The sequence below is a fragment of the Oncorhynchus masou genome, chromosome 15, assembly GCF_036934945.1.
Source record: "Oncorhynchus masou masou isolate Uvic2021 chromosome 15, UVic_Omas_1.1, whole genome shotgun sequence".
Classification (NCBI taxonomy): Eukaryota; Metazoa; Chordata; class Actinopteri; order Salmoniformes; family Salmonidae; genus Oncorhynchus; species Oncorhynchus masou.
The window spans coordinates 18,464,253-18,608,431 of NC_088226.1; the positions used below are offsets into that span (position 1 = coordinate 18,464,253).

General features: G+C 42.4%; 5 protein-coding genes and 1 pseudogene across 10 annotated transcripts; 5 read left to right on the forward strand and 1 right to left on the reverse strand.

Moving 5' to 3' along the window:
• The first annotated feature begins 5,645 nt into the window (after nucleotides 1–5,645).
• LOC135555816 (proline-rich protein 15-like protein A) lies at nucleotides 5,646–13,467 on the forward strand. The gene is made up of 2 exons (XM_064988569.1): nucleotides 5,646–5,869; nucleotides 11,722–13,467. The coding sequence occupies exon 2, from the start codon at nucleotides 11,771–11,773 to the stop codon at nucleotides 12,092–12,094; it is 324 nt and encodes a 107-aa protein (XP_064844641.1). The 5' UTR covers nucleotides 5,646–5,869; nucleotides 11,722–11,770; the 3' UTR covers nucleotides 12,095–13,467.
• A 6,494-nt stretch (nucleotides 13,468–19,961) lies between these two features.
• Nucleotides 19,962–44,308, forward strand: LOC135555817 (oxysterol-binding protein-related protein 7-like). Of its 6 annotated transcripts, none has more exons than XM_064988576.1 (23): nucleotides 20,024–20,090; nucleotides 20,291–20,371; nucleotides 31,237–31,452; nucleotides 31,927–32,067; nucleotides 32,311–32,364; nucleotides 32,535–32,648; nucleotides 33,031–33,213; nucleotides 33,414–33,546; nucleotides 33,689–33,810; nucleotides 33,981–34,082; nucleotides 35,650–35,812; nucleotides 36,047–36,180; nucleotides 36,955–37,056; nucleotides 37,309–37,501; nucleotides 38,097–38,147; nucleotides 39,878–40,167; nucleotides 40,791–40,928; nucleotides 41,057–41,199; nucleotides 41,524–41,668; nucleotides 41,883–42,033; nucleotides 42,293–42,419; nucleotides 42,773–42,895; nucleotides 43,168–44,308. In XM_064988576.1, the coding sequence occupies exons 3-23, from the start codon at nucleotides 31,312–31,314 to the stop codon at nucleotides 43,277–43,279; spliced, it is 2,862 nt and encodes a 953-aa protein (XP_064844648.1). In that variant the 5' UTR covers nucleotides 20,024–20,090; nucleotides 20,291–20,371; nucleotides 31,237–31,311; the 3' UTR covers nucleotides 43,280–44,308. The 6 variants fall into 6 exon arrangements, with proteins under 6 accessions (XP_064844646.1, XP_064844648.1, XP_064844647.1 ...); XM_064988575.1 differs by having other exon boundaries at nucleotides 20,291–20,367; XM_064988574.1 differs by lacking the exon at nucleotides 20,291–20,371 and having other exon boundaries at nucleotides 19,962–20,090.
• A 245-nt stretch (nucleotides 44,309–44,553) lies between these two features.
• LOC135555818 (TANK-binding kinase 1-binding protein 1-like) lies at nucleotides 44,554–54,081 on the reverse strand (annotated as a pseudogene).
• Nucleotides 54,082–67,690: 13,609 nt separating this feature from the next.
• LOC135555819 (pyruvate dehydrogenase (acetyl-transferring) kinase isozyme 2, mitochondrial-like) lies at nucleotides 67,691–75,518 on the forward strand. Its single transcript, XM_064988577.1, has 11 exons — nucleotides 67,691–67,972; nucleotides 68,604–68,745; nucleotides 70,029–70,100; nucleotides 70,383–70,567; nucleotides 71,366–71,455; nucleotides 71,685–71,762; nucleotides 71,935–72,011; nucleotides 72,166–72,264; nucleotides 73,160–73,270; nucleotides 73,480–73,593; nucleotides 73,721–75,518. Exons 1-11 carry the CDS (start codon nucleotides 67,855–67,857, stop codon nucleotides 73,862–73,864), a joined length of 1,230 nt encoding a protein of 409 aa, XP_064844649.1. The 5' UTR covers nucleotides 67,691–67,854; the 3' UTR covers nucleotides 73,865–75,518.
• Nucleotides 75,519–110,374: 34,856 nt separating this feature from the next.
• On the forward strand, nucleotides 110,375–120,586 carry LOC135556814 (beta-1,4 N-acetylgalactosaminyltransferase 1-like). The gene is made up of 10 exons (XM_064990262.1): nucleotides 110,375–110,383; nucleotides 110,477–110,574; nucleotides 110,914–111,020; nucleotides 111,358–111,395; nucleotides 113,588–113,759; nucleotides 113,856–113,942; nucleotides 115,661–115,842; nucleotides 118,040–118,183; nucleotides 119,037–119,268; nucleotides 120,134–120,586. The coding sequence occupies exons 1-10, from the start codon at nucleotides 110,375–110,377 to the stop codon at nucleotides 120,316–120,318; spliced, it is 1,254 nt and encodes a 417-aa protein (XP_064846334.1). The 3' UTR covers nucleotides 120,319–120,586.
• Nucleotides 120,587–133,671: 13,085 nt separating this feature from the next.
• Nucleotides 133,672–134,353, forward strand: LOC135555016 (guanine nucleotide-binding protein G(I)/G(S)/G(O) subunit gamma-T2-like). Its single transcript, XM_064987391.1, has 2 exons — nucleotides 133,672–133,755; nucleotides 133,881–134,353. The coding sequence occupies exons 1-2, from the start codon at nucleotides 133,672–133,674 to the stop codon at nucleotides 134,007–134,009; spliced, it is 213 nt and encodes a 70-aa protein (XP_064843463.1). The 3' UTR covers nucleotides 134,010–134,353.
• Nucleotides 134,354–144,179: the final 9,826 nt, after the last annotated feature.

A 144,179-nucleotide genomic window follows, 5' to 3' on the forward strand; every position in this document is an offset into this window, starting at 1 on the left:
ACCAAATGGAACTTTTCCATTCCATGTCAGTTGATCTTGGAAACAATCCCAGTTGTCAAGATGTGATGGGGATGTTGACACTAGCTGCGAGTGGTGACAGTGCTTTGTATATTAAACAGCAGCTCGAGCAGCCTCAGATTGGATTCTGAAACCCGATGTTTGGCCTATCTGTCCATCAACGGAGAGGAAGTTACCTATTACATGTAGAAAGGGAGAAAACACTCCTGGGACTCTATGTGGTTTGTACTTTTATGCTTTCAACTAGAGTTATCCACTATCTTGCCAATACCAATGTCATCACGGTTGCCATTACCGTCACTGTGACCATTACCGACATTCGACAGTCGTTAGTGTCACCAGTTATCATCACAGCTTTGACCATAAACGATGTTACTGTCGGAACATCATGGTCGTCATCATCATCATGAGTTATTGCGGCGCTGATACAGCTCGATTACCCGCAATTTGAAATGGGAAGTGGCTATTTAGGTAAACGGAAAAGAAGGACCATTCTACAGTATGACTGAATGGGTGATCCACTGGGCAGGGCCTGGAGGTGTTGAAGGTAAATAGAATAGTAACAAAACAGAAAATGCGTCACTGCCAATCAATAAAGGATGCTACGAATTGGTTGTGTCAAACGTGTTACAGACATGACCATCGCTGCAAGAGGAGAATAGAAACCGGGGTGTCGTCTGATGCTTTATCCCCACCCCGGCACACTCTATCCCCCACTCCCATTGTAACCGTTAACACTGGTGCATATTGGACCGGACTGGAGAGGAAGTGGCCGTTAAAGCGCGGCTTACACCTACTCTGTTACGCCCACGCATTTCGAAGAGATGGCTGGGGGTGAGGGAAGAAGGTGAGAGTGTCTGTGTGTTTGAGGTGGTTGTTGTGAGTGTGTGTATGCATACATTTGTGTTAGGGGGTGGGTGTGCATTTGTGAGTCAGGTGTGTGTGTATGAGTGTGCGTGTGTGTGTAGGACAGAGGGTGGTGGTGGGGTTCTAATGGATGGCTCCCATCATTCACTGTGCCTCCTCCGCCGCCCTCGGTAACGAGCGACTGGAGTGATGGGGTGGGCATGAAGAGAGGGATAGAGGGATGGAGGGAAGCAGGAGGATGTAACAGTGCTTTGAGTGTCCTGCTTGACAGAGAGAGAGAGAGAGAGAGAGAGGGAGAGGGGGTGGGTGGCACTGGGGTACCCACTGCCATGAATTAAGCCCTCTCTGCTGTGAAATTAAAATGGAGTCGCACGCGAGAGGAGAGAGGGGAAGGAAAGCGAGAGAGGAGAGAGGAGAAGGAAAGCGAGAGAGGAGAGAGGGGAAGGAGAGCGAGAGAGGAGAGAGGGGAAGGAAAGCGAGAGAGGAGAGAGGGGAAGGAGAGCGAGAGAGGAGAGAGGAGATAGGGGAAGGAGAGCGAGAGAGGAGAGAGGGGAAGGAAAGCGAGAGAGGAGAGATGGGAAGGAAAGCGAGAGAGGAGAGAGGGGAAGGAAAGCGAGAGAGGAGAGAGGGGAAGGAGAGCGAGAGAGGAGAGTGAAGGGGGCTACCTTGTGCTTAAGGGGACAGCCCTCCTTCAGAATCACATTTACAGAGTACCTCTCTCTCTCTCTCACTCTCTCAATTCAAAGGGATTTACTGGAATGGGAAACATATGTTGACATTGCCAAAGCAAGTGAAATAGATTATTAACAAAACTGAAATAAATAATACAAATGAATAGTAAACATTACACTCACAAAAGTTCAAAAGGAATAGAGGCATTTCAAATGTCATATTGTGGCTATATACAGTGCTGTAACTATGTGCAAATAATTACAGTACAAAAGGGAAAATAAATAAACATCACTCTCCCCTCTTCATTGTTCTACCAATGATCCACCCAATGTTCTTCACTGCTGTTTCCTCTGATTGAGTTGAATACTGTATTTCTAAACTGTGTGTCTGAATCCTAAAACATACAGAACATTCTCAACTGTTATTATGAAATCACGAGGTTTTGAGTGTAAATACGCTCAACTGCCACCTGGTGGTGGCATCACCATACTACCGCAAACAAAGACAGTACAAAAACCTTTCAAACCATTGTCCCCATCTGATCAGCTTCCCTGCAATGATAGGGTAAGACCACAGGGTGGCAGTGTTACTTTAAGACTCCCTTTACAACTTCAACCATCTCGTTTGCGCAGACAACAGCCACTGGTACGAGAGACGGAAAAAAAACACCCAACATACTCAACCTGGTTCTTCTCCTGACATCAGTCATTTCGGTGGCGTCGTGGTGCAACAAGCCCCACTAGCAACCAGTGGACTGTAGTCTGTAAGTCTGTAAGACACTCCCCAGGACTTGGAGAAAGACCCAGAGTTCCTAGCTGTGCTAGACTGACCCGGTGGACCCACAGCCAATGTGCCACATGGGAGAGCAGCACGGAGGTGCCATGGAGGTTTCCTAGCGCCAGAGAGCAGCGCGGCCTAATCGCTTTAGAGGTCTACCACCAGCAGGACAGCACGAGTGAAGTTACTGCCATGGCAGAGTGCCAGCCATGTGTGATAGATGGCAGAGAGCCCAGCAGTGCCCAGTGATATCATGTACAATGCTGGTTGGATGCTCTCTGCTGGGTAATGTGAGTACTACATCAGGTGACATGCTATTTGATAGTATAGTCTCTATTGCTAGTTGGGCTTGTTGCACTAAGCAAATATTTGACCCAAATGCCTAGTCTGGCATCTGTGGTAGATTACAAAGAGAGACTATTACAATTTATTTTAGAGAGGTCACATTGCCTTTTTTGGGGGGGCAATGTGATAGAATCCTTGCAATGTCTCTTCTGCCATTGTGTGTATGTGCAGTTCTAATCTCTGTCCACAAGGAGGTACTGTTGCAAAAACCACTTCAACTCAATAAACTATTTATACCCACTAGTTGATTATTGGCAGACAACGCCTAACAACACATGCCTAACCAACAACATATCAAAATCAAAACACTACAGACACTCACACAGGCAAAATGACAAGAATAACATACATCTAGTGTAAAACACAGTGCATATTGTATTGACATGCCTTTACAGTGCGATGTGATAGTGCCAGTTTCTCTAGTAGATTGACAGGTAGATTAAACTGCACCTAGAATCAGTTTGACAGGACAAAATCATCTGTTTGGCTCGTTGGCACGGCTTTCCTTTATCTGCGAGACAGTTGTGATTGATGCCGGGACGTATTTGCTTATCTACGTCGCTACAGTTCTGTACGGGTTGCCTGCTTTGAATGAACATTTCATTGCGTGGGCACTTGACTATATTTTCACATAGAGTTGATAATCCAGTCTCAGCAAACAGTCCTGTCAAATTGGCATCAACGAACGGTAACGTTACTGTTGATTACAAGTGATATTTAATCAGATCTTCTCTCACAAGTGAATGACATTGTCTCTACGGTTTATTTTCTCCCCCAGCTCTCTTGTTATCCACCAAGTAAACCAAACCAGTATCATCAACTAGGACCCAGTCGTAGAGGTAAAGTTCACTCCCATTTTCCCCACCAAGGTACAGACCAGAGCAGAATTGTTCTGTGCTTTCAGTGATCAACCGTCAGAAACAAGGCTCCGTTTGTAGGGCCACGTGCTGCTGTCTGTCTAAGGCCCCTGTCACCTTGAAGTTCAAATCAAATCAAATTGTATTTGTCACATGCACCGAATACAACAGGTGTAGACCTTACCATGAAATACCCTTAACCAACAATGCAGTTCAAGAAAGAGATTTCAGAAAATATTTACTAAATAAACTAAAGTCAAAAATAAAATAAAAAGTAACTATATACAGGGGGTGCTGGTACTGAGTCAACGTGTGGGGGTACAAGTTAGTTGAGGTAATTTGTACATGTAAGTAGGGGTAAAGTGACTATGCATAGATAATCATTCTCCTCCTCTCTGCCCCTCTCTGTCACATTCTAACACACACGTGACCCCTTTGGCCCTTTCTCCTTCTCCAAACATCTATTGGTTTGAAGAACTGAAACACTCATTTGGGGTCAGAGGTCAGAAGGAACAGTATGTATAGAGCCATGTGAACCCTTGTACAGTGCTGGTAAAAGACAGCGTTGTTGGGTGTTGGATAGTGTGTCCCTTTCAATTGTGTTTTGTTTTCCAGGCATCTGCCAATAAAAAACACTGCCGAGGCACACGCCCAGCCTATCCTAGAAAGGGGGAGAGAGAGAGAGACAGAGAGATGAGATCAGACAAAGAGAGGGAGGGAGGGAGCATGACCACTTCTGCCCAGAACATGCAAACTGATATGAAGCTGAGATATGCTTGAGATCTAAGGATGGCATTGTTGGGAGTTTTACATGATGTGCCCCGTGGCAGAGATAGGGACAAGGGTGATTCTCAGGCCTATCTCCTCCCTCTTCAATCTGATCTGTCAATAATGCTCATAGCGCGGTGTCAAATAAATGTATTATTGTAGAGTTCAGATAGTCAAAACAGGATATTATGATATAGGATAATGGGTTCACATCTGTGTTGATTCAAGTTGTAGCCAACATGATGTAGATAGTCAGAGAAACGGCCCACTGTCACCCTTATGCTTCAGGGAAAGTCACTGGCGAAACATGTATATGAAACGACAAACACGTTCACCCAAAAGACACGCCTCGATTGTGTTGTTTGTCCACATCGCCCTTCGAGAGACACGTAATCACACGATCACAGGTTTATGGGCCTTAGCAAACAGATGGTTGACTACATGGAGCTGGACACAAGGAGCCATGCTCTCTAGGCTTGCGGGGAGAGACGAGCTGGCTTATATAGGCCTCTTTGGTTTTATGGCAGCCATTTTGGGTGATAAGGATGTTTTCAACTGACATGTGATCTGCCAGTTTCAATCCTTCTCACAAGCTGTCTTGGAGATGGTTTTATTGTGTAGCTGACGTTTGTGTTTGCGTAGGTTTCACTTTTTGGGGATATTGGAGAGGGTTGTACGGGATTTCTGCTGTCTTACCCTTTCGAATATAAAATGCGAAGTATATATTTTTTTGCCCCGTCATTGTATGTGTCTGAAAGTGTGTGTTGTATATTCAGGTGAGCGATATTGATGCACGTGTGGTTTATGTATCCAAGAGCTTCTGAACAACACGTTGACATCCAACAATGATTGCCAATACAAACTGAAGCCCCGAAGATGCACCTCCATAAAGCATCTGAGGGCTAAGCCCTTTGGTTACATATGAACCAATGTCCTACTTCTGAGGGAGTATTGAAAACTCTATCGCCAGACATGATGAAAATCGACAAGGACACAACATGATATCTAATGGCGTGCAGATCTCTGGTATAACCATAAACAACGGTCGTCTTCTCTCAGCTCTCAAGGCTTTGCATAGTTGGTATTACCAAGCCTTCTGTCTGACTGAACCAGCAGACACGGTGAACGTGTTGGCAGAGTGATTTGGCAGAACATGTAATGGGTCGAGCGGATCGACTATCTACGCTCTTCTCGTCTCACTGCCACCCTGGTTGTGTTTGCCCAAGTCCCAGTGGGCGGAGTCTATAGTGTTCAACTCAGCTGAGTGTGTATTTGTGTGACAGGAGGAGGGACAAAGGTTGTACCTGTAGCTCTACACCTGACTATCAGAGAAAGAGAGAGAGAGAGAGAGAGAGAGAGGGAATAGACTGAACAAGGGAGGACGAAGAAGGCGAAGGGAAGGATAGCAGTAAAAGGATAAGAGTGGAAGAGGATTCCGGAGTGGATATTGGAGTGGGAATGATCTGATATTTGAATCAATGAATTTGGCTTTGCTAGCAGGGTTTCTCCCATAAACTATTAAGCTTTGGGAGGAAGGTCGCCTCCAGATCTCTACATATACACAGGTGAGGTTAATGCGCGCACACACACACACACACACACACACACACACACACACACACACACACACACACACACACACACACACAGTATTGTACAATCACCTTGTGGGGACACACAATTCAGTCCCATTCAAAATCTTATTTTCCCTAGCCCCTAACCCTAAACTTAACCCTAACCCTAACCTTTACCTGAAAACCTAACCTTAACCCTTAACCTAGCCCCTAACCTTAAAACTAACCCAGGCTCCTAACCCTAACCCTAAAACTAACCCAGGCTCCTAACCCTAACCGTAACCATAACCCTAACACTAATTCTAACTTTAACCCTAAACCCCCAACCAATAGCATTTAAGTTTGTGGGGACCAACAACATCTTTTGTTTGTTTACTATTCTTGTGAACATACACACACACACACACACACACACACACACACACACACACACACACACACACACACACACACACACACACACACACACACACCACACACACACACACACACACACACACACACACACACACCCTAAGCTGTACCTTAACAGTACACAATTAACAACATTTTGCCAGATGTACAGCAAGATTGCAATAACAAAATATGGATGATCAAGTTTGAAGAGCTTGTTGTATCTTTCTCCACAACGTCAAATGTTGTGCTTGCTGCACTCTTCACGCAACATACCTAATTCAGACGGACACCTCTTAAACGGACTGAAAGTGGACTTCAGACACAATAGGCTTCCTTGGGCCCCTCCAGTTAGCAATAAGGACCTTTGAACGCTGAGCCTGTTGACCATACACACACTGAGTAAACACTAAGCTGTTAGCACACACTGCACCTAACTGATTGCACTGTGCCTTGGTGACCGTATGCCAATGTGTCGACATCTGTATGGATTCAATACAACGCTCCCGCAAACTACGTCAACTGTAAAATACCAACATGACACCATCGTTTGCGTAACTCGCCTTGACATCTTACTCTTTGCTAATAAGTAATAAGTATAATCTTAGTCATGACATCAATTTAACACATACCAAAAACACGTATAGTATATCCTTAGAGGGCTTGATTGACCACTGCCCTAATGGCCAGCATATTGGCCACTGTTGTGTCAAAGCCTGTTTGACAGATGCATGAGAAGTGAGGTTGTAATTTTAAGGGACTTTCCCCTCATGCTTGACCATGCTCCACATTTCGTAAATATTTGAATTCCCAGATAAGAGTCTAACGTTTGCATGGGAAGGGAGCTATAGGCTTTATTGCAGACAGAGTTATCACCAAAGGTGACTTTCCTATCAGTGGCGTTAACCCCAGTCTGCACACACAGGTGGATGTTTACCATAGCGTAAACTTTCCACATGACTGGAAAGATTGCTACAGAGTGTATGGTGATACGGTCTCACTAGAAATCTGGGCTCTAAGCGCAGGTTTACTACCTGTAATGGAGTGAAATTGTGATTATGATTGTTTGATCGATTTTCTGGACAAGGAATATGGGCATGATTATTGTTACCTTGAAGGGATTGTCTCTGGCCTAGCCTTTGGCCATTCCAAATAGTCACGCAACACAGCCACAGCCATAAAATGAATGATTCTCTGTGACGCACTTCGGCGTAGTGGGTGCGGAGTCAGAAGGTACAGAACAATGCTTTAATTTCCGGCACAGAGAAAATAGCACACGGCCAATACAGGGCGCACATATACGACCGGCCCAAAACCAGCACCTAACCAGTCCGGAGAAAAAAAAAAACTGAAATGCACTACCACACACAAGCACAGAGGAAAAATAAGCCCACACAAAGAGCAGGCGGGCCATACCGGCTTAAATAGCCCAACTAAAAACCTAAACAAGAAACAGGTGTAACCAATAAGACAAAACCAATAGATAAGGGAAAAGGGATCGGTGGCGGCTTGTAGACCGGTGACGACGACCGCCGAGCGCCGCCCGAACAGGAAGAGGAGCCACCGTCGGTGGGAGTCGTGACATTCTCTAAAATGGAGATTTCATGTTTCCTTATGGAAGTCCTCATGACATCATTTAATCCAACTCAGTACTTGGAGCTTTACTGGAAGGAACCTTGTCTGCTGAGCTGGACTGGCTGTACCAAAGACTAGTCCAGGACATGGTCCCGCTACTTGACGGAGGTTCTGCTCTGAGGAGGGGGTGATATGGGAAATCTAGGTTACTGATGGCTAAAGGACAAGAGGTGGATGGAATGACGGAAAGACAGACAGGGTGGATGACCTGAGAATCAGCTATGTTGAATGTTGCTGACTGACTGACATTCCAATGGGCAATATAATGGGCAATAGAACTAATAAGGAAAAGCGCTTGAGAAGGGTCATAAAATGGGTTGCACTTTGACTGTAACAACCACCCACACATAGGGCAGTACTACGAAGTTCGGTGACTGACAAATGTGTTAGTAAACCCAGATAAACAATTTATCCTTACAAATATGTCAGCTTGAATAACAATTGACCAGTAAAACTATCAACTGTAAACAAGAAATGATCTCACCTAAAGCCAGATATTTAAGACTAGACACATCTTAGACAGACTATCGTGCTGAGGCAGATAAAAAGACGCCCAGACAAGCTTTGCCTCTGAACCCTGGCAGGAAACCAGTCAAAGGAAGTCAAACATTAACATGTTGGCCAAGTGTATCCGCTGTTTTGTCATGAGAGAAGAAAATCTGTCTTGGCTTCCGCTTGTTCATCTGCACACGCAAACCCAACCCTCAGCTATCAGGCCAAAAGTCACTAGATTCAGTGGTGTAAAGTGCTTAAGTATATAAATATATATATATATTTTAGGGGGGTATCTTTACTTTTCTTTACTATTTGTATTTTTTGACAACGTTTACTTTTACTCCACTACATTCCTAAAGAAAATAATGTACTTTTTACTCCATACATTTCCCATGACAGCCAAAAGTACTCATTACATTTTGAATGCTTAGCCGGACAGGAAAATGGTCAAATTCATGCACTTGTCAAGAGAACATCCCTGGTCATCCCTACTGCCTCTGATCTGGTGGACTCACTAAACACAAATGCTTCGTTTGTAAATTATGTCTGAGTGTTGGACAGTGACCCTGGTTATCCGTAAAATTAAAAAAACAAGAAAACTGTGTCGTCTGGTTTGCTGAATATAAGACATTTTAAATGATTTATACTTTTACTTTTAATACTCAAGTACATTTAAAACCAAATACCTTTAGACTTTTACTCAAGTCGAATTTTACTGAGTGACTTTCCCTTTTCTTGAGTATTTTCTTTTAAAAAGGAATCTTTACGTTTACTCAAGTATGAAAATTGGGTACTTTTTCCACCACTGATCAGCACCCAAACAGATCACCAAAATCACATTAGCATATTCTATGGAAATTTCCACGGCGTTGCTAGGCGACCGGCGGGTAACAGCCTACTCCCTTCTGGGCGGGAGAGTGGCACCAAGCAGAGGCTTTATCTGTGTGCAGCGAGGGCAGAGCAGTATGTGTTCGTGTATGTTTGTGTTAGCATGTGTGTGTGTGTGTGCGCGCGCACGTGTCTATTTTTACGTTTACTACATGTTTGCTATATGTGTGTCCCTCCATTTGCATGTGTGTGTTCGGCCTTCGCCTTTGTCTGCTCTTCACATAGTTAGTCTGGTCTTCATGTTCTAGATGTCCATTTGTGTTGATACTGTATGTGTGTTGGTAAATCAGTACATGTTTGCTAAAGTGGGAAGGTTTACTTGTGTAAAAACCCACAAGACAGACAATACAACCTGCTCTGCCTGTATTACACAATGAGCCGCCAAACTCTCCCACGACTTCTACAGTCCGAGCAAGAGCACTTAACCTGCACTGACACACTACAGAACACATGATTTCTGGAAGTCCCTTTGGTGTTTGTTTGCAGAACGGTTTACCTGGAGTTTAAAAAGCTTTTCACTCTCTAACACCAGGGTACTTTTCTGTCTACTGCTAACAGGGACACTGGTTGGATTTGAACCAAGGCCAGGGGAATTTCAGCTGGAAACAGAAGTATATTAATGATCAGAAATGACTGCATCAGAATGGAACTAACCCCAATCTCAGGTTTGCATTAGCAGTAGTCGTTGTAGTAGCAGTAGCAGTCATATCTATTGTGATAGTGGTGGCAACAATGGTAGAGGGATTGATAATTGCAGTAGTAGTAGCAGAAGTAGTGACAATGGTAGAGGGATTGATAATGGCAGTAGTAGTGTCAGAAGTAGTGACTATGGTAGAGGGATTGATAATGGCAGTAGTAGTGGCAGAAGTAGTGACAATTGTAGAGGGACTGATAATGGCAGTAGTAGTAGCAGAAGTATTGACAATGGTAGAGGGACTGATAATGGCAGTAGTAGTAGCAGAAGTAGTGACAATGGTAGAGGGACTGATAATGGCAGTAGTAGTAGCAGATGTAGTGACAATGGTAGAGGGACTGATAATGGCAGTAGTAGTAGCAGAAGTAGTGACAATGGTAGAGGGATTGATAATGGCAGTAGTAGTGTCAGAAGTAGTGACAATGGTAGAGGGACTGATAATGGCAGTAGTAGTGGCAGAAGTAGTGACAATTGTAGAGGGACTGATAATGGCAGTAGTAGTAGCAGAAGTATTGACAATGGTAGAGGGACTGATAATGGCAGTAGTAGTAGCAGAAGTAGTGACAATGGTAGAGGGACTGATAATGGCAGTAGTAGTAGCAGAAGTAGTGACAATGGTAGAGGGATAATGATAATAGCAGAAGTAGTGACAATGGTAGATAATGGCAGAAGTAGTGACAATGGTAGAGGGACTGATAATGGCAGTAGTAGTAGCAGAAGTAGTGACAATGGTAGAGGGATTGATAATGGCAGTAGTAGTAGCAGAAGTAGTGACAATGGTAGAGGGATTGATAACAGTAGTAGTAGCAGAAGTAGTGACAATGGCAGATTGATAATGGCAGTAGTAGTAGCAGAAGTAGTGACAATGGCAGAGGGACTGATAATGGCAGTAGTAGTAGCAGAAGTAGTGACAATGGCAGAGGGACTGATAATGGCAGTAGTAGTAGCAGAAGTAGTGACAATGGTAGAGGGATTGATAATGGCAGTAGTAGTAGCAGAAGTAGTGACAATGGCAGAGGGACTGATAATGGCAGTAGTAGTAGCAGAAGTAGTGACAATGGTAGAGGGATTGATAATGGCAGTAGTAGTAGCAGAAGTAGTGACAATGGTAGAGGGATTGATAATGGCAGTAGTAGTAGCAGAAGTAGTGACAAAGGCAGAGGGACTGATAATGGCAGTAGTAGTAGCAGAAGTAGTGACAATGTTAGCACGGCGCTTGCTATTCAAAGAGGAGCACCTCAGTACCAGAGATTGGGCAACCCGTGAGTGTTACCCCATCGTATAAAGGGTTTAGCTGAAATATGAGGCGCTGTATTAGCAGCCAGCACGTTTAGCTTGGCCAACACACAATAGGAGTAACCCAATCACCAGCGGTGCCCTGTCATCCCTCCACCATATGGTGCCTATTGAGTTCCCCTGAAATATTCAGGAGAGCTCAGTCTGTTCCCCCTGACACAGATCTATCTGACACAGATCGATCTGAGCTGGGCAGTGTTGGGAGTCAGGTTACTGTGGTTAGGGCTTATGGTAAGAGGTGTGGCAGGAGTTTGAATGGGGAATGGGAAGGGAGTAGTGAGGGGATTTTACGTAACTCTCCCTCCCTCCCTCATTCTTCTCTCTGAGAGGTCATGACTCATGTCTGATCCGTCTTCATTGTAAACGTTGGAGCTATAAAGCTACAGTTAACTAACTTATTACTAAACTTCTCTCGCTCTTTCTCTCCCTACACCAACCCAAGGCCCCTCCATTCTTACATCCCGCTCTCCCTCCTCTCTCTGTGTGTGGTCATGGCTGACCCATCGCCTGGCTGGTGGAAGCTCACCTTCCTACGTAAGAAGAAGTCGGAGCCCAAGGTACTGTACGAGATCCCAGCGGAGTACGGCAGCAATACCACACCCCACGGCGGAGCCCCCGGGCCAGTAGAGGGCGCCACAGAGGACAGCCAGTTGAACGCCCGTCTGGAGAGGATAGTGGATAAGACCACTACCAAGGGACGCCATGTCAAAGTGTCCCACTCAGGACGTTTTAAAGAGAAGAAGAAGGTCAGGGCCACGTTAGCAGAAACCCCCGATCTGTTCCCTGGTCACGAGCCTAGCAACGAGAACCTCTGAGCTGGGAAACAAAGTTCACACACACACATGCATACACACCAAAAATTCATGGCTTTCTCTATTAAACTAATTCATGCACACTCAAACACAGAAGACGTTCTCTGCCTCTCCCTCATTGGTCACACCATTTCATACGGTGCCCTCTATCACACGCAGTAACACTCATAGAGATGGAGGGCAGTGGATCCCATTGGGACATGTCGTCTGTGTCAATCCAGCCAGAGATCTTTGTTCTTTATTCCCTATAAATGTGGGACTGATTGGGAGTCTTTGTATGCATCTTGGTATCACACTCTCTGTCTCTTCCATTTATAATCAGTGGAAGAATGGGACACCTGATTCTCTCCTGTCTGTCTGCTTCATACCTAGGCCATGTTTACATGAACAGACAACCTTTAATGAGGTGCTATTAGTCATCTTCGGTTTTAAATATTCAACAGATCACAGGAACAGAGGAGTTTCAGGGCATGCATATTACATTGTACAGTCATTGTACGGTACAGAATGTGTACTTTACCAGTGTTGTTAAGTTTGTCATCTGTACAAAGCAAATAGGTAAGGTATGAAACAGACGTTTGCATAACAGCTTTATGACCTAGAGGACATGGTTACTGACTGTTGGAGGTTGACTGGTTTCCATAGCGGAAGACTGTGTCACGTGTCATTCACACACGTCACCTCAAAAATCAATTGTTCTAAAATCAATTGTTCTAAAACTAACCTGAGTTTTAAAACCTGAGTATATATATGTATATGTATATATGTATGTATGTATATATATATATATATATACTTGTTTTTTACACACTTTTCTTTGAAATACCAATAGACTTCTCTATCCCTTTAAAATGTAATCTCAAACTAGACAAACATTTCAGTTTTTCTTTGAATTGCACTTTCTAATGTAAAAGTCAAGGACTGCTTCATCGATAGACTGCAAGGTTTCAACACAAGTTCTATGCATTTCTCCAGTGTTGCTTTAGTATTTGCAAGATATTGGTAGACACTGAAGCATCCCAATTGCTGTTTTTTTCTGGTTCAATGAAAGTCAATGAAGTACTGTAAGTAGATCAGACCTAGCTGCTATTGCATTGGTGGCTATGGGAGACACACCCAGTTAAGTAGACCGGAACTGACTATTTATTTTCGATGGTAGAAGGCCTGAGTGAACTCTCTTCATTTATCCACCATCTTTGCTAAAACTACACATGAGATCCCTCCTCTACAAAGACTGAACAAGTATCTTTCATTTCATTTCACCTTCTACACTTAATGACAAAAATCCCTTTCATTGAAAGGGTGATGTACATTTTGAATAATTTTGTAAAATAAATGCAGACTTGTTTTATAAATAAAATATACATATGATTTTATTGAAACGCTTAAGGTTCTCTCTTGTGTTACTGTGAACTCATTCCATTACCTCTTATAGGATGATAATGATAATGCAAAACAGTGCGACAAAATCAACAACACAGAGTTACACATAAACAAATGTACAGTCAGTAACACAAAAGATAAGAAAAATCTATGTACAGTGTGTGCAAATGTAGAAGAGTAGGGAGGTAGGCAATAAATAGGCCATAGAGGCAAAAATAATTACAATTTAGCATTAACACTGGAGTGATAGATGTGCAGATGATGATGTGCAAGTAGAGATACCGAGGTGCAAAAGAGCAAGAGTGTAAGTAATAATATGGGGATGAGGTAGTCCGGTGTGCTATTTACAGATTGGCTGTGTACAGGTACAGTGATCAGTAAGCTGCTCAGACAGCTGAAGCTTAAAGTTAGAGAGGGAGATATAAGACTCCAGCTTCAGAGATTTTTGCAATTCGTTCCAGTCATTGGCAGCAGAAAACTGGAAGGAAAGGTAGCCAAAGTAAGTGTTGGCTTTGGGGATGACCAGTGCAATGTACCTGCTGGAGTGCGTGCTATGGGTGGGTGTTGCTATGGTGACCAGTGAGCTGAGATACGGCTGGGCTTTACCTAGCAAAGACTTACAGATGACCTGGAGCCAATGGGTTTGGCGACGGATATGTAGTGAGGTCCAGCCAACGAGAGCATACAGGTCGCAGTGGTGGGTAGTATATGGAGCTTTGGTGATAAAACAGTTAATGATGCCCTCTAGTGGGAACAAGGCCAATGTTTATCTCAAAGTTGGCACATTCGATCTAGACAGAAGGGTTGGGGTCAATTCCATTTTAATTCAGAAAGTAAACCAAAATCAAATTCTACATTTCCCTTATTGAAAAGAATTGAAGAGATTTAGAATTGGAATTTCAGGGTACTTGCTGAATTGACTGGAATTGAAATGGAATTGACCCCAACACTGCTAGGCAGGGTCTATTATGGCAGAGGATCCCAAACTGTTAATTCCCATGAACCCTTCAGGAACATGAAACAATACACAATTAACAACTTATACTATGTATCAGTTATACAAAATTAATACATGCCATTTTGATGCTAATACTGTCCTTTGGACCTGCAGATCCAGGCTCATTGGGTGTGTAGGTAGTCCTACTATGATCAAAATTGTATTTGTAAATTATATTAGGGATTATAAAGGATGGAATATCCTGTACAATAAAATATCCTATGGCTATGATCCAACATTTTACAAAGTCTGACATGGCAATCGACTACCACCAGAGGGCAGTGATAAGGCAGGGAACTCAGAGCCATACCCAAAACTCCTTTGACAGAGAAAGATAGAGAGAGAAATAAAGAGAGAGAGAAAGAAACAAAGAAAAATAGAAACAGACAGAGATAAGGGGAGAAGTTCATTCGAGGAGCAACAAGGGATGATAAAATCGAATGAATGACACTGAAGAGGCACATTGACAAAAAGGAAAATGAATGTGTGTCTGTGTGTCTGTGTGAAAGAAGCTAGGATAGAGTAGCAGAGGTAAATAAAGTCTGATGACATGGAGTCTGAGCTTAGAGGTTAGAGCGTTGGACTAGTAACCGAAAGGTTGCAAGTTCAAATCCCCGAGCTGACAAGGTACAAATCTGTCGTTCTGCCCCTGAACAGGCAGTTAAACCCACTGTTCCTAGGCCGTCATTGAAAATAAGAATTTGTTCTTAACTGACTTGCCTAGTAAAATAAAGGTAAAATAAGAACGAATTGGCACATCGAATCAACAGTCAAGAAATAGAAGGGTAAGTTATATTGAACAGAGTACAGTATACTGAACAAAAATATAAACACAATATGCAACAATTTCAAAGATTTAAACTGAGTTACAGTTCATATAAGGAATTCAGTCATTTGAAATAAATACGTTAGGCCCTAATCTATGGATTTCACATGACTGGGAACACAGATATGTATCTATTGGACACAAATACCTTTAAAAAAAAGTAGGGGAGTGGAAACCAGTCAGTATCTGATGTGCGACACATCTCCTTCGAATAGAGTTGACCAGGCTGTTGATTGTGGCTTGTGGAATGCTGTCCCACTCCTCTTTAATGGCTGTGTGAAGTAGATGGATATTGGCGGGAACTGGAACACGCTGTCGTACACCTTGATCTAGAGCATCCCAAACCTGCTCAAAGGGTGACAAGTCTGGTGAGTATGCAGGTCATAGAAAAACGGTGACATTTTCAGGTTCCAGGAATGGTGTACATATCCTTGTAACATGGGACCGTGCATTATAATGCTGAAACATGAGGTTATGGCGGTGGATGAATGGCACGATAATGGGCCTCAGGATTTCGTCACGGTATCTCCGTGCATACAAATTTCCATAGAAAAAAATGCAATTGAGTTCATTGTTCGTAGCTTATGCCTGCCCATACCATAACCCCAGGGCCACCATGGGGAAAACGGTTCACAACGTTGACATCAGCAAACCGCTAGCCCACACAACGCGATGCACGTGTTCTGCGGTTGTGAGGCCCGGTTGGATGTTCTGCCAAAATCTTTAAAACAACATTGGCACACCAATGGGTTTCTTATGGTAGAGAAAGACATTTACATCCAGTTCTCTGGCAACATCTCTGGTGGACATTCCTGCAGTCAGCATGGCAATTGCCAAACTCCCTCCAAATTGAGACATCTGTGGCATTGTGTTGTGTGACAAAACTGCACATTTTAGAGTGGCCTTTTACTGTCCCCAGCACAAGGTGCACATGTGTAATGATCATGCTGTTTAATCAGCTTCATGATATGCCACACCTGTCAGGTGGATGGATTATCTTGGCAAATGAGAAATGCTCACTAACAGGGATGTAAACAAATTTGTGAACAACATGTTAAAGAAATAAGCTTTTTGCACGTTTCGGGGATCTTTTAATTCAGCTCATGAAACAGCGGACCTACACTTTGCATGTTGTGTTTATATTTTTGTTCAGTATATATCTGAATGTAGGCATAGGAACACTCTCTTATCAAAATGCGAACTACCTGTCATTTTATCTTCAGTTGAGGCGTAGAAAAATGCTGTCAGTTGACAGATATGTAAGACACACGTTAAACAACTGAACTCTACAGACATGTGTTTTCGGCTTTGTGTTTCTTTAGTAACTATGCAGTAACTATTCATCAGTGATCGGGCCTTTAGGTGATACCAACACTTGTGAAGCATCTCACCTTTTCCTTCCACCCACTAGTTGTGGTATGGAAGATACCAAATGGATGTGTTGTCACGTTTATGTATAAAGTACTTGACGTGCAGTGTGTGTGTATAAGTTGGACGTTCACGGGTTTTAAGGTCACGATGTAGAAAATACATGCTGTAGGTCAAGTAAGTTATATGTAAGGCCACTTAACCAAGGTCAGGTCACAGGTGAGTGGATGGGTTGACCCCTGTTTATCCGCATGTCGGACACCTTAATCGTAAGCTCCAAGAAAACAAAATGCAACTGCTATGGAAAATGTAAGCCTGTCATAAATGTAGCATTTTTACAGGAACAACTACTGGTCATACATCACAGCTTACTCACGCTAGTTTACTTACGCTAGCTTACTCACGCTAGTTTACTCACGCTAGCTTACTCACGCTAGATTACTCACGCTAGCCAACTCAGTCAATATATTCCAGTACACTGGCTCAGGCAAAGAGACACACCATTGTAGGCCTACATAAGGTCCATACACCCTCCTCAGCTCTGTACAACTGTCCCACTGGGCACAGATGTCAATTCAACATCTATTCCACGTCGTGCCTTTCTTGTGAAGCTGGAAATGTATGTAGTTATTTGCCAGAGGACCTCACGTCTTTAAACCAGGTGTCATTGTCTGGTTACAGGAATTCCACGTTGGTGGAAACTACGTTTATTCAACCAGTGTGTGCCCAGTGGGGTCTTAAAGACAGACTTCAACCGTTAGCAATATCAGATTTCTCTCACAACAAAATATTACTGTCAATACGTTTATCCCGTGGTGGAAAAAGTACCAAACTGTCGAACTTGAGTAAATGTAAAGATACCTGAATAGAAAATTACTCAAGTAAAGGTAGTCACCCAGTAAAATTCTACTTGAGAAAAAGTCTAAAAGTATTTGGTTTAAAATATACTTAAATATCAAAAGTATAAATAATTTTTTATTTCTTATATTAAGCAAACCAGATGGCACCATTTTCTTGTTTTTTTATTTATTTACGGAAAGCCACGGGCACACTCCAACATTCAGACATAATTTACAAACGAAGCATGCCTGTTTAGTGAGCCTCCAGATCAGAGGCATTATGGATGACCAGGGAGGTTCTCTTAAGAAGTATTTGTGAATTAGACTATTTTTCTGTCCTGCTGAGCATTCAAAATGTAATGAGTACCTTTGGGTGTCAAAGAAAATGTATGGAGTAAATAGTACAATATTTTCTTTAGGAATGTAGTGAAGTAAAAGTAAAAGTAGTCAAAAGATTAATAGTAAAGTAAAGCACAGATACACAAAAAACTACTAAAGTAGTATTTTTACGAAAGTACTTTAGACCACTGTCGTTTATCATATAATACATATACACAACATCTAAGATCACCTTTTCTGAAATGTTCTCAGATGGGACTTTTATCTCACCTGTATTATTAGATTGGCAACTGTACTCATGCGTGTGTATTTCAGTGAATGTGTTATAAGTGTTTCCGAATAATGGATATACGGCTTTGAGTTGTACTCACTGTGTCAGTGGTGTAAAGTACTTAAGTAAAAGTACTTTAAAGTACTACTCATGTCGTTTTTTGGGATATCTGTACTTTACTATTTATATTTTTGACAACTTTTACTTTTACTTAATGATAATAATAACTTCCTCATGAAAACAATATACCTTTTACGCCTTATATTTTGCCTGACACCCAAAAGTACTCGTTACATTTTGAATGCTTAGCAGGACAGGAAAATGGTCCAATTCGCACACTTACCAAGAGTAGATCCCTGGTCATCCCTACAGCCTCTGATCTGGTGGATTCACTAAACACAAATGCTTTGTTTGTAAATGATGTCCGAGTGTTGGAGTGTGCCCCTGGCACATTTTTCTGTAAAAAAATAAATAAAATAAAAATCAATAAATTGTGCCGTCTGGTTTGCTTAATATAAGGAATGTGAAATGATAATAGGTTTACTTTTGTTAAGTATATTTAAATCAATATATTTCTACACTTTTACTCAAGTAGTATTTTGCTGGGTGACTTTCCCTTTTCCCTTTTACTTGAGTCATTTTCTATTAAGGTACTTTTACTTAAGCATGACAATTAGGTACTTTTTCCACCACTGATCTGTGTGTATTTAGATGTATATACATACATTTCTTCCATGAGTGTGTAAAGCCTGTGTGTAGTCCCGTGTGGCTCAGTTAATAGAGAATGGCACTTACAACGCCAGGGTTGTGGGTTCGATTACCACAGGGGACACGTTCAAATGAAAATACTTGCACTCACTATTGTAAGTTGCTCTGGATAAGAGTGTCTGCTAAATTACTAAAATGTAGCCAACACATGTGCCCACATACTCAGCAGCTCTGCATACATGAATGTACCTAAGTTGAGATGCACACCCTCTGATACTCCTGTCAACAGCTGAGGGAGAGAATACCGTACATTCCTTCACATTGCTAGGGCAACTCTCATTGGCCCATTCTAGGCCCTGTGCTTGGTGGCAGTGGCATGGGCTTATGCTTGAGGTGTTGGTCATACTGGTTTAGCAAGGCCCGGGCATCCTATTAACAGTGCATCTTGTGTGTAACTATCACTAGATTTCTCCTGCCCACCACATAAGCTGGTTCACAACCCTGCAGCACTTGGGGAGGTGGCAGTTTACTATGTGAAGAGTCACTGCCTATCTTGCATGTATAAATGGATGTGATTGATGATGTGATGAAATAATATTAATAACAACACATTGGAGTGTCTTTTTGTTTATGAGGAAAAGTTAGGTGTTTTATTTCCCCCCAAAACAACACCAAACAAATGCTATCTTTTTACAAAATAAAACAAAATACTATTCTGTGTGTGACTTCATTTTGTAAACATGTGGTTTATTAGGTCTACGCTGGTAAACAATATTGTCATTTAAAATATATTACTAGTGAATATAACATACAATTATTACAATGAATAAACGAATAGCCGAATAGTTGGCTAATTCGTGCAAAGTCAATCAAATCATGTGTCACAACATTGATGTAAAAATGACCTGTTACATTCATGTTATCTTTCTCTGATGCGTCAGGAATTTGGAGAGGTAAGGGTTTATAACTAGTGCGTGTTTTGGCAACTGGGAAGTCAGAAAAAACGAATTCCGTCTTGGAATTCCGAGTTGGATTTTTCCCAGTCGGAGTTCATTTTTCCCGAGTCCCAGTTGTCTTGAATACCCTGAAGTTGGACATTTCTGAGTTCACGGTTGTTTTGAACGAAGCATATGGATTGGGCACACCTTTCTCACCTGGGACACTCAGATTTCGACGACGGAGTGACGTAGTGCTACGATATGACAAATGCGGAGGAAGCAAAAAAAAAGTCAGTCTTCTTTCACGCTGGCCACGTCCCTGTGTTACAGGTTAGTTTTTCGTTCTTATTTAATTGACAATAAGGAATAAATGAACATAATGCAAGTGTATTTAATTGGTTGAAGCGAATGTTTGATTTAGAGAATTATTAGTAATTGTTTGTTTTGCTTCCATTGAGTTTGATATTGTGGTAGGCTATGTTTGATCAATTACGGATCGAATTTCGAGAGTTTTTGTTTCCTTTGCTTAGGCCTGTTTTAAGTAAAACAACTCATCATTTGTTGGAGATTGGACACCTTGAACTTCAACTGTGCCACAATAGGAGATGTAAGTGAGTGCTGCAATTTAGCTCTCACAGTCCCACAATTTAGCTCTCACAGTCCCACATCATAATTAGACGTTAATCCATGTTTCTTAAACATCTAATTTGGAAGTTGTAGCAAACGTCACATTTCGAAGTGTTTACGGTTACGTTTAGGCATAAACTCCTAATGTTTAAGATTGGGGATGGGTTTAAAACAAAAATCACAAACATCTTTCTGTTGCTGAGTTCGTTGCAACTTTAAGAATCGGAGACAGATGCCCATCCACAATGCTCACCGTTGCCCCTCGTGGCTGGTTTCCACGTCACTTCCCGATGTCCTCATGGATGGCCATCGACCATTGATTTGTATCACGGGTGACCTGGCTGGCCTTTTCAAGCGTTCTCAACATTTTAGCAACACTTTTCTGAAGCCACAACAGTACTGTAATTAGGCCTACCCTTTCTGAGCAGCAATTGGTCCCGTTGTCGTAACATTATTAGCTATCTATGGCTTTGACGCGCTTGTGTGTTCACACGAATGTGCTCAAATCCAACGCGTGGGATACAGGGAGGATCCAGTGATCCGTTTCTTGTTCATGCTATACATTGTTGCTTATTCTCAGACTTCTGAGATGCAGTGAAAATGAGGCTATCAAATTCCGTTTATTTTCAACTCTCCATCTCTGCTTTTCACTCGTGTGTCTTCTGCTTACCATCTTTGTAGAAATATATGCATCCAGTTACTCTCTGGCCTCAACTGATTTAGGACTTGAACTTCCATTGCCCATGTCCTAGTCTTGGTAACATTCTAAGGTAAAATGGTAACATTTGTATTGCGCTCATATTTGCTTTTAGAAATATGAACAAGTTGTCTATAAACACATTTGTCTCTTTAGTGTATATTTAGCTATTTTGATGAGGAAGGTTGTCAGTCACACTGTTAATGGCCTAGTTGGTGATTAAGGTGACAGTCTATACTTCCATCAGAACATGTATGGGTAATGCTGAATGTCTATGGTTTATGTAATGCTTTACAGATGGCCAGCCAGGGTGAGCATTTAGGAATGTTGTATCCCGACCTTACTGAAGGTTGCACCGTGTGTCTACCCCTGATTCTGGCTTTGATAAACCCAAGTTGTAGACAAGGGAGTGGCTATGGTATGCATGTGGGCCCATCAAATGTGATTTGACCAATGCTACGGTACGAGTATGTCCCACAGCCATAGATCCAGTCGTGCAGAATGTCAGCCATGTTGGAATTCTCTTAAAACAGGCTTGGAACTTGCAGTGCCGCCGACGCTTACGTTGGCAATCCCTCCAAAGAAACATCCTCCTTACCCCACGACACTTTCATTGTATGCCTCATGTTGTTTTTCTAAACCTTGAACATAGTCTAGAAGGTGGGACATCACAGGTGTCCCAGTAGCAGCAGCAGTGTCATTGAGGCTGTAAGGGGCCCTGTGTGTTGGTGCAGCATGCAGCTCAGGCACATTCCTGGAGCACAGGAACCTGTCCGATCACCCTATGCCTCCGGCACCTGATGCTCGCTCTCTCTCTCTCTCTCTCTCTCTCGTGACTTTCTTTATCTCTTCTGGCACTTTTCTCCTTGGTGTTCTCGTGATCTGCTTCAGAGATCATTCTGAGTATTAGGCGTTCCTCTTCCAACCAAGACTCCGATGTTGTAATTGCTACTCTGGACTGCATCAGGAGTAAGCTACAGTGGCGGGGTTGTTTGTAGATGTTTTACTCTTGGTTGTTAGGAGTAACTTGGCAGTTGCTATGGTTGTGTTTCTGTACACAGCTGTTCAGAACATTTGATCCAGATCCAAATGAATCAAGCATCCAGAACAGGCTCATGTTTTGTTGGTGTCAGGTATGTGTCAATAGTTATAAGTTCTCTAATTCAAACCGTAAGATATGCGGCTATCAAGAGTCCTTTATCAATGCTGACAGGAAGCTCTGTTTTTTTTTTTCTCCAAACGTCACCACACTTTCAGTCCGCGTGTTTTTTAAAAGGCCCTGAGAAACATAGTTGCCCTCTTACTCAAAAGAAGTCCATTTGTATCCTTGTTATCAGGTTGAACGACATATTCCACATCGTTATTGTGTGTGTCAGTCCCTGTAACATTCTTCTTCTCCGTGCCGACTTAGCATAAAGCTGAACATGTATCATGACGGCATAAACCTCGAGTCATTTGGTCTGCGAGATTCAGGAATGCCATTGTTTCATGGCTGTATTTTTAGTGTATTTTAAAATGATTTCAAAGCCACCTAAGAGGGCGTGAGTTTTTAGTTTCAGTTGACTACAGTATGTACTACATTTTTCATGACATATTGGAAAGCAACAGCAACTCGTATTACTCCCTGTAGAATGAGAGAATACAGTCAATTACCTAGAAAGTTGTTTGTGTTTGCCACCAGTTGATGGAGAAACTGTAATCAAAATGGCCTCCTCAGCTAAATGTAATCTGAGGGATATTGGAGTTTTTCTGTTTTTTTTGTACTCTGATGATGCCCCCTCAGTCAATTTTGTCAGCAATAACTACCATGAAATATACTCATCAACAACCTATTTTTCTTGACAAAATAATGATGATAACAAGACGAGAAGCCCTGGAAAAAAATACTTCATTTTAGTTGACAAATGTAACGAAATGAGAATTCCACGTGAAACTAATGTTTCACAATTTGACATGAAGCTCCTTTTCATCTGTTTTGTCCAATCATAAGCATGAATATTTAGCAGAATATTTCATGCAATCATCGGATTACCTCTTCGTCTATGTCTTTCTGTTGCGTGGGCTGTTTGAGCAAAGCTTGCTCTCCCACACACAGTTCCTGGAAGGTCACTCCACTCTTTTGAACTGTTGTGCAGACAGGACACTAATTGTAACATACCTCAGTTAGAAACAACAATACTGTCATTGATTCTTTGCTCTCCTGTAGGCAGTTTTTGCTCTGATCACATCAGAAGCTCAATTTTTGCCATGTTATTGGCTGTTCATCAGAATTTAAGCAGGAATATGATCTTTTACTTTTGAGCGCCAACAACTACAGGTTAAACTAAAAGCATACTATTTAATGGTAAATAAACCTGGTAAACACCTCGTAGCGCTCACAAAAAGAATACACGCCAGACCAGTTATAATTTGAAAAGATAAGGATACAAATGCTAAAAACAGAGACAATGCTATAAATAACCATTTTTAAAAGCTACTATGAAATTCTTTATAAATCCGAATGAAATAAGTTGGACTGAACCTATAGCCTTCATGGACTCTGACCCTGAAGCAACTATCAGCGGATAAAAAAATAATCATTAAAAATGGAAAGTAGCCCCCTATTTTATTCAAATGACAACATCAATCACTCAATTCAGTGCTTCCGAGTTCCATGTATCAATCAGTTATTTCCATTATATATAAAAACAAGGAAAATCTCGAGTCCCCTGCAGATTTTAATAAATTGCGACAATACAATTATAACCAAACTCCAATGCAACAGAATGGCAGAAGTCTTACCAGACTTGATACATTTGTATTTATCATGGATCCCCATTTATTTTATTTTTTGAACAAATTCTTATTTACAATGACCCTGTCCCGGAAGATGCTGGGCCAATTGTGTACCGCCTTATGGGACTCCCAATCACGGCCAGTTGTGATACAGACTGGAATCAAACCAGGGTCTGTAGTGATGCCTCTGGCACTAAGATGCAGTGCCTTAGACCGCTGCGCCACTTGCAAGCCCAGGCAGCAGCTACTCTTCCTGGGGTCCAGCAAAATTAAGGCAGTTATACACAATTAAAAACATTACATTTCACAACACATTGCAAGAGGTTCATGTTTTTTTTGCCTTAGCACTACACAGCTGATTTTTAAAATAATCAACTTATCAAGCTTCGATCATTTGAATCAGCTGTGTAGTACTAGTGCAAAAACCAAAACATGCACCCTTGGGGTCCCGAGGATGGAGTTTGGGAAATGCTGGTATAGTATGCATGTTATTGTGTGTGTGTGTGTGTGTGCCTCTTCAGTCCCGGCTCTTTAATTTGTTGTATTTTGATCAGTTTTTACTTGATGTGGAACTCTGTTCCACGTAGTCATGTGCCACCTCCCATAGTCTGTTATGGACTTGGGGACTGTGAAGAGACCTCTGGTGGCATGTCTTGTGTGGTATGCATGGGTGTCTGAACTGCGTGCTAGTAGTTTAAACAGACAACATGGGGCATTTGACATGTCAATAATTCTCACACGTGACTTTGAGCCAGAACAGATTGACACTAATTAATTTTAGCTCTCGTGTACATTTAAGGGCCAGTTGTGCTGCCCAAATACAATGCTTTCAGTTTTTTAAATATTTAGGACTTACTTATTTCTTGACACCCATTCTGAAACTGACTAAAGCTCTTTAAGTGTTGCAGTGATTTTACTTGCTGTGGTAGCTGATTTGTGTAGTATTGAGTCATCAGCATACATGGACACACAGGCTTTACTCAAAGACAGTCGCGGGTCATTTAGTAAAGATTGAAAAAATACAGCCTGGACAGCTGCCCTGGGGAGTGCCTGACTCTACCTGGATTATGTTGGAGGCTTCCATTGTGTTCTTTAATGATCATGTCAAAAACTGAACCAACAAAATGGCTCCCACAAACTTTTTATAAATCTCTCTAAGACAATCGTCCGTAATCTGTGTAAGTGCTGTACATCTTGAATGCCCTTCCCTATAAGCGCCATGAAAATCTGTGAATTTGTTTACTGTAAAACCCAGCAAAAAAAGAAACGTCCCTTTTTCAGGACCCTGTCTTTCAAAGATAGTTTGTAAAAATCCAAATAACTTCACAGATCTTCATTGTAAAGGGTTTAAACACTGTTTCTCATGCTTGTTCAAAGAACCATAAACAATGAATGAACATGCACCTGTGGAACGGTTGTTAACTTCTCTGGGATATGTGGGCCGGTAGCGTCCCACTTCACCAACAGCCAGTGAAATTGCAGGGTGCCAAATTCAAAACAGAAATCTCCTAATTAAAATTCCTCAAACATACAAGTATTATACACCATTTTAAAGATGAACTTCTCGTTAATCCAGCCACAGTGCCTGATTTCAAAAAGGCTTTACGGCGAAAGCACACCTTGTGATTATGTTAGGTCAGCCACAGAAAAACATACAGACATTTTCCAAAGGAGAGGTCACAAAATATAGAAATAGCGTTAAAATGAATCACTAACCTTTGATCTTCACCGGGTGGCACTCCCAGGACTCCATGTTAGACAATAAATGTGTTTTGTTCGATAAAGTTCATCTTATGTCCAAAAACCTAATTTGAAATTGTTGCGTTATGTTCAGAAATGCATTGTCTCAAACAAACATCCGGTGAAAGTGCAGAGAGTCACATCAAATTACAGAAATACTCATCATAAACATATATACAAGATACAAGTGTAAACACACAATTAACGATAAACTTCTCCAGAGGAGCCTCTTAAAGAAGTTACAGGTCTGTGAGAGCCAGAAATCTTGCTTGTTTGAAGGTGACCAAATACTTACTTTCCACCATAATTTGCAAATCAATTCATTAAAAATCCTACAATGTGATTTTCTGGATTTGTTTTCTCATTTCGTCTGTCATAGTTGAAGTGTACCTATGATGGAAATTCCAGGCCTCATCTTTTTAAGTGGGAGAACATGCACAATTGGTGGCTGACTAAATACTTTTTTGTATATAATCAATCTTTAGGATGTTTTTATCATAAATCTTCAATAATATTCCAACCGGACAATTCCTTTGTCTTTTAGAAATGAAAAGGAACGGAGCTTGGTCTCATGGCCGCGTATATGACTTAGCTCATGAAATTCTGCCAGACCCCTGGTTCAAACAGCTCTTATTCGCTCCCCCTTCTTAGTAGAAGCCTGAAACAAGGTTCAAAGACTGGGCACCTTATTCATCCAAGCTACTCAATACTGCCCCCCCCCCAGTCCCAAAGAAGTTAACCTCTAGCGTCGAGCAATCCCATATCCGGGAGCGTAATCATAGCCTCAAGCTCATTACCATAACACAACGTTTCCTATTCATGAAAATCGCAAATGAAATGAAATAAATATTGAAACACAAGCTTAGCCTTTTGTTAACAACACTGTCATCTCAGATTTTCAAAATATGCTTTAACCAAAGCTACACAAGCATTTGTGTAAGAGTATTGATAGCCTAGCATAGCATTAAGCCTAGCATTCAGGAGGCAACATTTTCACAAAAACCAGAAAAGCATTCAAATAAAATAATTTACCTTTGAAGAACATTGGATGTTTTCAATGACGAGACTCTCAGTTAGATAGCAAATGTTCATTTTTTCCAAAAAGATTATTTGTGTAAGATAAATAGCTCCGTTTTGTTCATCACGTTTGGCTAAGAAAAAACAACAAATGCAGTCACTTACAACGCCAAACTTTTTTTCCAAATTAGCTCCATAATATCGACAAACATGGCAAACGTTGTTTAGAATCAATTCTCAAGGTGTTTTTCCACATATCTATTTGATAATCTCAGTGGTGGCAGCTGGCTTCTCATCAGAAGTAAACGGAACAATACTGCAGCTGGAGATTACGCAATAATTGCGACGGAGGACACCAAGTGACTACCTGGTAAATGTGGTCTCTTATGGTCAATCTTCCAATGATATGCCTACAAATACATCACCATGCTGCAGACACCTTGGGGAAAACGTGGAAAAGGTAAGCTAGCTCCTCCACGGCCATATAAGGAGTCATTGCCATGAGGCGGTTTCAAAAAATGCGGCACTTCCTGATTGTATTTTTATCTGGGTTTTTTCTGTAACATCAGTTCTGTGGCACTCACAGACAATATCTTTGCAGTTTTGGAAACGTCAGTGTTTTCTTTCCAAAGCTGTCAATTATATGCATAGAGCATCTTTTCGTGACAAACGTTCCCATTTTAAACAAGATATTTTTTCATCCAAAAATTAAGAGCGCCCCCTATATGGAAGAAGTTAAGACACTAACACCTTACAGATGGTAGGCAATTAAGGTTACAGTTATGAAAACTTAGGACACTAAAGAGGCTTTTCTACTGACTCTGAAAAACACCAAAAGAAAGACGCACAGGGTCCCTGCTCATCTGCATGGACGTGCCTTAGGCGTGCTGCAAGGAGGCATGAGGACTGCAGATGTGGCCAGGGCAATAAATTGCAATACCCGTACTGTGAGACGCCTAAGACAGCGCTACAGGGAGACAGGACGGACAACTAATCATCCTCGCAGTGGCAGACCACGTGTAACAACACCTGCACAGGATCGGTACATCCGATCATCACAGCTGCGGGACAGGTACAGGATGGCAACAACAGCTGCCCGAGTTACACCAGGAACGCATAATCCCACCATCACAGCTCAGACTGTCCGCAATAGGCTGAGAGAAGCTGGAATGAGGGCTTAGAGGCCTGTTGTAAGGCAGATTCTCAACAGACATCTCCGGCAACAATGTCATCTATGGGCACAAACCCACCGTCGCTGGACCAGACAGGACTGGCAAAAAGTGCTCTTCACTGACGATTCGTGGTTTTGTCTCACCAGGGTTGATGCTCGGATTCGCGTTTATCGTCGAAGGAATGGGTGTTACACCGAGGCCTGTACTCTGGAGTGGGATTGAGTTGGAGGGTCCGTCATGGTCTGGGGCGGTGTGTCACAGCATCATCGGACTGAGATTGTTGTCCTTGCAGGTAATCGTAACACTATGTGTTACAGGGAAGACATCCTCCTCCCTCATGTGGTACCCTTCCTGCAGGCTCATCCTGACATGACCCTCCAGCTTCACAATGCCAACAGCCATACTTCTCGTCCTGTGCGTGAAGGAATGTCAGTGTTGGAATGTCAGGAATGTCAGTGTTCTGCCATGGCCAGCGACGAGCCCGGATCTCAATCCCATTGAGCACGTTGGGACCTGTTGGATCGGATGGTGAAGGAAAGGGCCATTCCCCCCAGAAATGTCTGGGAACTTGTAGGTTCAAAAGGGGGGTACAAAAATTATCAGATTAATATTGCCATTGAGAAAATTGAAAACAAAATGAGACATTACCTTTTTTAAGGTCAGTCTTGCAAAAACACGCATTCTTGCGTTCTAACTACCCGCTATTCAAAGCGCTCTGAACAAATTAAGGGAATCTTTCATAAACATTGTCACATTCTAAAATCCGATGATAGTCTCGGTAATATGTTTTTGGACCTTCCCTCGGTCATATTCTTGTGGGGCAGAAATCTCAGACCAATTGATCCACCCTGATTTACCACCCCAAGATATTCCTGAACAACGTCTATTTACACCCGTACTGGATGGAAATTACAAGTGTCATGGCTGTGCTCAATGCAATGGCACTTATAAATGTAGATCCTTCAAACACCCACAAACAGGGAAATCGATCCCAGTCAAAGGTGTTACGGGCTCCACTAAGGCAGTTATTTATCTTATTTGTCCTTGTGGTAAAACAAAGCACAAATTAAAAGTACGTATCTCAGAGCATCTTTTTTTTAAATGTAATTTTTTGCATCTGAGCTCCTAGAGTGTGTGGCTCTCCTTTATTTTCATGGGAACTTGTAGGTGCCTTGGTGGAGAGTGGGGTAACATCGCACAGCAAGAACTGGCAAATCTGACGCAGTCCATGAGGAAGAGATGCACTGTGGTACTTAATGCAGCTGGTGGCCACACCAGATACTGACTGTTACTTTTGATGTTGACCACCACCTTTGTTCAGAGACACATTATTCAATTTCTGTTAGTCACATGTCTGTGGAACTTGTTCAGTTTATGTCTCAGTTGTTTAATCTTGTTGTGTAAATATTTGTATGAACATATGTTTGCTGAAAATAAACGCATTTGACAGTGAGAGGAAGTTTTATCTAGTCAAACAAGTTTTTTACAAAAGTTTACTAAAGGTTGTTAACATGCCGATTGGTTAGCTGTTTGATTGAATGACTTGCTTCACTCCAGGCCTGAGGGGGCACACTTTCCTGTATGTTTAGATTGAAGAGATGGAAATAGGAGTGGCAATATCATCTGCTATCATCCTCAGTAATTTTCCATCCAAGTTGTCAGACTCAGGTGGATTGTCATTGTTGATAAAAAAATATTTTAAAAATCACCTCTTCTACACACTAAGTAATATAAAATTATTAATGCATGGATGTATAGGTTCAGAATTTGTTGTTGGCATGGACTTTGTTGAAGCTCCTTTGGCAGCGATTACAGCCTCGAGTCGTCTTGGGTATGACGCTACAAGCTTGGTACTCCTGTATTTGGGGAGTTTCTCCCATTCTTTTCTGCAGATCTTCTCAAGCGCTGTCAGGTTGGAGGGGGAGTGTCGCTGCACAGCTATTTTCAGGTCTCTCGTGGGATGTTCGATTGGGTTCAAGTCTGGACTCTGGCTGGGCCATTCAAGGACATTCAGAGACTTGTCCCGAAGCCACTCCTGTGTTGTCTTGGCTGTGTGCTTAAGGTCGTTGTACTGTTGGAAGATGAACCTTTGCACCAGTTTGAGGTCTTGAGCACTCTGGAGCAAGTTTTCATCAAGGATCTCTCTGTACTTTGCTCTGTTCATCTTTCCATCGATCCTGACTAGTCTCCCTGTCCCTGTCGCATAATGCTGCCGCCACCATGCTTCACCGACGGGATAGTGCCAGGTTTCCTCCAGACGTGACGCTTGGCATTCAGGCCAAAGAGTTCAGTCTTGGTTTCATAAGACCAGAGAATCTTGTTTCTCATGGTCTGAGAGTCTAGGTGCTTTTTGTAAAACTCCAAGCGGTCTGTCATGTGCCGTTTACTGAGGAGTGGCTTCCGTCTGGCCACTGTACCTTCCCCCGGATCTGTGCCTCGATACAATCCTGTCTCGGACTTCATAGCTTGGTTTTTGCTCTGACATGCACTGTCAACTGTGGGACCTTTTTATATAGACAGGTTTGTGCCTTTCCAAATCATGGCCAATCAATTGTATTTACCACAGATGGACTCCAATTAAGTTGTGGAAACATGATGCACCGGAGCTCAATTTTGTGTCTCATAGCAAAGGGGCTGAATAGTGATGTAAATAAGGTATTTCTGTTTTTAATACATTTTGTAAAAATGTCAACCTGTTTTCGCTTTGTCATTATGGGTTATTGTGTGTAGATTGCTGATTTAAACGGTTTTATTTAATCTATTTTAGAATAAGTCTTAACAATGTGGAAAAAATCTCAAGGGGTGTGAATACTTCCCGAAGGCACTGTATGTGTTTACATCTCAACATTGGTGCGTCACTGTTGTGTTGGATGCTATCAAGGGACTAAAGACATTCTACCATGGAATAGGATAACTCTGGAGTACCAGTAGATCGATCCAATTTTTTTTTACTGTGGAATTATATATGTTTGATACTTTTGATAATCTCTCATGCTGTAGATTAGGTCTAATTTAAACTTTTTCAGGAAAATATTGTTTTGACTGAAATTTAAAAAAGAGCTGACCAATTTAAAAATTGTTAGTAGAATCTGATTTAATTTTGAATAATGCATTGTCATATTCTTTGGTCAGTACTCCTGGACCTTGTCCAGTACTGCTTTGTCCACCACGGTCTTCATAAGGCCAAGCCAACCATAAGGTTGAGGGGGGTGGATTATGTGTAGGTTGTCTTCCTCATTTTCCTGAACTTATGATCCAAGGGCCCACTGCAGCAGGGCAGCACACGTGAAGTGTGTTCTTGACACTTGAATTTCAAGAAAAGACGTCCTCAAGTCTATTTATCTGATTTCTCATCATCAAAAGCGTATGAAGCTGCTAAATGTGAAACCAGTTCAAAATGGCACTTTTTTTTGTCTCCTCACATTTACTGTTCCTTTTGTGTCAACAGATTTGTGTTTCCTCTGAGAGAGAACCTTGTCGAAAAGCAGAGCTTACTTTTAGCGACATTGCTCATCCAATCATAATGATGGACCCTCGGGTGTGCCCACCCTCACTCAACAGCAGCCAATCAGTGATGAGCAATCTGGACAAGTCTCCTTCTGGAGGATTCAAGGCCGGACACTCACGGAACGACAGCGCTGGGTCATCACGCAACTCCCGCCAGGTAGTTTCTGAGCTGTTCCTTTTTATTAAAAATGCGAGTGGGGTGTGCCTGGCGTTTTGTATATGACGGGTCACCTCTTTACACTATAATGCAACCAATGATGTGTATATAACCATCATGAATATCTCGATGGATGGCTGAATGGATGAAACCCACTTTGTGAGTATTAAGTTATTTTATGGACAATGCAACATTTTTATTTTATTTAACCTTTTATTTAATTAGGCAAGTCAATTAAGAACAAATTCTTATTTTACAATGACGGCCTACCCCGGCCAAACCCTCCCCTAACCCGGACGACGCTGGGCCAATTGTGCGCTGCCCTATGGGACTCACGATCACGGCCGGTTGTGATACAGCCCGGGATCGAACCAGCGTCTAGTGACGCCTCTAGCACTGAAATGCTGTGCTTTAGACCGCTGTGCCACTTGGGAGCCAAACTAATGAAAACTGTATTCCCCCCCCCCCTCATAGAACTCCAGGCACTGGGAGGTGTTGGAAGACCACATGGACATGGGTTCTGGGATCGGGTCAGGGCTGGACATGAGCATCCCTGGTATCTGTGAGGGCTTCCTGATGAAGAGGAGGAAGTACCCTTTGAATGGCTGGCACAAGGTAATGCAAAGCCGTTACTTGGCAAGCCAATTTGAAGAACAGTTGAAAGCCAATTTGAAGCACAGTTTTGCTATTTAGTTCTGTTTCACCATCACTCCTGACTTCCTGGGGTGTATTCACTAGTAGCCAAATTGAAGTAAATGGCTAATCTAAACCTCTCATAAATAAACGTGTTCTCATTGCTACTGGTGTGCACTTATGAATAGACCCCTGTCTAATGTGGTTCTGTCGCTCTCCTTTCAGAGGTACTTCCTGTTGGAAAAAGGGATCCTCAAGTACTCCAAGACACAGCAGGATGTATGTATTCACAATACATTTCCAAAAACACACATTCAACTCACGATTGCAATCATTCTGAAATCGGTCAGTGCCGTATTGTAAATGTTACAGGCTATGTAATGCTTGTTTATACACGTTGGACAATACAGTGGGGGGGGGTTCATCCATTCTAATGTTCCACTGGTCAGATCCAAAGAGGAAAACTCCACGGCTCCCTGGACGTTAGCCTCGCTGTCATGTCCATCAACAAGAAGTCCAATCGCATCGATCTGGATGGTGGAGACTATTTATACCACGTCAAGGTACACGGAGTATCCCAAAATACTAAGAACATGCTCTTTCCATGACCTAGACTGACCAGGTGAAAGCTCTAATCTTTTATTGATGTCAATTGTTAAATCCACTTCAATCAGTATAGATGAAGGGGAAGAGATGGGTAGAACTATTTTTTTAAGCCTTGAGACGTGGATTGTGTGGCATTGATGGTGAATGGGCAAGACGAAAGATTTAAGTGCCTTTTGAACGGGTGCCAGGCACACCGGATTGTGTCAAGAACTGCAGCACTGATGTATTTTTTTTCACGCTCCATGTTTTCCTTTTCACATCTGTTTCTTATCCAGAAGAATTAGCATGTGTTGTCCCCAATGAACGTAATTATTAATGTAAAATTCACTCTCCTGTTAGGCCAAGAACAATGACTTGTTCTACATATGGCTGACCAAGCTGTGTGCCCATCGTGTCTTCAAGAAGAATGAGGCCTTGGGCGTCCACCACGGAGTCCTCCATGCCCTCACCATGGGCAACAGCACGTTGTTGCCAGCCATGGCCAGTCTAGCCCAGAGGAACCAAGCTGCCATGCCAGGCATGGTGAGTGAACAGAGAAACGGGTGTGACGCAATGTGGTCTGCTACTTGCAGTGCTACAACCACATATGTTCTGGTCACACCGAAATAGGTGAAGGTATATTGTGAATAGAACAAGAGGACTTTATACAAATTGGCTTTGACTGACACTTGACTACTCTTCTTTCTCTTTCCCTCCTCTGTCCCCAAATCATGTGGTTCCAGTACCCTCACTACGCCAGCACTGCCTCGGTCTACCAGGCTGAGATGGAGGTTCCGCCCACAGCAGCCCCAGGGGTCAACGGCAAGGTGGCAGCATGGCTCCAGCAGACCCACCAGTCAGATACCTGCTCCCAAGGTGAGGTACTTCCATGGTGAAGCTAGGGAATCAAGGCTATCATATTACAATTCAGCATGAAATGAATATCCAGTTATTTTCAGAGCTAAGCTTTCACTCCAGAGCTTTATCAATAATCTTCTCTGACCCTTGACCCCCACAGAGCTAGCTCGTTCTCAGTTGGACTTGACTGAGTTGGCCCAGCTCATCCAGAGGCTCAATTGGCTGGAGAGTGACCAGCAACCAATCTCCAACAGTGACCTAGAGCGACGAATCAACATGCAGGTAAGGTCACCGCCCTAACCACTCTACAACCGCACATGCTGTATATGAGATGTTCTCTATGGGGGGGTGTGGCACACCTGTAATTCTGAGGTGTGTGTGACATTGGAGTATTCATTTAGTGGTTGGCTGTTCCTTAGTCTGAGCATGTATCTATTCTACCTGTCTTTCAGAATCTGACCCTTAATACCCCCAAGGCCAAGAAGGAGAGGAAGACTACAAACAAGATATTTGGTCACTCCCGCACCCTGTCTGGAGTCGAAACCCGCGGCATGGTAAGTTCTCATGTCCTATACAGTGGGTATCATAAGTATGTTTTTCCACATTTTGTTGTTACAAAGTGGGATTGAAATAGATATATATATATATTTTTTTAAAGTAATTTATGTACAGAAAATACTCTGTCAGTGAAAAATACAATTAGACCATTTCCAAATTGACAAATGTAATGACTAAAAATAGTTGCATAAATATTCACCTGCTTTGTTTAGGCAAAGCCAAAATGAGTTCAGGAGTAAATGTAGCTTAACAAATCACATAAGTTACATGGACTCACTCTGTGTGAATAATAGGGGTGATTTTTATTTTATTTTTATGACTAACCCTTCCTCTATTCCCCCATACAGACAATTTATTATAAGTTTCCTCAGTCAATTATTGAATTTCAAGCACAGATTCAACCACAAAGACCAGGGAGCTTTTTCAAAAGCCTCATAAAGAATGGCAGTGATTGGTAGATGGGTAACGATATCAAATCAGAAACGCAGGCAATAACTTGGAGGAAAACCTGCTTCAGTCTGCTTTATGCCAGACACTGGGAGAGGAATCACCTTCCTTGGCCAAATCTACACTGGAGTTTCTCACCAAGAAGTTAGTAAATGCTCCTGAGTGGCCAAGTTAGTTGACTTAAATCTGCTTGAAAATCTATGGCAAGACTTAAATTGCTGTCCAGCCATGATCCCCAACACCTTGACAGAGCTTGAATTTTGAAAAGAATAATGGGCAAATATGACATAATACAGGTGTGCAACGCTCTGATAAGACTTACCCAAGAAGACTCACAGCTGTACTTTCTGCCCGAAAAAGTGTTTCTAACATGTAATGACTCAAGGGGGTGAATACTTATCTAATCAAGGTATATTAGTGTTTAATGTTTGTGTTGATTGTTGACAAAAAGAGTACAATTGTATACATTTTAATCCCACTTTGTAACGGGACAATGTGACCTCTAAGGAGTTGAATACTTATGATGCACTGTACAAGACATTCGTCATTGGATATGAACGTTTTCTGGACATTTCTGTGTCATGGCTGTCCCAGAATCCTCCTCTTCTACTTTCACCCACTGTTCCCACATGTCCCCTCTCCATTTTAATTTATGGTTTAGGGACCGGTACAAACACATTGACACATTGCATTAACAATCATCTGATGGTTGCACCCTAGTATATTTAAAGCTGACGGTTTTTCTAAAGACGAGAAGTTAAAAACTCAGCAATAGAAATTGTGGAGATTCTACAAAAGAAGGCTACTAACATACAATATATAAACTAAGTTCCTGGCCGTGTCATGAAACGTTAAAAGATGGAGCTAGATAAAGCCAGGAGAATAATGTATTTGTTGAGCATAATTCTAGCCATCAGTTTTGTTTTCATGGTCATCACTCAATGTTGCATTTGTCAAGGTCCCGACATCAATGTAAAGCTTTTCTGATACAGCTACAGGCCATTTTGACACTAGCATGCGTGTGCGTCACTCGAAAGTGACACACACAAAATGGCTCTCTACACACATCACCCCCCCCTCCAACTTTTCTCCCTCCTTCCCCCTCTCCTCCCTCAGTTTACCTCCAGCCACCTGAGCACATCGTCCAACCACCTGAGTGTGGGAGCTGCCTCTGTGTCGTCCATCCCGGACTACGTGTACTCCCAGCTCTCCAACCCCCTCATCACCTCCCCCGAAGCCAAGAAGATCCAGCAGGACATCTGTGCTTTGTCCCAAAGGGGTAAGAGAGGGGTGTTACAAGGTTTTGGTGCTCATTCGATGGGGTGTTAATAAAGTTCCTCATAGGAAAGTCATGAGTAGAGCTCGTTATAGTGAGGCTGGTTCTGCAACATAAAAAAAGAGGACCTATGTGGACCACTGCAATCTGGTAGTAATTGACTTACTTTAGTTACTCAGGGTTTTATGTTGGCGTGGATGAACACGAAATGACATTTGTCTGCCGTAATCTTCTTAGTTCATGCATCTCTCAAGTCCATCCACGAAGTGCTCGCCCTGGAACGTGAGCGGGTCCGACAGGCTTGGACCGGTCCAGACCTACGCTCCTCCACCTCCAATCAATTGGCCACCCTGTGTAGCACACTGTCTGAGGTAAAAGCCCTGCCCTGGACACACACTCACATATACAGTACACACGCTGAGACGGAACCTCCTGCTATACACTAAGAACATAAACCATTGTTAATGTCTCCAAAGGAGAGACCTTTATTTAGTTTCTTTATTTAGTTTTTTTTCAGAAGTAACAAGAAGAACAGGAAGAGACCTAGCGACCAATAGAAAGGCTTTATTCACATTTAGTCAATAACACTGTGGTGTCTGTTTTAAAACACACACAGCAGACGTTTCGATCGGCCACACCTATTCTCTCGCTTTCTTTTGCTCTCTCCTTACAAAATATAGTCCTGTCTCAGTGTGCTGCTGTTCACGTTTGTGAGAAGCCAGCCAGAACTGGTTTGGGCTGTTTGGGGCTGGGACATCTGGGTACTGCCCACCAGGGGCAGAACCATTCCTCCCTGCTCTCCTGTTTTGAGCCTGCCTGGATGAAACGAAAGCCTTTTCAAATGTAAAGACACTTGTTCAAACAGATTAGATTTGTCTTGGTGAAACAACTTAAACCTCCCCCGACCGTATCTATTTGATCCGAGTTACTAGATGTTTCTGAACTTCACTAATTACTGAATGGATCTGACAAAGCTGAAAGAGTTCCCCGGTGAAATCCTCCACCAAATGTGCATACTGTACATTTTGTCCAACTTACCTGCGTGTGGGCCAAGTTTGATAATGGGGAAATGAGCTTAATATTGTGCTTGCTTTTCATACAATTCTCTACAGTATACTAATAAGTCACTGTTTGTGTGTATCCAGCTGGAGGTGCAGTCTTGCCAAACCAAAGTTCATTCCCTGTCCCTTTCCTCTGGATCCACGGGGGGTTCCAAGGAGTCCTACAGCACTGTGCGTCAGGACCAGGTGTGTATTCAGCCGCCAACCCCCACTCAGCAAGAGGCAGGCTGCCACTTGTTTCTGAATGCGTGTCTGGCTGTGTACTGTAAGTCTTTATGCCTGTGTCTGTTTGTGCCTGTATGCATGGGATTTTCTTAACTTTTCTTTTGTAAGACATTATTGACAACACTTTTATCCATCTGAAAGCGTTGATTTTTGTATGCTTCCTGTTAACTATAGTCTTATTCTTCCTCCTTCGGTCACCCCCCCCCACTCCAGAATGTTGAGAAGACGCCCTCTAAGGGTTGCTCTGTGCAGCGCACCCCCTCGCTGGCCGACTCCATGGCCGAGTACTATGATGCCAGAGATGTCGTCTGTGAGAACTCCTCTGAAAACGGAGAGGAGGAGTCTGATGAGTCCGGGCTGAGTGACATCACCACCACCAGTAACTCTGAGCCAGACGAGGTCCATGGTGAGTCGCCACTCTTTGGATATCACTGTTCAGCTGTGGTCCTAGAAGTAGAATGACTAGAACGGCCACTCTAAGGATGTGTTCTATAATATTGTGTTTGAGCAGTCCCATTATACCTTGAATACAGTTCGGTCTACGTGGTCCGTTTGAGTTTTTGTCTTTGAGAAATAAGTAACAATATGCAGTATCTAGTACAGCTGGGACGATAAACCGAAAATTATCACGGCCGACCCGACCATTTATCGAGGACGTTTTACTGATAGCGATTTTTAACAAGTAGCCTTTACTAGAGGAATGTGTAGTTTGAAATTAGATGTCTGTTAAATGTGGGCTGTTAACAAGACAATTACTGACCACATCCTTCAAATGAGTAGTTTTAAGGGTAATATAAAAATTAACTGGTGCACATTATTGTAAACTTGTCTTTTTCAATTTACCGTGATCATTTAGTCATTTTATTGTGACATGGATTTGTGTCTATATCGCCCAGCTCTATCTAGGTAGTTATACTCATGAACTCGGCTGACACCAACATTGGGTGTGTATATATGTAATCTGTGTACAAATGTATTTTTATTACGTTTTCCGAACATAGCTTCCACTTTGCCTGCAGAGGCAGTATCACCGGACCAACTGCAAACAAAAGGTATTTTGGGACTGGTCAAACTGAAGTATCGGTGGAGTGGTGGTGAATTGAGGCCATATTGGAAATCCCGTATGGATCGTTTAATTCATTGATGCACATAATTTATTTGTAGACGGTACATTTACAATGTTGTACATGCAAGCATACTGATTGGACCCTGAAAACGCCCGAGTAGTCTACTCATTTTATTACCATGATTTCATCATCTCTCTCTTTCTTCTCCCTCTTTGTCCTCCTGAGGTGTCTCTTTGGTAGTGTGGGACTGGTGACAATTTAACAAACGTCTTATTGTCTAATCTGTATAGATATTTCATTCTTTAAACATCATAACCTCCACCTCAATCCAACATCAAATTCTAATTTGGGAGATGGAGAAATCGAGAGACTGTCATTACTTAATTGTTCTTCCTGTTTCACCATCCTCCTTTCCTTGACAGCTTTGGGACTTGAGACATTTTAAAGGGTTGGTTCAGTGTTTTGGCAAAGAAGCCTTGATTTTGACCATTTTAAAATGCATAAAGAAACAAGGCAACAAATAAATGTACCAAAAATTGCTGAGGATTATATGCACAAGTCTAAAGATTTGTTTCCATTGTGGTCCTCTAATGGTTGCTGTGTCTGCAAGTTAAAACAAGAGACATTGGCACTCTGGCAGACATTCAATCATACAGAATGTCTATTGTTTACCGTTTGTCTACTTAAGATCTTGTGGATACCATTTTTATGTGTCTGCGTCCAGTATGAAATGAACTGCCAAAATAAAGGATACGCCGACATGGCTCAAAATAAGGCGCTGGTGCCTCCGCAAAGCCAGCAGAACTACTTCAATGAGCCTTGGAACTCTCTTGGAGGGTTGCGACACCTTTCTTCCACGAGAAATCCCATAATTAAATTTGGTGTTTTGTTGATTGTGGTAGAAAATGCTGTTAAGTGGCGCTCCAGAATCGACCATAAGTGTTCAATTCAACCTGGTCTCAGAGCATTTTGTATTATTCTGTCATGTAAATCCAAGACACTCCATATGTTTCGTATGGTATGTATTCATTTGTGGAATCCATCGGCCATTTCTTATGTTACAAATTTGCCAAACAGATGTTACGAATTCTAGCTAGGAGGGGCTAACGTTAGCTAGGCTGTTCAATTGGGTTGAGATCTGGTGACTGAGACGGATAGTTTTTTTTAATGCTCATCGAACCATTCAGTGACCACTCGTGCCTTGTGGATGGGGGCATTATTGCCATTCTGGAAGAGGCCACTTCCCTCCGGATATAAATGCTTCATGAAGGTGATCACTAAGGATGGCTGTGTATTAACTGGCTGTTACCTTGCCCTCTAAGGGGTTGAGTGGCCCCAAACCATGCCAGGGAAATGCACCCCACACCACAAGGGCTGCCAGTTACCTGTAGTTTTGCCAGCCAATGCTAACTATGGTTAGTGTAATGACGATGTCAACATGAACAGCTAGCATGTTAGCTATTCCCATAGACTTCCAGGCATTGTGCTAACGCTATTTGGCAACTTCCTTCAAACTGAACGCAGACACAAAAGGGTATCCACAAGTTCATCTGACCCTGGAGAAAATCTTGAACTCTCCCTTTAAGGGCTGAATCGTGTCTTTTTTTTAATGTTCAAGCATTAAGTGCTGGGTGTAATTGTAAAAAAAACATGTGAGATTCAATAGGAAATGTATAGAATTCCATCTAACCTTTGTATGCCCTCTCCCCTGGCAGCCTCTTCCACCCTGAACTACCGCACCAGCGTGTCCAGAGCCCCGGACATGGTCAGCACCGTGCCCACCAACACAGGCCGCCGCACTGTCCTGCCCGCCAACTGTGTCGACAACAGCCACATTGGCATCATGACCATCCTGTACAACAACATTGGCAAGGACCTGTCACGTGTGTCCATGCCCTGTGGCCTCAACGAACCTCTGAACCTGCTGCAGAGGGTGAGCGAAGAGCTGGAGTACTCGGAGCTTCTGGACATCGCCAACCGCACAGAGGACCCCTTCGAAAGGATGGTAAGGCGGCCTGACGTGTGCCTGACATTAAAACGAAGCAGCTCAAGTATAGGTTTGTGCTGCCATACCAGCGTTGGTGCTGATTCAAGAGAATTGACGCGCCTGTAGATTTGCTTAGTTGAAATCTGAAAAAAAGGTCTCTGCTTTCTCAAATCAAATGCTATTGGTCACGTGCCGAATACAACCGGTTTAGACTTTACCGAGCCCATTCCCAACAATGCAGAGTAATTTAAAAAAAATGATAACACAATAACAAGGTTATATACAAGGAGTACCAGTACCAAGTCAATGTGCAGGGGTGCCAGGTAGTTGAGGTAATACAGTATGTACATGTAGGTAGGGGTAAAAGTGAGTAGGCAATCCGGATCAATAATAAACATAATAGCAGCAGCGTGTTTGTGTTGTTGGAGTTTCAGTGTAGTATGTGTGTGGGTAGAGTCTGTGCATTAGAGCCATTGCAAGAGAAACGGTGAAATCCACAAACAATGAATGTGGTCAACTTGAATTGCAGATTTAGCATGTAAAATACTATAGTATTTTGTGGTAGCAGTTTTCTTCAGGTGCCATTTGTTGATGGGTGCGATCTCACTCATCCGTTTTCCCATACCTTATTTGTCATGAAGCTGTACATTGGTGTTTTCTCCATCTCTGGCTACGCCTGGGCTACCTGGCGGAACCGCTACAAGCCCTTCAACCCCGTCCTGGGAGAGACTTACGAGAGCCACCGGAAGGAGCGCGGCTTCCGCTACGTCGCTGAGCAGGTAGGACTTGAATAATCCTGACCCAGAATCATCCGAGATTCCATCTGCACGGCAAGTAACCCGTAGCTGATCCAGGGTGTCTTCCACTGAAGATTCAGTTATTTCAGGTTTTTCCTTTCTGTTCCCAGGTCAGCCATCACCCGCCCTGCTCCGCCGTGCACGCAGAGTCTGAGAACTTCACCTTCTGGCAAGACCAGCAATGGAAGAACAAGTTCTGGGGAAAGTCTTTGGAGATCATCTCCTCCGGTCCAGTGAATGTCAAGTTGCCAAAGTGAGTGTTTATGCAAATTCCCATCATGATTATTTGACCCCCCAAAAAAAGAGGTAACGTAACCTTACTTTCACATCGTCGTTTTGAATGTCTTGATCCGTTGTTCAAAGTAGAAGCTCGGGGACAGTGTTTTGATTGAGCTGATTGGAGATTTGAAAAGGCATTATCTTTACCAAATGAGCTGTAACAAGCCTGGAAGTATACTTTACTGTGTTATTCAAATGAAATGTTCATAGTATTGAAACCGGCTCAGGTATCCATGAATTTGAAGAGTGCACATCTTCCTCCAGTTGCATTAAACCCATGTCTCCCTCTGCCCTCTAGATATGGGGATCACTACGAGTGGAACAAGGTGGTGACCTGCGTCCACAACGTCCTGAGTCCTCAGAGGTGGCTGGAGCACTACGGCGAGGTGACCATCAGAAACACCAAGAGTGACCTCTGCACTTGCAAGATCTCCTTCGTCAAGGTGAGACCCCTGCCAGGTGCCCACAGAATCTAACGCTCAATTGAAGGATAACCCCACAATGGGACCCATAATGAACAAAAATAAAAGATTAACGGCCTGAATGGGGTCTAGACATTTATGAAATCTCCAAAGCTTTACATATGGAGGTACCTAACAAGTCTCCATTGACACGGCCCCCTCTCTCTCTCCCTGCGTCTTTCCCTCTCTCCCTCAGTCCCGCTACTGGACCTCGGAGACCAGTAAGAACGAGGTGCAGGGCCAGGTTCTGAACCAAGCGGGAGAGGTGGTCCACCGGTTCGGTGGGCTGTGGCATGAGGGCATCTTCTGCGACACCCTGCCTAACCCAAAGTGCATCTGGAAGCCCAGTGAGTACTGCTATTATCTGAACGATCTATTATTTGCTATGTACGATAATCCTCATCTCTAATCCGATCTTGATATTATAGTTTATCCTATAAAATGGTGTAATCCACACCATTGTGCCTATTATATTTTCCCTAATCCACACTATTTCAGTGAATTCTATTTTATGGATGTTTTCCTCAATCCGTGAGTCCGTCATCCCCTCTATAGTACCAGCACTATGTATCGCCTCACACAGTACCTTGTTTCGCCCATCCCCAGACCCTCAGCCTGATGACCACTTCCAGTACTACGGCTTCAGTCGCTACGCTAGGGAGCTCAATGAGCTGACCCCTGAACTCAAGAAGGTCCTACCTCCCTCAGACACCCGCTATAGGCCAGACCAGAGGTGAGACCACCGCCCAGCCTGCTCAGTAATGCGTACGTAGAGGATGTTCAGCTGTGTGCACTTCATTTAGATTTGTCAAGTGCATTGGAAGTAGGGCTAGGAATACTTCTTGAACAGGATCTAACCAGGAAAAACTCTGGGTCCTGTACAGTAGGTCATGTAGGTGATATCGTTCAGTGACATTTACTTCCTCAAATGTCAGGGAGCTGTGTTGTGCATTGATGTGATGCCACATCCGATGTGGCTGCGTGCGATGGTACTGTACACACAATTGACCCTGTTAACGCCTTTTTTGATCCAGTCATGCAGAGTGCAGCTGAATATCGTATCTCTCCACTGTTCTTTCCCCATAGGATCCTGGAGGAGGGAGATGTAGCTGGGGCTGACAGTAAGAAGGAGGAAGTAGAGCAGAAACAGCGGGACCGACGAAAGGAGCTGGCCAAGAAGGGAGAGGAGCACGTGCCTCGTTTCTTCAGGTGAGTCTCATCAACCGTCCCTTACGCAATCAAAGAGCATTTATTGTAGAAATAGCAAGGCAGTGGTCATCATCCCTGCTATTCAGGGTCTTTCTGATTAGCTGAATCGGTTGTTAGGGCAGGGTTAGAATAAAAGCCTGCACCTGTAGCTTTTTCAGGACTTGTGTTGGTGACCACTGACATTATATTGTGTTCATGCACAGTATCTGATGCCCCTTTTTTTTAAAAGGTTACCTCACACTAGAAAGTAAATATACTCTTCCCTCCTTCAGGAAAGAACTGGATGCGGCCGGGAATGATATCTGGCTGAGCAACGGAACGTACTGGAAGATCCGCAATCAGCCAGGCTTTGCCAACACCAAGAACTTGGATCTGTGGTGTTGAGTAGACCTGGCAGAGCCTCCTGTCATTTTGGCTTCATCGTAGACTATTACTTCCCAATGAGACTACTGAACGCAGATACTAAAGTTCCACTGACGGGAGAGGTGAATGGAGTTTTGACTGCATGGATGAATCTTTCCAGGGTGACTGTCTGCCATTGGAGAGAGGAAATGTCAACATGGAGTAGATGAGGACTACTATGGATCTTTTCCTTCAAGTCTGATGTTCCCACATTGATGCCGATCTTCCACACCCCAGTGACCGCTCTGGTGTCCGCAAATATAAACTGCCTTGAAAATAACCGGATTGAAATTGGTTCATGCATTTAACTGTCAAGTTTACCCATTGGTGGTCGGAGATCCAACATAGCGTTTTGAATAATGTTACCTTGCATGTTATAGAGATGCATGATGCTTTTGGTCAATGTAATATGTCTATATTTAAACACTTTTACTTATTGACTTTTTAGGTCTATATGCAGATTTATTTAAATCAATTTGTGATATCAAACTCACTCTGAAGAAGAACTAACCGGGTAGGGGATTGTTTTTAAGACTGCTGTGGATTAATGGGGTTTTATGGGGTAAGAAGGGCTACCTCTTGCACTCTCGATGGGTCTTACTGTGTTTTTTGTATATTTAGTTGTCATATCGAGTTGTACAGTACTTTACATTGTTTGGACTTGTTTTAAATGACACACATTGGGTTTGAGTCACTGAATGCCTCACATCGGTCTCCTTCCTCACCCGTTTTAAAGAGCAGTGATCTATAGAACGCTTTCCTTAGTTTTTCTGTATTTCTTTATTCTCTCGAGTGAGTTTATAGACGTTTAATGCTTTTTAGGGTGGTCTTTTCAACCTTGATTTAGGTTGATACTATGAAGTATTTTTAATGTATGTTTCAACAGTGGGTTTTACGGAAAAGAGAACCATTGTTACATTTCAGTGTAAAAACAATTGGGAGGGCGATAGCGGGGGATCATCCAAAATGAATTGTTTTCTAGTCGATTTTCAAATAAATACGGAACTTAAACCGATTTTTGTTTTTCTTTGACACTGCAAAGCATTGCGGCTATTGTAAGCAGTTGTTTAACTGGAAGGATCTCTTTTAACTATTGCACAATGCAGGGAATGTAAAATGCCTATAGGTATATACAACATGTTCCCTTATCAGTTGACGTCTCATGAATTGAATCGAAGCGTGGAACCCAGTCCAACCAGTTGCTGTTTACCAGACTAGTCATTGAAGACTGAGATGAGCTGAAGTTCAACCAGTTATATCATTGAGGTTTTTAGTTTTTATTATTTGCGTTACAGAAAACCGAAAGATGACTATAAAGGGTCAACTAAGCCTCGTGATTCTACTGAAGGAAGAAAAGATTCAGAGAAGGAATACTGTAGTGTGTTGGAATGCAATGTGAGCACATGGGTTCAAGTCCATTTTCAAATGTCATTTCCTTTTGATCGCCGATTCCTGTAGCGCCGCACTCTTCTCTCATTGGCAGAGTGTCTTGGTGTTCCTCCAAGAAGGGATCCCGCATTTTTGTGGTTGATTTGCACTGTTACCTTCTATGGTATCTATACTAATGCCGTTTTGTCTTCCGACTGGAGGCGTCAACCCTGCGCGACGCTCTTCCCTCGATCGACTGATCAGTGCCGACTGATCTGACGTAAGACGATGTACTGATGGTAGATCCCCATCCAGTGTATTCGGATCATATTGATTGCTGTGCAAATTTCAGAATAGGCTGAGTTGAGAAATCAGCTGGTGTTCTGGATCTGTCAAATTCCCCCCCCGTTGGGTTTGAAATGGGTTGCTGTGAATTGTATTGACAACCTGTAGGCAAGTACCGGAGATGACTGCATATAAAGCTTCAGTATTCTGAGATTCACAAATCATCCATGGAGAACAACAGCCTGGGTTCACTGTACAGCTCCTGCAAACCAGAACATCTTCGGCCTGTTATTACCCTGGTTTTAATCACTGTTGTACAATGTCATGAATCCCTGAATGCTAATATACAAAGGAGTTTCTTATGAGGTACCTATAGTGGTCCATCCCTGTTTCAGGGTCCTTGACATCCCGCCATAGCTCAACCATTTATAGCGATTATCGCCAACCCCTCCAGTCATCCTTGACTTGTTTCATTGAATTATATGAAGACATGTGAGATACTGTAATTCATTCATTTAAAGATCGGTACTCATCAAGATTCAAGAAAATTCTTCTTTCCATTTGAACTAAATTCCAAAAAAGTGCTGTGTACCTCCAGCTATGAATGTGCCCTTTAAAGTCTGGGCAAAGACTTCCTTCTGGTTTGATGGAGAGTAAACTTTATGAAGCATGTAGTTAGGGGTGTGACCCATTTACTGATGGTTTTAAAAACAGTGCGAGGTAACCATGTCAAAGACCATACCTGATAACATGGGCGAGTAGAGGGAGCATTCAGAAACAGCACTGGCCCTTGTTATAGCCCTAAACTAACATGGTCAAAAACAGAGGTAAGGAAACTTTCCAGTTTAGAAAACGACTAGGGGCTCGACAGTATCACCTCTCTACAGTTAAGTGGAGTCTGTTCCTCTCGAGTGCCATATTGCAAAGGGGAACCGCAATTGTGGTGCTGTCACTTTTATTAAGGGTGAGCCCATCGTAAATCCTGTATTTTACAGCAGGTAGAGTCATGACGCGAAGCAGACGAGTAGGACGAATTCGCCTCTGGACACTAAGGTCAGTTTTGTGTTTTCCTGGTGATGGTTTAGGTTTGAATTTGGCAGGGTAAGTTGTTCCTAGATCTGTGTCTGGGGGCAACGTTTAGATCTTGCTGTTCTCCAGGTGCGTGTCGATGTGTTTGATGAGGGCGTCGTCGGGGTAACCGGTGGGGAAGGTCAGCTGACACAGCGGGCAGCTCCGGGCGTCGTTCTCCTCCGTCTCCATCCACAACTGCAGGCAGCCAATCACAAAACGGCACCCGTTAGGATGTGTAAACACTCAACTCAAAAGGTAAACACTGTAAATGTACTCATTGTAATGACTGAATAACCGGTTTTCTATTTGCATGTCATGTAAGGATGCTCTGATTATTACTGCTATTGAGATACACTACTGAGCTCTGAAGTCTAGCAGCAACAACTCACATTGATGGAGGGCCAGGACTGGGCGTGGTCTGCATCCACGTACCCTGGCAGGTGGCAGGTGAGAGTAGCTGGGCCATTTGGGGCCAAGAAGGAGGGGCAGGGAGGGGGTTCCCGTGAGCTTACCCCCATGACCCCCAGTGTCCTGGGAGGACTGGCCACTGGGGATGGGCATCTCCACTCTTCCTCATCATCCGACGACTGGGGCGGGGTGACCAGTGGAGTGGGGTCCGGGGAATCCTCCAGATGACAGAAGTGGCACCCCTTGGTGGATAAATGTTTATTTTAATGTTTTAAAATGTTACTCCCTAATAAAACTCATCCAAATGAGTGGTGAGTTTAAAAAAATTACAAAATAAGGTTATATAAGTTATATTTAAACAAATATATACACATGTGGTGTGTACCTCTGCAGCTAGAGGGAAGCCCTGCTCCAGGTCATGGTGATGGGGACTACTGCTCAGGCTGCTTCCCCCTCCTCCACCACCACTACCACCACCACCTCCTACAGCTCCACGGGCCGAGGCCGGCCGACGGGAGTAGGCCCCAGACTCCCCCATGTTCCTGGGCTTGGGCAGGGTGGAGACTGGGTCACGGAGCAGCCTGGGTGGGGGCCTCTGGTGGGCAGACGAGTCGGCCACCTCCGAGTAGCTGCGGCGCCCCTGGAAGCGGGCACGCAACCGCTGGCTGGTTGGACGGCAGGAGTAGGAAGCTGGGCCAGTGGGTGAGTAAGAGAGGCCAGTGGGGGAGTAGGAAGCGGGGCAAGAAGGGGATGAGGAAGGTGAGAGGGGAGGAGGGAGAGGGGTGAGGGTGGAGGCGGTCTGAGGAGGGGCGTTGGGAGGCTGGGGAGCGACGCTGGGGGGCTGGGGAGTGTCTTAGGACTGGAGGAGAGAGAATGGGATGGTTATTATAGTCCATTGGTGCCTCTTTCACCCAGCTGGTAGAGTATGGTGCTTGCAATGCCAGGATAGTGGGTTCAATTCCCGGGACCACCAGTACGTAAAATGTATGCACACATGACTAAGTCGCTTTGGATGAAAGTGTCTGCTGAATCGCATTTATTATTCCATTAGTGTCCCTGTTGGCACCCTCATTGGGCGTACTGCAATTCCACTCCATTCAACATCCGTATGGAGCACAATCTTTAATATTCACATGTTTTCTACTGACCCATTTGCTCGTGGGATGCCTTCCTGAGGATCTCAGTCTGTTTGACAGCCAGACCTCTCACACGACCCAGCTCCTCGGTCAGCTCAGTGTAGGCCAACGCCAGGTTCACCCTGCACAGGAGGGACAATATTAGGATTACGTCCAAAATGGCACCCTATTCCATATATAGGGCACCACACACTATGGGTCCTGGTCAAAAGTAGCGCACTAAATAGTGAATAGTGTTCCATTTGAGACTTGGTTATTCTACTGACATAGCTACATGCCAGGAGTATTAGATGGGCAGCTGTCACTCACTGTTCATCTCCTGCCTTCTTTATCCACTCCACGTCACAGTGCTCACAGAGTGTGGTCACCTCCTGCTGGACAGAGACAGACGTGTGTGTCAGTGGAGGCTGTTGAGGGGAGGATGACTCATAATAATGGCTGAAACGTAGCAAATGTAATGTTACCATTCCACTGAATTTGATTGTGCCTGGCTACAATGTTTTCAGGAGAGACAGGATTGAAGGAAGAGGAGGGGGTGTGATGATTTACATTAAAGAACATATCCGATGTAAACAAATTGAGTGGTCATGTGATAATGAACTAGAATGTATCGGCCTGAAAGTTACACTGTCTCCCCAAATGTCTTTTACCCTCATTGGAATGTATAGGCCACCTTCCACCAAAAGTGTGTTTTTTGATCAGTTTAATACCATGCTTAGGGAATGTGATTTTGGGAAAGAGGTCATCTTAATGGGAGATTTTAACATTAATTATGAAGACAAGTGTTGTAGGAAAACCCTCAAACGGATCACTAATACCTTTGACCTTACACAGCTAGTTAAAGGGCCAACCAGGGTGACTTGTTGCTCTAAAACACAGATTGATTTGGTGTTCAGTAATAAACCAGAGAGAGTGACTAAATCATTCAATATGGTTACTGGGCTGTCTGATCATAATCTGACACTTATAGCCAGAAAGCTGTCTAAGAGCAGGTTTAACCTCTCTACTGTTAGAAAGCCGGATCAACTCAGAATACCTAAGAGTGAATTAAACTATTTTGAAAAAGCAATTAAGGGAATAAACTGGAATGATCTCTTGTCCTATACAGACGTGGAAGCTGATAGTCAGGTTTTTCTATCCACAATCCAGACTACAATAAATGGCTTCCTAAAGAAAATCAAATCCAAACCTGGCCAAAAGAGCACTCTTCCTTGGCTAAATGGAGAAATCTGGAAATTGATGAAAGAACGAGATTATGCTCTAAAAATAGCCCTAAAATCTAAATTAGAGCATGACAGACGTAGGTTTACCATGTTGAGAAATAAGGTGATGAAAGAAATCAGACAGGCCAAGGCAAACTTTTTTATTAACATAATTGGTGAAGCAAAGGGAAATTCTAAATTGATATGGGAGAATCTAAAAAAGTTAACAGGGAAAGACCATAGTAACACTGCAAAAAGACTAGAAATCATGGTGAATAACAATCTAACACAGGATGCAGTCGAAATAGCAATAGCCTTCAATTCCTACTTTATTGACTCTGTCAGGGCACTGACACAGAACCCCTCCACCGGTTTCTTGGGCTCAGTGCTAGTGAATGACACTCAACCTGTCTTCATCATAAGGGAGGTTTCTGAGTCAAAGGTGAACAAGGTGATTAGCTCACTAAAGAACTCTAAAGCCAAAGATGTGATTGGGATGGACTCTACCTTTCTTAAAAACTACAAAGAGTCACTCATTGGCCCCATTACTAAGGTCACCAACACATCTATTGGTCTCGGTGTGTTTCCAAGGGTATGGAAGTCGGCCATAATAACGGCCATCTTTAAATCAGGCGACCCTGCTGACGTGAGTAACTACAGGCCCATTAGTATACTACCTGTGGTGTCAAAGGTTGTTGAAAAGTGTGTAGCAGAACAACTGATTGCCCACCTCAACAACAGCCCCTTTACATTACACTCCATGCAGTTTGGCTTCAGAGCGAAACACTCCACAGAAACGGCCAACTGCTTTCTTCTGGAAAATGTGAAGTCCAATATGGACAAAGGGGGTGCTGTTGGGGCTGTGTTTCTGGACCTAAGGAAGGCTTTTTATACTGTTAACCATGAGATTCTCATCACAAAATTGTCAAAGTTCAACTTTTCCCCTGATGCTTTGAGATGGATGAAATCATACCTTGAAGGCAGAACTCAGTGTGTCAGAGTGAGCAATGAGCTGTTGCCCTATCGTAGCTATGATGTGGGCGTGCCCCAAGGGTCAATACTGGGGCCCCTCCTGTTCAGCCTGTACATTAATGATCTGCCTTCTGTCTGTACTGGGTCTGAAGTTCAAATGTATGCAGATGATACAGTGATATATGTGCATGCAAAGAGCAAACAAAAAGCTGCAAGAGAACTCACTACTGTAATGGTCCAGGTTACAAAGTGGCTCAGTGACTCGTGTTTGCATCTCAATGTGAAAAAAACTGTTTGCATGTTCTTCACAAAGAGGGCAACAGATGCTACTGAGCCAGATGTCTATGTGTCAGGGGAAAAGCTCCAGGTGGTATCCGATTTTAAGTACCTTGGCATCATACTTGATTCCAACCTCTCTTTTAAAAAGCATGTGAAAAAGGTAATTCAAATAACTAAATTCAACCTAGTTAATTTCCGATTTATACGAAATTGTTTGACTACAGAGGTAGCAAAACTGTACTTCAACTCTATGATACTCCTCCACTTAACATACTGCTTGACTAGTTGGGCCCAAGCTTGCTGTACAACATTAAAACCTATTCAGTCTGTCTACAAATAGGCTCTCAAAGTGCTTGATAGGAAGCCCAATAGCCATCATCATTGTCACATCCTTAGAAAGCATGAGCTCTTGAGTTGGGAAAATCTTGTGCAATACACCGACGCATGTCTTGTATTCAAGATCCTTAATGGCCTGGCTCCCCCTCCACTCAATATTTTTGTTAAACAGAAAACCCAGACATATGGCAGCAAATCCACAAGGTCTGCCATGAGAGGTGACTGTATAGTTCCCTTAAGGAAAAGCACCTTTAGTAAATCTGCATGCTCCGTGAGAGCTTCCCATGTCTGGAATACACTGCCATCAGACACACATAACTGCACCACATATCACACTTTCACAAAATGCTTGAAGACATGGCTAAAGGTCAATGGTCATGGTCCCTAGCTGTGTGTTGCCGCTTTCCATGTTGTCTGTTGTCTGTAGCTTGTGAGGTGTGGAAACACTTTGTTGCTTTTATGAATTTTGTCTTGCTGCTTTTTGCTCTGTCTGTATGCTATGTCCTGCTTGTTCTATGTTGCTATTGTCTATATTGTAATTGTTTTTAATAACCTGCCCAGGGACTGCGGTTGAAAATTAGCCGGCTGGCTAAAACCGGCACTTTTACTGAAACGTTGATTAATGTGCACTGTCCCTGTAAAAATAAATAAACAAAATAAACAATAAACACTGATCCCGCTCCAGCTATTACCATGATCCAGTCCTCCCCAATTAAGGTCCCACCAACCTCCTGTGTGTGTGTCACTATCTGACCTGTGTCTGTACATCCTGCTGCAGCTGTCTGATCTCTGTCTGCAGCCTCTGTAGCTCCTCCTTCATCTCCGTCTCTCTCTGACACGCCCCCTGGGCCTGCTGCCGTGCCCCTTCTAGCTCCGCCTCCAACCGCTGCAGCTTCAGGTCGGACACGGCGTCCAGACTGCGAGAGCTCTGCAGGGTGGGACCCCGCCCATTCCGCTCTGTAGTACACATCCAGGTACAGTGAGAAACGCACACACACACACACACACTCAAACATACAAACACACTCACCACGAGGCACGTCCAGACTGGTGTGTAGCTGTAGGTAATGAATGTTCTTGCTGTGCAGCTGAACACTGAGTTTCTGCAGGGACCCCTCCCTCTGCCTCAGAGCTGACTCCAGACCACAGATACGCTCCATGTGCTGCTCTGCTAGTGTTGTCTGATGGAGAGCACACACACATACACACACACACACATAGATGTAGGGTACATACACGTACAATCGGTCTCACACACGCTGATTGCTACATTGCTGATGGAAAACTGATGGTCAATATAGTGTTTGCTTAAATTAGTATGTAAAAGATTCTATTTCATTAAAATGCTTTAGCCTATAATACTGTCCCCTCCCGCCATCGCTCTACCAGTACTACTCATGATGTCCAGGAGGGGGCACTGTTTCCTACTGCATCTCACCATCTTGTCCAGGTCTCTCTGAACATTACTCTTCTCCATGTGGATCTTCTCATAGGCCTGAATCACATCCTCGAGTCTCTCCTCTCGATCTTTACTCTTCTGGAGCTGAGGGAAAGGGGGAGATATATAAAGGGAAATGTTAAAGCTAAATAGCCAATTTGTATACAATAACCAGAGCATTATAAGTTGAATTATTAGTGTGAAGCCATTATTGGAGATGACTATACCCCCCTTGCGGGGGCTATGGGAGGAGGAAAGGTTATTGGAGGGAGGATGTCGGGCCTACGAGGAGGAGTCTTGGTTAGATGGGGGAGCGGTAGAGTTTTTTGACCGCACTTACTCATATGATATCTTGAATTTACTGCGCAAAATAGCCTTCATTTATTGCCACTTATAAGATATTAGAATTAGAGGAATTATAAGGAATATTTTTGTTTCCCCATCTTTTATATTAGAAAGTCTATGTTTTATATTCTTGAACGAAGCAGCATCCTTTTGTTTGTAAAATTTCAATCCAAAGTGCCCCACGGCCATCATCTCTACGGACCTGCAGTAAAGCCTGAGGCAAGTGTGTGTCTGAGACAGCCCCTCTCTCACCAGGGCAGTGGTCATATTTATGGGATGGAATAGAGAAAATGTGCCATTACAGGAAAAGTATAGGAGAAAGGAAAATGTGTTCGATATGCAGTTCCAACCACTCCTCTCCCTCTTTTCTCCTCTCCTACCTCTCTCTCCCCTCACAACCCTCCCTCCCTCCATCTTGCGTCCCTCACCCCTCTCTTCTTCTCTCCTCACTCTCCCCTCTTCTTCTCTCCTCACTCCCCTCTCTTCCTCTACCCTCTCCTCTCTTCCTCCATGTCTTACCTCCTGTGTGAGTGAGTTGACTCTCTGTTGCAGGTTGGTGGTCTCTGACTGCAGTAGGCAGGTCTCTTTGGGTTCACAGGAGCAGCACTGTAGGGTCCTCTCCTCCTCAAACTCACTGATCATAGGGAACTGAGAGAGAGGAGGAGGAGGGGGGAGGTACAAGAGAAGGACAGAGGAGGAAAATTAGATGAGTATGTGAGAAAGTAGATCAAAGGAAGACAGTGAGAATAGGACACGGAGTGTCACAGCACAAAAGATAGGAGATGGAAAAAGCAAAAGGAGAAAAAAAAGAGTACACGAGTGCAAGTCGAGGTCAGATTATTATTAGAGGTGAGAGAAATAACCTTCCTCTACCACAAGCTTTTCCACTGAGTTTCAACTGAATAATGGCCTCATTCAGGTATACCTGAATGTTTCAATACTTTCAAAATCAACCCTCCTTTCCTCCTCTCCTGGGAGTAATCACTGACAGAACTCAATTACATAGGTGAAAGCACAGGTTCCATAGAATAGCTTTTACCAATTCAGTCATGTAAAATCAGTGATAGCTTTAAAGGGATAGTTTGGGATTTTGGCAATGAAGCTGTATCTACTTCCCCACAGTCAGATGAACTTGTGGATACCATTTTTATGTATCTGCATGCAGTTTTGAGAAAGTTGATATCTAGCATTTGCACAATTGCTAACTAGCATTTGCACGTTTGCTAACTAGCATTAACGAAATGACTGGAAGTATATGGGAATAACTAGGCTAGTTAGCATTTTCTTGTTAAACTACCTCCAACTTCTTTCATACTGGACTCAGACACATAAAAATAGTATCCAGAGTTAATCTAACTCTGGGGAAGAAGATAAAGGGTTAAAATCCCTAACTATCCCTTTAAGGGGGATGCCTTTTGAAAATATTCAAAAAGGGACATTGGATGGCTGATGTAGACCTACAACATCAGTGTTGCATACTATCTGACCAATCAATGTCTGTGTAACCAAATGACACACTATTCCCTATATTGTGCACTACTTTTGACCAGGCCCCATAAGGCCATAGGACTGCATAGTGCAGTATAAAGGGAATAGGGTGCCATTTGGGACGTAGCCTCTGTCATGAATAGATCAGTCATCCTACCTTGACCTCATAGTTCTTCAGCTTCCTCTTGATGCTGCTGTTCTCTCGCTCCAGGCTGGCCAATCGCGTCTTGATGTCATGGTAGGCGGCGGCCAGGGCGAAGTGGGATGGGTACATGTCGTCTTGGATGGGTGAGGACGACCAGTTGACCCCCGACCCCAAGCCGCAGCCGTCATCCCTCAGCCCCTCGCCCCCGCCCAGGAGGCCCAGCTCGCCCCCAAAGAGGGACTCCATCCCTCAGGCAGGTCAATGGCTAACTGAGGGGATACACAGGAAGGAGGGTAAGTCATTAGAGTCAGTCATTCTGTAATACTAATGTTATGAACTGCAATACCCAATTTTTGTCTGTGTCCCAAACGGGTGTCACTTGGAAACTATTTTTGATTTTTATTCAGAAAATGCTCTCTTCTTTCCCATTCATGTGGATTGAGACATATAGCTGGATCTACACAAACACAACAGATTGCGTTGACACAGTTCAAACAATCTTATAAAACTGGTATTTTGGAGTGAAGAAAATCACTTCAACAACAACACCAAACACTGTAACTCATGTTGGTTGACTTGTAAACAGACCACAGCGCCCTCTAGCATAGAAGGCTAGGATAACAGGAAGGAGATCACCTCATCGCAGCATAGAGGCAACAGGGCAGCTGCCCATAGGCCTCTTCCAGTTCAGTGAACACACACTACTGAGGGAACAGAAGGCGGTGGTCGTTCCGGCGCTACCCTCTCTCCGCCAGCACTCTCCTCGCAGAAGGGGGAGCTAACGAGGCTCAAATGGCAGAGCAATGGGCCCTGGCACAGCTCTGGTGTGAGTGAGAGCCATGGTCGACGGGGCATATAGAGTGGGCGTGTGCTAAACCTGCCCAGCAGAGTCTGTCCACAGTCTAGGCTAGGCTACACATTGCCAACTCCATCTGCCACCGGCTAAATCCGATTGGCTGTTGCCATGATTGCTATGCCATCCCACATCCCGAAACATAAAAACCACCTTGTTTCTTCTATTGCTCCCTCTCCCCACTCGGTCGGGAAATCTGGAATACTCAACCAAAGAAATATATAGAAGCGCCACGGCGTGCTGTAGCCTAGATGTAGGCCAAACCAACTGTCACATACAGACAGCCATTGCCTGTGTATGTGGAAGGTTTCCCAGTCCAAAACACATTAAGGTGGCCAATGCTGTAACGATAATATATTCAATATTAAAGTATCCATACAACTCCACGTAGAAAATGTATCTATATTCCCCTGAATTGTTTTCCCCTCCCCCTCTCCAAAAACAAAAACATACACTAACAAATCTACATCATGCATACATATACATATAATCATGCTGAAGTCCCCTGGCCTGCAAAGGCTGAAGGACTGAATCATAGTCTGTTGTTACGCTCAGCTTGGCTCATGTATTTACAATTACAGGAGACCCGAGAGAGTGGTGTTCTTTTGATGCTGTTGGGTCTGCCAGCTGCATCTCTCATTTCGGATTCAACAACATTCAACATCTCCATAGCAAAGGCATGAATAGATATGGAAACAGCCCAATGAAAGAGAGACTTTTCCAGCTTAAGTACCATGGTGAACCATGTCCCTTTCTGAGTACCCCCATGGTCAACATCCCTCCTCTAACATCAGTATACCCCAAAAAAGAAAGTGACCACTAGAAACCAATCTGGGACCTTGTTTTACAGTCTTTCTCATCCCAGGTGTCCCTTCTGGGGTGAATAATAATAAAGTCTGAATTGGATTACATTGAAACCATGTTAACAGACATCAACCAGTTGTTTCCCCACATAACCACCCTTGTCCCTGGAGCTCGGAACTGCAGCTGCCACATTGCTCCAGGTGGGTGGTGCTGTGGCATCCTGTAAACGCCCACGAGGTTCGCCCGTTGGAGACGAGCCGCTTTTTGAGTTAAAAGGAGCAATCTGCAGTTGCAACGTGAAATGTTGAGCATTGATATCAATGATATACACTCAGTGTAGGGTCGCAAAATCCTGGGAACTTTCAATAAATTCCCTGGTTTCCCTGAAATCCCGGTTGGAGGATTCCCAGAACTAGAAGGGAATCCAGAAATCTCCAACCAGGATTGCTGGGAAACCAGGTAACTTATTGAAAGTTCCCAGAATTTTGCAACCTTAAATCAGTGTACAAAACATTAGGAACACTGGCTCTTTCCATGACATATACTGACCAGGTGAATCCAGATGTGATCCCTTATTGATGTCACCTGTTAAAATCGCCTTTGATTGGTGTAGATGAAGGGGGGGAGACAGGTTAAAGAAGGATTTTTAAAACATTTGACAATTGAGACATGGATTGTGTATTCAGAGGGTGAATGGGCAAGACAAAATATTGAAGTGCCTTTGACCTGGTTATGGTAGTAGGTGTCAGGCGCACCGGTTTGAGTGTATAAAGAACTGCAACGCTGCTTGGTTTTTCACACTCAACCGTTTCCCGTGTGTATCAAGAATTGTCCACCATCCAAAGGACATCCAGCCAACTTGACACTACTGTGGGAAGCATTGAAGTCAACATGGGCCAGCATCCCTGCGGAACCCTTTAGACACCTTGTTGAGGCCATGCGCCGATGAATTGAAGCTGTTCTGAGGGCAAAAGGGTGTGCAACTCAATATTAGGAAGGTGTTCCTAATGTTTTGTGCACTCAGTGTCGACCCATCGATTGTTGAAGAATAGAACTTAGAAATGCCTCATGAGCTTAGTTCAACTGTCGTACCCCCATCAGAACCCCAAATATAAGCTTGTTTTACTCCAATGTTTTTAAACAATGTAAACGTAAACAATGTCTGTCCCCAAAATATGGTTAAAACTATACATTTGATATCACGCATGGTCAGTTTTCACCAGCCCCATCTTTCAGCTTTTCACCAAAACAGAGGCAGGGTGCCCGGTTTGTTATTGTTTCAATGGCGGATTAGCCCCGACAACCCAACGTGTATGTAACCCAGCGGCAGACGTTCCCTGCCAACCCTCCGCTGTTTGAGTCTCTATCACATATTCATCGCCGGAGGGAGGAGACAGCTGGGTGGGTGCAAGACTGATGACAACTGGATTAATGAGTTGGTTAAGGCTACTGTACACCAGAGCATGACAATAAAGTATGTTAAGAATGTTTTTTTTTTTTTGTCGGTTGTTCAGGTTTCTGGAACTGAGGCAGGAGCAAAGAGTTGTTTATAATACAGAATATCAAAACACTTGGCAGTGTGCAAGTTGGAAAGTTTTAAGTCAGGGGATGCCTGACATTTTCTGTGGACCCACCCATGGTATGTGCTTACATATGGTTTGTGCCTCTGTGCATGTGAATCCCTTTAAATAGGCACCTCTGCCAATTTTCCTCTTTTCTGTTTCTCCTTTTGGTTGCATGTGCTTTGCGTTTCCACCTCGACTGAAGCCTAGCCTGGAGACAGTTATACTTCTGCCGAGAAGGGTCAAGCATCTTTCCTTTACTAACACCTACACACACCCACACACACACACATGCATCAACTCACTGACACGCACACACACAGTGCACGCACGCACACACATTCATTTACTAACACCTACACACGCACCCACACATGCTTCAACTCACTGACACACACACACACACACACACACACACACACACACACACGTCCTCTCTCTGTTGAGAAAGCAGAGGACAGAGTAGCGACAGTCAAACAGGAGCTGCTAGCGAGCCCATTCACCCCAGGGCCAATCAGAACAAGCCCATATGTCAATGTCACATGGCTAATTCATATTTTAATGTTCCGGATATCAGCCAAAATGGATGCCCCGAGCAAACACTAGCCTAACCAAATGTACTGTAGATTCAATATGCTTCTACACTTTGGTTCAGTGTTTGTTTAGCACTATGCTTCTGTAAGCTAGCTACTGCAATGGTTTAGCATCATAGTACGCTTCAGTGCTGTATTTGTTGGTTATACTTAAGCAAGTAGCCTCGCACGAGCGAGCCAGAACGGCTCATAGGAGCAGGAGCCTATCTCCTGTTTCTGTAGTGTGAGGCAGCTTGATGTACAAGTACAACCCCTGGACATGACACTAGTCTACCGCAGGGCCTTAGCCCCAATCTATCTCATGAATCCTGAGTGCCAAGCAGAGATCGGGTCCCATTTTTATCTTCTTTCAATCTCAGGGTGGACACTCTGACCACAAGGCCAGTGAGTTGGTCTTCAGGTAGGACAACACGTCATCTCCAGATGAACGTTGAACTCTGCTCTAGTAAATTGGTTATATCCTTGCTGCTTATATTCGTGTACTTAGATGCAGCCATCCATCTATAAAGTATTTGACCTATCATATTGTCCAGTGTATGCAGAATGATGCCAAAGGTTGACACTTAAAAGGTACAGGACTGACACTGGACACTTTAAAGCTTGAATCCTTAATAGAAACGATGACGAAGCAGGCACCCCGCCTCTGATTTGGTCAAAAAAAGCTGATGGATGAGCCTGTAGAAATGGAACCACTCTCAAATTCATTCACAGAGCTATGGATGTAAGTTTTGAGGATATAGAATGTTTGTTTAGATTTACATTTTCTTTTTTAATAAACATTGGAGTAAAACAAGCTTATATTTTGGGTTCTGGTGGGGTATGACAGTTGAATTAAGCTCATGAGAGGCATGTATAAATTATACTGTTCAAGAATCAAATGTGTATATCATTAATTTACAAGTAAAAAAAAATGCATGTTTCAACTAGCTTTAAAGGTAATTTCCAATTGAGCCAACATCTGCAGCATTTACCATGAATGCAGTCTCGGCAAACGCATACACATTGCCTTTAAATGTATATTGCGCTGCATCGCGTCTCCAGCGCTACGGATTGAATCGAGCCCTTAGAATGTACATGGTCCTTGCAAAGACAAACAAATGGCAGGAAAACAATGTATTTAGATAGGAATGCATTTCATTATTTCCATATAATTTGAGGGAGGGATGAGAGGACAAACCCAGGGAAAGAGATGAAGCAAAACAAGGAAAGGGGGAGAGAGAGGAAGAGGATGGAAGGATAGAGGGTGTCCTTGAGGACTGGCACCGTCCTACATGTGAGGGGAGAACTGAGGCCAGTACTGGGGGAGGGGTCACACACACACACACACACACACGGCCAACAGCTTAAATAGATGTTGCATATGCGCTTGTGATGGGGAGATGGGTAACCTAGTTCTGGCAGACCAGAAAAACAGGGACACAGACAGGGACAGACACACCGAGACAGGTGTGTGTGCGACGAGCCAGCGACCTAATCCACAGTAGCCCTGTGCAGAAAATCCTCTATACGACAGACACACACACAGGTGACGCACTGAAAGCCAACCGTTCTCCATCAACCTTCACATTACAACAAGCCCCAATTGAATGCCGTGCTCCAAACAAAATAAACCCAACACAATCATACAGCCAAAAGGCACAACACAACAATTGGTGATGGGCAAGGTGTCTCACCTCCACATAACATAGGTTGTATTCCAAATGGCAATCTTTTCACTATATAGTGCCCATTTTTTGACCAGAGCCCTAGTCAAAAGTAGTGCACTATAAAGGGAATATGGTGCCACTTGGAACGCACACCCTTAACTTCTCTTACAGTCGAGCTGGTGGAACATGTTACATAATAGCCTACATTATAATCATTATCACTGTCAATGGCCCAACGAGCATGCTTCATCATGCATCAAGTGCTGTACAGGCCTATCTGTACTGTCTTCTCCAGTAATGGATTTGACTTACACACTGAAAAGCAACTGGTGACAATGCATCCAGAAAGCTGTGGGTTTGAAAGACCATTGAGGAATGTTCAATATTGCTAGGTGCACATGTCTACATCATCATTGTGGCATGTGGAAGGTCATGATGGTCTGAGAACAAAAGGTGGCCAAATAGCCTACTTGATGTCAGGAGGGACATTAAGTGATGTTAGACCTTAAGAAAGACACCACACACTTAACTTTGAACGTTTCCAAAAAACAGCTGTATCAAAGGAAATAATTGAAATCCATCGAATAGATGGGGCTACAAAAAATCAAGCCATGACTTTTAGGCAAACCTGATTTCTTACTAAAATATACTTCAGCCGATAGGCATTGCCTTTACTAGTAACATAAGTTAACTGAATAATACTCTCATACCAACAGGTCACTCTCCAAAGTACCCCCAGATACAGTAGTTACCGGCTATGCACCGAAGCCGAATGTCAAGCATCGAGAGATGCTATTCACTGCGGGTTCCGTTAGCTGATCATTTCGCTAACAGCCTCTGACTGGTTCGTTGGGTGGTTAATGGACAGTCAATTACTCACAGTGACCGGTGAGCCGCGCTTTAACACCATGCACAGAAGGATCGATTCCTCTGATTTAACGGATTCTGCCTGTTTGTTTCCACAAATGCACGTCCAGCTGTCTTTGTTAATGGCACACATTTGTCCGATGGTCATGGTCTGCCATAGTAGGGACATTTCAACGTATAAACAGGACAACTTAGATAATTTAAAGACCTACGCATGGCGTTTACATAACTGAACAAAAATGTCAAGCACCATGTTTGATCAAGGACATTTTAATTTGAATAAACTTCCGTTGACCTACCCGTTTAAAATGCATTTGGTGCCTGTTATCATATAGGGGTGGTACATAGACATCGTTACCAAGGAAACTTCGTTTATAGTATGTAGGCTACGTTTGTATTTCTACATACATGTATAAGTGAGACAACCATTTTGGTCTGAAGCATTGTCAACATGAGCATTCAGCACCACTAGCAAGTGAACAGCGCAAGTTTGTTTACGCTGCTAAACCAGTCGGGAACTGGCCCAGTGTACGGTAGTGGTGATCTCTCAAAGCTAGAAGCACCAACATTGGGACAATAATATAGTTATGTCATGACAATTACCAAAAACACAACAATCAATCACGTGCATGAATATCTCCGTAACCAACAACCACGTCGTATGCTATTCGTGGTTGTGTAGACTACATTTGTATTGTGATAACTCACAATAGAGCATCTATATCGTTTCTCTCCTTACGGCAAGACACCAGTGCTCGTTGCCATTCTCACTTTGTAGCGCAATCAGTAGCTAGCCTAGTCTACAACATGGCTGTATACAGCGACGCTGCTCTCTCCATCTCTCCCAACTAAAACAATGAGCTCGCGCTTTTCCCTTTCCTCCTCATATCGAGCTATTTTTATAAAATTTAAAAAACATTGCCGTGAGCGTTACTTAACACCTGTTTAATTAAAAAAGACTCTACAAAAGCACAACAATAAACACTGTCATACAAGTACCACGATACACTTACGCTTCCTCGTGAGATGCTGTGAAAAACCCATAGCGATGAAGGGGGTCAAAACGCCACCGTTCATTTGCGGTTTGCATCGACAATGGTTGGATGTGGATGCGTGTGACGCCCCCCCCCACCAAACCCCTCTTTACACTCCCATTCTGTGATGAACCGAGCAGTTTTTACCAATAGATGACGGTGAAATGGGTTGGAGCGGCGTTCAGATATGGCAAAGGAGTAGCACATCAGAAGATCACCGACATTTGAGAGTTTATGGCCAAGAATATAACAAATTCATAGCAACAAAAACAATAAGCATGACATCCCCAAATCATATAGGTAGTGTTCAATTGTCACATTCTTCGCCTCATGGATCCTTTTGTGTCCCTGGTTGCATAACTGCCTGAATCAGAATAAAAAATATATTCTGACACAAAGTGCTGACGTCGAAGCTTTATTAGATTGTTGTATAAATAGATTGATGATTCATTTTATCTCAATTATGGACATTATTTATTCATGCTGTCCCCACTGAGTGATGGAGCTTGATTATTTTTATGATAATAAATTCTCTCTGATCCAGATATGCAAAGTTACGAGGAAATGAAAGGGGTTCTAGATGTTCTTTGGTCAACTGTGGGTGAAATAGATATGGACTCTTGTAGAAAATGTATTACATGCTACAGTGTCCCTATTGTATCTGCTCACAGGACATACACCAACTGGAACTTCTAAAATAATGCAATCATTGCAGATGGTGGCTTTTGTTGACTGCACAGTGTCGCCATTATCTGTTGACAGGGATCCCTTCCACCTCTCAGACTTCATTCATGCCATAGATCACCTTGATTAATCTCTTTCTTTCTTTCTCTCTTTCTCTCGCTCTCGCGCTCTTTCTCTCGCGCCCTCTCTCTTTCTTTCTTTCTCTGTGGTAAATGTCCTGCATGCAAAATATAATATAGCCAGCAGATGGCGACCATGTTGAGACCTTCTTGCTTTCGTAATCAAGGTCTCATCCACCAATTCGAAACTATAGCCTAACTCACAGTCATACAATCTATTTACAGTTATATGGGTATTTAGACTATCAGTGTCTAAATGAAGTGTCAACTTCCTCCATCCAGGACATACCGCTGTGCTAATCAAACGCACTTCTCAAAGCCCTTCTCCCAATCATACCATGTCTGCTCAACTTCATTTAAACTGTTGAGTTGAATGGAAATAAATGGAATATTACTAGTCTGAGCTTTTGAGTCTCTAGTTATTAGCTAGGCCTAGTGGAGTCACAGTGGAGGCAGGATATATGCGACAAGACCAATAGAATGTGGACACCTGTTCGTCGAACATCTCATGCCAAGATCATGGGCATTAATACGGAGCTGGTCCCCTTTTTGCCGCTAAAACAGCCTCCACTCTTCTGAGAAGGCTTTCCACTAGATGTTGGAACATTGCTGCAGAGACTTGCTTCCATTCAGCCACACGGTCATTAGTGAGGTCGGGCACTGTTGTTGGGCGATTAGGCCTGGCTCGCAGTCCGCATTCCAATTCATCCCAAAGGTGTTCGATGGGGTTGAGGTCAGGACTCTGTGCAGGCCCGTCAAGTTCTTCCACACCGATCTCTACATAGCATTTCTGTCTGGACCACGCTTTGTGCACGGGGACATTTAAAAAAATTACCTAATCATTGAACCTTTATTTAACTAAGCAAGTCCGTTAAAAACAAATTCTTATTTACAATGATGGGCAAACCCCGGCCAAATCCGGATGACGCTGGGACAATTGTGCGCCGCCCTATGGATACCCAATCATGGCCGGTTGTGATTCAGCCTGGAATCGAACCAGGGTCTGTAGTGACACCTCTAGCACTGACATGCAGTGCCTTAGACCGCTGCGCCACTCGGGAGCCCATTTGTATTGCATTGTCATGTTGAAACAGGAAAGGGCCTTCCCAGACTGTTGCTACAAAGTTGAAAGCACATAATTGTCTAGAATGTCATTGTATGCTGTAGCGTTAAGATTTCCCTTCACTGGAACTAAGGGGCCTAGCCCAAACCATTAAAATCAGCCCTAGACCTTTATTCCTCCTACACCAATCTTTACAGTTGCCACTATACAGTCAGACAGGTAGTGTTCTCCTAGCATCCGCCAAACCCAGATTCGTTCGTCGGACTGCCAGATTGTAAAGCGTGATTCATCACCCCGGAGACCGCGTTTTCACTGCTCCAGAGTCCAATGTTGGCGAGCTTTACACCACTCCAGCTGACGCTTTGCATGACGCATGGTGATCTGAGGCGTGTGGGCGGCCATGGAAATCCATTTCATGAAGCTCAGGACAAACAGTTCTTGTGCTGACGTTGCTTCCAGAGGCAGTTTAGAAATTGGTAGTGAATGTTGCAACTGAGGACGGTTTTTATGTGCTACGCACTTCAGCACTCAGCGGTCCCGTTCTGTGAGCTTGTGTGGCCTACCACTTCAGCACTCGGCGGTCCCGTTCTGTGAGCTTGTGTGGCCTACCACTTCAGCACTCGGCGGTCCCGTTCTGTGAGCTTGTGTGGCCTACCACTTCAGCACTCGGCGGTCCCGTTCTGTGAGTTTGTGTGGCCTACCACTTCGCGGCTGAGTTGTTGTTCCTTTCCACTTTACAATCACAGCACTTACATTTGACCGGGGCAGCTCTAGCAAGGCAGAAATTAGATGAACTGACTTCTTGGAAAGGTGGCATCCTATGACTATGCCAGTTGAAAGTCACTGAGCACTTCAGTAAGGTCATTCTACTGACAATGTTTGTTTATGGAGATTGCATGGCTGTGCGCTCAATGTTATACACATGTCAGCAACGTGTGTGGCTGAAATAGCCGAATCCACTAATTTGAAGGGATGTCCACATACTGTATGTACAGTTGAAGTTGGAAGTTTACATACACCTTAGCCAAATACATTTCAACTCTGTTTTTCACAATTCGTGACATTTATTCAAAGTAAAAATTCCCTGGCTTAGGTCAGTTAGGATCACCACTTTATTTTAGGAATGTAAAATGTCAGAATAATAGTAGAGAATGATTTATTTCAGCTTGTATTTCTTTCATCACATTCCCAGTGGGTCAGAAGTTTACATACACTCAATTAGTATTTGGTACCATTGCCTTAAAATTGCTTAACTTGGGTCAAACGTTTCGGGTAGCCTTCCACAAGCTTCTCACAATAAGTTGGGTGAATTGTGGCTCATTCCTCCTGACAGAGCTGATGTAACTGAGTCAGGGTTTTAGGCCTCCTTGCTTGCACACGGTTTTCAGTTCTGCCCACAAAAAAGGATTGAGGTCAGGGCTTTGTGATGGCCACTCCAATACCTTGACTTTGTCCTTAAGCCATTTTGCCACAACTTTGGAAGTATGCTTGGGGTCATTGTCCATTTGGAAAGACCCATTTCCAACCAAGCTTTAACTTCCTGACTAATGTCTTGAGATGTTGCTTCAATATATCCACATAATTTTCCTTCCTCATGACGCCATCAATTTTGTGAAGTGCACCAGTCCCTCCTGCAGCAAAGCACCAACACAACATGATGCTGCCACCCCCGTGCTTCGCGGTTGGGATGGTGTTCTTTGGCTTGCAAGCCTCCCCTTTTTTCCTCCACGCATAACGATGGTTATTACGGCCTAACAGTTCTATTTTTGTTTCATCAGACCAGAGGACATTTCTCCAAAAAGTACGATCTTTGTTCCCATGTGCAGTTGCAAATAATAGTCTGGCTTTTTTATGGCGGTTTTTGGAGCAGTGGCTTCTTCCTTGCTGAGCGGCCTTTTAAGTTAAGTTTATATAGGAATCGTTTTACTGTGGATATAGATACTTTGTACCCGTTTCGTCCAGCATCTTCACAAGGTCCTTTGCTGCTGTTCTGGGATTGATTTGCACTTTTCGCACCAAAGTACGTTCATCTCTAAGAGACAGAGCGCGTCTCCTTTCTGAGCGGTATGAGAAGTATATCAATAATGGTAAATGCATATTTAATGACTTTACCATTTGAAAAAGCAAATGTTTACTAGGTACTGGGTAAACATACATTGATTGATACATTGATTGATGATGTGTATTGTCCTTCAAGAGGAAATTCTTTCAAGAAAACCATCCCTGACTCCTTACATGTATTTGTGCCATGTCACTGCTTGGGTTTCACTGGATGCTGAATGATTGGCATCCCCAAAATCTATTACCATGGCGCTTCCCCCTTGACCACAGCTTGTCTTTTCCATGTGAACAAACTATATTGGGCTGGGGAGAGGGGGTTGTTTTAACTGGGTGAGAGGTCGAGGGAGAGGGGCTTTCTAAGAGAGATCAGTGTACTGGGCCAATCGTTTCCAAGCATGATATTATTAATAAGTGTACGCCATTTGCAGTCTATTAATACATGGTTATTCATATTATATTAATATATTAATATAGGTTATTAATACCTGTTTCTGTTCGTCACCTAATTTGACGATTAAACGTGTTGAAATGTGTGGTCTAGAGTGCTGAGTGATGCACTGTGACAAGGATCTTTCCTAGGATCCAACATTTGGACAAATTGGGCAAGACCTGTCTCATCTCCTTTGACATTATTTCCAGTTAACTCTGGTCCAGTACAACACTGTTTCTATAGCAAGAGGAGGGTGAAGGACCATGATGAAGGACCATGATGAAGGACCAGGAAGATTATTTAAAAACATTATTTATTTATTTTTTACATTCATAACGAATCAAGTCATCTAATCTAACGGTGGTCATCAAACGTCCATCGTATTAGCTATTACTACTCAAAATGGTTAACATAGAAATACAGAATACGTATATAAATGTTATTTCTTTAAAAAGTGGTGCTAGCTAAATGCAAGTTAATACACCCGACCTTGTTAACCAATTGACTGTTTACTCAGATCAAATGTTTTTGTCATTTCCCCCGCAGGCCACGGGCAAAGCAATAGGTTGGTGCATTGCTTGTTGGCCTGCAAAAGCGAGTATCCATTGACTGGCAATGGGCCTTTGTGCTACTGTATGTGCTTACAGCATTTCAGTATAAGGACATTTAGCAACTAGTGCTCTCCATACTGATATATACTGTATTGCGTAATCAACATATTCCTATCCCTCTCTCTTGTTTGGGCCCACAACAATTGAACCTATTGAGCAACATTGTGTCTATTGCACTGTATAGGAACTTTAAGTTGGCCTCCTTTAGTGTATATATGACAACACTGGTGAACTTTAGACGGTTAGGACACTACTGTGTAGGCAGGCTCTACGGTTTGGGAGCTGGACAGAGGATGCTAGATGATGGAGTCTGCTGATGATCTTGTAGAGGGCAAGTCTGGGAACCAGCCCGAGTCTTATAGCCACTCCTCTTCCAGTCTGTTTATCACCACTTGGCTGATGCCTCATCAGCTCTGGGTGCCAGAAAGCTCACCACACAAAGTTTAGAATAGTAGCCAGTCGTCCTCAATTCGAGCCCTCTGCCTCTGGTATAAGCAGCCAACTCTAACCAATAGACTCCTGTCCCTCACTGCTGCTGTTGTCATTGACCATAAACCCAAGCCTGTTCTGTCTCTCCCTATCTATTCTCTCTATCTATGCTCTGTCCCGTGCCTCACCTTGTTGATGGAAACACATGCTCTGTCTTTTCTATGTTGTGTTCTTAACCTTGTTATGGAAACACGGTGGCCCGCCCACTCCATAAACTCTCACCTTGTTGTGAATGAACAACATAAAAGGATTATGGTAGCGTGTTTACTACTATAGCATACAAATGGTACCACTTGATTTTACAGTCCTGTTTTAGATTGTATTTGCCTGGTATTGTCTACGGGAATATATGTTCTATTTTCTAGACGGTAACGAGCAGGAAGAAATGAATAACTTTCTAGTTATGTACTTCATTCTTTTTTGTTGTTGTTGCAAATGACTCAAATTCCTTAGGATTTTTTTTTTTTTTGCAGAGCCTAGTCCACCAGATATGTAAGCTTGTTGTGATGGTCTTGACTTGTTTTTCCTTTACCCCCTCTGACTGGAATGGAGGGTGTGTGAAGTTCAGTGCTCCTTGACCAGGTATTGATACCATTGCTGTAAACATGTAAAGTATTTTTGTACAGTATTGAACCCACACGTTGTCTGCTAATGGGGATCCAGATCCAAAACAAACAGGTTAACCCGTTTTTGGGGTTGATGCCATGGTGAACATGCTTCCAAGTAAAATGAACACAGGAATGTGGAAATATTTAAATAAGCTATCAATTATAATGCGATAACCTATGCCCTGCATTCACAGTAACATTCAAATTGAGCCCTTGTTTTCTGGACAGCAGTAGGCTACCATCCATGAACGTCAACTTGTTGAGGTTGTCAACAGCATAACAGAGATTATTTCCAGACAGGCGACAGACGTGGGCTACCAGTAGGTTAATTGAGGTTATGTACATTAGAGGTGGCATAAACAATCTGTCAACTCCCTCATCATGCCCCTGTTAGGTTGTTGACCATATCTTGTGGGGTGGGTTTCCAAGCACTGCGCACCCACCGCCCACTCTCATTGGCCAGTCCTGCGCATAAAGCAATGCTATTGGCTGGAGAAGTCTACTTCAAGACAATTCCGACTATCGCAATCTTCAGAAAATCAACATTGGTACGTAAACACTCGAGACAGACCTAAACTGACAGCAGCTATACGTCTTGTATTCTGAACGGACATTTCTATTTTTCTTTACTATCAGAGGAGTTTTTATTTGCCTTGCATAATGAAGTTTGTCAGATTCCTGATGAAGAACGCTGCTTTGGCAAACGTGCCAAAGCATATTGACCATTTCTCCAAATTCTCACCATCACCTTTGTCTATGAAGCAATTCTTGGATTTCGGTGAGTAGAATACAAACCCAACAGCATAATTCTGAATAACAATGTCATAATGTTGCTCTGCAAAGAGTTCGAGCGACACAATGTTTCAATATTAATTTCAGTGTCGTGCACACTGATAGAGAGGGATGTCATTGTATGTTTTGCTAGCTTGCAGAATAATAGATGGTAGCAAATGTAAATAAAATGGCAATTAAACCATAAACGACAGTGGTGTAATCTCAATCAACGGTGTAATCTCTACAACGCTGAATATGGTAATTGGATATCATATTATAGTTGTTTACACTGCGTTGTCTCATGTCCAAACAATACTACATACGGATGTAGGCTGGTTCAAGTTTGACCACAAACAGCAGTCACATGTACTGAACATGTTTACATAAGGAAACCGGGTTGTTCCAGCTAGCCAATTATAATGTTTAAATGTAGGGTACATCGTTACCATTGTTTTCAGTAACGATACGAGATATTGAAGGAATAGGCAGAAGCCTGTCTGAATAGGCCATAGTTTGGCATGCAAAGATGATGACGAGGATGAAAAAGAATAGCTATTATTATTACACAATTGTTTCGATATTTCCTCAAACACTTTTGCTCTAGTTTATCTAACGTTGACACCCACCATCTCCAGGTTCTACAAATGCCTGCGAGAAGACATCCTTTGCCTTCCTCAGACAAGAACTCCCCGTCCGGTTGTCCAACATCATGAAAGAGCTCAACCTCTTACCGGACCGGTTGTTGACCACACCATCGGTGCAGCTGGTGCAACGCTGGTAAGAGCCAGCAAGAGCAATCAGGAACTTATCCGGAAATGTTTTACATAACTCGCTTTGTGTGTGAAAACGTAAACTTTTAACGGGACAGTAGCCTAAAATGTCGCCCTATAATATATTGTGCTATAGTGTCAGCACAAAATTGTTTATTGTTTGCAGAATAGCGTACATACTTGGGGTTTGATTTAAGCAACATTGTTGTTATGGCCATTTGGCCAATGCACAGGACAGGCCAGCATAGCTCTGGTGTCCCAGCTGTGCGCCACACACTCGCGCTGTGAACTTTGTCCCAGTTCCCTCCCGTCCCGTCCCCTCGTTGTTTTCGACTAACGACTGTCTTGGCAGGAACAGTTGAAACGAGGGGGGAAGTACAGTAGCCTCCGTCCACCACTGCTACGCGCGCTCGAGTGCGAAAGGGGAACTTCAAGTGCAAACTGTACCATTGCACTTGTGTAATAGTCAATGAAAGCCTAATGCACTTTGAAAGACACACAATAACTTCTACGAAAAAAATAAATGGCAGAAATCTAAGGGTTTGAACTTGCAACCTTCTGGTTACTAGTCCAACGCTCAAACCACTAGGCTACCCTGCCTTAACTATAATTTGATAATGTCATTTTATTGCACTTCTATGTTATAACATGATTTTACACTGTATGGTATTCTTTGGTTTATTTTATTGCTATGACTGAATTTTATGATGAGAAGCAGGCTGGAAGGAAAAGCCTGTGCAGAAATGAAGGCTCACGTTGACGGAAGAGGCTCACTGTGCTGTCCTTAAGCAGCATATGAGTCTCAGTGGAGTAGATTTACTACTGCTGTGCATTGGAATCACATGGACATATTGAGACACACACACACACACACAAAATGTGCCTAGCAATGCGAGATGGATGAGGGGTGTCCTGGTATCAGAGCGATGCAGGAATGGCACCTAGCTGGTCCAAAAGCCAACTGGAAAAGGACCAGTACAAAAGTACCTTTGCTATTTTATTTTATTTTTATTTTACCTTTATTTAACTAGGCAAGTCAGTTAAGAACAAATTCTTATTTTCAATGATGCCTAGGAACAGTGGGTTAACTGCCTTTTCAGGGGCAGAATGACAGATTTGTCTATCTACTGACAGTCTCTATTGACAGAGCCTGAGACCCAATAGCCTTTTGCTTTACTATTGAGAATCAATGCTTTTCGGTGTTTAAACAAATGTTGACAAAATGTCTGTTTGATTGTAACGTGGCAATAGTAAGGTCACCAAATGATCTCTTCCTTCTCTCTCTTCTAGGTACATCCAAAGCCTTATGGAGATCTTGGACTTCCTTGACAAGAGCCCAGACGACCACAGTGTCTTGCAATCGTAAGTTTGCACCAGCTTCTACTAACTCCTCCGTATTGTGGTCCTGTGTGGCTCAATCGGTAGAGCCTGGTGTTTGCAATGCCAAGGGTTGCGGGTTTGATTCCCACTGTGGCCACCTGTACGTGAAATGTATGACTGGTGAGGCGCTTTTGATAAAAGCGTCTTCAAAATGGCATATATTAATCACCCAAACTCTGAAAAACTAGCTAGTTATTGCATGTTGGGGGGAGGGAGATTGTTAAAGTCTAAGATTGACAGCCCTCTTTCTCTCCCTCTCTCCAGGTTTGTTGAGTCCCTGGAGACCATTAGGAACAGGCACAATGATGTGGTGCCCACTATGGCACAGGGTGTCATTGAGTACAAAGACACCTTTGGCCAGGACCCGGTCACTAGCCAGAACATCCAGTACTTCCTGGACCGATTCTACATGAGCCGTATCTCCATCCGCATGCTCATCAACCAGCACAGTAAGTCCCGCCTCTGAGGTCACATGCATTCCTCATTGATCAATTCAAAATAAGCTTGTCAGTTAAAGCAACTGTTTAATTTCAAACATAGTTTAGGGGATGTGTTTTTGGGACTTGCCAACCTCTCACCAATTCCAGAGGAGCAATTCTTAGTAAATAGCTGTTGCTGATGGTTGACAGCGATTCGCCTAAATCAGTTTGGCCTTGATCAATCCAATTCCCCTTAACTGAACTTGCAACTCAAGCATAATGCAATGCAACAATTTGGCCCTGGCATTGAACAAGACGTTTGAAGCTGAGATTAATGCTTACACTGTTAGTCTTGATACACATCCAAGTAGTGTTCTAATTGTGCTGGCAACCAGCTATACAAGGGTTGGCATGGAAAGACTGGCAGAGGTACTTGTACATGCTGAGGTAGACTTTTTGACAGTCTCAGCCCGGAGGCCTGACTATAGGACAGGAAATAGGGTTGTTATGAAAATAAAGACCTCACTTTACTTGTTTTGCCACTAGAATGTTCTGACTATAGTAGGATAGTATTTTGTGTTGTCAGCTCTTATGAAACCAATGAAAAACAGGTTCAAACTGCTCATAGGGTTTGGACCACTCCCCCCCCCCCTCACACCTCAGCACTATTTGTCCAAGGTCATTCAAACAGAACTGGGCCTTGCCGGTTCTCTCCTGCCCAGTCTTGCCTTTTTCAATCATTCACCAAAACATTTTGGACTTGGTCCATCACACGTAACTCTTCCCCCTTTTCCTTGCCTCCTCCCCTTGTCCACTTTTTCTCTGCAGCACTTGTTTTCGACGGGAACACCAACCCAGCCCACCCTAACACCATCGGGTGCATTGACTCCCTGTGTGATGTCACTGAAGTGATTCGAGGTAAGAGAACCAGTCTTTGGGGCTTACTCATTACATTGGTCTGAGGTGAAAATGAGGTGGTAGGGGGATAGAAAGACCCAGTTGGAAATGCTTATTCTGTTTACTTGAAGCCGGTAATTCACAAAGAGTGTCTCTACCTACATTTGGCGATCATGTCCATTTTTGTTTGTGGAGTGAGAGCCGGAAACAGCTAATTACATTTCATTCCTTCTCGTCTCTTTCTCTCCAGATGCATTTGAGAGTGCCAAGATGCTCTGTGAGCAGTACTACCTCGGGGCCCCTGAGCTGGAGCTAAGGGTGATGAACTGTAAGCACAGCAGGCCTCTACACACCCTCACAATTAATGTCAATTTGAAGAAAATAAACTAACACATTATCTTAAAAGCTAAATGGCATCACATGCATTATGTTAGTAGCTATAGGGAAATAAACTAATGCAATTATGCACACTTCATAGTGTCTTATCATTTCCTTTTCAGCCAACAATGTCAGAGATCCAATCCAGATCACTTATATCCCCTCCCATCTCTACCACATGCTGTTTGAGCTCTTCAAGGTGAGCCCATATAATGATATCTTAAAACTCAAAATGTATGATAGGGAGGACATTGGCTGCAATACATTAGTACAGTAATATCAAAGTATGATGATGTTTGGTCAGATGTTATGTGTTGACAAATACCTGGACGTTCTCTTCTGATGTCCCCCAGAATGCCATGAGAGCTACAATTGAGACCCATGAAGTCAGCCACAACCTCCCACCCATCAGAGTAATGGTGGCCCTTGGCGGAGAGGACCTGTCAATCAAGGTGAGTGACAGGGCAGACTTCCAATCACAGTGCTCATATAGCCTTGTAGGAATTAGAATCGTGATGATGAGAGAACTAGGGCAAAGTGTAGAACTTTTGGGAACTTGGTGACCCAATATCTAAAACTGAACATTTCTAATACAGTTAAACTCCTTGAAACAACAAACCCAAAATAGAACCAACACATAGGCCTACTACAGTATGTGACCTCTAACCTTAAACCCAATCCTGTTATTCATTGAAACTCCGTCGCTGCATAACCACCTCAAATTCTTAGTTGAAACAACCCAACGGTTTCTAAGAGAAAGATGATGCTGGCTGTAATGTTGTGCCATAGCTTACCTCTCTATTGTGCTCTCAGCCTTGTTCCCCCCTATTACAGCCTTAATTGAGTTATCCAAGGCATCATTCTTGTCAATGATTAATGCAGAGCCACTGAGCCATGCTCTCATTAACAGGATTGGACAAAGTATATAAAGCTATATTTAGTAAGGGATTAACTAAAGCTGCTATTGGTTGATATTGTTAACCTTTCCCCCAATTAGAATCTTAGCAGTGGTGAATGTGAAACTATGGCTGTCTCAATGAATTGAGCTAAATCCTCTCATAATCCACCTCCACCACCCGGTCCATCTGCTCACCTCTGCACTAGATGCCTTGATTATTATTCCTAATGACCTCAGCATTTTCTTCTCTCTGGCCCAATGTTCTAATCCCAGGTTTATATAAAAGGATTTTTTTTCATGTATTCTTGCCCAATATGTAGTGTTAGTTGGTGTTAGCTCTACTTAAATAGACCCAGATTGAAAAATACAACATTTGAGATAATGTCAATAAATGGGTTTGAGCTGAGGTGTAATCTCTGTCTCTCTCTTTCTCTCTCTCTCTCTTTTAGGTGATGGATAGGGGTGGTGGTGTCCCCTTAAGAAAGATTGAGACACTCTTCAGCTACATGTACTCCACAGCTCCCAGACCCGATTTCGGCGACAATCACCGGGCCCCACTGGTGAGTGATACACACACATCTACTTATATAACCTCACAGAACCTAAAACCGCACAGGCGCCATACTTACGACTAGATTACCTTGTTTTCTTTAGCAGCATTTCTGTACCTTGAGGCCAAAGATCGTATTTTTAATTGTGCTAATTAGTTCCAACTATGTCAATGTATTTTTGTTAGCCATAACATTTACCCTATTGTGTGTCCCTCCAGGCTGGTTTTGGCTATGGGCTTCCCATTTCGCGCCTCTATGCACGTTACTTCCAGGGAGACCTGCAGTTATACTCGATGGAGGGTCACGGTACCGACGCTGTCATTCACATGAAGGTAAGAGGCAACTACCTACTACCTCTTTTTACACCTCAGATACTAATAACCTACTAATAATAAGTTGTCACATCCCTAGACATGCTAATTGCTAACTCTATCTTCCATCCCCCACTCTCTCCCACAGGCATTGTCCACAGATTCAGTGGAGAGGCTTCCTGTGTTCAACAAGACAGCTCTGAAACACTACAAAGTTAACCTGGAGGCAGATGACTGGTGTGTTCCCAGTAAGGAACCACTGGACCTGGCCATATACAGAGTCGCCAAGTGAACTTTGACCTTTCAATTAACTTAAGCCCTAAGGAGAGAGAAAAAGGGCCAAATCTCAATGGGACCTAATGTTGACTTGGTGGTGGTGGAAAGACGTTGTGAACCAATGCTGGAGGAAGTCTAGAAGGGAAGAAACCTCTGACTGCACAGCTTTAAAGCCCCTGGTGGTGTCCTGTTTCAGGAAGTGGGAAACCCACTCACTTCCTGTCCCCACTAAAGTTGTGTTCCTAGGAAGGGGGTTCAGGGACAGGGGATTGAACCAGTGCCTTAGAAAGGCCATCTTCCAAAGTGCAAGTGATTGTAGATCTCAAACTACCCTGCTATACAGTCTGATCAGTGTGTTCCATCCCACACCATGGCCCTTAGCGGGAGCCTCCTGCCCCACTTAGAACACCTGGATTTGGGGTTGACAGTGAAGGAGGGGAGCCTGAAAGTGAAGGAGGGAAGGTGTGAAAAATGGATCCTGGCAAAGATGGATGGTCAGAGAAGGAGAAAAAGTGGGAGATCTTGTCATTCCATTGGAACATGGGATTGACAATTACAGAGCTTTGAAGGTTTAGGGGAAGTACGTAGTTATGATGGTATTCTCTGTGAAGAATAGCCACTTCATTTGAGGATTGTTCAGTGGAGGTCGCATCATTGCAAATCCTTGTAAGAGTATGGAGAGCACACAAATGGGGTGTTACTTAGCCGTTATCAGTGTTGGAAAGCATGGAGACAGCCAGCGTCTGGTTAGCCTTGTTGGCACCACCCTTTGTTAGTCAGAGCAGCTATGTCCGGTTATAACCTGTTATGAAGATTGAAGTTGTAGCAACATAACTACTCGACTGCATCACATAGTATGGCAAACGTGTATTAAAGATAATGAGCGCCTATTGCCAAGTGGCCAACATTTCAAACATCAAACATTCTAATGTCCTTCTAATGTCCTTGATAATTGCCTATGCATGCAGACAACAGATTGTTCACAAATATTAGCCAATTAGTCATTGTTTTCCTGGTATAAAAAGAATGTTTTGTATATGGACCTACTTTTATGTGGATTGGTCAGTGAGAAAAATGTATACGCAACATTGTTTTCTTTCCATTAGCTTGAACAAAATGTCCAAAATGCGTGCAAGAATGTATGGTTTGTGCTCATATGGCCTTACTAGAATTAGAATCGTGATGATGAGAGAACAGGGGCAAAGTGTAGAACTGTTGGAAACTTGGTGAATCAATATCTAAAACTGAAAGTTTCTAATACAATTAAACTCCTTGAAACAACAAACCCCAAAATAGAACCAACACATAGGCCTATGTGACCTCTGTTTATAATTGTGTTGGATGGAATTCTTTGCCTGTGTGAATAGCTTGATGTAGCATGTAGAAGAAAATGTGGAGATACCTTTTCTAAGATGGATGACTGCACTGTAGAAGTTTGTTACTGGTACCACTGTAGTGACAGTTTGTCCTGCTTTAAAATAGTATGAACACTATTGGTCCAGATGTGTGCGCATCCCTAGTTACAGTTGACCCAGTCAACTGAGTATCTTCTAATCAAGCCAGAACGCTAGTTTGGTTTGTTTTACTTGAATTGAACAAAATGTACATTTCGAATGTCTTATTTTTATGAAGAAAGTGATTATGTAAAATAAATATTGTCAAATAATGAAGTTATTTTTCTTGTCTTGATTAAAAAACAAACACATGCATGAACAACTGTGGCAGTGGTTCGATACTGTAAGTCACAGCTAAGGTCAAAGGTCAGTCATACCTGCTAAATAAGCAGCCTTCTGGTCAGCGTATGTGTTTATGACTGAGTTAAGGTCAATGCTGTGACTTGCTGTGCTGATCCAGAGTCAGTCTCAGCATTTCAGCTCTACAGTCTGCTCTTCCTAGAACAGTTAAACATATACATACTATCAGAGAACAAGGGGGCGGGATGGAGAGAGCCTGATGCGGGAAGCAATCAATCTTGACCCGTCTGGCGGCACCCTTGTAACCAATCAGAGAGGAGAGCACGGCCCAGCTTTATGTAACTGTCTCTTCAAGAGAGAAAAACAAGTGTAGGAGCCAGGAGCCTACCATGCATGGAGATATAGACCTGAGTTATATCAACTACTGTTTCTCCACTGCCTTCAAAAAGGCACCTCATGAGTGTTGAATTGGCGTCTTTGTGGGACTCACTACAAATCTACAGAATTTGAATTTTGGGCCTTCAGCTGTTGCTTATACAGTTATATGTACAGTATGTACAGTACAAAATGAAATCACCATACCATATTTTTTTTTTACATTTCCCGTTGCTTCATGCAAGATTTATATTTCAACAACGGTTAACTTGGGATGGTTTCATAATGCGTTTCTTCTGCAGATGTTAATTCATTCACTTTCAAACTGATTTCCGCTTCTTGGAAAGGGTGCATTCCTGGAAAGTATAGGTGTGTGTGTGTGAGGCAGCGCGCTGAGTCAAACTGTGGACGTGGTTGGTCAGGCCTATATGTTATATGAGGCGGCGGTGAACAGCTCAATCAGAGAAGTGATTCAAAATATGATGAACCTCTGCAGTCTTTTTGAAACCCTTTTTCGAAGAGTGTATGGGACGATCTCGTCCCACAGATGGTCATCAGAGTAAGATCGATGAGTTGACATTAAATTCTGATTACCTTCACTTTGTTTATGTTTTTATAGCACAATAGTTTTCAATTTTCTAATGACAATGATAAAAGAAATCCAAACTTAAAAGGTGGGTCAAAACAACTTAGCATAGCAACTGTAACAACAAAGTTAGTTTTAAAAAACGGTTGTACATAGGAACCTATACTCATGCATAATGTAACTTGGCTAATGTGTTCTAACATAGCTAAAAACAAGCATATACAACCACATTTTCTTCCACATTGCCAGCTCCCTGTATTTACTACCAGTGGTGGAAAAAGTACACAATTATCATACTTGAGTAAAAGTAAAGATACTGTACCTTACTAGTAAAAGTGAAAGTAAATACAATTTGAGCAAAAGTATAAGAGTATTTGGTTTTAGATATAGTTAACTATCAAAGTAAATGTAATTTCCAAAATATTCTTAAGTATCAACAGTAAAAGTAAAAAGTAAAATTATTTAAAATTCCTTATATTAAGCAAATCAGACGGCACCATTTCCTTTTCTTTTTTTCAATTTACAGATAGCAGATGGGGCGGCAGGGTAGCCTAGTGGTTAGAGTGTTTGACTAGTAACAGAAGGTTGTAAGTTCAAACCCCCGAGCTGACAAGGTACAAATCTGTTATTCTGCCCCTGAACAGGCAGTTAACCCACTGATCCTAGGCCGTCATTGAAAATAAGAATTTGTTCTTAACTGACTTGCCTCATTAAAAAAGAAATAGCCAGGGGAACACTCCAACACTCAGACACCATTTACAAACAAAGCATTTGTGTTTAGTGAGTCCGCCAGATCAGAGGCAGTAGGGATGACCAGGGATGTTCTCTTGATAAGTGTGTAAATTGAACACTTTTCTTGTCCTGCTAAGCATTCAAAATGTAACGAGTATTTTGGGGTGTCAGTGAAACTGTAAGGAGTAAAAATAACATTGTTTTCTTTAGGAATGTATTGAAGTAAAAGTAAAAGTTGACAAAAATATAAAAGGTCAAGTACAGTTACTGCAAATAACTACTGAAGTAGTACTTTAAAGTATTTTTGCTGAAGTACTTTACACTACTGTTTACGAATGATTTCGAATGAATGAGCTAGCAGACTAGAGAGAGGTGGGGTGCATAGGGGACTTTCTGGAGACTTCGCCCAACATGCAAGGTGTTTGAGGGGACTTTGGCCGCATTCAAATTTTATAACCGCAATGTCCATGTCTGGTACACTGACACACCTCAGTGAGATAAGAGCCGAGGGGGTAGACTGGAAACGAGGGAAGAATGAACAGACGGGTAGAGGTTGAGGAACACTGACGCACAGACAGACAGGTTACATAAAGGTTACATAAAGGTTACATAAAGTGTGTTAATGTTATTTCCCCTGGACCAAGTACCTGTCGAGAGAATGACTGAGTGGTGGGTGTCCCAAAGTAGTGAACTATATCTGGACAGTAAAGGCCCCACACTTAAATGGTTGAGCCGTATTCCATGCAGGTTGAGTTTCATAAGTTTATTTCAATGGGTTGACCACATTTCGATAACATCTTGACTAACTTCTGATGACAAAATGCCAAAAGACATTTATGACCTTTCAGCTGTATGTCATGTACAATCTTATTGATGGCTTCATATGAATATACAATTCATACTGCAATATGACTCTAAGGTGAGGACATAGCTGCGAGAAGAAGGGGGTGTTGAGGGTAATGCACCCCCTGATAATTTCCATTCAGAAATGGACCATGACTTTTTCCACATTTTGTTACGTTACAGCCTTATTCTAAAGTTGATTAAATTAAATTTTTTCCTCATCAATCTACACACAATATCCCATTACAACCCCCGCCACAGTTTTTAGACATTTTTGCAAATGTTTCCATTGATCATCCTCGAGATGTTTCGACAACTGGATTGGAGTCCATCTGTGGGAAATCCAACTGATTGGAAATTATTTGGAAAGGCACACACCTGTCTATATAAGGTCCCACAGTTAACGATGCATGTCAGAGCAAAAACCAAGCCATGAGGTCGAAGGAATTGGCGGTAGAGTTCAGAGAAAGGATTGTTGAGGCACAGATCTGGGGAAGGGTACCAACAAAATTCTGCAGCATTGAAGGTCCCCAAGAACATAGTGGCCTCCATCATTCTTAAATGGAAGAAATTTGGAACCACCAAGAATCTTCCTAGAGCTGGCCTCCCGGCCAAACTGAGCAATCGGGGGAGAAGAGCCTTGGTCAGGGAGGTGACAAGAACCCAATGGTCACTCTGACAGAGCTCCAGAGTTCCTCTGTGGAGATGGGAGTACCTTCCAGAAGGACAACCATCTCTGCAGCACTCCACCAATCAGGCATTTATGGTAGATTGGCCAGACGGAACCACTCCTCAGTAAAAAGACACATGACAGACCGCTTGGAGTTTGCCAAAAGGCACCTAAAGGACACTCAGACCATGAGAAACACAATTCAAATCTGTTCTTGTGCACAGGGACTATGGTGGTCTGCTTTAAACATGTTGGTATTACAGACTCAGACAGAGAGAGGTTGAAAATGTCAGTGAAGACAATTACCAGTTGGTCAGCTCATGCTCGCAGTACACATCCTGGTAATCCATCTGGCCCTGCGGCCTTGTGAATGTTGACCTGTTTAAAGGTCTTACTCACATCGACTGCGGAGAGCGTGATGACACAGTCTTCGGGAACAGCTGGTGCTCTCATGCATGTTTCAGTGTTATTTGCCTCGAAGCGAGCATAGAAGTAGTTTAGCTCATCTGGTAGGCTCGTGTCACTGGGCAGCTCTCGGCTGTGCTTCCCTTTGTAGTCTGTAATAGTTTGCAAGCACTGCCACATCCGACGAGCGTCAAATCCGGTGTAGTACGATTCGATCTTAGTCCTGTATTGACTCTTTGCCTGTTTGATGGTTCGTCTGAGCAGGATTTCTTATAAGCTTCCGGGTTAGATTCACTAGTCTGATGAAACCAAGATTAAACTCTTTAGCCTGAATGCCAAGCGTCACGTCTGGAGGTAACCTGGCACCATTCCTACAGTGAAGCATGGTTGTGGCAGCATCATGCTATGGGGATATTTCTCAGTGGCAGGGACTGGGAAACTAGTCAGGATTGAGGGAAAGATAAACGAAGCAAATTACAGAGAGATCCTTGATGAAAACCTGCTCCAGAGTGCTCAGGACCTCAGACTGGACCTCAACAGGACAACGACCCAAAGCACACAGCCAAGACAACACAAGATTGGCTTCGGGACAAGTCTCTGAATGTCCCAGCCAGAGCCCGACTTGAACCCGATCAAACATCTCTGGAGAGACCTGAAAATAGCTGTGCAGTGATGCTCCCCATCCAACTTGACAGAGCTTGAGAGGATATGCAGAGAAGAATGGGAGAAACTCCCCAAATACAGGTGTGCCAAGCTTGTAGCGTCATACTCTAGAAGATTCAAGGCTGTAATCACTTTTAAAGGTGCCTCAACAAAGTACTGAGTAAAGGATCTGAATGCTTATGTAAATGTGATATTCCAGGTTTTATTTTTATAAATTAACTAGAATGTCTCAAAACCTGTTTTTACTTTGTCAGTATGGGACATTGTGTGTAGATTGATGAGTGGGAAAAAACTAGTACCACTCTGAAGAGGTGCCTCCCAAACAAGATTTTTGATGAAGAATGCTAACCTACGCCTGGGGCGCCTAGGGCGCCGGGCAGCCTAGTGTCAGCTAGTAGTTTTGGAATTGTTAGCTAGATTACTCGTTGGTTATTACTGCATTGTCGGAACTAGAAGAACAAGCATTTCGCTACACTCACATTAACATCTGCTAACCATGTGTATGTGACAAATAAAATTTGATTTGATTTGATGACTCGGCAAAGGGTATTTGTTGAGCACGCACACAAAAAAGGAAGGAATAGAGCTGCCTGTTCTCTGACTCCGGACAGTGTGTGTGTCAGTGAACTCTTTTCGTCAACACTAAAGCACACCATGGCATGCCTCACAGACTGCATCAATATGTGCATCTCGTTGTTTATATACACTTGTGTTGTCTGACTGCTTGAGTATCTGGTCTTTAAGATCAGTATCAGCGTTTATGATTGTGTCCCTGACGTCATGGAGCCTAACTATGTACCCAAGTGGTAAACAAGTCTGTAGGTGTGAGCGACGTGATTGGGTGTGGTGGATATTATTGGGGCTAGCATCACTGTTTAGTTAAAACCAAAGTTCAACAAGACTTCTATCTACAGTAGCCTATCTCGCCCCATAATGCAAAAAACACAACTTCCTGTGAGTAGTGACCTGGATGTAACATAACTAAAACACATACTGTACATATTAGATTTGATTAGATGAGTTTGCAGTGCCTTGCGAAAGTATTTGGCCTCCTTGAACTTTGTGACCTTTTGCCACATTTCAGGCTTCAAACATAAAGATATAAAACTGTATTTTTTTGTGAAGAATCAACAACAAGTGGGACACAATCATGAAGTGGAACGACATTTATTGGATATTTCAAACTTTTTTAACAAATCAAAAACTGAAAAATTGGGCGTGCAAAATTATTCAGCCTCCTTAAGTTAATACTTTGTAGCGCCACCTTTTACTGCGATTACAGCTGTACATCGCTTGGGGTATGTCTCTATCAGTTTTGCACATCGAGAGACTGAATTTTTTTCCCATTCCTCCTTGCAAAACAGCTCGAGCTCAATGAGGTTGGATGGAGAGCATTTGTGAACAGCAGTTTTCAGTTCTTTCCACAGATTCTCGATTGGATTCAGGTCTGGACTTTGACTTGGCCATTCTAACACCTGGATATGTTTATTTTTGAACCATTCCATTGTAGATTTTGCTTTATGTTTTGGATCATTGTCTTGTTGGAAGACAAATCTCCGTCCCAGTCTCAGGTCTTTTGCAGACTCCATCAGGTTTTCTTCCAGAATGGTCCTGTATTTGGCTCCATCCATCTTCCCATCAATTTTAACCATCTTCCCTGTCCCTGCTGAAGAAAAGCAGGCCCAAACCATGATGCTACCACCACCATGTTTGACAGTGGGGATGGTGTGGTCAGGGTGATGAGCTGTGTTGCTTTTACGCCAAACATAACTTTTTGCATTGTTGCCAAAAAGTTCAATTTTGGTTTCATCTGACCAGAGCACCTTCTTCCACATGTTTGGTGTGTCTCCCAGGTGGCTTGTGGCAAACTTTAAACAACACTTTTTATGGATATCTTTAAGAAATGGCTTTCTTCTTGCCACTCTTCCATAAAGGCCAGATTTGTGCAATATACGACTGATTGTTGTCCTATGGACAGAGTCTCCCACCTCAGCTGTAGATCTCTGCAGTTCATCCAGAGTGATCATGGGCCTCTTGGCTGCATCTCTGATCAGTCTTCTCCTTGTATGAGCTGAAAGTTTAGAGGGACGGCCAGGTCTTGGTAGATTTGCAGTGGTCTGATACTCCTTCCATTTCAATATTATCGCTTGCACAGTGCTCCTTGGGATGTTTAAAGCTTGGGAAATCTTTTTGTATCCAAATCCGGCTTTACACTTCTTCACAACAGTATCTCGGACCTGCCTGGTGTGTTCCTTGTTCTTCATGATGCTCTCTGCGCTTTTAACGGACCTCTGAGACTATCACAGTGCAGGTGCATTTATACGGAGACTTGATTACACACAGGTGGATTGTATTTATCATCATTAGTCAATTAGGTCAACATTGGATCATTCAGAGATCCTCACTGAACTTCTGGAGAGAGTTTGCTGCACTGAAAGTAAAGGGGCTGAATAATTTTGCACACCCAATTTCTCAGTTTTTGATTTGTTAAAAAAGTTTGAAATATCCAATAAATGTCGTTCCATTTCATGATTGTGTCCCACTTGTTGTTGATTCTTCACAAAGAAATACAGTTTTATATCTTTATGTTTGAAGCCTGAAATGTGGCAAAAGGTCGCAAAGTTCAAGGGGCTGAATACTTTCGCAAGGCACTTTATTAGTCATGTGCACAGGGTCGCAGATGTAATCGCCAGGTACAGTAAAATTCTTATGCTTCGAGCTCCAACAGTGCAGGTAAAGAAGGAGAAAGAAATACAACTATATATACAAACATACAACTGTTGCGGTGTAGAATGGTCATATGGGAAGCAGTGGGGGGTAGGGGGGAGTGAGAAGTGATTGAGGAAAGAATACAAATGTCCATTTGGGGGTGGGGGCAGTGTAAATGTGCTGGGGGGGTAGAATATCCATAGGGGGAGCAGCAAGTGGGGGGACAGTTTTTGCCATGATACTCCTATACTGCCCACATCTGAGTGATGGAAGCGGGAGAACAGGTCATGGCTCAGGTACCTGAGGTTCTTGATGAACTTCCTGCGACACCTGGTGTTGTAGGACGATGGGGGCATGCATTTGGTTGAGTGTACCACCCTTTGTACAGCCTTGACAACAAGTATGTTCTCAATGGTGCTTCTGTCAAACAGTGTGAGGGCCCGTGGGTCCTCCTGAGGTTGAAGAGTTGCTACCGTGCCTTCTTCACCACAGTGTCCGGCCCACTTGATGATGATGGGGGCATGCCCAACCTGGTTCCTCCTGAAGTCCACAATCAGCTCCTGTTTTGCAGATATTGAGGGAGAGGTTGCTTACCTGGCACCACGCAGTCAGAGTGCCTACCTTCTCTCTGTAGGGCATCTCATCATTGTTGGTAATCAGGTCTACTTTTTAAATTTTAAATGAACCTTTATTTAACTAGGCAAGTCAGATGAGAACAAATTCTTATTTACAATGACAGCCTACTGGGGAACAGTGGGTTAACTGCCTTGTTCAGGGGCAGAACTACATATTTTTACCTTGTCACCTCGGGGATTCCATCCAGCCACCTTTCGGTTACTGGCCCAACGCTCTAACCACAAGGCTAACTGCCACCCCTACTACTGTTGTCAGTGAACTTGATGATGGAGTTGGAACTGTGTGAGGCCATGCAGTCGTGGGTATACAGGGAGTACAGGAAAGGACTAAGGATGCACCCTTGTGGGGCCCCTGTGTTGAGGATCAGTGTGGAGGAGGTAATGAACTCCCTTGAACCTGTTGGTGTTGATAAGTACAGGCAACAGTAGGGCTAGCTAACCCTTCTTACTTAAGAAGCCAGACAGGTTTAAACTGTACATGATTGTTGGGTTTAAACTGTACATGCTTGTTGTTGGGTTTAAACTGTACATGCTTGTTGTTGGGTTTAAACTGTACATGCTTGTTGTTGGGTTTAAACTGTACATGTTTGTTGTTGGGTTTAAACTGTACATGCTTGTTGTTGTGTTTAAACTGTACATGCTTGTTGTTTGGGTTTAAACTGTACATGATTGTTGTTGGGTTTAAACTGTACATGCTTGTTGTTGGGTTTAAACTGTACATGCTTGTTGTTGGGTTTAAACTCTACATGCTTGTTGTTGGGTTTAAACTGTACATGCTTGTTGTTGGGTTTAAACTGTACATGCTTGTTGTTGGGTTTAAACTGTACATGCTTGCTGTTCTTGTATTATTATCGTTGGTTCTTGATAAGTAAGCCAATTACTCTTCTTACCGTAGTTTGACCCAGTGGAATTGCTTTAAACTTCAATATTTTATATTGTTTTATGTATGTACTGATTATATTTACATGCTTTAACATCTTGAATATATACAGTTGAAGTAGGAAGTTTACAAACACCTTAGCCAAATACATTTAAACTCAATTTTTCACAATTCCTGACATTTAATCCGAGTAAAGATTCCCTGGCTTAGGTCAGTTAGGATCACACCTTTATTCTGATAATGTGAAATGTCAAAATGGAAGTAGAGAGAATGATTTATTTCAGCTTTTATTTCTTTCATCACATTCCCAGTGGGTCAGAAGTTTACATACACTCAATTAGTATTTGGTACCATTGCCTTTAAATTGTTTAACTTGGGTCAAACGTTTCGGGTAGCCTTCCACAAGCATCCCACAATAAGTTGGGTGAATTTTGGCCCATTCCTCCCGACAGAGCTGGTGGAACTGAGTCCGGTGTGTAGGCCTCCTTGCTCGCACACGCTTTTTCAGTTCTGCCCACAAATGTTCTATAGGATTGAGGTCGGGGCTTTGTGATGGCCACTCCAATACCTTGACTTTGTGCATAGCTTCTCTCTGTAGGGCATCTCATCATTGTTGGTAATCTGGTCTACTTTTTTAATTTTAAATGAACCTTTATTTAACTAGGCAAGTCCGATGAGACCAAATTCTTATTTACAATGACAGCCTACTGGGGAACAGCCATTTTGCCACAACTTTGGAAGTATGCTTGGGGTCATTGTCCATTTGGAAGACCCATTTGCGACCAAGCTTTAACTGATGTCTTGAGATGTTGCTTCAATATATCCACACAATTGTCCTTCTCATGATGCCATCAATTTTGCGAAGTGCACCAGTCCCTCCTGCAGCAAAGCACCCCCAAAACATGATGCTGCCACCCCCGTGATTCACGGTTGGGATGGTGTTCCTCGGCTTGCAAGCTTCCCCCTTTACCTCCAAACATAACGATGGTCATTATGGCCAAACAGTTCAATGTTGGTTTCATCAGACCAGAGGACATTTCTCCAAAGAGTACGATCTTTGTCCCCATGTGCAGTTGCAAACCGTAGTCTGGCTTTTTTATGGCGGTTTTGGAGCATGGCTTTTTCCTTGCTGAGTGGCCTTTCACGCTATTTCGATATAGGACTCGTTTTACTGTGGATATAGATACTTTTGTATCTGTTTCCTCCAGCATCTTCACAAGGTACTTTGCTGTTTTTCTGGGATTGATTTTTCCCACCAAAGTATGTTCACCTCTTGGAGACAGAATGCGTCTCCTTTCTGAGCGGTATGACGGCTGCGTGGTTCCATGGTGTTTATACTTGCATACTATTATTTGTACAGATGAACGTGGTACCTTCAGGTGTTTGGAAATTGCTCCCAAGGATGAACCCGACTTGTGGAGGTCTACAGTTTTTGTCGGAGGTCTTGGCTGATTTCTTTTGATTTTCCCATGATGTCAAGCAAAGAGGCACTGAGTTTGAAGGTAGGCCATGAAATACATCCACAGGTATACCTCCAATTGACTCAAATGATGTCAGAAGCTTCTAAAGCCATGACATCATTTTCTGGAATTTTCCAAGCTGTTTAAATGTACAGTCAACTTAGTGTATGTAAACTTCTGACCCACTGGAATTGTGATACAGTGAATTAAAAGTGAAATAATCTGTCTGTAAACAATTGTTGGAAAAATTACTTGTGTCATGCACAAATTAGATGTCTTAACCGACTTGCCAAACCTACAGTTTGTTAACAAGAAATTTGTGAAGTGGTTGAAAAACGTAAGTGTATGTAAACTTCAGACTTCAACTGTAACTTCAAATCCTTTTTACAATTTTTATTTCTTTTGGAAAAGTTTTATTATTACATTTCCTTTAAAAACAGCTGATATATATATTTTTGTACATCATTTTATACACATAAAAACGGCATAAAAGCATAAAACACAGCATATGAATATTACATTTAAATTTGTTAAAAAGTACATGTTGTTAAAAACTACTGAAACAACCATGAATCAAAGTACTTTTCTTTGTAAAAACATACATTCTGTAAAAGCCATTTCAAATGTGTACAAATGATTTAACAAAAGTAAAACATTTATAAGACACGAAAACATGTAAAAAAAAAATCACTTTTAAAAAGCTGTCTTCGGTCCTTTGTACAGGAGTGGGGTTATCAAACGCGACTCCTCTTCCTCTTCCGAATCAATTCCTGTCTCATTCTTCGGAGCCCAGATTAGATCCCTCCCCTAGACGCATCGCCCTATGCACCGTAGCGCTGTCAGACCGTGGCCCCTGGGACCATGGGTGTTGTGGGGGACCCTTCGCTTGGGTTCGAGGCCCCCTTTCTTCTGTACCACACCAGGGATTCCGTGGCTACCATGGCCACTGCCTGTGGGGTGGTCTCTACTCTTTTCTCCACCAGCAGGTTGCGGGAGGACCACAGTGAGAGTGGGCCAGAGCTTGGTGAAGGCCTTCAAAGGAATAGGCCTTCGGCCCACTCCATACAGCATGAGCTGGGGCGTTACGTCCTCCCCTGCCGGCAGACACGGGGAGATCAGGGGGCCTGCTTCCTTCCACAGGTCCCTGGCGGCTCTGCACTCCCAGAGCAAGTGCCTCCCTAACTCCTCTTGGCAGCAGCTTGGTCGGGGGCACGCGGATATGCTCGCCATGCCCCGGGAGTACATAACGGCCTGGACCGGGAGGATCTCGTGGGCGACCATCCAGGACAGGTCCCGGTGCCGATTCAGGAGAGCAGGATGGGCCACATTACGCCAAACCATTATGGGCTCGCCTATAGCAAGCCCGCGCACTGGGCCCACTGGTTCTCACTCCTGCACAAGAGAGAGAAGAGAGCGGTTTTTAGTTAAAACCGTGACTGCTTCTTTTTCCAGTTTAAAATGTCTTAAAAACTTCTGGAGCTGGACGTAGTGTGTGGGGAGCAGGAAAGAGACTGAGGCTCGCTGGTCGACTGGGATCAGCCTCAGGGTTCTGAGGTAAGATCCCAGCCAGAACCCTGCGTGGGCCTGGGTCTTGTTGTTGACCGTGGAGGTGGAAAGAGTGAGATTTAACGCTGTATAGCGGCTGCCCAGGAACAAGTAGAGGTCAGGCAAGCCTTTCCCCCCCTTGGACCTGGGCCTCTTGGCCAACTCCCTCCTCAGCCTCTCCCACTTGCTTCCCCACAGGAAGTAAATCCTTTTACAATTGTGTTACTCAAAAGTTATGCCAATGGATGCTGCAATGATACATCTACCTCTCCCTTCTTATGTCTATGAAAAGATAACAGCTATGTCAGAGATGGGAGCATGAATCCTTTTTGTCTGTAAAGAGTTTGTGTAGCTTCATTAGTAGGTGCAGTTCTCCGACCTACTAACCATAATAGAGCCTATCCACATCGACCCCCCCCAATCCACATCGAGGGGACAGCAGTGGAGAGGGTAGAGAGTTTTAAGTTCCTCGGCGTACACATCACGGACAAACTGAAATGGTCCACCCACACAGACAGCGTGGTGAAGAAGGCGCAGAAGCGCCTATTCAACCTCAGGAGGCTGAAGAAATTTGGCTTGTCACCAAAAGCACTCACAAACCTTTACAGATGCACAACCGAGAGCATCCTGTCTGGCTGTATCACCGCCTGGTACTGCAACTGCTCCGCCCACAACCGTAAGGCTTTCCAGAGGGTAGTGGGGACTGCACAACGCATCACCGGGGGCAAACTACCTGCCCACCAGGACACCCACACCACCCAATGTCACAGGAAGGCCATAAAGATCATCAAGGACAACAACCACCGAGCCACTGCCTGTTCACCCCGCTATCATCCAGAAGGCGAGGTCAGTACAGGTGCATCAAAGCAGGGACCGAGAGACTGAAAAACAGCTTCTATCTCAAGGCCATCAGACTGTTAAACAGCCACCACCAACACTGAGTGGTTGCTGCCAACATACTGACTCAACTCCAGCCACTTTATTAATGGAAAAATTGATTTAAAAAAATGTGTCACTAGCCACTTTAAACAATGCCACAATATAATGTTTACATACCTTACATTACTCATCTCATATGTATATATTGTACTCTATACCACCTACTGCATCTTGCCATCTTTATGTAATACATGTATCACTAGCCACTTTAAACTATGCAACTTAATATGTTTACACACCCTACATTACTCATCTCATGTGTATATATTGTACTCGATACCATCTACTGCATCTTGCCAATGTCGTTCTGTACCATCACTCATTCATATATCTTTATGTACATATTCTTCATCCCTTTACACTTGTGTGTATGAATTAGCTGTTGTGAAATTGTTAGGTTAGATTATTCGTTGGTTATTACTGCATTGTCGGAACTAGAAGCACAAGCATTTCGCTACACTCGCATTAACATCTGCTAACCAAGTGTATGTGACAAATAAGATTTGATTTGATTTGATATTGATTTAGGCATGGGTTTAAGGAATCTTTGCACTAGACTAGAACAGCATTTAATTATTATCCAATGGTATTCAATGCAAGCTCAGTGAAAGACGGACAGTAGCAATGGAATGATGTTCCTTGATTCTTTCCACACCTTTACATAAGGCTTGTCGACAAGTGTCTACTGCAATGCTCTACCAACTTGTCAAGGGAAGTTTTCAGAAGGCCCCACGAGGTGTGCCAACGGTATACCCGTGCTGCCCGAAACACAAAGCATGTGTCCCTTTCACCCAGTGGGCTGGGACACCGATGACCTCAAAGATGCACGTCACTTTGTCGCTATGCCGACAGCTACACTGTAACAGAATACCAGTGCCAGATCACTCCACGTGGAGTCATGTGCAGGATGTGTTGTGTGTTAAAAGTGGCATCTGAGCCTTGTAGCCTATCGTAGTTAGCCAGGCAAAGAAAACACACCAGATTTAGTTTCAGGTCAACTTTACTATCCCAACAGGGGAACATTAATTTGGTCATGTGCTTATACCAACAGGGATAGGAAAAACGATGTACTCTTCATATGACATAATTGTTCCTTTGCCTTCTCAACAAGTTGTAGGGAGAGACAGGAGCAGGTTGTTAGTAGGTGGGAACAGTCAGTCCTGTTGACTTGATTTGGGTGTTAATAAGAATTCAGATTGATTTGAATTAAATGTTCACCATTCAAGGGAATGCAGTATGAATAGCACCCATAATTAAATCCAATACCTTCAACACATACACTTCATACTGTACATGTACATTACATCAGGTCCTATGGGTCATTTATTACTAATTGCGTTTGGAAATGTTTCTAGTGATTTACACTTAATTGACAGCAAAAGTAAATCTGAGCATAGGTATTGCAAGTGTTGATTATCAAAAGTGTTTATTATTCAAGTTGTTTCTCATGGCGTAGCAGTCAGACGTCTTTTGTCCTTGTCTTGTTGTGTCCCGTGTTTATTTCGTGTATATATATTTTTATATATTTTTTCTTCGCATATATTTTTTATATTTTTCTTAACCTCAACTTCAACATACTTTCCTGCAATCAGCCTCACACAATGTGGTATGGATCTGCTATTTTCTTAACTTTGAATCAGAATCCCCAACAGAAGCTAGCCAGCTAACTACCTACTAGCTAGTAGTCAGCTAGCCAGTGCTAGTGGTCATCAGCTACCTTTAGCCCGGACAACTCTCACCAGTCTGCACAGCGCAACTCAAACCAGAGCAAATCTGACTTATTTTTCTCCATATCTCCAGACACCTACAGCAAGCTCTGAACCTTTTCACCTGGATCATCGCAGCTAGCTAGCTGCTATCCGAGTGGCCACATCCCTTTACACTTGTGTGTATAAGTTAGCTGTTGTGATATTGTTAGGTTAGATTATTCATTGGTTATTACTGTATGGTTGGAATTAGAAGCACAAGCATTTCGCTACACTCGCATTAACATCTGCTAACCATGTGTATGTGACAAAAAACATTTGATTTGATTTGATATTGATTTAGGCATGGATTTGAGGAATCTTTGCACTAGACTAGAGCAACATTTAATTGTTATCCAATGGTATTCAATGCAAGCTCAGTGAAAGAAAGTAGGGCTGCTTTGGTGATATGTGTTGAGTGTAATGGCATGTCTCTCATGCCTATTATTTAGCTTTAAAGTGATGATTTTTAAATAAAGACTGTCCATACCAAATGAGGCTAACACTTCCCGTTGGGCCCTGTGCTAAAAAGGACAGCTGTTTTTTTAGGAGATGAGTCTGGTTAATTACACCGGCTACCACAATTTTACATATCAGTTAAAGGAAAAGTATCTATTGAAGTATCTATTCCTGGCAGCTTGATGTTAAGTCACTATCATATTATTGTATGCCGCCATTTCATCTGGGACTTTGCCAACAAAGAGTATTTAAGTAACCCTTAGGGTGGATTCAAAGATTCATTGACATAAATATCACTTCCTTGACAGGTTGACAGGAAAAGCAAAGGGTTTCCAGGAATACAGCATTGGGTCCCGTACTTGCCTCTTGACATAAGAAAATCTCTGGTAACTACCAGGTCTGTGCTGTAAGGACAGTAGCAATGGAATGATGTTCCTTGATTCTTTCCACACCTTTACATAAGGCTTGTCGACAAGTGTCTACTGCAATGCTCTACCAACTTGTCAAGGGAAGTTTTCAGAAGGCCCCACGAGGTGTGCCAACGGTATACCCGTGCTGCCCGAAACACAAAGCATGTGTCCCTTTCACCCAGTGGGCTGGGACACCGATGACCTCAAAGATGCACGTCACTTTGTCGCTATGCCGACAGCTACACTGTAACAGAATACCAGTACCAGATCACTCCACGTGGAGTCATGTGCAGGATGTGTTGTGTGCTAAAAGTGTCATCTGAGCCTTGTAGCCTATCGTAGTGAGCCAGGCAAAGAAAACACACCAGATTTAGTTTCAGGTCAACTTTATTATCCCAACAGGGGAAAATTAATTTGGTCATGTGCTTATACCAACAGGGATAGGAAAAACTATGTACTCTTTATATGACATAATTGTTCCTTTGCCTTCTCAACAAGTTGCAGGGAGAGACAGGAGCAGGTTGTTAGTAGGTGGGAACAGTCAGTCCTGTTGACTTGATTTGGGTGTTAATAAGAATTCAGATTGATTTGAATTAAATGTTCACCATTCAAGGGAATGCAGTATGAATAGCACCCATAATTAAATCCAATACCTTCAACGCATACACTTCATACTGTACATGTACATTACATCAGGTCCTTTGGGTCATTTATTACTAATTGCGTTTGGAAATGTTTCTAGTGATTTACACTTAATTGACAGCAAAAGTAAATCTGAGCATAGGTATTGCAAGTGTTGATTATCAAAAGTGTTTATTATTCAAGTTGTTTCTCATGGCGTAGCAGTCAGACGTCTTTTGTCCTTGTCTTGTCGTGTCCCGTGTTTATTTCAGTGTATATATCTTTTTATATCTTTTTTCTTCGCATATATTTTTTATATTTTTCTTAACCTCAACTTCAACATACTCTCCTGCAATCAGCCTCACACAATGTGGTATGGATCTGCTATCACCCAATGTGGTATGGATCTGTGTTACGGATACAGTTATCCTGTGTGTGTGTGTATCCTGTGTGTGTGTTTCTTTTCTCTCCTTCTCCCCTCTCAGGTGAAAATCATCACTCCCCAATCAGTCAACAATCAATCATCAATCAGAAGACACACCTCCTCCTATTTCCTGACCTATCACAGTTCCTTCCCCATGGTTTAAAAACCCCATAATTTGTTTGTTCTAGAGCTCAGCTCAGCACAGCTCAATCTCTGTAAATGTCATGTCTGTAGGTCTCTGTGTTTCACTCTCGCTTTGTGTCTTAACCTCTCTTTTGTTTAAGCACCTCACAGAACTTTGTCATCACCTGTGAGTATTGTTTTTGGTTATGGTGTTTGTGTTTTTGTTGCTGGTGGGAAAAGGGGGAAACCAAGACAAGTCACCCATGGGCATACACTACCCGTAGGTGAACTTTGTTAAATACACTAGTCAGAACTGGGCGGACCACCCACTGTATTTTTTGGTTAGTTTGTTAGCTGTTGTTAAAGTAGGCTAGTCTAGCTTAGGGGTGTTTTTGAATACTTATTGTTTCTTTCCTTGGGTCCAGCTCAGCCCCTTTTCCTGCTCCCCCCCCCATTACCGTGTGTTTATCAATAAACCTAGAGTTTGACGGTAGATTTCTGTTGTCGTGGTTATTTCGTTCACACTTTTACTTTGTCACAATAATAATTTGCATGAGTTATGTTACGAGTCTCATTACCATCCCCCTAGACTGTCGGGCCAAAAGGGATTCGTAACAATCTGCTACTAGCTAGTAGTCAGCTAGCCAATGCTAGTGGTCATCAGCTACCTTTCGCCCGGACAACTCTCACCAGTCTGCACAGCGCGACTCAAACCAGAGCAAATCTGACTTATTTTTCTCCATATCTCCGGACACCTACAGCAAGCTCTGAACCTTTTCACCTGGATCATCGCAGCTAGCTAGCTGCTATCGGAGTGGCCACTCCTGGCTAACGTCTCTGTCCCAAAGCAAGCGCCAATTAGCCTGGAGCTAGCCTTTGCTAGGCCCATCTCCCGGTTGGCCGAAGAGGTCCATCAGATACTCATTGGGCTACAATAACTTTTTTGCCAATTGGCCTGGACCCCCGCCAACCCTTCACGTCTGGACTACCGACGTAATTCATCCGAGGGGGCTTTTCAACTGGCTCCTCCGTTACGACGTCCCCTGAATGCACATCTGCTAGCCGTGGCCCGCTAGCTGACTAGAGCATATCGGACTGATGGCTTAAGAGGCCCATCGGACAAATTCTTTGGCCACGATACCTATTTTGCCAATTGGCCTGGACCCCTTTACCCCATTGAGCCCTGCGGATCCACAACGACTGGTCTGCCAATGTAACAGCACGAGGGGGCTACAACTGACTTCTTCCGTCGCGACGTCCCTCTAAGGCCCTTCTGCTAGCTTGCTATCCCCGGCTTGCTAGCTGCCTGAATCGCCGGCCCGCCAAGTCACTCACTGGACCCCTATGATCACCCGGCTACGCATGCCTCGCACTAATGTCAATATGCCGTGTCCATCGCTGTTTTGGTAAGTAATTATTACCTTATTTCACTGTAGAGCCTCTAACCCTGCTCAATATACCTTAGTTAACCCTTTAGTTCCACTTCCCACACATGTGGTGACCTCACCTGGTTTAAATTATGTTTCTAGAGACAATATCTCTCTCATTGTCACTCAATGCATAGGTTTACCTCAACTGTATTCACATCCTACCATACCTTTGTCTGTACACTGTGCCTTGAATTTATTCTACCGTGCCCAGAAACATGCTCCTTTTACTCTCTTTTCCGAAAGTGTTATACGACCAGTCATGATAGCCTTTAGCCGTGCCCTTATCCTACTCCTCCTCTGTTCCTCTGGTGATGTAGAGGTTAATCAGGCCCTGCAGTGCCTAGCTCCACTCCCATTCTCCACTCCCATTCTGTAACCGTAAAAGCCTTGGTTTCTTGCATGTTAACATTAGAAGCCTCCTCCCTAAGTTTGTTTTATTCACTGCCTTAGCACACTCAGCCAACACGGATGTCATAGCTGTTTGTGAATCCTGGCTTAGAAAGACCACCAAAACCCCTGAAATGTTTATCCCTAACTATAACATTTTCCAACAAGATAGACCTGCCAAAGGGGATGGAGTTGCAATCTACTGCAGAGTTAGCCTGGACCTCTTCGGCCAACCGGGAGATGGGCCTAGCAAAGGCTAGCTCCAGGCTAATTGGCTCTTGCTTTGAAGAGGGGGATGATCACTGCTGCTTTCCAATCTTTGGGAATCTTAGAGCAACAGATATGTACCCATCTCCCGGTTGGCCGTAGAGGTCCAGGCTAACTCTACAGTAGATTGCAACTCCACCCCTTTGGCAGGTCTATCTTGTCGGAAAATGTTAGTTAGGGCTCCTCCTTCTGTCCCTGAACAGGTAGTTAAACCCACTGTTCCAAGGCTGTCATTGAAAATTAGAATTTGTTCTTAACTGACTTGCCGAGTAAAATAAAAATATACTTTTTCTATTGTATTATTCACTGTATGTTTGTTTATTCCATGTGTAACTCTGTTGTTTGTGTCACACTGCTTTGCTTTATCTTGGCCAGGTCGCATTTGTAAATGAGAACTTGTTCTCAACTTGCCTACCTGGTGAAATAAATTAAATTTAAAAAGTTAATCAACTCATCCCTGGTCATGTTTAGCCTTGCCTTTACAGTAAGAGGGAGAGTCAAGTGGAAGTACTAAACACAGTTGTTGACCCCTCACCTTTCCCAATAATTTGTACTGTATTATAGAGGTTTGCATTGACCCTCATTCACCTCGTTGTGGGAAAATGTAAATATTATTTTCACCTGCAGTGCACGGACCCTGACAAATATGAGGGGGTGGCACTTCCGTGTGGCTGTGATCTATTACTGCAGAAACATTTTCTCATTGGCTCTTCACAATACTATCCAGGGGCCATGGCAAAGGCATTATATTAAGAAACAGCATTTCTGAGTCTTTACTTATTACATTTAAGAGACATGTTGTTGACGCCAAGTTATTAGCAAGAAACACAATGAAATGGAACGCAATAAAATGACCTTTAGTTAAAGAGTGAAGTGAATTACATGGCCTTGTTGGAGAACTGTTGTTGGCTGAAAACGTCCTCACAAAGCCGGGAGCATTTGTGTGGTTTCTCCTGTGGTTGAGAGGTTGATGGAAGATCCTCCTCTAGTGGAGACACGGCAGCTTGCGGAACGACGCAGGGGGGCTGAAGACAGAACAGTGAGACTGACATGATTTTGTGTCGATCAAACGTTTTCACTTCAACTTTTCCATTTACTCTGTTGACTATCCATGTTGAGGCATTGGATATACACCGTGACGTGCAGTCAGGATAGGCAGGCTAGACAGTGCATCCACTGTAATAATCTAACACAATAAAATTACATTCTCAATGATTCTGGTGGTCTTTATTCTCAAAATCTAAAAAATGTGCTAAAACTGCATCAAAGACCTTAGGAAAGGTTCCAGGGTATGCATGCCCATCCATTGGTTCCAGGGTATGCATGGCCATCCATTGGTTCCAGGGTATGCATGGCCATCCATTGGTTCCCATCCATCCATTGGTTCCAGGGTATGCATGGCCATCCATTGGTTCCAGGGTATGCATGGCCATCCATTGGTTCCAGGGTATGCATGCCCATCCAATGGTTCCAGGGTATGCATGCCCATCCATTGGTTCCAGGGTATGCATGCCCATCCATTGGTTCCAGGGTATGCATGCCCATCCATTGGTTCCAGGGTATGCATGCCCATCCATTGGTTCCAGGGTATGCATGCCCATCCATTCAAATCGTTGATGCACGCGACCATTCCCTACTCCAGGCACTGTCTATGAACAGGGTCAGTATCAGCTTCGCTGCTTTGCCTAGCATCATTCGTTGCATTGAGACGATTTCATATTTTGCGCATTGCCTAAACATATTGTGTGGGTAAGCTCTGCACATTTGGATGTGTCTTCAAATACTAAACAAAAATATCAATGCAACATGTAAAGTGTTGGTCCCATGTTTCATGAGCTGAAATAAAATATCCCAGAAAATGTTCATATGCACAAAAAGGTTATTTCTCTCGAATTCTGAGCACAAATGTGTTTACATCCCTTTAAGTGAGCATTTCTCCTTTGCCAAGATAATCCATCCACCTGGCAGGTGTTGTCACGACTTCTGTCGAAGTCAATGCCTCTCCTTGTTCGGGCGGTGCTCGGCGTTCGACGTTGCCGGTCTTCTAGCCATCGCCGATCCATTTTTTATTTTCCATTTGTCTTGTCTTGTTTTCACACACACCTGGTTCTCATTTCCCTCATTATGTGTTGTGTATTTAACCCTCTGTTTCCCTCATGTCTTTGTGTGGTATTGTTGATTCTGTTTCATGTATTGAGCACGTTAGTCTGTTGCGCTGGGTTATGTTAACCCGTATTGTTATTTCGTGTTCACTTTGCCATGTGTTTTTGGATCACCAAAATAAAATGCTCTGTTAGCTACACCATATCTGCTGCCCTGCACCTGACTCCTTTACAACCACTTACGCACACCTGCCAGGTGTGGCATATCAAGAAGCTGATTAAAAAGCATGATCATTACATGGGTGTGCCTTGTGCTGGGGACAATAAAAGGCCACTAAAATGTGCAGCTTGTTGCACAAACACACTGCCACAGATGCCTCACGTTTTGAGGGAGCGTGCAATTGACATGCTGAATGCAGGAATGTCCACCAGAGCTGTTGCCACATAATTTAATGTTCATTTCGCCACCATAAGCCGCCTCCAATGTCGTTTTAAAGAATTTGCAGTCGTTCAAACCGGCATCACAACCATAGACCACGTGTAACAATGCCAGCCCAGGAACTCCACATCTGGCCTCTTCACCTTCGGGATTGTCTGATTGGCTGGGCCTGGTTCCACAGTGGTGGGCCTGGCTCCCAAGTGGATAGTATTGAGAATTTTCCAGACCATGTGTGTTAATTATTATTTACAGAAGAGCTAGTAAGATGGGTGCACTCTATACAGTGCCTTGCGAAAGTATTCGGCCCCCTTGAACTTTGCAACCTTTTGCCACATTTCAGGCTTCAAACATAAAGATATAAAACTGTATTTTTTGTGAAGAATCAACAACAAGTGGGAAACAATCATGAAGTGGAACGACATTTATTGGATATTTCAAACTTTTTTAACAAATCAAAAACTGAAAAATTGGGCGTGCAAAATTATTCAGCCCCTTTACTTTCAGTGCAGCAAACTCTCTCCAGAAGTTCAGTGAGGATCTCTGAATGATCCAATGTTGACCTAAATGACTAATGATAATAAATACAATCCACCTGTGTGTAATCAAGTCTCCGTATAAATGCACCTGCACTGTGATAGTCTCAGAGGTCCGTTAAAAGCACAGAGAGCATCATGAAGAACAAGGAACACACCAGGCAGGTCCGAGATACTGTTGTGAAGAAGTTTAAAGCCGGATTTGGATACAAAAAGATTTCCCAAGCTTTAAACATCCCAAGGAGCACTGTGCAAGCGATAATATTGGAAAGGAAGGAGTATCAGACCACTGCAAATCTACCAAGACCTGGCCGTCCCTCTAAACTTTCAGCTCATACAAGGAGAAGACTGATCAGAGATGCAGCCAAGAGGCCCATGATCACTCTGGATGAACTGCAGAGATCTACAGCTGAGGTGGGAGACTCTGTCCATAGGACAACAATCAGTCGTATATTGCACAAATCTGGTCTTTATGGAAGAGTGGCAAGAAGAAAGCCATTTCTTAAAGATATCCATAAAAAGTGTTGTTTAAAGTTTGCCACAAGCCACCTGGGAGACACACCACACATGTGGAAGAAGGTGCTCTGGTCAGATGAAACCAAAATTGAACTTTTTGGCAATGATGCAAAACGTTATGTTTGGCATAAAAGCAACACAGCTCATCACCCTGACCACATCATCCCCACTGTCAAACATGGTGGTGGCAGCATCATGGTTTGGGCCTGCTTTTCTTCAGCAGGGACAGGGAAGATGGTTAAAATGGATGGGAAGATGGATGGAGCCAAATACAGGACCATTCTGGAAGAAAACCTGATGGAGTCTGCAAAAGACCTGAGACTGGGACGGAGATTTGTCTTCCAACAAGACAATGATCCAAAGCATAAAGCAAAATTTACAATGGAATGGTTCAAAAATAAACATATCCAGGTGTTAGAATGGCCAAGTCAAAGTCCATACCTGAATCCAATCGAGAATCTGTGGAAAGAACTGAAAACTGCTGTTCACAAATGCTCTCCATCCAACCTCACTGAGCTCGAGCTGTTTTGCAAGGAGGAATGGGAAAAAATTTCAGTCTCTCGATGTGCAAAACTGATAGAGACATACCCCAAGCGACTTACAGCTGTAATCGCAGCAAAAGGTGGCGCTACAAAGTATTAACTTAAAGGGGCTGAATAATTTTGCACGCCCAATTTCTCAGTTTTTGATTTGTTAAAAAAGTTTGAAATATCCAATAAATGTCGTTCCACTTCATGATTGTGTCCCACTTGTTGTTGATTCTTCACAAAAAAATACAGTTTTATATCTTCATGTTTGAAGCCTGAAATGTGGCAAAAGGTTGCAAAGTTCAAGGGGGCCGAATACTTTCGCAAGGCACTGAATGTGCTCTGGGTCATTCGACACCATTAGACATGCACATGTCCGGAGGTTGGACACAACTGGTTATTCCTGTAACGGTCTTATGGCCTACTCTGTACTGATGCTATGGTTACACCTATTGCTTTCTTCTCCAGAACATGGGTGTCCCTTTCAGATGAGTTAGCAGGATGATATATCTGGTTATTTCTGTAAAGTACAAAGGAATGTTGCTCAGGTCCTACATGTATGCACCTGTCTTAGTCGAGAACAGGTCTGTCTTTTTTAACTATTGCTGTGGCTCTACGCGTTCCACGCCCAAATATGACACCAAACTAAAATTAGTGCAAGGCAGTAAGATAATTGTGGCTAAATGCCTGAGGGGATGAGCCATTAAGAGGAGCTACTATGAATGTGACGTAAGGAGGAAAAATGTTTAAGAAGATTGGAAAGGGAGTTGCTTCATAAATCAGCTCGGCTTTTGTTATATTGTAATAAAAGTCTATTTGAACGCACATACTCCGGTATTTGAGAAATATTATTGGCTGAATAGTTCCACAGCAATAGGCCTATGCCCTGATAGGGCCCCTGCCCCTGCCCAGTCATGTGAAATCCATTGAATATGCGGGCCTAGTGAATTTATTTCAATTGATTGATTTTATATGAACTGCAACTCAGTAAAATCATAGAAATTGTTACAGGTTGTGTTTATATTTTTGGTCAGTATAATTTGACGCTCGCATCCTTGGAACTGAATGAAACTAACTAGCTAGCAAAAACAACCTGACAAATGGACTGGACCTCAAACAATATTCCAAGTTGGATTTCCAAGGAAAACTTGGTATAAATCAGAGAGGGAGACCAACACCTGCCCTTCCTGACCATGAGAGGAAGGGACAAAAAAATAATCAGATGAGGACAACGATATGCTGCTGATGGTCTCCAGATATGATACCTGACGGTCAAATCCTTCACTCATCTATGGGGAGATTTTCTGAGAGAATTATGCACTCTTTTGTGTTCTCCAGAATAAAATAATGGACATGGGGTTCTGATGTGTACATATCAGCGACACGAAAACATTTGTGGACGCCCTGAGACAAGACTTGGACAATTTCTATGATTGGTTTGAGGAGAAATGCACCACACTTGGACTGACAGACACAGCAATCCGAATGAGACAGCCAATGAAAGGAATGTTTTTTGACATTTCGGACAATCTCAGTGTTCAAATGAAATTCAGGTTTGACCATTTTGTCATCCTTGCCCCTCATGTCAATCGAGACATAAACCTTTCAAAGTCAAAAGGAATAAGAAGACTTCTACTGTGTTCTCACCGAGAGGTTCACCCTGAAGGACAGACGAATGAACTTCATTTACAAGTGAAGGTAGGCCTAAATGCATTTTCCTTTGCAATTTGCTACTGTTGAATGAACATGACAATATACGACATCCCTTTGATGCATTTGATTTATCAAGCTCAAATGTTGTTTTGAAGAGACACTTTTATGATGTTGTGAACTGCATTTTCCAGTCATTTCAATTCTTGATATGGACATTTCATTACAACCTAATTTGTTTTATACACTGAGTATACCAAACATTAGAAACAACCCCCCCCCCTTTTTTTTTACTTCAGAACAGCCTCACTTCGTCAAGGCATGGACTCTTCAAGGTGTCGAAAGCATTCCACAGGGATGCTGGCTCATGTAGACTCCAATGCTTCCCACAGTTGTGTCAAGTTGTCTGGTTGTTCTTTGAGTGGTGGACAATTCTTGATACACAAAGGAAACTGTTGAGCATAAAAACCCAGTAGCGTTGCAGTTCTGACACAAAGCGGTGCACCTGGCACATACCACCACATCCCGTTCAAAGGCACCTCAATCTTTTGCCTTGCCTATTCATCCTCTGAATGGCACACATACACAATCCATGTCTCGTTTGTCTCAAGGCTTAAAAATCATTCTTGAACCTATTTCCTCCCCTTCATCTACAGTGATTGAAGTGGATCAATAAGGGATCATAGCTTTCATCTGGATTCACCAGGTTCTTAACGTTTTGTACACTCAGTGTATATGTGTGTAATAATATTTCGGCAGGTAGGGGGGCGGCAGGTAGAGCGTTGGACTAGTAACCGGAAGGTTGCAAGATCGAATCCCCGAGCTGACAAGGTACAAATCTGTCGTTCTGCCCCTGAACAAGGCAGTTAACCCACTGTTCCTAGGCAGTCATTGAAAATAAGAATTTGTTCTTTACTGACTTGCCTAGTTAAATAAAGATCAAATAAAAATGTAAAACATAATAATTATTAAGTGTGTGTGTGTTTGCGTGCGGTACAGTGGAACAATTGTAAATCCATGTTGAAAGGCTATGGAGTTTGCGTTGCAAACTATTCGGATGAAATTTGTCCATATATTGGTCTTTTAGTTCCACCTATTGGTTGTAACTGTGGATGCTACATCGGTCGATGGCAGAGCTGAGTTGAGCAGTGTGTCACTTTGTCAGATCGGAGAATATCACTTGTATATCTTGGCTGCACTGGTATTTATATTTGGGGATTTTTTTAGTAAAATGCATGAGTTTATACTCACCAAATTAACAACACAGTGTGGTCAAAGACTTTTTGTAATCAAATCAAATTTCATTGGTCACATACACATGGTTCGCAGATGTTATTGCGAGTGTAGCGAAATGCTTGTGCTTTTAGTTCCGACAGTGCAGAAATATTTAACATGTCATCTAACAATTCCCCAACAACTACCCAATACACACAAATCTAAGTAAAGGAATGGAATAAGAATATATACAATACCGTTCAAAAGTTTGGGGTCTCTTAGAAATGTCCTTGTTTGGAAAGAAAAACACATTTGTTTTGCCATCAACATAACGTCAAATTGATCAGAAATACAGTTTAGATATCATTAATGTTGTAAATGACTATTGTAGCTGGAAACAGCAGATTTTTTATGGAATATCTACTTAGGCGTACAGAGGCCCATTATCAGCAACCATCACACCTGTGTTCCAATGGCACGTTGTGTTAGCTAATCCAAGTTTATAATTTTAAAAGGCTAATTGATCATTAGAAATCCCTTTTGCAATTATGTTAGCACAGCTGAAAACTATTGTTCTGATTAAAGAAGCAATAAAACTGGCCTTCTTTAGACTAGTTGAGTATCTGGAGCAACAGCATTTGTGGGTTCAATTACAGGCTTAAAATGGCCAGAAACAAAGAACTTCTCTGAAACTTTTCTCTGAAGATCTCATACAACGCTGTGTACTACTCCCTTCGCAGAACAGTGCAAACTGGCTTTAACCAGAATAGAAGGAGGAGTGGGAGGCTCCGGTGCACAACTAAGCAGGAGGACAGAAGTCTCAACGTCATCAGTGAAGAGGCGACTCCGGGATGCTGGCCTTCTAGGCAGAATTCCTCTGTCCAGTGTCTGTGTTCTTTTGCCCATCTTAATCTTTTCTTTTTAGTGGCCAGTCTGAGATACGGCTTTTTCTTTGCAACTCTGCCTAGAAGGCCAGCATCCCGGAGTCGCCTCTTCACTGCAGTTGCCGTAATAACCATCATACAAAGTACATTTGGAGTCACCCGATAATATGGTGTGTTGTCCTCCCATTTCAACTTGGGAAACCATGCAGTTCATTAGGCTACAGAAAAGAGGAGTGGGAAAAAAGCAATTATTAGGAAATTGAAGACATACAAGACCACTGATATTCTCCCTCGGTCTGGGGCTCCAAGCAAGATTTCACCCCGAGGGGTCAAAATGATCACAAGAACGGTGAGCAAAAATCCCAGAACCACACGGGGGGACCTAGTGAATGACCTGCAGAGAGCTGGGAGCAAAGTAACAAAGCCTACCATCAGTTACACACTACGCCGCCAGGGACTCAAATCCTGCAGTTCCAGACGTGTCCCCCTGCTTAAGCCAGTACATGTCCAGGCCCGTCTGAGTTTGCTAGAGAGCATTTGGATGATCCAGAAGAAGATTGGGAGAATGTCATATGATCAGATGAAACCAAAATAGAACGTTTAGTAAAAACTCAACTCGTCATGTTTGGAGGACAAAGAATGCTGAGTTGCATCCCAAGAACACCATACCTACTGTGAAGCATGGGGGTGGAAACATCATGCTTTGAGGCTGTTTTTCTGCAAAGGGACCAGGACGACTGATCCGTGTAAAGGAAAGAATGAATGGGGCCATGTACCGTGAGATTTTGAGTGAAAACCTCCTTCGATCAGCAAGGGCATTGAAGACGAAACGTGGCTGGGTCTTTCAGCATGACAATGATCCCAAACACACCGCCCGGGCAACGAAGGAGTGGCTTCGTAAGAAGCATTTCAAGGTCCTGGAGTGGCCTAGCCAGTCTCCAGATCTCAACCCCATAGAAAATCTTTGGAGGGAGTTGAAAGTCCGTGTTGCCCAGCAACAGCCCCAAAACATCACTGCTCTAGAGGAGATCTGCATGGAGGAATGGGCCAAAATACCAGCAACAGTGTGTGAAGACCTTGTGAAGACTTACAGAAAACGTTTGACATCTGTCATTGCCAACAAAGGGTATATAACAAAGTATTGAGATAAACTTTTGTTATTGGCCAAATACTTATTTTCCACCATAATTTGCAAATAAATTCATAAAAAATCCTACAATGTGATTTTCAGGATTTTCTTTCTCATTTTGTCTGTCATAGTTGAAGTGTACCTATGATGAAAATTACAGGCCTCTCTCATCTTTTTAAGTGGGAGAACTTGCACAATTGGTGGCTGACAAAATACTTTTTTGCCCCACTGTATTTGTAGTTGTCCACATATTCTAAGTCAGAACCGTTCAGAGTAGTGATGCCAGACGGACGGGCAGGTGCGGGCAGTGATGGGTTGAAGAGCATGCACTTTGTTTTACTTGCATTTAAGAGCAGTTGGAGGCCACGGAAGGAGAGTTGTATGGCATTGAAGCTCGTCTGGAGGTTTGTTAACAGTGTCCAAAAAAAGGCCAGAAGTATCCAGAATGGTGTCGTCTGCGTAGAGGTGGATCGAGAATCACCAGCATCAAGAGTGACATCATTGATGTATACGGAGAAAATAGTCGACCCGAGAATTGAACACAGTGTCACCCCCATAGAGACTGCTAGAGGTCCAGACAACATGCCCTTCGATTTGACACACTAAACTCTGTCTGAGAAGTAGTTGGTGAACCAGGCGAGGCAGACATTTGAGAAACCAAGGCTGTTGAGTCTGCAGATAAGAATGCAGGGATTGACAGAGTCGAAATCCTTGGCCAGGTCGATGAATACGGCTGCACAGTATTGTCTTTTATCGATGGCGGTTATGATATCATTTAGGACCTTGAGCGTGGATGAGGTGCACCCATGACCAGCTCGGAAACCAGATTGCATAGCGACGAAGGTACGGTGAGATTCGAAATGGTCGGTGATCTGTTTGTTAACTTGGTTTTTGTAGACCTTAGAAAGGCAGGGTAGGATAGATATAGGTCAGTAACAGTGTGGGTCTAGAGTTTCTCCCCTTTGAAGAGGGGGATGAACGCAGCAGCTTTCCAATCTTTGGGGATCACAGACGACACGAAAGAGAGGTTGGACAGACTAGTAATAGGGGTTGCAACAATTGCAGCGGATAATTTTAGAAAGAAAGGGTCCTGATTGTCTAGCCCGGCTAATTTGTAGGTATCCAGATTTTGCAGCTCTTTCAGAACATCAGCTATCTGGATTTGGGTGAAGGAGAAATGGGGAAGGATTGGACAAGTTGCTGTGGTGGTGCAGAGCTGTTGACCGGGGTAGGGGTAGCCAGGTGGAATGCATGCCAGTATCTATTGACTAAGGTTTGAGGTGAGACTGAATTCATTCATCACTCTCATCTCTTCTTTTTATAAGAAACATTAATCTGATGAACATCGCAAATTGTTTGCATAGTCAATTTACACACAGCTCTTACCCCACCAGACATGTATACTTTTTTTTCCCACAGTCCCCGAATCCAGAACAAATTCAAGAAAGTGTACAGTGTTATATAGAGCCATTATTACATGGAACTCTGTTCCATCTTACATGTACGATGCGACTACGTGTCTCAGCAGCATGCCGAAAACCAGCCCTGCCTCACACATTCAATTCGCGCATATATGTACAACATGTATTTCAACAGATTTCGTGCGTTTTTGTTTATTTTTGTGTGGTTCAATTCGTTCGAAAATACACGACTTTATGTGCTACTTAATTCGTGCGAAAAAACACGAATTTAACCAGTAGGCGACATACAAGCCTTTGCAACAACCGTACATTTCAAAGCACCAAAATAACAAGGGTTACAAAAGCATCTCTCTCCATTGAATATACAGGCGGATGACGTCAACAACCCTTATTGAATATTCAAAAATCGATTACAATAATGACGTAACACCAATATAAAGAAAGGATAGACGGGAGATAGATAGACAGCCGCTGTGCTGCTTTGCGGACATCGACTCCCATTGTTAGGGCAGAGAGACGTGTTCCTGGTCAATACATCCATCATCTTTGGTTTACCCTCTGATTATATCTGCTGTGGATTTTCTTTTTTCAATAGTTAAATAACTAGACAGACTGGACCATCGTATAATTGTGTGCAAAAAGGTTTGTATTTTAGCCTTACTTTTCACTTAGCAGTTTTACAAATTTGTTAGATTTGTCCGTTTGTATAGACTAGTAGGCTTAAATAGTTTTAAATTACTGTTTTGTATTGTCTGGAAACTCACTTGTAGAATTCGCTTGCAGTAGGTCTCTTAATAAAAAAGAGAAGCCGTGCAAGGTTATTAAACAGAGGTGCCTAGTTTTTCTTCTTTTGTTGATATCAAGTAACGTGCAACCTAACCCTGGCCCTGATATGCAATGTCTCCAAACCCCCTCTGATTTTAAATCAAGATCTGGTTTTGGTATTTTTCATTTAAATGTACGCAGCCTGTTGTCAAAAATTGACAAAAGAAAAACAGACTTACCCCCATCGCAACGTCCCCCAAAGGCTAACTTTCTAGCCCCTGCTATCTGCTTGCTTGCTAACCCAGTCTGCTAGTTTGCCAGGCCCGGTCTGCTAACTGCTAGCTTGCCTGCCCGGTCTGCTAACTGCTAGCCCCTGCTAACTGCTTAACTGAATAATTTTGCACGCCCAATTTTTCAGTTTTTGATTTGTTAAAAAAGTTTGAAATATCCAATAAATGTCGTTCCACTTCATGATTGTGTCCCAATTGTTGTTGATTCTTCACAAAAAATACAGTTTTATATCTTTATGTTTGAAGCCTGAAATGCGGCAAAAGGTCGCAAAGTTCAAGGGGGCCGAATACTTTCTCAAGGCTCTGTATGAATGCTTCCGCTCAGTCATTGAGATTTATTTTAAACGGCAAAACCCTTACGCACCACTGCACTTTGTATACCAGGGTTGGCTGGCCTTCCCTAGTCACTCGTAGGCTCAGGCACTGGTATACTTTTATTTACAAAGCCATTTTGGGTTTACTACCTTTTTATTTGGGCATTCTTATTGTTCAGAATGTGGTGGGTACTCTATTTGTTCGCTGGACTTTATCCTGCTAACTGTTCCAAATGTCCGAACTGAATTTGGTAAAAGGGCTTTTATGTACTCTGCACCATCGTCTTGGAACGCCGTACAAAATACTTTTAAACTGGAAGAACTTGATTCCCTGACCTGTCAATGTTTTTAATTTGCTGTTTTTGATTTTGTTATACTCTTGTGAATTCTATGGTTTTCACTAGATTACTTGTAGTTTTTCATGTTTGTCTGTAAATTTTGTAATGACTTGGTGCTGCCCATCTTGGCCAGGACGCTCTTGAAAAATAGATTTTTGTCACACCCTGACCATAGTTTATTTGTATGTTTCTATGTTTTGGTTGGTCAGGGTGTGATCTGAGTGGGCATTCTATGTTGGATGTCTTGTTTGTCTATTTCTATGTCTGGCCTGATATGGTTCTCAATCAGAGGCAGGTGTTAGTCATTGTCTCTGATTGGGAACCATATTTAGGTAGCCTGGGTTTCACTGTGTGTTTGTGGGTGATTGTTCCTGTCGCTGTGTTTGTTGCACCAGTCATGGCTGTTTCGGTTTTCCACGTTAGTTGTTTTGTATTGTTTGAGATACATCTTTAATGAAGATGAAACAAAGTAACCACGCTGCATTTTGGTCCGATCCTTGTTCCACCTCTTCGTCAGAGGAGGAGTTAGAAGAAGCCCGTTACAATTTTAAATCTCAATGAGCCCTTCCTGGTTAAAGAAAGGTTTAAAAAATAATAGTAAACCTACGGAACATTCATTAAATGAATAGTAAACATTTGCATATTGTCTTATCCAAATGTAAATGTTTATTAATATCATGAATTTGGCGTAGCCTATTATTTATAGGGCTATGGCTATATTATTATAACAAGTTTTTTGTATTTACATTAGGCTATACACCATACATTTTTATTGTGGTTTATCCATTCAATGAGGATCTGTAAGCCATTCTTCAAAATCGGTCGATTTAAAAAAAAATATATATATATATATATATATTTACCTAGGCAAATCAGTTAAGAACAAATTCTTATTTACAATGAAGGGCTACCCCAGCCAAACCCTAACGACCCTGTGCCAATTGTGCACCGCCCTTTTTGTGTTGGTAATTTTGCGAGATATGCGGAAAATATTGATATAACCATCATATTAAACATGGAGTCACGCGATGGTGTTGCGTGGTACCCCTAATATGACTCAGGAAAGCATGCAGTTTATTAGGCTACAGATCAAATATTTTATGAACTTCACAGGGTGGTGAAAATGATGTGATGGGTTTCATACTACAATAAATATCGAGGGTCTTATTCTGGTGAAATTATGATACAGTGCCTTTAACCACTGTGGCACTCGGGAGCTACCCTTGAGGAATGTTTATCTCGTTACAATATCCCTGCCAATAGGTGGAACCAGACCCCACCTTTTTTTGAATACAACCTAATTTAACTTGACAAGTCAGTTAAGAACAAGTTCTTATTTACAATGACGGCATAAAATGTGTGTATGTGACCAATAGGAGTAGGTAGGAGTCCTAAAAAGCTTTCCAGTTTCAATGACTCACCCAATGATGTGTAGCTCACTCACTGACGGTAGCCGACGCGCTCCTGCCAAAAGCCTATCTTTCTCGTTCGTAAAAAACAATGTTCGCACAATAGACCTATTTGGACGTCTCTAAATTATTTTCGTTGCCTACAGACAAGTCTTTTTTTAATGTTTTATTATTTAACCTTTATTTAACGAGGCAAGTCAGTTAATAACAAATGCATATTTACAATGACAGCCTACCAAAAGGCAAAAGGCCTCCTGCGGGCACGGGGATTGGATAAAATATTAAATGGGATAAAATATTAATTATATTAAAATATGAGACAAAACACATATTACGACAAGAGAGACATCACAACACTACATAAAGAGAGACCTATAAGACAACAACATAGCATGTTAAACAACATGACAACAACATAGTAGCAACACAACATGGCAACACCACAAAACAGAGTATAAACATGATTGGGCACAGACAACAGCACAAAGGGCAAGAATTTAGAGACAACACAATACATCATGCAAAGCAGCCACAGCAGTCAGTAAGTGTCCATGATTGATTCTTTGAATGAAGAAATTGAGATAAAACTGTGTAGTTTTAGTGTTTTCATGCAGCTTGTTCCAGTAGCTAGCTGCAGCGAACTGAAAAGACGAGTGACCCAGGGATGCGTGTGATTCAGGCCACCAGAGGTACCGAATCCTGGAAATTAGGTTCCGCAACGAAACAGTCCAAAACTGAAATTTATTTCGATATGATTATTATTATATCAATATTTCCTCATAAAGCCGTTTCCACCGCCATTTCTTGCATAATTACTTTTACAGACACAAAAATATCCCACCATGTCAACGAATAAATTAGGTCGGCATTTATAAAACTATACAGAAAATTCCTGTTTTCATCACAGCTGTCATTACTTTTTTATATATATGGTATGCCTTTATTTGCAGAAAAACTTGCAGAAAAACTGTGGTTGGAAACGTGATGATTGAAACTTTTGGCAAAACAATTAATAATAAGCTGCTACTAACACTTCACTTTTGTTTTTCAGGACCCTGTCATTAAAATATAATTCGTAAAAATCATAACTTCACAGATCTTCATTGTAAAGGGTTTAAACACTGTTTCCCATGCTTGTTCAATTAACCAAACAATTAATGAACATGAACCCGTGGAAAGGTCATTAAGAAAGTAACAGCTTACAGATGGTAGGCAATTAAGGTTACAGTTTTGAAAACTTAGGACACTAAAGAGGCCTTTCTACTGACTCTGAAAAACACTAAACGAAAGATGCCCAGGATCCCTGCTCATCTGCGTGAACATGCCTTATAGGCATGCTGCAAGGAAGCATGAGGACTGCAGATGTGGCCAGGGCAGTAAATTGCAATGTCCGTACTGTGAGACGCCTAAGACAGCGCTACAGGGAGACAGGACGGACAGCTGATCGTCCTCGCAGTGGCAGACCACGTGTAGCAACACCTGCATCGGTACATCCGAACATCACACCTGCGGGACAGGTACAGGATGGTAACAACAACTGCCCGAGTTACACCAGGAATGCACAATCCCTCCATCAGTGCTCAGACTGTCCGCAAAATGCGGAGAGAGGCTGGACTGAGGGCTTGTAGGCCTGTTGTAAGGCAGGTCCTCACCAGACATCACCGGCAACAACGTCGCCTATGGGCACAAACCCACCGTCACTGGACCAGACATGACTGGCAAAGAGTGCTCTTCACTGACGATTCGCGGTTTTGTCTCACCAGGGTTGATGGTCAGATTTGCGTTTATCGTCGAAGGAATGAGCGTTACACCGAGGCCTGTACTCTGGAGCGGGATCGATTTGGAGTTGCAGGCTCCGTCATGGTCTGGGGCAGTGTGTCACAGCATCATCGGACTGAGCTTGTTGTCAATGCTGGCAATTTCAATGCTGTGCGTTACAGGGAAGACATCTTCCTCCCTCATGTGGTACCCTTCCTGCAGGCTCATCCTGACATGACCTTCCAGCATGACAATGCCACCAGCCATACTGCTCATTCTGTGCTTGATTTCCTGCAAGACAGGAATGTCAGTGTTCTGCCATAGCCAGCGAAGAGCCCAGATCTCAATCCCATTGAGAACGTCTGAGACCTGTTGGATTGGAGGGTGAGGGCTAGGGCCATTCCCTACAGAAATGTCCGGGAACTTGCAGGTGCCTTGGTGGAAGAGTGGGGTAATATCTCACAGCAAGAACGGGCAAATCTTGTGCAGTCCATGAGGAGGAGATGCACTGCGGTACTTAATGCAGCTGGTGGCCACACCAGATACTGACTGTTACTTTTTATGTTGACCCTGCCTTTTTAATTCAGCTGGTGGCCACACCAGATACTGACTGTTACTTTTGATTTTGATCCCCCCTTTGTTCAGGGACACATTATTCCATTTCTGTTTGTCACATGTCTGTGGAACTTGTTCAGTTTATGTCTCAGTTGTTGAATCTTATGTTCATACAAATATTTACACATGTTAAGTTTGCTGAAAATAAATGCAGTTGACAGTGAGAGGGCGGTTCTTTTTTTGCTGAGTTTATATATATGATGGCAGTAACGCTGATTCAACCAGTTTGTTTCCAGTGGGTAGCCCCTTCAAGATTTTACATTGCTTCCCTGGTCAGAATTTGATGCTCTTGTCTTCTACAGATGGGCAGTCTTCGACAGATGGGTAGAGGCACGCAGATACTTGTCCTAGCTATTTTCTGTCTGTCAGCATCAGTGATGTACTTCTTCACATTCCACTATAGCATAACAGAGGAAGACACAGATCAATTAGTTCCTCAGCAAATAAGGTACATTTTTATTTTTCAGCAACTGTTTGTTTGAATTAAGTTATCGTGAAGGCTGAAATCACTTAGACATTTCAAAATGTAAAGGTACAACATACTTGTTTTTAAGACAGTTCTGCCATTGTGAAAATCAATAAAGTACTATACCAGTTTTAAAATTGTATATATTCAGCAATGGAACCTGTCCAGTTCTTGTAGATCATGTTCTATTTGTCCCCGTGAATCAATAGAGCCTTACCATCCAGCAGTCCCAGACAACCCAATTGCATCTGTCAGGGAAGCGGAGTGTTTGTACTGAAAGATCATATTCCAAAAGACCAGTATGATGACATAGTCAAACGAAGAGCTGAGGAGTACAGGAAGCATCATATCAGGTGGGTAAAATGCTACAAATGTAACCTGGTGTTACGGAAATCAAGTAGCTTGATTAGCGAGTAACCCTTTTCCCCTGATTCGGCTCATACCAGGCTCGAACACGGGACCTCTGCTTCGCAACACTCGTGACCGCCCTCCTTAATAACAACATTTTAAGCTAACTGTGGAGTTTGTTTATTGCACTTCTTAATGCCGTTACACTGGCAACGAGGTCATTTCTGGACATGATATTCTTCCAGTTCAAGAAGAATATCCACTAAGTTGATTGTTATGTCTTAAATATGCACATGCATGCTGTCCTCAGGAAACATTTATGGGACCATTTGATCTTCTCCTAGGTCAAGCTCCAGTCTGAACAGGCTTATCTTTGCTCCATCCAACTCCCCTCTTCAGTATCCAATCCAGGGGTTCACTGTCGCCCCACTTCGGAAGACATTGATACCAGGTAGTCAATCACCACCTTCCGGAGACACCTGAAACCCCACCTCTTCAAGGAATACCTAGGATAGGATAAAGCAATCCTTCTCACCCCCCTTAAATGATTTAGATGCACTATTGTAAAGTGGCTGTTCCACTGATGTCAGAAGGTGAATTCACCAATTTGTAAGTCGCTCTGGATAAGAGCGTCTGCTAAATGACTTAAATGTCTATGCAAGAACCGCTTGTTTACGTAGCCTCCATCATCAACAAAGAAACTGTATACAGTATGTTCTCTGCAAAGCAGTTACACAATAGATTAGTAACTCAATATTTAAATTGTGCTATAAAAAATATTATTTCAGGTTTAGCTCTCCATGCAGCAAAAAGACAAAATTACAAGGTTGGTTCGAAACGCTTTGAATGGATAATGGACTTGAGGGTCTTATGTTCTCCATGTTGTAATGAACAACTGTTTGTCGGTGTTTGATTGGAATCTTTGGTAAGACTTTACAGTAAGGGTAAGGGCAGGATACAAACAATGTCAATTTTACCCTTAATGTTAAGAGTTACCTGCTCTTTTTTGGTGGTGGTTCTTTACATCAGGTGTCATATCTATCATTTTCTGCTTAGCTTTTACTTCATGTAGGGAGAAACCGGGATGAAAGTAACACTTATTTTTTTCCTATTTACACAGAGATCGATAGTGCTAGAGAAACCATATTTTATGATAAGCAACTTGCAGTATATATGTCCTCTACCATTAGCAACTGTAATTAAATGTCTAGGACTAATCACTTTTAACTAAAAATACAGAACGAAACTAGCATAATGCTACTTTTGTACTAGCCAGGCGGGTCTAACCTAAAAACAGGTTTGGGTCAAAATTAACAGCTGGCCAAAAGTGCACAATATCTGTCTTATTTAAATTGTTCTGGTTTGTAATGACCCTTACTTTCAACAAAGGTACTATCAGCCATAGGTTCTTGTTTGTGTCGATTCAAGAAATGAGTATATGGGTTTGAAATTCATTAAAATTAACCATGCGTCAACATCACAATGTTGCGCAAGCACTATTTTCATTTATTTAGCCTATTAATCAGACTAAAACGATCATATAATAGCAATATTAGCCATAATTTCTTTAATGGAAATGTTGAATGACTATTCATGTTTATCCCTACAAATCATGACTAAATGTTTAGCGCTACAAATCAATTGTCTTTGTCAAGTGTGCTCATCGTGTCTTGATAGAATATACATTTATATTCTCTTCACAAATGGCAAACTCATCTTGCTTATCACATTTCCATGGCTTGAGGTAATTGACCCCCAGAATCATAGCTATTTTTTTTTAAACCACTAACCTATCGATAAAAGCAAATGGTCAATTAAGGCATTATTTTAATGATGTCATATGCGATTTTTAAACATTTATAACATTATGAAAGCAATATGAACTATAAGAGACATGCCAGTGCCCAAACATTGATTTTATTTTATTCCAGGTCATCAATTTTGTCCCACCTGGCTCTCCTGTAACTTCTCCCAGGCTAACACCCGAGACTAGCTAGCATGATACTTAAAACCTATGCTGTTGTTTAGTCACTAGATGGGTTATGTAATGCACAACTCTACAACCCCCCCCCCCAAAAAAATTCAGGGTCCGATGCAGGGAGGTCATCCTCCGCATTAGGGATGTGCTGATTTCACATTCTAGCTTCTGTGTTATCTGAGAAAATGGCCATGTTACTTTCGCCCTGTGTTACTTTCATCCAAGTGTTATGATACTCCTGATTTGTCCCACAGATGGTTTGTTTTATGTTTCTACCGTTGTGACTAGATGGAGTAAGCCTACACCAGCTTAATCTCGTGGACACATCTGTTGTTGACAACTGTAGCATTGTAGCAAACCCTAACCTATTCTCCTAACCTGCTGCGTTACTTCTCCTAACCTGCCACATTAATTATCCTCACCTGCTATGTAAACAAACCATCTGTGATGACAAATCATCAGTACCATCACACCAGTTCTCCCTGTGTTCCTTTCCTTTTTGCAATGAAGTAAGCAGCAAATCGTTTTTCCCCCACTGGTTCATTCCTCAGTTACGGTTTGTCTGTTTGAGACTGCATTGATATGAACTGGATTGATAAGGTAAATATTTGACATAGCTAACTACCTTCCACAGACAGTTGCACAAATATTAAAGGCACAAAAGGCCCATGTTCAAATTAAAGTTTTACCATATAGAACAAATTAATCCACCTATTTTTCACATTTGTTTACAATGACAGAAATGCCTACAAGTTTTGTGCTACAAAAGATACAAATAATTTTTGAACTATACATCTAAATGCTAAATCTCAATTCACATGGTGTTGTTCTGCTTCAATCTAACTTCTAACAACAAAACTTAATTTGAATACACCTTTGAGGAACTCAATTGATTAGAGCGAGAGAAGTATGCAAATGCTAACAAGAACCACATTGATTCAACAACTGTACAATCACATAAGTTCCATAGAAGTGGAAAATGGTCCTTCTCAACCTTTGGCCTGAGTTTATGAAAACGCTATGGTGTTATGTACCTGCAGGTGACTCTGAGTGTGTCCAGTGGTGTCCTGGCCATCGAGGCCCTTGGAGAGGGGGACAACGAGGGAGAGAAAGAGATCACTGTCCAGTCTACCAGCCTATCTGACCTCAACAATCTTCTGGGACAAATTACCTACACCAGCACTGTGTACCGAATGAGGACTGGAGATCTGGGTAAGGCCGTAGATCCAGGTTTCCTACCATACCCATGGCTTCCTCTCTACATCTGAGACCATCATATGACACCACCCTTCCCTGCTCTTTCACCAGCTCACTTCACGTTTGAACACCATGAGGCTGTCTTCCCCATTGTCATCCAGCAGACATCAGTGCCTGTTTTATATGACATAGGAAATGGTGAGATCCCCTTTATTCCCTTGTAATGTAGCCAGTATCTGAATGTGAAATTGGGGAGAAGGAATCAACCATAGGGTGAGGATCAAGACTGGGGATCAGAGTAGTGGGATATAAATAAAGGCTACACGAAAGATAATGTGAATGTTAATCCATTGTTTTTGGTCATGAAGCTTCTACAGATATGAGCTAATGGCAGCGTCTTTAAACTGCAAAACTTAGGGCTATCATCGGGTACCAAGATTCGGTCATGAGGAAGAATTATGACATCACCCCTCAAACTCAGCAAAAAAAGAAATGTCCTCACTGTCGATTGCGTTAATTTTCAGCAAAGTTAGCATGTGTAAATATTTGTATGAACATAAGATTCAACAACTGAGACATAAACTGAACAAGTTCCACAGACATGTGACTAACAAATGGAATAATGTGTCCCTGAACAAAGGGGGGAACAAAATCAAAAGTAACAGTCAGTATCTGGTGTGGCCACCAGCTGCATTAAGCACTGCAGTATATCTCGTCCTCATGGACTCTACCAGGTTTGCCAGTTCTTGCTGTGAGATGTTACCCCACTCTTCCACCAAGGCACCTGCAAGTTCCCGGACATTTCTGTGGGGAATGGCCCTAGCCCTCACCCTCCGATCCAGCAGGTCCCAGACGTGCTCAATGGGATTAAGATCCGGGAAGGGTACCACATGAGGGAGGAGGATCTCCTCCCTGTAACACACAGCGTTGAGATTGCCTGCAATGACAACAAGCTCAGTCCGATGATGCTGTGACACACCGCCCCAGACCATGACGGAGCCTCCACCTCCAAATCGATCCCGCTCCAGAGTACAGGCCTCGGTGTAATGCTCATTCCTTCGACGATAAACGCGAATCCGAACATCAACCCTGGTGAGACAAAACCACAAATCGTCAGTGTAGAGCATCTTTTGGCAGTCCTGTCTGGTCCAGCGACGGTGGGTTTGTGCCCAACGTTGTTGTCGGTGATGTCTGGTGAGGACCTGCCTTACTACAACAGCATTCCAAGCACTTTGTTCACAGTGTTTACATCAGCAAACTGCTCGCCAACACAACGCCATACACGCTGTCTGCCATCTGCCCATGAAGAGTATAATTCTGTAATGTGCCAGTAGCATTTGCCCACAGAAGTCGGTGACGACGCCAAACTGCAGTCAGGTCACCTGCAGCTTCCCTGAGGTGGTTTCTGACAGTTTGTGCAGAAATTCTTCGGTTGTGCAAACCCACAGTTTCATCAGCTGTCTGGGTGGCTGGTCTCAGAAAATCCTGCAGGTAAAGAAGACAGATGTGGTGGTCCTGGGCTGGTGTGGTTGCATGTGCTCTGTGGTTGTGAAGCCGGTTGGATGTACTGCCAAATTCTCTAGAATGACATTGGAGGTGGCTTATGGTAGAGAAATTAACATTAAATTATTTGGCAACACCTCTGGTGGACATTCCTGCAGTCAGCATGCCAATTGCACGCTCCCTCAACTTGAGACATCTGTGAAATTGTGTTGTGTGATAAAACGGCACATTTTAGAGTGGCCTTTTATTGTCCCCAGCACAAGGTCCACCTGTGTAATGATCATGCTGTTTAACACTTTACATGTTGCGTTTTATTTTGGTTAAGTATACAAATCAAACAGACACACCCACCTCCAATTGCAGTAGGATCTAGGATTTTGCTGCGTTAAACCAGAGATGATCTCTCATTGCAGATATCAACTACCGGGTGACCATCATCACCAAGACGTTTCTGAGATACACCGAGCTGCACGCCCTCATCAGTAGCATAAGGACCTATTACAAGGACATCAAAATTATCATTGCCGACGACAGCCTGGAGCCACAGAAAGTGAACGGCTCCAACATTGAGCAGTACATCATGCCCCCAGCACAGGTACAAGCTGGTTTTGGTCAAATTGAAAAACTCAAACTGGACATTCAATGTGAATTGATGATGAACATAACATACATATTGAGCATGTGTGATTGAATTTCTGAGTTGAAATGAACAGAAATAAGATTTTATTGAATTGTTAATTATTGTGATGTGCATGTCTTAAATAACCCAGGTATACAGTGGGGCAAAAAAATATTTAGTCAGCCACCATTTGTGCAAGTTCTCCCACTTAAAAAGATGAGAGGCCTGTAATTTTCATCATGGCTACACTTCAACTATGACAGACAAAATGGAGAAAAAAAAATCCTGAAAAATCACAATGTAGGATTTGTACTTATTTTCCACCATAATTTGCAAATAAATTCATAAGAAATTCTACAATGTGATTTTCTGGATTTCTTTTCTCATTTTGTCTCTCATAGTTGAAGTGTACCTATGATGAAAATTACAGGCCTCTCTCATCTTTTTAAGTGGGAGAACTTGCACAATTGGTTGCTGACTAAATACTTTTTTGCCCCACTGTATGTATTTGTCTCCAGGAACAGATCAGTGCAATAAGGGCAACCTGCCATAGACCTACACGTACAGATGTAGGATCTTAATTTGAGCCAGTTTGCTACAGCAGGAAAATAGTCCTGCAGCAACAGGAAACGTGGATTATAATAAATTTACATTTTATTAGGGGTTGGTGCTTTTTTCGTTAGGAAAAATTAAGTCTGAAGTTTTAAAGTGCAAATGACAAGCGTTAGCTGTGCAAGAAAATTCTCAGCAACAAACGAGTACATTTATATCCTACATATTGTTAGGTTCTAATTCTGAGAAAACACTCAACGTTTGTTTGTCAGTGTCAGGGTAGCATTTCGGTCATTTATGTGGTATTAAAAAAGATTTTGCGAACTCCAGCAATGTTAATCACTTTCACCAATCTAACCATATCAGATTTTATTTTGACTGTCAATATATATAGAGCAGTGGAGGGTGGTGGGAGGAGCTGTAACAGGACAGGCTCTTTGTAATGTATTTTTTTATTTTTCCTTTTAGGCAAGTCGGTTAAGAACAAATTATTTTCAATGACGGCCTATGAACAGTGGGTTAACTGCCTGTTCAGGGGCAGAATGACAGATACATTGTCAGCTCGGGGGTTTGAATTTGCAACCTTCCGATTACTAGTCCACCGCTCTTACCACTAGGCTACCCTGCCGGAATGAATTGAGAACACTGATAAATGCAGACAAACGCCAATTAAAATGAACGTTCTACCACAGCGATCATGTTATTTTTAGGAAGCATGTTTTATTCTGAGTTCGGACATGTAAAGTGTGTATGTGAACTACTTCTAAGAGGCAAACATGCAGTTGTTCCCGAAAACACTTCACTCGCGCTGAAGAGGGAGGCTCGCTGGGCTGGTGTTATCACATGCGCAAATCCAATACCTCTGGTACGCTGATTTAAGGTGTTTACATGTCCTAATCATTCGAAAGATTGCCCAGAAAACCAGGTGTTTTAATCAGCCTATGCTTACTTCGATTTTGACCTTACGCCAATTAAGATAAACAGAGTAAGGTGTTTAGATGACTATTGCATAATCTGCCTACTGCCATAATCAGTTTAATATCCAATTCTTTGTGTGCATGTAAATGTACTCACTGATTGAAGTGGATTTAACAAGTGACATCAATCGGGGATAATAGCTTTCACCCGGATTCACCTGGTCAATCTCTGTCATGGAAAGAGCAGGTGTCCGCCCATTTGTTAGACACCTGCAGCTGCTAAAGAATTTCCGTTAGTGCAGGGTTTCCTTTCCTATGTTATACGGGTGTAGGATCTTAATTTGATCACTGTTGCTGGGAATTGTCCTGCACCACAGAAACTACAGATGAACTCTAGATGAGCTTTGAAAACCCATACTCACTGAAAACCCATACTAACACATGGCTATATTAACAGTATTGCACTTTTTATTTGGTGTAATTTTGGCCAGCTAATAGCCTAACCACCAATCAAGCAACATTATGTACTAAACATTCAAATTCCTTTGCTGCAGGACTATTTTGCAATGACAATGCTGGTCAAATTAAGATCCTACATCTGTATGCCTTTGAACATTCTGCAGTTACAATTCTTTTATAGGATAAAAAAAATCACAGATAGGCACTGCTACAAAGTAATTTTGAGGACATTTTCCTTCCCAAAGGGCTGGTTTGCTGGCAGGAACCTGGCTGTCTCTCAGGTCACTACCAAATACTTCCTCTGGGTTGATGACGACTTCCTGTTCACAGACAAAACCAAGATTGAGAATCTGGTGGAGGTGATGGAGGCCACACCAGAACTAGATGTGGTGAGCAGAGTAACTGTAGCCTGATCCCCAATCTGTCACCAGGCTAGAACAATTGTTACCTGTTTTGCTTAGACTTGGGCTGGAACACTTTCTCTTTACAATATTGATGGTGTCAAGGTCCTCCCCTCCAGTGAGGTTCGAAACCTTGGTGTGATACTTGACAGCCAGCTCTCTTTTGAGGCCCTCATCAAAAGTGTGACCAAAGTCAATTTTTCAATCTATGGAACACTGGCAGGTTACGACCTATGCTGTCACAGTCTGCAGCTGAGCCATTCACCCACTCCTTTATCTCATCCTGTATGGACTATTGTAATGTCCTGTTTATTGGTACATCTGCCAAGTGTCCAAAACTGTGCTGCACATGTTTCAAGGACCTCTGCTCATTCTATTTTAATGTCCTCTGGATCCGACAACACATGAATATAGCTTTGTTTGTTGTATTTTTCCAGAATCTTGGAAAAAAGGGTTCCAAAAGGTTTCTAAAGCTGTCCCATTGGATAAACCAATTTGGTTCAAGTTAAAATATTTTTGGTTACGGGTAGAACCCTTTTGGGTTCCATGTAGAACCGTCTGTGGAACAGTTATACTACATGGAAGAAAAAAAGGGTTCTACCTAGAACTAAAAATAATTATTCAAAGGGTTCTCCTATGGGGACAGCAGAATAATAATTTTAGGTTCTAGATACACTCGTAGAAAAAAAAGTGGTATGTGTTTTTCTGTGCTTTGGATTGTTTTTATTGTGTTTATTTCCTACGCATTGGGTCTGAGAAATGTGCTTTACAAATGAAATGAAGAATTATTATTATTTCTACTACATGTGGACCTGCTCTGTTCTCTGTCTCCTTTGATCAGGTGGGCGGCTCTGTGGCGGGTCACGGCCAGTTCCACTTCTCTTTGGTGTACGAGGATGGTAATGGGGAGGACGGGGGTTGTCTGAACAGAAAGGGTGCAGTGACATACCAACCTGTTCCAGGGTTCCCCACTTGCTCCTTCACCAGCGGGGTGGTCAACTTATTCCTTGGTCGCACAGATGCTGTGCGCAAAGTGGGCTTTGACCCCCTGCTGAAGAGAGTGGCGCATTCAGGTGGGCTTTATTACATTTTTATTTATTTAACCTCTATATATCCAGGAAGTCCCACTGAGGTTTGAAGATCTCCATTAGGAGGGATATGAAATAACACATATGGAATCCTTTAGTAACCAAAAAAGTGTTAAACAAATCAAAGTATATTTTATATTTGAGATTCTTCAAAGTGGAAATCTGAGAGAATGCCACGAGAGTGTAAAGCTGTCATCAAGGTAAAGGGTGGCTACTTTGAAGAATCTCAAATATAAAATATATTTTTAATTGTTTAACAGTTTTTTGCTTACTACATGATTCCATATGTGTTATTTCATAGTTTTGATGTCTTCACTATAATTATACATTGTAGAAAATAGTAAAAATAAAGAAATACACTTGAATGAGTAGGTGACCAAGCTTTTGACTGGTAATATATATATATATATCCTTTTTTATTATTTTAGGAGGGAGACTTGGCCAATATGTATTCTGTATGTAGATATACAGTATGAGAAGTGCACAATGTGTATGACAGAGGTATTGTGTAATATATGTACAATGTTGAGTGTGTAATGTACAGTCAGTCTATTTTGTACTGTATATAACAGTACTTTGTGTCTTAAGACAATTTTCCTACCAGGGACATTAAAAGTTCATCCTATGCTAAGAGGGCAGTTAAAAGCCCAGTAAAAGCTGTGTCAATAAGAAAGACAGATGGACACATTTGAGAGTGATGTTCAGTTTCAGTGTTGTGGTAAGTTTTGAAGAAGTCAATTGTTTCTATAGATTATTATCATGTTGCTGATATTACGCTTAAGGCACTGCTCTGTCTTTGGTAATTCATATTCGGTCCATTCCATTTTCCCTGTCCATATGTTTGTTTCAGAGTTCTTCATGGATGGGTTGGGCAGTTTGCTGGTTGCCAGCTGTAGTCATGTCAGCATCGACCACCAACTCAAAATTGAAAACCCAAAGTACTCGTCGTTCCGAAATCAACAATCAAAAGACGTGGAAGACAAACTAGCCCACCACTTCTTCAAGAACCACCTGAAATGTATCCATTATGGATAGTTTACAAAGAAGTTAACAGTGAAAATAGTGGCGCAATAGTGAGGCGCAATAGTCAAATATGTAGTCGCGGCATCCCATCTGTAGTGGCGCAGTTCTCTTCAAAAAATGTAAAGCCACAGGTATCTACAGGAAGCAAATGAGTATGAGGTGATCGTCGGTTTGGAAAATGTAACCGATATGGCTTTCACTCATATCAATCACACCATTAAAACAATCAGGCGCATCACAAAGAATGACCGATGGTTTTGTCATTATAGCCCAAACTTGAAGGACACAATACACCTTGAATTGATATCTTTTTTTGACTGTTTATGATAAGATAATGTTTTTACAGAGTCACATTTAGAGCTGTCTAAAAACTGTGTTGCTCTAGGTACTTTCTCTACTGAGTTCTGTGGTCACAGGATTGACAGAGAGAATATAGTAGACGGTTGCTGTCAAAAAGTGATTGAGTTATTCCTGTGTCCTGTGTTAATGCCCTTTTTAAGGACATCCTGTTTGGATGTTCTCACGCTATTTTGGGTGTGCTTATGTAAATTGATAGTGAAGCTGTCTCTTTGAAGTAAAGCACATGCTTGAAATAAAACGTAATGGCCTGGTGATTGATGTGTGGTGTAGAGACCTTTTTAAAGAAAAAGTGTTTGAAATTTGGAAACAGGTTTTTTAGTGAACTTATGAAGCTCCTGTGTAGTGAGCTTGTGACCCCTTGTAGAATGAAAACGTAATTTCCGGGTAGGTCTGCCTGAGTATAAGTAAGTGATAGACTTGTCCTGTGATCACTACGAGCGACAAGAAACCTCAAAAGAGAGAAACTACAGAAAACATGTATCCTAGACCAATTCTAGGTGTATTGTGTCCTTCATGTCTGGCCCACAATGACAAAACCATTGATGCCATTCTTTGTGATGCACCTGCTTGGGTTTACAAGCAGAGGGAAATACTCAAGGACTATTTTCTAAGAAAAAATAATTTTTAAAACAGTCTTTACAACAAAAATAATTATACATTACCGTTCAAAAATTTGGGGTCTTGATCTTGCAACCTTTTGGTTACTAGTCCAGGCTCAAACCACTAGGCTACGCTGCCGCCCCAAATAACTATTGTAGCTGGAAATGTCAGATTTTTATAGAATATCTACATTGATGTACAAAGGCCCATTATCAGCAACCATCACTCCTGTGTTCCAATGGCACGTTGTGTTAGCTAATCGGAGTATGCCTATGTAGATACTCCATAAAAAATCTGCTGTTTCCAGCTACAATAGTCAATTACAACATTAACAATGTCTACACTGTATTTCTGATCAATTTGATGTTATTTTAATGGACATAAAATGTGGTTTTCTTTCAAAAACAAGGACATTTCTAAGTGACCCCAAACTTTTGAACGGTAGTGTATAAACATTTATTGGGTATTAAAGTGTAGTATTGTATAATAGTAATAATAATAATAATGTGTATGATTTATATATATAAGGTTTAGTAAAAACATTAAGGTTATAGTTTATAGTTTAACATTGCACAGTAAATGTTTTAATAATTGTAATATGTATGCATTTCTGTACTAAAGATTTTGAAGAAAATAAAGGGTTTTAAAGGTAAATTACATTTTCTTTTAATGAAATCTGTCTTTCTCTGTCTCCCCAAGCTGTTTCTATCTCTTTCTCTACACAAGAGCGCTTGGTTCTTGGGATGTGTGCATGTGTGTGTAGTGTCTTTGAAGCAACCGTTTTACACACAAAAAAAGGGTTCTCAGCTATCCAGAAGTAATGGTCAACACGTTGTTAATCCAGGTGGTCCTAACACACAAGGGGCCAATATGTACACAAGGGGCACTCCAAATTGTCTTTGAAACAACTGTTTTAAACCTGTTTAACCTTTACCCTTATAAAAAGAGTTCTCAGGGTGGGCAAGATATACCCTTTACTGCTGATCCTAATAAAATACCAAACCTTTACCTTTAACCTCAAGGTTAAAGCTGGAATGTCCGGTGGTTCACCCCAAAAATCCCCCCAAAAATAATCCAGATGCCTCACACCATTATTGAAAGGGTTATTGTAATCTTACCTTAACAGATACATTTAACCCCCCCCCCCCCCCGTGCATAAATGTATTTTGTCCCCCTACACCAAAAGCGATCACGATATGCAGGTTAAAATATCAAAACAAACTCTGAACCAATTACATTAATTTGGGGACAGGTCAAAAAGCATGAAACATTTATGGCAATTTAGCTAGTTAGCTTGCACTTGCTAGCTAATTTGTCCTATTTAGCTAGCTTGCTGTTGATAGCTAATTTGTCCTGGGATATGAACATTGAGTTGTTATTTTACCTGAAATGCACAAGGTCCTCTACTCCGACAATTAATCCACACATAAAACGGTCAACCAAATCGTTTATAGTCATCTCCTTCCAGGCTTTTTCATCTTTGAACTTATATGGTGATTGGCATCTAAACTTTCATAGTATTACTACAACAACCGGAAACACAGTTCGTCTTTCAATCATCCACGTGGGTATAACCAATGAGGAGATGGCACGTGGGTACCCGCTTCAATAACCCAATGAGGATATGGGAGAGGCAGGACTTGCAGCGCGATCAGCGACAGAAATAGAAAGGACTTCTATTTTCGCCCTTGGCAACGCAGACGCTCATTGACGCGCGCGAGCAGTGTGCGTACAGTAATTGATTAACAGATTGCAAAATATATTTTGCACGCGACGCGAGCAGTGTGGTCAGCCTGTCAGGTTCTAACTGTTAGAAACTGGGACATGCTGGGACATGCTTAACACCCCGGCCGTCCTACAATCTAAACTAGATGCCCTCAATCTCACACAAATTATCAAGGAACCTAACAGGTACAACCCTAAAACCATAACCATGGGCACCCTCTTAGATATCATCCTGACCAACTTTCCCACTAAATACACCTCTGTTGTCTTCAACCAGGATCTCAGCGATCATTGCCTCATTTCCTGCGTGCGTAATGGGTCCGCGCTCAAACAAACACCCCTCATCACTGTCAAACGCTCCCTAAAACACTTTCAGTGAGCAGGCCTTTCTAATCGACCTGGCCCGGGTATCCTGGAAGGATATTGACCTCATCCCGTCAGTAGGGGATGCCTGGTTGCTCTTCAAAAGTGCTTTCCTCTCCATCTTAAATAAGCATGCCCCATTCAAAAAATGTAGAACTAAGAACAGATATCACCCCAGACTTGACTGCCCTTGACCACCACAAAAACATCCTGTGGCGTTCTGCATTAGCATCGAATAGCCCCCACGATATGCAGCTTTTCAGGGAAGTCAGGAACCAATACACTCAGTCAGTTAGGAAAGCTAAGGCTAGCTTTTTCAAACAGAAATTTGCTTCCTGTAGCACTAATTACAAAACGCTTTGGGACACTGTGAAGTCCATAGAGATTAAGAGCACCTCCTCCCAGCTGCCCACTGTCAGGTCTGCACCTGTTGTATTCGGCGCATGTGACTAATACAATTTGATTTGAGGTAATGAGTAATAAGGTGTTTGACTGTTTATCGATGTAAAAGACATATAACTTGTAGTTTAATTCGGGAGATGGTAACTCTTTAAACAACTTCTTCCATGGTGCCCCAAATCTTAATGACATACTTGTTACATTATTAATTTAATTGGATAACAATTAACCATAGTTATTGGATTAAATAAATAACAGTCATCAGATTAATGAACGTAAAGTCACGACACACATTAAATTAATAATTCTCCAAAAATGTGATGTTATATTGTCTTTCAGAACTGTTCCAACACAAAACATTGAAACATTGTTAATATTTGTTACTTTGGGAGAGAGAGAGAGAATTACACAATTAGATCTTCAATGATACTCAATTATACCTCTCATAGTGTGTTATAGTTTATTGTTCTAGTTTCTAATCATATTTTGAACATAGTTAGCCATAGTTTTAAATCATACTTTCTAATCATATTTTCTAGTCTGAGAGGTTTTGATATAATAAGAGGGTCAAATAGAACCTAAGAGGGCAGAACAAATCATTGTTTTACAAGTCACAAATAAGTCTCAAGTCTTATCACTCAAGTCGCAAGTAAAGTCCCAAGTCACTACAGGCAAGTCCGAGTCAAGTCTCAAGTCAAGACTGTCAAGTCTCAAGTCCTAAACTTTGAGTTTCGAGTCCTAAACAAGTCATAATGTGTCCTTCACCAAATGTAATAGCATTTCCTATTTTTAACAAGAGTAATAGTTAGTATATTACATTTACGCAAATCATGAATGCTTTTAAAAATATCTATATATTTATTACTTTCCAAATAAACATATTTCCTGGAAATACATGGGTTGCCCCCCATGAAAAGCATTAAACATTTATGGCAATTTAGCTAGCTAGCTTGCTGTTGCTAGCTAATTTGTCCTGGGATATAAACATTGAGTTGTTATTTTACCTGAAATGCAGAAGGTCCTCTACTCCACCACTTAATCCACACAAAACGGTCAACCGAATTGCTTATAGTCATCTCTCCTCCTTCCAGGCTTTTTCTTCTCTTGACTTTATATTGCGATTGGCAACTTTCATAAATGACTTTCATTACCGCCACCGGTCTATTTCGTCTTTCAGTACCTGCTTCTATAAACCAATGAGGAGATAGGAGAGGCAGGACTTGCACCGGCGATCTGCATCAGAAATAGAACTGACTTCTATTTTAGCTCTTGACAATGCAGACGCTCGTTGGCGCCGCGAGCAGTGTGGGTGCAATAATTGAATAATATAGATTTCTAAATGTGTTTTGCAACGCTCGCGCACGCGACGCAAGCGTTGTTAGTCAGCCTGTAACATATGTCAGTGGGTTTAGGAACAGCAGTAACATCAGGCAGGATTTAGGCTTCCAACAGCCTCGCCAGTTGTCGCTCACTCTTGGTTGCAATGATCACGTTCTCACACTGACTGTGTGGAGGCTCATTGATTTAACATTAAGTTAGCCTACATGATACACTAGTATAGTAATAAAATATATAGCTGTTGGCTATATTATCCACAACTTACCGTTCTTTGTGCAGCTTCAAATGTCGAACAAAATTGGAAATTGTTGCACATCCATCTGCAATTTTCTTCTCGCAAGTTTTGCAAGTTGCATCTGTTTTTATGTTGATACAGCATCGTCTTTACATCCGAGTATCATCTTTTCAAGGGCTCCATCTGAATTCACCCGCCGACGTTCCTCTGCACTGCCACACACTTTTTCTCAGCTGGCACAGTTTTATTGGCTGCTGTCCGTTTCAAACTGTAATCCGTTAAATGAAGATTTGATGCACTGCACACTTTTTTAAATAGCATACTTTAAATGACTTGGGCTTGGGGAGGGAATCAAGTCAGGTCGAGTCGTAAGGCTCAAGTCCAAGTCAAATCACAAGTCATTGGTGTTAAAGTCAAAGTTGAGTTGCAAGTCATCATATTTGTGACTTGAGTCTGACTCGAGTCCAAGTCATGTGACTCGAGTCCATACCTCTGGTATTTGCTATTTTGTTATTTTATTAGGATCCCCATTAGCTGTTGCAAAAGCAGCAGCTGCTCTTCCTGTGGTCCACACAAAACATAAAACATGACACAATACAGAACATCAATAGACAAGACCATCTCAAGGACAGAACTACATACATTTTTTAAAGGCACACGTAGCCTACATATCAATGCATACACACAAACTATCTAGGTCAAATAGGGGAGAGGTGTTGTGAGGTGTTGCTTTATCAGTGTTTTGAAACCAGGTTTGCTGTTTATTTGAGCAGTATGAAATGGAAGGAAGTTCCATGCAATAAGTGCACTATATAATACTGTACGCTTTCTTCAATTTGTTCTGGATTTGGGGTCTGTGAAAAGACCCCTGGTGGCATGCCAGTCGCGTAAGTGTGTGTGTAAGAACTGTGTGTAAGTTGACTATGCAAACATTTTGCGATTTCCAACACAATGTTTCTTATCAAAAGAAGTGATGCAGTCAGTCTCTCCTCAACTCTTAGCCAAGAGACAGGCATGCATAGTATTAATATCAGCCCTCTGATTATAATGAAGAGCAAAACGTGCCACTCTGTTCTGGGCCAGCTGCAGCTTAACTAGATGTTTCCTTGCACCACTGGGCCACATGACTAGACAATAATCAAGATTAGACAAAACTAGAGCCTGCGGGACTTGCATTTTGGAGTGTGGTGTCAAAAATCACAGCATCTCTTTACTATGGACAGACCTCTCCCTATCTTTACAACCATTGAATCTATATGTTTTGTCCATGACAGTTTACAATCTAAAGTAACAACAAGTAATTTAGTCTCCTCAACTTGCTCAACAGCCACAACATTCATTACCAGATTCAGCTGAGGTCTAGAACTTAAGGAATGATTTATACCAAATAAAATGCTCTAAGTTTTAGAGATGTTCAGGACCAGTTTATTACTGGTCACCCATTTCAAAACAGACTGTAACTCTTTGTTAAGGGTTTCACTGACTTCATTAGCTGTGGTTCCTGATGCGTATATGGTTGAATCATCAGCATACATGAACACACATGCTTTGTTTAATGCCAGTGGCAGGTCATAGGTAAAAATAGAAAAGAGTAGAGGGACTAGAGAGCTGCCCTGCGGTACACCACACTTTACATGTTTGCCATTAGAGAAGCTTCCATTAAAGAAAACCTGTTGAATTCTATTAGATAGATAGCTCTGAATCTACCATATGGCAGAGGTTGAAAGGCCATAACACAAACGTTTTTTCAACAAAAGGTTATGGTCAATAATATCAAAGGCTGCACTGAAATCTAACAGTACAGGTCCCACAATCGTCTTATCACTTTCTTTCAACCAATCATCCATCATTTGTGTCAGTGTTGAGTGCCCTTCTCTATAAGCATTCTGAAAGTCTGTTGTTATTTTGTTTACAGAGAAAGAGCATTGTATTTGGTCGAACACAATTTTTAGCAACAGTTTGCTAAGAGCTGGCAGCAAGCTTTTACAGGTCTGCTGTTAGAACCAGTAAAGGCCCCTTTACCACTCTTGGGTAGCGGAATTACTTGGCTTCCCTCCAGGCCTGAGGACAAAGACTTTCCTTTAGGATTCAGATGAAAAATATGACAGATAGGAGGGTCTATATAGTCTCTCAATTTGCAGTAAACATGCTAGTCAGATATGCAGCCAGACTTATTAGCCACTCCTTTTGCCCCATCTCTTTCAACCACACAGTTTTTTCAATTCCTCATCAACCAATGGAGTCTTAACAGTTCTAACAGTCAGTTTCTTAACAGGTGCATGTTTATCAATAACTGGAAGAAGCAATTTCATAAATCCATCAAGTGCAGCGTCTGGATGCTCCTCATTAATCACATCAGACCAACAAATATGTTTAACATCATCCACATAATAGTCACAGCAAAATATTTTGCATGATCTCTTACACACCTTAGGCCCAGCTGTTGGAACTTTGATTTCCTGGATATAGCCACTATATTGTGACCACTGCATCCAATGGCTACAGACACAGCATTAGAATAAAGTTCTACAATATTAGTAAAAATGTGATCAATACATGTGGATGATCTTGTTCCTGTAGTGTTTGTAAACACAGTGGTAGGTTGATTAATAAACTGAACCAGATATCAGGCACTGGTTACAGTGAAAATCTTCCTCTTGAGCGGACAGCGGGATGAAAACCAGTCAATATTCAGGTCCCCAAGAAGGTAGACCTCTTTGTTTACATCACATACACTATCAAGCATTTCACACATTATTTAGATACCGACTATTACCACCTGGTGGCCTATAGCAACACCCCTAAAGAAAAGGCTTTAGATGTGCCAAGTGAACCTGCAACCACAACACTTCAATAACACTTGACAAAAGATCTTCTCTTAGCATTACAAGGATATGGCTCTGAATATATACAGCAACCCCTGTCCCATAAGCATTTCTGTCTCTTCTATAGATGTTATATCCTAGTATTGCTACTGCTGTATCATCAAATTAATTATCTAGGTGAGTCTCAGAAATGGCTAATATATGAATGTTATCTGATGTTATCAATTTATTGATTTCATTAACCTAATTTCTAAGGCTACATATATTAATATGGGCTATGTTCAGCCCTTTCCTGGGTTGCTTATCAGAGATAGACATAATATAGAAAAGAGCAAACAAAGCAAGAGAAAAAAATATACATTCAGCAGTCCATTAATCAATTGGTGTGTGTGTGTGCTGCAGGGTTGAAGTTATCAACCCATAGGCTTGGCTCTCTCATCCCTTCCAGGCTTCTGGATAGTCCTCGTAGAGGAAGATATACGCTCCTCTCAAGTTATTGGCTCTTTCCAGAACAGCTACCTTGTCCTTGAACCTCAGGAACTTGACTACTATCGGCCTATCACCTGGGCCGGTGGTGGGTTTTCCGTCCTGTGGGTGTGCTCCACATCAATCTTGCTGTGGTCCATCTTCAATTTCTCAGAGATCATTTTCCTCACTTTGTCCTCAGACTCCGTCCAGGTCTCTTGGAGATTCTGCAATTCCGTCCACAACCATGTTGTTTCGCCTTGATTGTACCTCGAGATAGTCTGATTTATCTGTCGTTGTTAACATGGATTCACACACAGAACTGATATCCTCTCTCAATGACTACAGATTGCTGTCATCTTTCCGTTCTCCTGTTTCAACTCATCAGGGTGACCCTGGGAGAACTGCAAACTGTTCTTCAGGTTCTGGACCTCTCTGGGCAGGTCGTCCATTCCTTTATTAGTTGAATCCACACTTGAAGCTATTTTGTTGTTGTTGTAACAACTGCTTGTGGGACTTTTTGATCATTTAAAAGATCCTTCACGTGTGTCCTCAACGGTACTGCCACCGGCTTTGGTCGTAGTCATGGTAGCTAGCGACGTAGGTTACGCTGTTACTCCTCGCAGCTCCAGACATGGCAGGGCAGCGTGTCCAGTCCCGCTCCAGGACAGGAGCCTTCCTCTGCGCCGGTGGCCTACTCAGCTCAATGACAGGAGCCTTCCTCTGCGCCGGTGGCCTACTCAGCTCAATGGCAGGAGCCTTCCTCTGCGCCGGTGGCCTACTCAGCTCAATGGCAGGAGCCTTCCCCTGCGCCAGTGTCCAGTCCAGGCACGGCATCCAGTCCCGTTCCAAGGCCGGAGCCTTCCCCTGCGCCGGTGCCCAGTCCAGGCACGGCGTCCAGTCCCGCTCCAAGGCCGGAGCCTTCCTCTGTGCCGAGGCCAAGTCCGGGCACGGCATTCTACCCGGCTCCAAGGCCGGACCCGTGGTCTGGGCATGGGCAAAGTCCCGCACCAATGCTGGTGGAACCGCATGTGGAGTGGGTACTTCCCCCGCACCGGAGCCGCCACCAACGCTAGATGGCCACCTGGACACTCCCCTATAGAGTCAGGTTTTGCGGCTGGAGTCTGCACCTTTGGGGGGGGTACTGTCATGCCCTGACCATAGAGAGCCTTTTATTCTCTATGTTGGTTAGGTCAGGGTGTGACTAGGGTGGGTTATCTAGGTTGTTTTATGTCTATGTTGGCCTGGTATGGTTCCCAATCAGAGGCAGCTGTTTATCGTTGTCTCTGATTGGGGATCATATTTAGGCAGCCATTTCCCCACTGGGTTTTTGTGGGATCTTGTTTTTGAGTTAGTGCATGTAGCACCTCTTATGTTACGGTTGGTTGTTTGTTTCTTTTGTTTTTGTAAGTTTCACAAAAATAAAGATGTGGAACTCAGAGCACGCTGCGCCTTGGTCTGTCTCTACACACAACCTGTGACACCAAGCGCTCTTGTGAGAGAGAGAGAGATTTCATTAAAGGTATAAATTACATTTTCTTTCAAACCTTTTATTTTCTTTAAAATCTTTAGTACAGAAATGCATACATATTACAGTTACCAAAATGTTTACTCTGCAATATTAAACATTAACCCTAATGTTTTTATTATATATTTTTACTAAACCTTTATATAGATCATACATATCTTTATTACACATACATATTATTATTACACAACACTTTTGCCAATAAATATTTATATGTATAATTATTTATTTATTTTTTTAAAGTATTTTTTCTTATAAAAGATTTCCTTTAGTATTTTCCTCTGCTTGTAAACCCATATCTTGTAACGTGACACCTCCTTATGCAGCCAAGACACACACACACACACACACATACTTGGGGGGGGGGGCAGAGGTCAGGAGGAAGAGCTATTTAATTAATGGAAGGTACATTACATTTTCTTATAAACCTTGTATTTTCTTAAAAAACTTTAGTACAGAAATGCATACATATTACAATTATTCAAAAAGTTAATGTTAATGTCAGCCTAATGTTGTTTTAATAAACCTTTGTATAAATCATACATATTATTATTACATGTACATATTATTATTACACAACACTTTTACCCAATAAATATTTATATGTATAATTATAACTTTTTTTTTTAAATTGAAAGAAGTCCTTGAGTCTTTTCCTCTGCTTGTAAACCCACAGCTTGTAACCTTGACACCTCCCCATGCAAACAAGACCCACACAGGTTTGGGTAAGGATTAGGTTAAGGGGTATGGTTAGGGTTAGGTTTAAAATATTTTTACGCCCCCTCCAAAAAAATACCCCCCAAAAAGTCCTGAAATTTCATTGGGAAAAAGCTTGGTTCAACTGTCTTTCTCCATCACAATCAAAAATATTAGATTTTTAACTAAATTACTGTAAGCTTCAAAACATGGTTAAAACATTACATTTTGATAAAATAGATCAAGAAAATACCATCTATACATGTGACATTGTTACATTTCTCCAGCCCTACAGATGCAGGATCTTCATTTGAGCCAGTTTGCTACAGCAAGAAAATAAGAGTGGTTGATACAATTTCCGTTAGGGCAAATCAAGTCGGACATTTTAAAGTGAAAATGATAAACTTTAGAAGCCTTTTTTAACATTGAATACACTATAAGTATGCATTTCCGGGCTGTGCAGGAAAATTCTCAACAACAAAAGACTGATCAAATTAAGATACTACATCTGTATTCATCGATCCTACATCTCTATCTGTCTGAGATTGCTCCTTTAATAAGAGATGACGTGGGGACAGATACCAAATGGGACAGGCCTCAGGTCCAGGTGGGACAGAAGCAGACGACCAGCAAGGTCACTGTTAAGATGTAAAACATGTGAGGGATTGGAAATGTTTGAGCAAGTGAAGTCCTGAAGGATTTAGAACAGTTTGAATGGGGTTTGCCTAGAAACCAACTCATAAGATGCCTGACAATTAAACAATATGTCTTTGTTACTTTGTTATACTGTATAGGTCTTATACCGTAAATGTTCTTATTACCCCACCCCCCAATTCAATCCATCACAAGGTCTGTAAGTGGACAGTTTTAAAATAATTTCCTGGTCAATCAGAATGCTCATATCCGTGTTCCATTTCAAACTTTTTTTCTCTCGTTTCGACCTCTGAGAGTGACCCAGGTGAGAGTGGAAGTTGCTCATAATCAGCACAGATCTAGGGCCAGTTTAAACTTTGAAACCCCATGATAAAGGCCAGGATTGGCATTGTGAGAGCAGATCCAGGACCTGTGGTTTGGGAGCATTTGGCTGGAGCTGATACTCTCTCTCTCTTATGTCCTCCTGTGATACTCAAAGGTAATTTGTGATTTGAGGTTGACATTTGGCACAGCTAATTATAATAGACTAATCTGATTAGGAACGGGGGTGGGGGGTGGGGGGGGGTCTGTACAAGTGTCTCCTCCCATATCTGTCATCGTGCCATCTGGAGAACGTCCTGAAGGGGAGAGTTGAGGAACAGGGTGATCCAGTTGGACAACACGAACACTGCGTTCCCATAGAGGGCGAGAGACTACACTTTCCCTGCATCGACGGTCCCCACAACCAATAGGTGAGTGTCGGCCCGAGGAGAGGATGTGGCGACGTAACTTCAGTCTTGGCCAGTAGCCTGGACCAGTGTTCAGGGAGATTCTAGCTCAACTGAGCAATTCACTCAGTTAAATGTATGCATTTAGAACGTCTTTTTCAATTTTTTTATTGAGGGATGGATTTTTTTTTATTGACAGGTGTCAACAAAGCCATACTACTACATTTAATGTAGTATCAAAATTCAAATAGGATCAATTAATCGATGTGTTTGTATAATTGACTACTCTGAGTTGTGTTCACTATTGTTAGACATAACTCAGAGGTCTCTTTCTAGACTCATAGGCCATATCAATGGCCTTTTTGGGACAGAAATAAATGGATGAATGCAGTGTGTGTTTCCTCAGTGTGGCCAGAAGTCACAATGTAATAAATCTGTTGTTTGCACAACCCACTGTCACAGTGGCTTCCTTACATGTTATAATTGTTCATGTGACATAATTGCTCGTTTTGGGGTTGGCTGGTTGCCTGATTATGGAGGCACAGCGTGTTGGTAGAGGGTAGGACTGAAGTAGTACCCAAAAAAGAACACCAACCACATAGCCTTCATGTTTTTCCAAAGTTCAGCTGTATGACATATTCTTTTAGGATAGGGAAGAGTCAACAAGCACAAGGCCATGGAAACAGACATGTCAATAGTTCATTGGGTTTGTTCATACACTCGGATGTCTAAGGCTCCCATTTTCCAGGCCAGCGGATTCATTTCCCTCCCCCAAAAATATAATGTACTGTATATATTTTGGAACTCAGTCGGGGTATTCTCACATCCCCATGGCAAAACGGGTAGAATTGCAGGAAATTAACTCTACAACTTAAAAAAATGTCTCTCTGCTGTCAAGTGACCAGCGAGCCACTGCGGCCCCTCATGATCAGTTCAGTTCAGTTTTTTTGTGGCCCCCACCCCATCAAAGTTGCCCATCCCTGACCTGACATGTCTTTTACTGTGTCAGGTCAAACCCATCAAGATCAACTCTACTTAAAAACAAGATATTATTAGAGTAGAATTCCTGACGACTAGCCATACAAAGTTACACAATGGATAGGGTGCGGTCTTATTGGATAATCCTGTCCCGCAACATTCTTTCGCTTGCTGTGACATCCTACAGTAATTTTACCACACATGACATTCTTAAGAAAGAGGAATTATATGGATTTGAAAGGTAAAGATTAAGGTCTGGGTTCAACCCACTGAAGCGCGTTGTTGAAGACTGATACAAGAAAATCAAACAAGTATGCCAATCTGTTCACTAAGTGAACTCATTCACAAATCCAGAAGGATTTAGATTCATTTGGATCTTTACTGACGAGCAACAAGATAAGAGTTACTTGTTATAGCGTGGTGAATGTTTGATGTTTATTTTGTGTGCCCTCTCTCACTGATCCTCTCCCCCTCCTTCCTTCTCAGGGAAAGATGGCTCGGGATATGTCAGACATTGACATCCTTAAGATGGAGCTGGAACAGCTGAAGAAAGAAGTCTCGACACCCAGGGAGCCTGTATGTAAAACCAATGGGTCCGTAAAGAGAAGCTCTGTGGCATTACAAAGGCATCACCGTGCACTGATACAGTCCCATTGAACTGAATTAGAATGCTTCTATTGACCCCTCTCCTTTTCTCTTAGGTGTCCAAGACATCCAAGGACACCATGGACTGGTGTGAGGCTGCGTCTGGTACCGACCTCCTGATAACAGGAGTACCAGATGATAAGAACCCCTATGAGCCTGAGAAGGGAGGCTGCATAATCACCTAGCCCTCCCGGGGGACAAACAGCCCCAGGCGGGACGCAGGGAAAAACATCATGTTGTACTTACATAGGAACATATGGCAAACTTATTGCAGCTATGTATCACTCTTTACAGTGCTGAAGAGGCTGAAACTGGAGAGAAAAAAAATCGGAGAGACGTCCACTAAGTTAGCCAGTTTAGGACAACACAACATGTCACACTGACTAGGCTACACAAGGTCACCTGAGGCCACTGGGAGCTGAGGAGGAGATTTATCCAGGGACGATTCAGGGGATTAGAGGGATCACTTGGTTACAATGGTGTCCTTCCTTTCTCCTTGAAGACCTATGACCCTATCCCCCTCACCTGTCAGTTGCCTCTGGTGGTTATAGAGCTTCCAAACAGGCTGTGGAATGTTCCAATTGCACCCACACTGACTGGCTTTTTGTTTCGCTTGTAAATAAAGTGTACCCAGTACAGCAGTTTCTTTGATGTCTATTGGTTCTCTCCGTGTCTTCTCTCTGTGACTTCTCTCTTGTTTTGCACCTCATAGAACATGGATCCTCTCATGCTGCACGTGTCCCTTGATTCAATCAAGTTGTAATGTACGTTTTAGAAATAAACATTTGTATCAGGAGGTGGGTTGATGTCTGATATATCACCGTGAGCTGATACAGACCCATTGAACTAGAACGTTGAATTGTAAGAATTCAAAACTCTTTTTCAGTCACATATTATTTGGATAGTCCCATACTGATGATCGACAGATTGGCATACTATCAACAAACAATCTCTTGATATCCAACAGCTTGTTAAGGTTCCAGTTAAGGTTTGAATAAGGGTAAGGGTTAAGGTAAGGGTAACAGTTACCTTTAGGGTTAGGATAAAGGTTAAGGTTAGTAGTTAGTTAGTTGAAATGTTGAAAGTGGTCAGGATTAGCCAGATCAAGTGGGCCGACTGCACCCTCTCCTGGAGGCGGGCCGCTGTCCAGCCACTACTGATGAGCTCACCTGAGGCCAATTGACTGATTATTGTTTGTGCTATCTTAAGGACCTGACTGAAGGGGCAGAATGATTATGAACCGGAGATGGTGAATATGGTGAATTCCAGGACAGTAGGACGCCCTGTTATAGGTTTGGCTCAAGCTGTTGGATTGGCGTGTGGTACCAACTGTTTTTTTTTTGTTTTTTGTTGGTTTTGTTTGGATAGCCATTACCCTGGCCTTTGTTTGTACGGTCCCGGGGAGAGTTGAAAGAATAACTCCCGAAACAGTTTCCTTCTCTTTGTTGAAGTCACGTCTCTGTGTCTCATTTCGTGCTGTCCCGCCCAGGATTTTGTCAGTGGATAGGTAAGGCCTTTCACAAAAGTTATTGAACGACAAAGCATCTACGTGCGACTATCCAAATAAGTGGTGTCACTCTCTCTCTCGCTGCATGAATGGCAAAACTACTGTTGTTAAAGCAAAGTGAGATAATGAGAATAACAGTAAAAAACAAATAATAGTCATGGTGATTAGAGAGGAAATATATACAGTTAAAGTTGGAAGTTTACATACACCTTAGCCAAATACATTTAAACTCAGTTTGACATTTAATCCTAGTAAAAATTACCAGGCTTAGGTCAGTTAGGATCACCACTTTATTTCAAGAATGTGAAATGTCAGAATAATAGTAGAGAGAATGATTTATTTCAGCTTTTATTTATTTCATCACATTCCCAGTGGGTCAGAAGTTTACATAAACTCAATTAGTATTTGGTAGCATTGTCTTTAAATTGTTTAACTTGGGTCAAATGTTTTGGGTAGCCTCCCACAAGCTTCCCACAATAAGTTGGGTGAATTTTGGACCATTCCTCTTGACAGAGCTGGTGTAACTGAGTCAGGTTTGTAGGCCTACTTGATCGCACACACTTTTTCAGTTCTGCCCACAGATTTTCTATAGGATTGAGGTCAGGGCTTTGTGATGGCCACTCCAGTACCTTGACTTTGTTGTCCTTAAGCCATTTTGCCACAACTTTGGAAGTATGCTTGGGGTCATTGTCCATTTGGAAGACCCATTTGCAACCAAGCTTTAACTTCCTGACTGATGTACAGTGCCTTGCGAAAGTATTCGGCCCCCTTGAACTTTGCGACCTTTTGCCACATTTAAGGCTTCAAACATAAAGATATAAAACTGTATTTTTTTGTGAAGAATCAACAACAAGTGGGACACAATCATGAAGTGGAACGACATTTATTGGATATTTCAAACTTTTTTAACAAATCAAAAACTGAAAAATTGGGTGTGGAGTGGCCTTTCAGGTTATGTTGATGTAGGACTCGTTTTAGTGTGGATGTAGATACTTTTGTACCCGTTTCCTCCAGCATCTTCACAACGTCCTTTGCTGTTGTTCTGGGATGGATTTGCACTTTTCACACCAAAGTATGTTCATCTCTAGGAGACAGAACGTGTCTCCTTCCTGAGCGGTATGACGGCTGCGTGGTCCCATAGTGTTTATACTTGGATACTATTGTTTGTACAGTTGAACGTGGTACCTTCAGGTGTTTGGAAATTGCTCCCAGGGATGAACTAGATTTGTGGAGGCTTACATTTTCTTTTCTGAGGTCTTGGCTGATTTCTTTTGATTTTCCCATGATGTCAAGCAAAGAGGCACTGGGTTAGAATGTAGGCCTTGAAATACATCCACAGGTACACCTACACCTTCTAAAGCCATGACATAATTTTCTGGAATTTTCCAAGCTGTTTAAAGGCACAGTCAACTTAGTGTATGTGAACTTGAATAGTGATACAATGAATTATATGTGAAATAATCTGTCTGTAATCAATTGTTGGAGAAATTACTTGTGTCGTGCACAAAGCAGATGTCCTAACTGACTTGCCAAAACTATAGTTTGTTAACAAGAAATTTGTGGAGTGGTTGAAACATGAGTTTTAATGACTCCAACCTAAGTGTATGTAAACTTCCGATTTCAACTGTATATATACGTATATATACAAGTAACATAAAGGAAACACCAACATAAAGTGTCTTAATAATAGGGTTTTGGGCCACCCTCCCTCTATTACGGGGATGCGACACCATTCTTCCACAATAAATTCCACAATTTGGTGTTTTGCTGATGGTGGTGGAAAACACTGTCTCAGGTGCCGCTCCAGAATCTCCCATAAGTGTTCATTTGGGTTGAGATCTGGTGACTGAGACGGCCATATGGTTTTCATGATCATCAAACCAATCAGTGACCACTCGTGCCCTGTGGACGGGAGCATTGTCATCCTGGAAGAGACCCCTCCCTTAAGGATATAAATTATTCACCATTGGTTGAGGGTGATTGTAACGGTTTTCCTCCTCTTCTGAGGAGGAGTAGGAAGGACCAGACCAATATGCAGTGTGGTAAGTGTTCGTCATTTTATTAAACGGAACTGAACAATACAATACAAAGTAAATAAAAAGAACAACCGAAACAGTTCCGTCTGGTAACTAATACAAAGACAGAAAAACAACTACCCACAAATCATAGTGGGAAAACAGGCTGCCTAAGTATGCTGCCTCTGATTGGGAGCCATACCAGGCCAAACACAGATATACAAAAACATAAAACAACACATAGAATGCCCACCCCAACTCACACCCTGACCAAACTAAAATAGGGACATAAAAAAGGAACAAAGGTCAGAACGTGACGGTGATCACACCGGGCTGGCTGTGTGTTTAATTGGTGTTTACCTTTCCCTCTAAGGGGATGAGAGGACCTAAACTATGCCAGGAAAATATTTTTTCATGAATACACATTTAAATCAATAAAAATAGTCATAATAATGTGATAATATAAAAAGCATTTGCTTTGATAAGTAAACAAAAAAGAGGAATATATGAAAGGTTTATTTCCAAAACGCTATATCCACCAATTTTTCACATTTGTGTTTTTTCATCAGATATGATTGGTACCTACATATGTGTGTAAAATATTACTGTTCTCAGATTGTTTTGATTGATAGATTTTATTCATAGATTGATTTAGCAAAAAGCTATATATCCATTGTTTCGCTGGAATGGAATGTTCATATCCTTATATTTGACTGATATGTGATTGTCTCACCTAGCTATCTTAAAATGAATGCACTTGCTGTAAGGCACTCTGGATAAGAGCATCTGCTGAATGACTAAAATGTCAAATGTAAATGTTTTACATAGAGATCTCATATCTGTCACTAATGTATCATTTGTACATTTCTTTATAATTGTTTTTGTTATTTGTTACATTTGACTGTGTAAATCCTAGCAGTACTATTTATTTATCTGAGAGTGAGGCATTTTGCAAAAAGACATGATTATTTGTCTCTCTGAAATGAAACCATTTATTTCACTATGCAAGTCAGTTAAGAACAAATTCTTATTTAGAATGACAGTAACAGTGGGTTAACTGCCTTGTTCAGGGGTAGAACAACAGATTTTTACCTTGTCAGCTCGGGGATTCGAGCCGCCAACCTTTTGGTTACTGGTCCAACGCTCTAACCACATTGAACAGCCCCATGTCATGATTAGATGGTTAAAAAAACACACCAATCTCTTTCCTAATTTCTTTCAATAATAAAAAGCTAATTTAGCAACATTCAAAAAATGGATATATAGCATTTATATAACATACTGTGCCTTCAGAATGTATTCATACCCCTACACATCTTGTTGTGTTACAGCCTAATTTCAAAATGGATTAAATCGTTCACCCATCTACACACAATATCCCATAATGACAAAGTGAAAACATGTTTTTAGAAATGTTTGCAAATGTATAAAAATAATCAAATAAATATCTAATTTTCAGAAGAATTCACAACCCTGAGTGTACATATTTTTGAATCCCATTTGACAGCAATTAGAGCTGTGAATCTTTCTGGGTAAGTCTAAGAGTTTTGCACACCTGGGTTGTACAATATTTGCCCATTCATTATTTTTGAAATTCTTAAAGCACTGTCAAATTGATGGTTGATCATTGCTAGACAACCATTGTCAAGTCTTGCCATAGATCTTATGCAGATTTATGTCAAACTGTAACTCAGCCCCTCAGGAATATTCACTGTCTTCTTGGTAAGCAACTCCAGTGTAGATTTGGCATTGTGTTTTAGGTTATTGTCCTGCAGAAAGTAAATTAATCTCCCAGTGTCTTTTTAATTTTTAACTAGGCAAGTCAGTTAAGAACAAATTCTTATTTTCAATGACAGCCTAGGAACAGTGGGTTAACTGCCTGTTCAGGGGCAGAACGACAGATTTGTACCTTGTCAGCTCAGGGGTTTGAACTTGCAGCCTTCCAGTTACTCGTCCAACGCTCTAACCACTAGGCTACCCTGCCGTCCCTCCTGTCTGATGGTAAGCAGAGTGAACCAGGTTTTCTTCTCGGTTTTTTCCTGTGCTTAGCTCCATCCGTTTATTTTTTTATCCTGAAAAACTCCCCAGCCCTTAACAACTACAAACACACCCATAACATGATGCAGCCACCTGCATCTACCTGTAAAAATGGCCATTTCGTCTCCTTTCCAAGACCCCAACTGTCTTTTGGTTTTCCTATTGGAATAAGGTCATGCCAATATCATAATTGTATTAGCCAATCAACAGCCTTCTTTCCCAGGACTTAGTGTAATACCCGACCAGGCAGGGCCAAGGGCCTCAGGGTTAGGGAGGTAGTCTGTAGTTTCCATTCTGATGATCAACCTGTTTTTCTCTATGGCTTATTTTACCTCCTTAGAAGAAATTGCTTTTCTTTCTGCTGTTATTGTGCGTGCAGCTAAATGTAAGTGCCAAAATCTTGATGTTTTGTTGTTTGGAGCTAAATAGTGTCTGTTGTAAATTGGTCCTCAATAGGTCCTCAATGGTGTCACCATTGCCCTTGATTCTAAGCAATGTTGTGCTGCTATTTCTATTGACTTGGCCAAAGCTTTTGATACAGTAGACCATTCCATTCTTGTGGGCCAACTAAGAATTGGTGTCTCTGAGGGGTCTTTGGCCTGGTTTGCTAACTACCTCTCTCAAAGAGTGCAGTGTATAAAGTCAGAAAATCTGATGTCTCAGCCACTGCCTGTCACCAAGGGAGTACACCAAGGCTCAATCCTAGACCCCATGCTCTTCTCAATTTACATAAACAACATATCTCAGGCAGTAGGATGCTCTCTCATCCATTTATATGCAGATGATAGTCTTATACTCAGCTGGCCCCTCCCTGGATTGTGTTAAATGCTCTACAACAAAGCTTTCTTAGTGTCCAACAAGCTTTCTCTACCCTAAACCTTGTTCTGAACACCTCCAAAACAAAGGTCATGTGGTTTGGTAAGAATGCCCTTCTTCCCACAGGTGTGATTACTACCTCTGAGGGTTTAGAGCTTGAGGTGGTCACCTCATACAAGTACTTGGGAGTATGGCTAGACAGTACACTGTCCTTCTCTCAGCACATATCAAATCTGCAGACTAAAGTTACATCTAGACTTGGTTTCCTTTATTGTAATCGCTCCCCTTTCACCCGAGCTGCCAAACTAACCCTGATTCAGATGACCATCCTACCCATGCTGGATTACGGAGATATAATTTATAGATCGGCAAGTAAGGGTGCTCTCGAGTTCTTTACCATTCGGCCATCAGATTTGCCACCAATGCTCCTTATAGGACACATCACTGCACTCTATACTCCTCTGTAAACTGGTCATCTCTGTATACCCGTCTCATAACCCACTGGTTGATGCTTGTTTATAAAACCCTCTTAGGCCTCCCTCCCCCCTATCTGACATATCTAGTGCAGCCCTCATCCTCCACGTACAACACCCATTCTGCCAGTCACATTCTGTTAAAGGTCCGCAAAGCACACACATCCCTTGGTCGCTCCTCTTTTTTGTTCACTGCAACTAGCGACTGGAACGAGCTGCAATAATCACTCAAACTGGATAGTTTTATCTCAAGCTCTTCATTCAAAGACTCAATCATGGACACTCTTACTGACAGTTGTGGTTGCTTTGTGTGATGTATTGTTGTCTCTACCTTCTTGACCTTTGTGCTGTTGACTGTGCGCAAAAATGTTTGTATCCAGTTTTGTGCTGCAACCATGTTGTGTTACTACCATGGTGTTGTTATGTGTTGCTGCCATGCTATGTTGTTGTCTTAGGTCTCTCTTTATGTAGTGTTGTGTTGTCTCTCTTGTTGTGAAGTGTGTTTTGTCCTATTACATTGAATTTCTGCTTTTTTTTATCCCAGGCCCTCGTCCCCGCAGGAGGCCTTTTGGTACGCCGTCATTGTAAATAATAATTTGTTCTTAACTGACTTGCCTAGTTAAAGAAATAAAATAAAAAATGTACCATTTGTGTTAAACTTGCTGATAGCTTGCGTTCTCCTGATAGCATTAGCATTGTCATTCAGAATGCATTACTATTTAGCATGCTTCTTGGCGATTAGCATTTGTTAGCATTTGTCTGTGGTGCTAGGCTATTTCCGGTTGTAGATCGCTCATGCTTGTTATGTTTTATAATGTGTAGATATTGCTACAAGGCTCAACTGTCCTTTATGCATCTAGCATGTGTTTGGGTCCACAGCCTGTTTCGTTGTTGACATGCAAATAGGCATATCTTTTCCCATACTGTGCTATAGCCTAAGTTCTCCTCTTTTCTTTACAGAACCACAATTAATATCAGAGAGAGTGGTGTTGTGGGTGGGTGTGTGGATCTTCATTCAACCCTTGAACTGGAACTACTTCTTGTGTTCTGAATGGACACCCTGTGGTGGTTGCTACCAGCCTCAAATCCAGCACATCCCTTTTTATTGGTCCTTCCGATTCATAAACAAACCATATTTGTCACTACCCATAGGGGCCCTTCTTTACTAGGCATTGGAAACCCTCCCTGGTCTTTGTGGTTGAGTCTGTGCTTGAAATCCACTGCTCAATTAAGGGACCTTACATATAATTGTATGTGTGGGGTACAGAGATGAGGTAGTCATTCAAAAATCATGTTAAACGTCATTATTGCAAAGGGGTTGAATGCTTATCGACTCAAGACATTTCAACTCTTCAATTAATTTGTACAAATTTCAAAAAACAGAATTCCATGTTGACATTATGGGGTATTGTATGTAGGCCAGTGACAAAACAAATCTCAATTTAATCCATTATATATTTAGGCTGTAACACAACAAAATGTGGATAAAGTCAACACCTCCTATATTGAGTTGCACCCCCCCCCCCCCCCCCATTTTGCCCTCTGAACAGCCTCAATTCGCCAGGGCATGGACTTTACGAGGTGTCGAAAGCGTTCCACGGGGATGCTGGCCCATGATGACTCCAATGTGCCCCACAGTTGTCAAGTTGTCTGGGCGTCCTTTGGGTGGTGGACCGTTCTTGATACACACAGAAAACCCAGCTGTGTTCTTGACACAAACCGGCGAGCCTGGCACCTACTACCGTACCTTGTTCAAAGGCGCTTAAAACGTTTGTCTTGCACAATCCATGTCTCAATTGTCTCGAGGCTTAAAATCTCTTCTTTAACCCGTCTCCTCCCCTTCATCTACACTGATTGAAGTGGATTTAACAAGTGACACCAATAAGGGATCATAGTTTTCACCTGGACAGTCTATGTCATGGAAAGAGCAGGTGTTCTTAAGGTTTTGTGTACTCAGTGTCTATAGATACAATGAGATCATGCAGTATACGTGAAACAACATTGAACAGATACAATGAGATAATCTACGGAATATAGGCGTGCGTGCAGGTCAGTAGTGGGTGTCTGCGTTTTGTGTTTTTGTGTGCAGGTGTGTGTGTGCGACGTATGCACATGGTTCTGTATGGGTGTGTCTCTCTCTCGCTCCCTCTCTATCATGCTTTCTTGCCCATATATATGTCTTTGAACGTAGTCTCTGGGACTTAACGAAGAGTGTTGCACATTAATATTGAGAGACTAGAGGGCATCTTTCTACTGGTCATACTGGAACCCTTAATCTGATCTGATTAATTCATTCTGTAATCTATTCATGGTCAGGATCAACCCCTTCCCCCTCACTCTCAGTAAATAATGTACTACCCTCCCACATGCCAACTTTCTTGAAAAAGTGTGTTGAATCATCCCTTTGTCCCTGTATTCATTTGAATATTAACTATGATATGTACTTGTTTTATCTACCTTAGTTGCATATTCTTGACTGTAAGTCACTGTGGATAAGAGTATCTGCTAAATGACAAATGTAAATGTACAATTCATCAGTACTCAATGCTGTAGGAACATCATTTTCTATTGAGGTCAGCCTAATGACAAGCTTTGTTTGTTGTTTGTGTCTGAGGCTCCCATTTGAAATAGGATGACTAAGTGAAAAGATGCAGTTGTTTGTAAAGTGGGAATCATGCCACCTTGCGACTTGTTTTTTCAAAAGCAAGCACGCGAATGCGAATGGAACGTCTGGCTCCTTTTGACATTACATGGTACCAACACTAGGTGGTGCTGTTGACCACGTTTTCAATTGTAAACTTCCAGCCATAACAGACTGTTTTGGTATGGTTCCAGATGACTTGCATTGGAAACTCAGCCCAAGGCTCGATATCTGTACCCTTTATCTAAACTCTCTAAAATCGGTGAGTGGAGGAAAACGTATTCTCCAAAATGGCTTAATTTGCAAACCAGGCCCAAATATTAAGGACATAATCTAACATGATTTAAAGCTGTCTTTTTTCCCCTTTTCTTTTACTGAATGTTGAATCTGAAAGCCATCTAAAAGACAGTAGGGCCTACAGTGTGCTCCTCTCATATGAAGTACATCATTTTTGGATGGCTTTTATCCCAGAGATTTTGAAATTGTGTGAGCGTGCATGCGTGCGTAAGTGATTGGTGCATGGGTGTATGTGAGCAGGCATGTGAGCAAGTGGGCATGTGTGTCCGAGCCAGCTCTGGAAACACTTGCTATCCTACTGTGTGCGAACTGCAGATCTGTGTATGTGGCAGACTTGTGACAGTGAAAGACAACCTCCTTGAACCTTCATTCACTTCACTGCTATTTCCCCTTAAATGAGTGATGGTGGTGACTAATAGGCTTGGAGCTCCCCCTGCAGGTCAAACAGTCTCATAGCTTGCAGAGACATTTCCCCCTGTTGAGACTTTCCAAAGCTGGGCTAGTATACAGGGCCGCATCCCAAATGGTACCCCATTCCCTTTACACTGCACTACTTTTAAGGTCTCTGG

Coding starts and splice junctions, on each gene's coding strand:
- LOC135555816 (XM_064988569.1), top strand. CDS start 11,771: ATGGCTGACCCATCGCCTGGCTGGTGGAAGCTCACCTTCCTACGTAAG.
- LOC135555817 (XM_064988570.1), top strand. CDS start 27,940: ATGCTCGGATTCGCGTTTATCGTCGAAGGAATGGGTGTTACACCGAGG. Junction 35,813..36,046: donor CTGTGCTTTGTCCCAAAGGG/GTAAGAGAGGGG, acceptor TAATCTTCTTAG/TTCATGCATCTCTCAAGTCC. Junction 42,896..43,167: donor CACGTGCCTCGTTTCTTCAG/GTGAGTCTCATC, acceptor TCCCTCCTTCAG/GAAAGAACTGGATGCGGCCG.
- LOC135555819 (XM_064988577.1), top strand. CDS start 67,855: ATGAAGTTTGTCAGATTCCTGATGAAGAACGCTGCTTTGGCAAACGTG. Junction 67,973..68,603: donor GAAGCAATTCTTGGATTTCG/GTGAGTAGAATA, acceptor CACCATCTCCAG/GTTCTACAAATGCCTGCGAG. Junction 73,594..73,720: donor ACGCTGTCATTCACATGAAG/GTAAGAGGCAAC, acceptor TCTCTCCCACAG/GCATTGTCCACAGATTCAGT.
- LOC135556814 (XM_064990262.1), top strand. Junction 111,396..113,587: donor CAAAAAGACAAAATTACAAG/GTTGGTTCGAAA, acceptor ATGTACCTGCAG/GTGACTCTGAGTGTGTCCAG. Junction 113,943..115,660: donor TTTATATGACATAGGAAATG/GTGAGATCCCCT, acceptor CTCTCATTGCAG/ATATCAACTACCGGGTGACC.
- LOC135555016 (XM_064987391.1), top strand. CDS start 133,672: ATGGCTCGGGATATGTCAGACATTGACATCCTTAAGATGGAGCTGGAA. Junction 133,756..133,880: donor TCTCGACACCCAGGGAGCCT/GTATGTAAAACC, acceptor CTTTTCTCTTAG/GTGTCCAAGACATCCAAGGA.